The 142,034-nt window shown below is 43.7% G+C and overlaps 1 protein-coding gene across 3 annotated transcripts; it reads right to left on the minus strand.

Moving 5' to 3' along the window:
* Positions 1–357: 357 nt before the first annotated feature.
* On the minus strand, positions 358–116,050 carry SRPX (sushi repeat containing protein X-linked). 3 transcript variants are annotated; one of them, XM_064573921.1, is made up of 11 exons: positions 115,803–116,050; positions 72,418–72,477; positions 66,580–66,771; positions 64,967–65,143; positions 55,330–55,456; positions 52,151–52,272; positions 51,253–51,432; positions 49,373–49,506; positions 17,874–17,995; positions 1,001–1,058; positions 743–864 (listed from the first exon to the last, which is right to left on the minus strand). In XM_064573921.1, exons 1-10 carry the CDS (start codon positions 115,888–115,890, stop codon positions 1,025–1,027), a joined length of 1,236 nt encoding a protein of 411 aa, XP_064429991.1. In that variant the 5' UTR covers positions 115,891–116,050; the 3' UTR covers positions 743–864; positions 1,001–1,024. The 3 variants fall into 3 exon arrangements, with proteins under 3 accessions (XP_064429989.1, XP_064429990.1, XP_064429991.1); XM_064573919.1 differs by lacking the exon at positions 1,001–1,058 and having other exon boundaries at positions 358–864; positions 115,803–116,048; XM_064573920.1 differs by lacking the exons at positions 1,001–1,058; positions 72,418–72,477 and having other exon boundaries at positions 358–864; positions 115,803–116,049.
* Between the last annotated feature and the right edge of the window lie 25,984 nt (positions 116,051–142,034).

Below are 142,034 nucleotides of genomic sequence, written 5' to 3' on the forward strand. Positions count from 1 at the left end.
CAGAGTGGGGGTAAGTACGTGTTTAGTACTTGTGGCTTTGGGTGTGGCCTGGTAGGACTATCTTCCAGGGGAGGGTCCCAGAACATGGACTTCCAGCAACAGGGTGATGAGCCCTCTGTCTTTGGGGGAAAAACAAAAGGGGAGAATTGGTGCTTGTTTATGTTCTCACAGTCAGTGATTGAAGGCTTACCTCTTTAATTTTTGGCTTGTTGCTGTAATCAGTTACTCCACCACCTGAAAGCACAGCTCTCCCAGCTCAGCTGAGCTCCTCCTGATGAAAGAAATTACATTTTTCCATTCCTAAAGCCACTGAGCAAGTATGGCTTATGCTTAAAACATAAAATGAGTTTTAATAAATTTGCTCCAAAATATTTTATTAAGTTTTATATAAAAAACTAAATAGAAGTAAGTTATGTGTTACACTGAATAACACACTGAAAACATGTGTATGGTTGTGGTTTCTAATTTCTCTATAAAATTAACCAGCCGTGATGGAATAAAGAGAAAGAGTACATATCCTATTCACCATTTTGGGGGGTACACTTCAAAGTACAAAAAGCATAATAGACTTTAAAAATTACAAATAAAAATCTGTACATCAAGGATATTTTTATGGCCTTTCCGCGTGCATAGCACTATGTAGAACGAGAGGAGGAACTGCCAAGAGAGGAACCATCGCATCAGGTGTTACAGGTCTGGCCCATTTGAGCTTGCAGGACCATCTCCTCTTTTCTCAAGGGGAAAGTATCGATCAGGTTGAAGAGGGCCACAGGCATCACCAGGGAGACATAGCGCTCCTTGTCCATGCCATGCTTATCCACTAGCACCATACTGAAGGAATAGAGTGGGATTCGCAGCAACAACCTAGGGCAGACAAAGAGAAGACTGTCAAACCTGACTCCCAAGGGTTCTGTTGGACCAACCAGAGCACTATAGTGACAGTATGCAAAGAAAGGCTTACTACCGCCGACTTACTCATCTGAAGACCCTTGCTACTCACAGTATGGTGCTTGGACTAACAGCGTCACTGGAGAATCCCATGCTCCACCCTGAACCTGCTGAATTACAATCTGAGTTACTAACAAGATCCCCAAATGAATGGTATGCACGTGAAAGGTTAAGTAGTACCGCTTCGCAACCGTCAGGAAGACACCAGGCCTGCCTCCGTGCACTATGTGCCAATAGTTACTACAAGGTATGTACGAAAATACTAATAGATTTTTTGCATTAAATTGGAGTCAACCCAAATTTACAGACTAGGTCTGCACAACCATGTACATACCAGAACTAGGGCCATGGTTAATAGGGGTGATTTTGCCCTCTAGGGAATATCCGGCTATGTCTGGACACATTTTTTTGTTGGCACAGAGAAGGGGAACGTCTAGCCTCTAGGGAGACGGAAGCCTCCCCCAGCAAAGAATTAGCTAGCCCCAAATGCCAATAGTACTGAGGCTGAAAAACCCTGGACTAGGTGAAGCTGACTGAAGGTAAGTCTCCAAACATTGTAGTTCTGGCCCATTCTGGCTTATTCAGTAGCCAGCTCAGGACTGCACAGTTAGAGGAGATTAAGCTTGGTCTACACTCTAGGTATATTAACTTGGTTAATTTTAATTTCTGCCTCAAATAATTCCCTCCCAAAAAGTCTGATTTTTTCTACTCTATCATGCTAGAATTTATATTGTGTAAAATAATGATTTTTATATGAACAGAAACATGTTCAGATGAAATAAGCCAGAGAAAGCAACCAAGCTGATCAGCTGAACCCATTGAAAAATAAGCCCAGTCTTTTTTTGATGTAGTGTTCCATGATTCATTGTTTACGTATAACACCCAGTGCTCCATTCAATACATACCCTCTTTAATACCCATCACCAGGCTAACCCATCCCCCTACCCGCCTCCCCTCTAGAACCCTCAGTTTGTTTCTCAGAGTCCAGTGTCTCTCATGGTTCATCTCTCCCTCCGATTCCCCCCCCCCTTCATTTTTCTCTTCCTGCTTTTTTTCTTTTTAACATATAATGCATGATTTGTTTCAGAGGTACAGGTCTGTGATTCAACAGTCTTACACACTTCACAGCGCTCACCATAGCACATACGCTCCCCGGTGTCTATCACCCAGCCACCCCGTCCCTCCCACCCACCACTCCAACAAGCCTCAGTTTGTTTCCTGAGATTAAGAATTCCTCATTATCAGTGCCACTCAGTCTCGATTTTACTTTTGACTTTACTTATCCAGAGGTTATGTGTAAGGCAGAATACACACTGCCATCTGTATTTAAAATGAAATATTTTTCCTCCCACAAAAGGATCAAGGGAAAAATATTCATTACTTAAAATCCAAACTGACTACACTTGCTCCTGCCTTTTAAGAGAGTTTTGGGTAAGATGGGAATAATTTATATTTTATCTCAGTGGGAGGTTAAATTGCTAATCCACCAATAATGACTAGAAGGAAAAGAAAGACAACATTAAAATATCTCTACCAGGTCTCCTGAGACGTAAGAGGGAAGCTCAGGAGTAGCTGACTGAGAAATGCATTAATGGAATGTTTGTAGACCATGAAGTGGGGCAAAATGGAGATAAACTGTGCTGCATCTTTAAAGAGAGGAGTATTTAGGTTTTTCTGGGGGAGAGGGGGATGTCCTAGGGCAGAAGGGTCCCAGAAAACAAGCGAAGAAAGCCGGTCTGGAAGGAGAAAAGGGCCAAGCAATGTTGTGGTGGTTGGAGCCTGTGGGTTGCCTGTGGGGCAGCCAATGAGGGACTGGAGCATTTGATGTTATAGTGCTTCTGACGCTAGGATGGAAATCTCCCATGGTGTCACCATCTGCTCCACACACATTCCTCATGTGAGCCTTGTGCCTTGACTGACAGAATATAAAGAGGAAAAACGACCATGGGAAGAAATGAGTGTTCAGGCCAGCAGGCTATCAACAGTCACTGGAGTATATCCCACCATGGCCAAGAGAACACAGAAATCTTGGGGATGGATGATGGGACACCCCACAGGTTGGGGTGGTGGTGCCAGCAGTGTGTTAGAGTTACATAAATGCCTGTCATCAGACTGGAATGAGCTCTTCCTGGAGAATCTTCTAGAAAACTCTGCAGACTCAAAAAATAATACGGGATGTTGTTTCAAGATGGCAAAGGAAGAATATCCTGAACTCCCCTCCTCCCATGGACACAAGAAATTTACAACTACATATGGAACAATTTCTTCTGAAAAAACACCTGAGACCAGGCAGAGTGACTACTACATTTCAGAAAATGAGAACAAAGCCACATCCAAGCAGGTATGAAAAGCTGAGCTACAGTCTCAGCAAAAAATCCACATGCCCAGCACAGTAATACCAATCAAGAGGGAGCTGAAAACCTGGAGCTTTTCCCCGAGGATCAGAGTATTTCCACCCCTCTTGGGGAACCCTGTCTTGAGATCTGCACGAGGGAGCTCTCCCCAAATGGCTAGTTTTGAAAACTAATAGGGCTCAAGCACATGAGATGTGCAGGTCTGTGGTAAACTGAGAAATGGTGCTGACAGGGCTCCACATGCAAACTCACCCCAAAGTGCAACCCAGGAGCAGCCATTTGAAAAACACCCAGACATCAGGTGAGAGAGGCTCCTGATTGGGGGGCAGGGGCCTGAGGGAGAGTCTCCAGGGACAGAGGTTCGTGGGTGCCATTTTCACACTCCACCTCTGTCTTGCTAAGGCTAGTGGAAGCCATCTCTCTTTTCTTAGTTTTGGCCTTTGGGCTACTTCATTATACTCTAGCCAGCAGGTGCCATCTTTGTGCTATCCTGCCTTCTAAAGCTGGTGGGCAAGGTCTCTCTCCATCCATTCCTTGCTCCCCGTCGTGCACACTCAAGCTCTCTTGCTTCCAGTCTGTCCATCGTGCTCACTTTCCCTCCAGCTCTGTCCATCTCTCTCTTCCCCAGCTCTCGCATGCACTCCCTCTCTGTCACACTCGTCTTCTCTCCATCTGTCCTTTGCACACTTGTTCCCCATTTCTCTCTCCCTTTCCCTCTCCTTCTCTCTGTGTGTCCATCTCTTGCTTTGTCTGTGTGTGTCTCCTATGCTCCATCCCCCTTCTCCCTTTTATCCTTCTCTTTCTCAAGCCCTGTTTCTCTGTATGTGTCTATGTTGGTGTGTCTTTCTACCTCTTTATCTCTCCCCATGTAGGTCTCGGTCTTTCTGTCTGTCTGTCTCAGCTTCCCCCTCTCTTCCTCTCTCTCCTTCTCTTTTTTCCCCTACCCCTCTCTACATCCCTCTCACTCCATCTCGGTCCATGTCTCTTTCTCTGTGTCCATCTCCCCCACTCTGTCTCTCTCATTCTTCTCCCCCATATCACTCTACCCCCCCATTTGTGTGTCTCTCTCTCCTTTGCTCCTGTCCCCTCTTTACCCCCACCTCCCTCTATCCTTTTCCTCTTTCTAACCATCTCCTTACAATTATTTGTGTCTTGGTCTCTCCCTGTGTGTGTCCCTCTCTTCTTTGCTCTGTCCCCCTCCCTCTCTGTCTCTCTTTATCCCTTTTTCAGTGAGTACCATCCTTTGCACTCTCCCTTTGCTTCACTCAAGCTGGTGGGCCCCATCTTCACACACTCCATCTGCCTCCCTACAGCTCACTAGTATTTTCCAGAAAGGAGTGTACACCGTTTCTGGCTCCCTGATACTCGCTGATGCTGCTGCCAAGACACTTCTATATCATCTGGCTCTTGGGCCAGTGTTGCTTACACCTATAGGTCCTACAAGATGGTAACCAACAGGAAAAAGTTCTTAAACAGCTACCACCTTCAGGAGACAGCAGTTAGTTCAGACCCAGGAGTTCAGTCTTTCTGTGAAAGAGGTCTATTAGCTTATCATCATAGCTATAGCACGTGGGATGGGCTTTTCATTAAATATACATCTAGGGACTGACTGTAAACCTTTCAGAGACCTTGGAGGGGAGATGCTATCTCTGTACTCTCCGTCTGCTGCTCTCCAGAGTCCTAGCAGCTATGGGAGGGGACCTCACATAGTTTTTTACATCTGGTGCCATGGTTTTTGTGGATGCCACACAGAGGATACCCCTTAATCACTTGGCTCTAGTGGCCAAAAAGACTTAACATTCCTGGGTGCCACCAGACTGTAACAATCAAGAAGACAGTTCTTGGTAGGCTATCACCTCTGGGGCACTGCACAGACAGATTAAAACAGATCCCATCTTTCTGTGAAAAATTCCTATTTCCTTATCCTGGAGCTTCATCCTGAGGGGCAGGCTTCAGCTTTAGCACACATCTAGGAACCTATAGGTCCTAGAAAAGAGCTTATTCACTTGTCTGAGGTCCCAATTTTTGTGACTGCCACCCAGGGGACACCTCCCGATCACACAGCTCAGATGACCAGTGGAGCTAACATTTACAGTCCCACAGCACTATATGTATATTTGCATCCTTAACAGCTGCTGGTTGGGGGTCTGGCTTCCAATGAGCCTGAATCTAAGTGCTAAGATTCTCACCGTTGGTACACGGATACATACTGGCACACTCTCAAATATTGGAAGCTACTGAAAATAAAATAGTCTGCTTAGAGAATCAGAAAGGTTTGAGAGAACCAAAAGCTAGGGCACAGATGACCAATAAAGATCATCTCCTATATAAGACCACCATTTCAACATTGGGAGAAGTGGCTGTTTCATCTAATGCAACAGAAGAATATGCTCCAAACAACATAGCAAGATCAAACCTTGGAAAACAAACCTTAATAAAATGGAGAAAAGTAATCTACCTGATAAACAGTTCAAAGTAATGATCATAAAAATGCTCACTGAACTCGGAAAAAGAATGGTTTAGTACAGTGAGAACTTCAAAAAAGAAAATATAAGTACCAAACAGAAGTCACAGACCCGAAGAATTCAATAACCGAATTTAAAAATATGTAAGAGGAATTCAACAAACTAAATGAAGCAGAAGAAATAATCAGTGAGCTCAAAGACAGGGCAGAAGAATTTTAAATTTTTCTTTTTGCTGCTCTGAATGGGTAAACAATGAAAATAGCTTAAAGGACATATGGAACAACAGAAAACAGACTAACATTTGCATATAATATGGTTCGATTAGACTATCAGCATGTATTTTCAACAGAAACTTTGCAGGCCAAAGGGAGTGGCAGGATACATTCAAAGTGTTCAAAGAAAACAGCTTCCAAGCAAGAATATTCTATTCAACAAAATTATTCAGAATTGAAGGAGACATAGTTTTGCAGACAAGCTAAAGGAGTTCACCACCACTAAACCACCCTTACAAGAAAGGGTAAAGGGACTTCTTTATGCTGAAAAGAATGGGCACTAATTAGTAACAAGAAAATATATGAAAGTATACATCTCATTGGTAAAGGTAAATACATAGTAAAGGTAGTGGATTTATCACATAAAGTTAGTATAAAAAGTGAAAATACATTAAGTAGTAAAAATAACTGTAACTACAATAAGTTAAGGGATACACAAGATAAAAAGATGTAGTTGTGACATCACAAACATAAAACATAGTCTTTGGGTAAATACCTAGTAGGGCAATTGCTGGATCAGAGGGGAGTTCTATTTTTAACTTTTTGAGGAACCTCCATAGTGTTTTCCACAGTGGTTGTACCAGTTTGCATTCTCCCCCAACAGTGCACAAAGGTTCCCCTTTCTCCACATTCTCAATACCTGTTGTTTGTGTTGACTTTAGTGATTCTGACGGGTGTGAGGTGATATCTCACTGTGGTTTTGATTTGCATTTCTCTGATGATGAGTAGTATTGAACATCTTTTCATGTGTCTATTGGCCACCTGTAGGTCTTCTCTGGGTAGGGAGAAGTGTACATTTTAAAATTGTTTTTGAGTGTTAAATTGCATAAGCTCTTTTGATATTTTGGATACTAACTCTTTATCAGATAGGTCATTTGCAAATACCTTCTCCCATTCAGTAGGCTGCCTTTTAGTTTTGCTGATGGTTTCCTTCACTGTGCAGAAGCTTTTTATCTTGATGAAGTCCCAATAGTTTATTTTTGTTTTTGTTTCCCTTGCCTCAGGAAACATATGTACAAGGAAGTTGCTATGGCTGACGTCAAAGAGGTTATGGTCTGTGTTCTCTAGGATTGTTATGGTTTCATGTCTCACATTTAGGTCTTTGATCCATTTTGAATTTTTGTGTATGGTATAAGAAAGTGGTTTAGTTTCTTCCTTTTACAGGTTTCTGTCCAGTTTTCCCAACACCATTTGTTGAAAAGACTGTCTTTTTTTTTTTTCCATTGGATATTCGTTCCTGCTTTGTCAACAATTAACTGACCATATATTTGTGGGTTCTTTTCGGGGTTTTCTATTCTGTTCCATTGCCCTATGTGTCTATTTTCGTGCCAATACCATACTGTTTTGATTACTACAGCTTTGTAATATATCTTAAAGTCTGGAATTGTGATGCCTCCAGCTTTGCTTTTCTTTTCCAAGGTTGCTTTGGCTATTTGGGGTCTTTTGTGGTTCCATACAAATTTCAGGATTATCTGTTCTAGCTCTGTGAAAAATGCTGGTGGTATTTTGATAGGGATTGCATTAAATGTGTAGATTTCTTTGGGTAGTATAGACATTTTTTTTTTAAAAGATTTTATTTATTTATTTGAGACAGAGAGAATGAGAGAGAGCATGAGAGGGAGGAGGGTCAGAGGGAGAAGCAGACTCCCTGCCGAGCAGGGAGCCCGATGCGGGACTCGATCCTGGGACTCCAGGATCATGACCTGAGCCAAGGGCAGTCGCTTAACCAACTGAGCCACCCAGGCGCCCTGGGTAGTATAGACATTTTAACAGTATTTGTTCTTCCAATCCATGAGCATGGAATGTCTTTCCATTTCTTTGCATTGTCTTCAATTTCTTTCATCAGTGTTTTATAGTTTTACAGAGTACAGGTCTCTCACCTCTTTGGTTAGGTTTATTCCCAGGTATCTTATTTTTGGTGCAATTTTAAATAAGTTTTTCTCAATTCTATACACCAATAATGAAGCAGTAAAAATACAATAGGTTTCTATACATTGATTTTGTATCCTGTGACTTTACTGAATTCATTTATCAGTTCTACCAGTTTTTTGGTGGAGTCTTTCAGGTTTTCTACATAGAATATCATGTCATCTGCAAATATTAAAAATTTTAATTCTTCCTTTCCAATTTGGATGCATTCTTTTTGTTGGCTGATTGCTGTGGCTAGAACTGCCAGTACTCTGCTGAATAAAAGTGGTGAGAGTGGACATCTTTGTCTTGTTCCTGACCTTAGGGGGAAAAAGCTCTGTTTTTCCCCATTAAGGATGATGTTCTCTGTTTTTTTTTACATATGGCCTTTATTATGTTGAGGTAGTTTCCCTCTAAACCTTTGTTAAGGGTTTTTTTTTCTGCATCAATTGAAATGATCATATCGTTCTGATCCTTTCTCTTATTGATGTGATGTATCACACTGAGTGATTTGTGAATATTGAACCATCCTTGCAACCCAGGAATAAGTCCCACTTGATTGCAGTGAATGATTTTTAATGTATTGTTGGATTCAGTTTGCTTGTATTTTGTTGAGGACTTTTGTATCTATGTTCATCAGAGAAATTGGCACGTACTTCTTTTTTGTGGTGTCTATCTGGTTTTGGTATCAGGTAATGCTGGCCTCATAGAATGAATTTGGAAGTTTTCCATTTTTTAGAATATTTTGAGAAGAATAGGTATTAACACTTCATTAAATGTTTGGTAGAATTTTCCTTTGAAGATAGCTGGCCCTTGAGTTTTGTTTGTTGGGAGTTTTTTGATTACAGGCTCAATTTCTTTGCTGGTACTGTTCAAGTTTTCTATTTCTTGGTTCAGCTTTGGTAGGTGATAGGTTTCTCGGCATTTATCCGTGTCTTCTAGGTTGTCCAATTTGTTGGCATATAGTTGTTCATAATATTCTCTTATAACTGTATTTCTGTGGTGTTGGTTATTTCTCTCCTCTCATTTGTGATTTATTTGAGTCCTTTCTCTTTTTTCTTGATAAGTCAGGCTAGAAGTTCATCAATTTTATTAATTTTTTCAAAGAACCAGCTCCTGGTTTCACTTACCTATTCTATTGGTCTTTTAGTTTCTATATCATTTATTCTGATCTAATCTTTGTTCTTTTTCTAGCTCCTTTAGGTGTACCATTAGGTTGAGATTTTTCATGCTTCTTGAGGTAGGCCTGTATTGCTATGAACTTCCCATTTAGAACTGCGTTTACTGCATCCCAAAGGTTTTTGACCATTGTGTTTTCATTTTCATTTGTTTCCATGTAGTTTTTTTTATTACTTCTTTGATTTCCTGGTTAAATAATAGTGGTGAGAGTGGGCATCCTTGTCTTGTTCCTGACCTTATTGGAAAACCTTCAGTTTTTTGACATCAAGTATGATGTTAGATGTGGGCTTGGTATATATAGCCTGTGTTATGTTGAGGTTTGTTTCCTCTATACTTTGTTGAGAGTTTTCATCATAAACAATGTTGAGTATATTCTTTTTATCCTTCATTTTGTAAATGTGGTGTATCATGTTGAACAGATGTTGAACCGTCCTTGCATCCCTGAAAGAAATCCCACTTGATCATGGTGAATGATCCATTTATTGTATTGTTGAATTCAGCTTGCTAGTGTTTTGTTAAGGATTTTTGCAACTATGTTCATTAGGGATATTGGGCTTTTCTTCTAGTGTCTTGTAGTGTCTTCATCTGGTTTTGGTATCAGGGAAATTCTGGCCTCATAAAATAAGCTTGGAAGTGTTCCATCCTCTTCCATTTTTAGGAACGGTTTGAGAAGGATTGTTATTAATCATCTTTTTTGAATGTTTGCTATAATTCACCAGTGAAGCTATGTGGACCTGGTCTTCTGTTTGGTGGACAGTTTTTTGATTACTGATTCAATAGCCTTACTAGAAATTGGTGTGTTCAGATACTCTATTTCTTCATGATTCAGTTTGGGAAAGTTAAATGTTTCTAGAATTTTATACATTTCTTCTAGGTTGTCTAATTTGTTAGCATATAATTGTTCATAGTAGATTATGATTTTCTGTATTCTTATATTATCAGTTGTGACATCTCTTTCATTTCTGATTTTACTTATTTGAGCCCTCTTTTATTTCTTTGTGAATCTAGCTAAAGGTTTATCAGTATTGCCGTCTTTTCAAAAAGCTAGCTCTTCTTTCATTGATCTTTTCTATTGTGTGTTTCATTTATTTTCACTCTGAACTTTATTTCCTTTCTTTTGTTTTGGCCTTCACTTGTTCTGGTTGAGGTGTAAAGTTACATTGAGGTAGGCATTTATCACTATGAATTTTCCTTTTAGAACTGCTTTTATTTTCTTTTTTTGGTCTCAAGCTATTTTGTTGATAAATAGAATTTTATTTTATTTTTTTCTAGAGTACAAAGTATTATATATTTTTTTTATTAAAGATCTCATTTTTATTTATTTGACAGAGACAGAGACAGCGAGAGCAGGAACACAAGCAGGGGGAGTGGGAGAGGGAGAAGCAGGCTTCCTGCTGAGCCAGGAGCCCAATGTGGGACTCGATCCCAGGACCCTGGGATCATGACCTGAGCCGAAGGCAGTTGCTTAACCAACTGAGCCACCCAGGCGCCCAAAGTATTATATATTTTAAAAGGGCACTAGTCACATTAAACATTCTCCAGAATAGATCACATATGAGGCCAGAAACAAGCCTTAACAAAATGAAAAAATCATAGTCATAACTTGCATCTTTTCTGACCACAATGCTATGAAACTAGAAGTCAACCACAAGAAAAAATCTGGAAAGACCACAATACATGGAGGTTAAAAAATATGCTACCTAACAATGATTCACAAATCTACTAAAGCTAGATTGACAAAGAAATAAAAGAGGGCTCAAATAAGTAAAATTAGAAATGAAAGAGATGTCACAACTGATAAGAATACAGAAAATCATAATCTACTATGAACAATTATATGCTAACAAATTAGACAACCTAGAAGAAATGTATAAAATTCTAGAAACATTTAACTTTCCCAAACTGAATCATGAAGAAATAGAATATCTGAACACACCAATTTCTAGTAAGGCTATTGAATCAGTAATCAAAAAACTGTCCACCAAACAGAAGACCAGGTCCACATAGCTTCACTGGTGAATTATAGCAAACATTCAAAGAAGATGATTAATAACTATCCTTCTCAAACCGTTCCTAAAAATGGAAGAGGATGGAACACTTCCAAGCTTATTTTATGAGGCCAGAATTTCCCTGATACCAAAACCAGATGAAGACACTACAAGACACTAGAAGAAAAGCCCAATATCCCTAATGAATATAGTTGCAAAAATCCTTAACAAAACACTAGCAAGCTGAATTCAACAATACAATAAATGGATCATTCACCATGATCAAGTGGGATTTCTTTCAGGGATGCAAGGACGGTTCAACATCTGTTCAACATGATACACCACATTTACAAAATGAAGGATAAAAAGAATATACTCATCAATAGATGCAGAAAAACAATTTGCAAAACTCAATATTGTTTATGATGAAAACTCTCAACAAAGTATAGAGGAAACAAACCTCAACATAACACAGGCTATATATGCCAAGCCCACATCTAACATCATACTTGATATCAAAAAACTGAAGGTTTTCCAATAAGGTCAGGAACAAGACAAGGATGCCCACTCTCACCACTATTATTTAACATAGTATTAGAAATCCTACCCACAGCAGTTAGGAAAGTAAATCAAAGGCATCCAAATTGGAAAGGAAGTATTAAAGCTGTCACTATTTACAGAGGACATATTATATACAGAAACAGAAAATCCTAAAGATTGCACCAATATAGAATACATGAATTCAGGAATGTTACAGGATGCAAAATGAAGATGCAAAAATCTTTTGCATTTCTCTACACTAATAATGAAGTATCAGAAAGAAAATTAAGAAAACAAGCACTTTCACAATTGCATGAAAATGAATAAAATACCTAGGAATAAATTCAAGGAGGTTAAAGACCTGAACACTGAAATCTTTAAGACATGGATGAATGAAATTGAAGAAAATACACAGAAAAAAAAGATATTCCATGCTCATGAATTGGGATATTGTTAAAATGTCCATACTACCCAAAGCAATATACAGATGCAATCCCTATCAAAATTCTAATTGTATTTTTCACAGAAACAGAACAAAAAAAAATCATTAAACTTGTATGGAAGCACAAAAGATGCTGACTAGCTAAAACAATTTTGAGAAAGAAGAACAAAGCTGGAGGCAATAGGCGCCTTGATTTCAAACTATATTACAAAACCAATCAAAACACTATGGTACTGTCATAAAATCAGACACATAGGTCAGTGTAACAGAATAGGGAGCCCAGAAATAAACCCACACACATATGGTCAATTTATGACAAAAGAGCCAAGACTTTACAATGGGGAAAGGACGATTCCTTCAATAAATATTTTTGGGAAAACTGGACCACTATCATACACTGTATACAAAAATAAACTAAAAAGTGCCTTAAAGACTTGAATGTAAGACGTAAAACCCTAACATATAGGAGAATATATAGTCAGTAAATCCATCATCACCGTGATGCTTTTTTGGATTTGACCAAAAGTAGAGGCAACAAAAGCAAAAATAAACAAGTGGAAATACATCAAATTAAAAAGTTTCTGCATAGGCAATTATCAACAAAATGAAAAAGCAACCTACTGAATTAGACAAAGTATTTGCAACTCATACCTGAGAAGAGACTAATATCCAAAATATATAAAGAGCTCATACAACTCAGTAACAAAACAAACACAAAGTAAAAAATGGGCAGAGGAATTGCATAGATGTTTTCCCACAGAAGACATACCCATGGCCATCAACTACATAGCTGTTAACAGGTCCCAGAGCATTCAATTAGGAATATCCTGGTTTATTTATTTTTTTTTTTTAAAGATTTTTTTTTTTATTTATCTGACAGAGATACAGCAAGAGAGGGAACACAAGCAGCGGGAGTGGGAGAGGGAGAAGCAGGCTTCCCACGGAGCAGGAAGCCCGATGCAGGGCTCAATCCCAGGACCCTGGGACCATGACCTGAGCCGAAGGCAGACGCTTAACGACTGAGCTACCCAGGCGCCCCTGGTTTATTTTTTTTTTAATCACTTCGCCACCAAAGAAAAAGAGAAAGAAAAAAGAAAACGTGCTGAACATCACTAATCAGAGAAGTGGAAATCAAAACCACAGGGAAATAACACCTCACTCCTGTTAGAATGGCTATTATCAGAAAGACAAAAAGTATGTGTTCGTGGGGGAGATGGGTGTACCATCTCCTGGGTGGTACAGTCAGTTAAGCATCTGACTCTTAGTTTTGGCTCCAGTCATAATCTCAGGGTCATGAGATTGAGCCCCGCATCATGCTCTGCACTCAGCTGGGAATCTGCTTAAGACTCTATCCCTCTCCTTCTCCTCTCCCCCTTTCCCCCCCACACCACTCCCCTCTCAAATTAGTTTTTTTTAATATTTTATTTATTTGACAGAGAAAGAGTGCAAGAGAGGGGACATAAGCAGGGGGAGTGGGAGAGGGAGAAGCAGGCTTCCTGCGGATCAGGGAGCCCGATGAGGAGCTCGATCCCAGGACCCTGGGATCATGACCTGAGCCGAAGGCAGATGCTTAATGACTGAGCCACCCAGGCGCCCCTCAAATTAATAAATCTTGAAGAAAAAAAAAGCATTAGTGAGGATGTGGAGAAAGGGAACACTTGGGCACTGTTGGTGACAATGTATACTGGTGCAGTCATTTTGGAAAACAGTATGGATATTCCTCAAAAAAATTAGTAAGTATATGATTGTCCAAACTCCACTTTTGGGGGTTTATCTGAAGAAAATTAAAAAAAACTTGAAAAGGTATATGCACCCTCGTCTTTACTCCAGCATTATGTACAATAGCCAAGAGATGGAAACAATGTAAGTGTCCATCAATGGGCAAATGGATAAAGTATATTTGGTATGAAAAGGACAGTGGACCTTTTCATACCAAATATACTTGAAGCATAATAGTTCACTAAATCTGTTTCAGACTATGGAGAATTTGTATAACAGGATCTACTGCGCAACAGAAACCAGAAATTGCTATCAATGGAAAATTTGAAAAATAAATATATGGTGTACACACTAGTACACACACTAGAACATTATTCAGCCATATTAAAGAATAAAATGTTGCCATTTGTGACAATATGGATGGACCTTATGGACATTATCCTAAGTGAAATAAATCAGAGGACAAATACCATGTGGTATAACCTATATGCAGAATCTAAAACCACAAACAAGAAAACAAACAAAAAAACCCAAACTCATAGATACAAAGGACAAATCAGTGGTTACCAGAGGCAGGGGGTTAGGGATGGGTAAAATGTGTGAAGGGGGCCAAAAGGTAGAAACTTCTAGATCGAAAATAAATCATGGGAATTAATGTGCAGCATGGCAGTTATAGTTAATAAACTACATCACATATTTGAAAGTAGCTAAGAGTAAATCTTAAAATTTCACAAGGAAAAAATGTAGCTACATATGGCGATGGATGTTAACCAGACTTAACATGATGATCATTTTGCAATAAGTACAAATAATGAATCCTTATGTTGTATACTTGTATAGGGTCAATTATACCTCAAAAATAATATGGATATAAAAATAATGGCATCCTTTGTCCCTATCACCCTTGTAATTGCTGGAAAGTTACTCTAGGGAACATGAATTTGCCCATACCTTCATGCCTTAAAAAACATCAGAGCTGGGGCACCTGGGTGGCTCAGTTGATTAGGCATCCAATTCTTGGTTTCGGCTCAGGTCATGATCTTAGGGTCCTGGGATCAAGCCCCGCATCGGGTTCCACGCTCAGTAGGGAATCTGCTTGAGATTCTGTCCTCTCTGTGCCTCTCCCCCCACATGCGCATGCTCACGCTCTCTCTAAAATAAATCTTGGGGCTCCTGGGTGGCTCAGTCGTTAAGCGTCTGCCTTCAGCTCATGTCATGATCCCAGGGTCCTGGGATCAAGCCCCGCATCGGGCTCCCTGCTCTGTGGGTAGCCTGCTTATCCCTCTCCCACTTCCCCTGCTTATTATGTTCCCTCTCTCACTGTGTCTCTGTCAAAATCTTTTAAAAAATTAAATAAAATAAATCTTTAAAAAAACACCTGAGACGGGGCACCTGGGTGGCTCAGTCAGTTAAGCAGCTGCCTTCAGCTCAGGTCATGATCCCAGAGTCCTGGGATCAAGCCCTGCATCAGGCTCCCTGCTCAGTGGGAAGCCTGCTTCTCCCGCTGCCTGCCACTTCCCCTGCTTGTGCTCTCTTTCAAATAAATAAAATATTTCATAAATAAACAAACAAACAAACACGTGTGAGTGAGAAAACAGGGAGGTGGGAACTTTTCAACACCAGGCGTTGCTGCTGCCTGTTAATTGTTTTATCATGGCTTCAGTGCCATTTGAAAATAGTACTCTAACCAGACAAGAGAAGTTTTAGATTCTCCAGGCATTCTGCATCTCCTGTTCTTTCATGCTTTCCATTCTTTGCTTAAATTGGCTCTTTTCATCTGCACTAGACTCTAGGGTGAATTCAAAGGGAAAAAGATAAAACATCCATCTACCAAGTCCCTTATTCCTCACTGATAGGTCTGATAAAGGGGTCATGTGGCCTACACTGAATCCATTAAGTAATTCATGGACAGATCATCTCTGCGTGACATCTACCTGGACTATCTTCTGGCTACCCAGTAATGATTGACCCTCTTTTTATAGGCTGCTTTGCAAAATTTCCACTTCAAAGTTGTGAAGTCTTTGGTAAAACGCTAGGCCAGTGGTTCTCACAGTGTGAGCCCCAGACCACCAGCTTTGGCCACACATGGGAACATGCCTGAAGTGCCAGTTCTCAGGCCCCAGCCTAGACCTACTGAAGCAGACGCTGTGGGAGTGGGGCCTGAATTCTGTGTTTTAACAGTGTTCCAGGCGATTCTGAGGCTGCTCAGGTTTGAGAAGCACTGAGTAATTCATGTATGCAATTTCTTTGTTGCTTTGGTCATCCCCAGCCTGCAGAAGTCTATAGTCACCCCAACATCTACAACTTGAGTGATAGAAGTTTTTGTCTTAAATCAGATTTTTCTGTTCTTCAAATTTCAATAGTTTAAAATCACATCACATCAAAATTTTATCAAGATTCCCTCTCTATTTATCTGTAATCCAAAGACTAACATTTAGCCGATTCTGTGACAGGTTTTTAAAAAATCATGAGTGCAGGGTATGAGCAGGTAGGTCTAAATTACCAACAGCTTCAAACACAGACGTTGAGAATTTTTGTTAGACATTTTCAGATGTCAACATAGTCCTCTCCTGAGTTTTGCGGTTTTCAACTTGAAAGAAGTGTAAATACACTCTTAGAGGCTACTCTTACCCCTGGAAATAGTAAATCTGTTTCAGTTTCCAATCATTTCCTCCACTTACTTAGCTCCAACATGGTGCCAGGCACTGTGCTAGGTATTGGATAGCAAATGTTGAGGAGATCTGGTGGTGACCTCAAAAGTGTCACCTCTAGAGAGGTCCTCGCAAATGCGACAGGACCAAAAAATGTATATATAAAAGCTTATGAGTATACCCAGCCTTCTCCCTCTTTCAGCCAACTAAAGGTAATTGAGGCATCCTCATTTCTTTTTCCCTCCCTTGCCCTCTGGGATTTTGACCTTGGTATGGATGGGGCACTCTTTTTGGGTGGAAAGGTATAAATCAAACGTGGGGGGTGCCAAAGGCAGAGGGAAAATAGACACATTAAAGAATCTATTGTGTCGATCTGTGACTTCACTGGCTCAGGACATATTTCTATCCTATACTCTCCCAAGGAATCTCTGTGAACCTCTGAACATCTGTGATGGGGCTCATCAAGTCCTCGTTCATTTTCTTCTTCTTGGGAATACAGAAACGCTGCATTTCCCAGGCTGCCTTGAAGTTCAGTCGCAATCACAGGATGAATTCTAGCCAATGGCCTTGGAGAGAACAATTTTCTGCTTCCAATGTGAAGCATGAAAGAGGAGTAGGGTTTATTTTTCCTTTCTTCCCCCTTTGCAGAAACCTGGAAGTCATGTCTTCTAAATGTTGATGCTACAAGATTGTGGGGCCACATCAGCCTGGGCCCCTGAAAGACTCTGAAGAGTAGTGACTATCAGCTATCAACAAGCACCCCACCCCTTGCACTGTGGGAGAAAAAAGGATGGGTGAGAAAGAAGATTTTGAGGAGTTTTGCTTTAGCCTAATTATCCTTTTCACAGTGGTCAAGAGATGCAAGTAAATATTTGGGATTGTTCTGAAATTACCTTTTGGCTGTTGAATTCTGCTTTTTTAAGGCACCACGACTCAGAGCCTGAGCACCATGATTCTAGCTTTGTAAGTATTACCGAAGTAAAATAAAGTTGTTAAAATGGGGGTGTGGACAAGTACCCTGAAAGCATAGAGGTGAAAGAGGCCAAGCCTGCAAAGGCTAACTGGATGCCCGCTCTCCTAATAACACAAAGGATTGCGAAGGTCCTTTTTGCAGCCTCTTCCTTACTCACCCCAACCCCATGCAGCAGAAAGAAAAACAAAGCCAAGACAAAGCACAGACCCTTCGTTAAAGAGGGAAAGAAGAGAACACTGGAAATTATCCACCATATGATGTATTTTGCACAAGCAGCACCATGCCAATTAACATGGTTCTAGAACTCTCAGACTACAAGCAATTCAACATTGAAGGTTACCTGGAATTAATACTGAGTAGCGAGAAATCAGGGAGCCTGATCCCCAAAAAGCACATTGTAGGGACTACAATTTACGGACAGGACTTCCACCTACCTGAGCTGCAGAGCCAGGGCTGGAGGCATAATCTTTGTGCCTATCCTGCCGACGAGGGTCGGGAACACACCCACAAGCTCCACCACTGTGATATGTCGAAGATCCAGGCCACACTGTGCTTGCTGGGAAGCAACAACAGAAAGGGAGGCATGAGCATGAGGAAAGAGACTTCCAGGTCAAACTACAGACGTCCAGAAACAGCAGTGTTCTGTTTGGGAAAGTTTATTTGCCTACTCCAAACATTCTTGAGAACAGTGGAGAAACTGGGGTTCAACTAGTGGCTTAAAACCCAAATACCCTCCTAGAGAAACCATTCAGCAATGGCTCAGCAATAAGATTGTGAAAACCTGAGCAAGATGGCAGTCTTCTGTATTTCCAGAGGAGGTGAGACTTTGCATGAGCTGAAGATCCTAGAAAGTGTCCAAAACCACCCCCAGAGAATTCCAATTTGTTTTCAAGGAGAGAAGAGTTATTTCCAGAGTCCCCTTATCTGCCCCTGCTTCTCCCCCCACCTTTGCCATAAGCTCCTCACACCCAAACACAGTAAGAAAAGACACAGTAATCAAAGGTTTCAATCTTCATCTGGTGCCCTAGTTTTCACATCTGATGACCTGCCTTTTATACCTGCTGCCCACAGGACACCCTTTGATAGCCTGATGCTAGAGGCTGGGGGCCGGGCGGAAAGGGCTTGCATTCCTGAGTCCCAAGGGACCATAACAATTGGAGACAGGGTTACTGGTGAACTACAACTCCTACGGCACAGCGCAGATGGAAGACTGAAACGCCAGCAGCATTTTTTTTTTTTTTAAGATTTTATTTATTTGAGAGCGAGCGAGCAAGAGAGGGAGCGAGTACATAAGTGGGGGGAGGGGCAGAGGCAGAGGGAGAAGCAGACTCCCCCGCCGAGCAGGAAGCCCAACATGGGGCTCGATCCCAGGACCTCAGGACCATGACCTGAGCCGAAGGCGGACACTGAACCGACTGAGCCACCCAGGTGCCCCTCCCAGCATCCTCTCTGAGAATGGGACCTATCTGCTTGTCCAGGAGGTCTGGCCTGAGGGGCAGCCTTTTGGTTTGGCATCCATCTAGGGGCCTCCAGAGATACTCTCGGGGACTGGCGACCAGTGGATGCTGTCTGTGCTCTAACTCTTCCTCATTCCACCTCACTGGTATCTTCCAGAAAGGAGCTCATTCCCTTGTCTGGGAACTTGATTTTTATGGCTGCCGCCAGGAACACCTCGCTATCACCTGGCTGTGGCGTCCGGTCGCGCTTACACTAGCAGTCCTGCAGGCCCGTAACCAAAGGAGAGAGGGTTCTTAAATAGCCACCACCCTCAGGGCACAGCACGAGGTAACAGACCCGGGAGCTCAGTCATTATGTGAAAGAGGCCTGTGAGCTTATCATCATAGGGGCGGCCTGAAGGGCAGGCTTCTCATTAAATACACATCGAAGGGCAGACTGTGAACCTTTCCAGAGACCTTGGATGGTGTCTGGTGTCCTGATTTTTGTAGCTGCCACTCACAAAATGCCCCTTGGTGGCCTGGCTCTGGTGGCTGGGAGGGCTTATGGGACTGTAACAATCAGACAGTTCTTGGCAGGCTCCCCTGCCCCCCACCCCAGGGCACTAGACAGCCGACTGAAGCTCAACCCCAGTATTTCTGTGAAAGAGGCCTGTTTGTTTGGCCTGGATCTTTGGCCAAAGGGGCAGACTTCAGGCTTGGCACACATCTAGGGGCCTGCAGACTTGCTCTCAGGGAACATGGGCCAGGGGACACTGTCTTTGCACCCTCGCTCTCTGGAGGTTTTCTCGGCTAGCCCAGGCAGGGGAATTAACGCATTGCCCTACCCACTATGGATCAAGACTCACAGCCACTCCTGACCAGAAAGCCTATTTGGGAAAATGTGGGAGTTGCCGTAAGTGAACTCTTCCAGTCCTGCCCAGGCAGGAGCATGAGTCATGGCCCCACCAGCTATGGAATATGGCTTCCACCCAGCCCCCTCCCTCTGACAGGGAAGATTGGTAAGAACACCAGGGCACTACCTAACGCAGCCACTCCCAAGCTGGGAGGTAGGTGGGCAGAGCTGATTGCTACCAGAGTGAACACAGTAGTCCTGTTGGGACATGAACGTGAAGCTTGGGTCGACTTGACTCAAGACCAAAAATGAAGAGCATTAGTGGCCTTGGAGCTGCTGCTCCCACTGAGCCCAAGCAGGGAAACTAATGCGTCACCCACTCATCTGTCGCCCCACTTATTGCTGAGCACAGCCTCCCGACTGCCCAACCGGGGCACCTTCCCACAGCACAAGGGATGCTGGGTGGCCTATGTAACAGCCCTGCTTAGAGGGGCACTTGAACAGAGGGCACAGCCTATCACTTCCCTGTCTGTAGAGCAAAACCGGTAGCCTCACCTGACCATGATATTCAGCGCACACTCTTGCCTCATTCAGGTCCACGAACAGGGAGCTGTGCAGGCCCTGGTTTCCATCGTGCCACCCCACCAGAGCAGGGAGGCAAAGTCATAGCTCCACCTCCTGCTGAGTATAGTAGCCAGTCCTGCCTACTAAGCCGGACTCGAGAATCCAGCCCATCCTACAGCTTCACTTGGATAAGGAAGCAAGCCAGCAGTCTTAACCAGCTATTCTCAGGAGGGGCACACACACCCCACCCCCGACCACCAGCCTTAGAACCCAAACAGGCTCTATCTTGGGGCAAGGCAACTAAGAGCAGGCCCCACGTGTCCAAAGACACTACCGGCAGACATGTCCAAAAAACCAAAACTGAGCTGATTGCTGAGAACTGTCTCAGCCAGAGTGAACCTGCAAAGTCTGGAAGAGAACACTTACTCGAATGTGTAGATACCAACACAAGGAATCAAGGATCATGAAAAAACACCAAAGGAAACCAATCAAGAACACCACCAAAGGGAACTAATAAAGCTCTAATAACTGATGCTACAGAAATGGAAATCTATGAATGGTCAGAAATTCAGAATAATTCTAAATTTAGTGAACTACAGGAATGCATAGACAACTAGACAAAATTAGGAAAGCAATGTATGAACAAGACGAGTTCAACATAGAAACAATTAGAAAAAAACAGGGGTGCCTGGGTGACTCAGTCCATTAAGCGTCTGCCTTTGGCTCAGGTCATGATCCCAGGGTAACTGGGATTGTGCCCCTCATCGGACTCCTGACTCAGTGGGGAGCCTGCTTCTCACTTCCCCTCTCCCTCTGCCATTTCCCCTGCTTATGCTCTGTCAGATAAATAAAATCTTTTAATAAATTAAAAAAAAAAAATCCCAGGGGTGCCTGGGTGGCTCAGTTGGTTGAGCGACTGCCTTCAGCTCAGGTCATGATCCTGGAGTCCCGGGATCGAGTCCCACTCAGCAGGGAGTCTGCTTCTCCCTCTGACCCTCCTCCCTCTCATGCTGTCTCTCATTCTCTCTCTCTCAAATAAATAAAATCTTTAAAAAAAATTAAAAATAAAATAAAATAAAAATCCCAGAGTTAACGCATACAGTAACTCAACTGAACAATTCTATACAGAGCGTCAAAAGCAGTCTTGGCCATGCAGAAGGAAAAAAAAAAAAAATCAGGAACCTGGCAGATGCAGCATTTTAAACTACCCAGTCAGAGGAGAAAAAAAGAATAAAGAATGTAAAGGAATAAAGCCTAAAGGACTTATGGGACAGAATGAAAAGAAACAATATTCACATTATGGGAATTTCAGAAGGAGGGAAAAAAAAGGGAGAAAGGGACAGAAAACATATTTAAAACAATAATGGCTGAAAACTTCCCAAACCTGGAAAGAGAAATAGACATCCAGATCAAAGATGCCCAAATGATCTCAAATAGGGCTGTACTGAGACACATCATAATTGAATTGTCAAAAGTCAAAGAGCAATAATTTTTAAAATAGCAAAAGAAAAGAGAAGTTACATACAAGGGAAACCCATAAGACTATTAGTGGATTTTTTAACAGATACTTTTCAGGCCATAAGATAATGGGATGGCATATTCAAAATATTGAAAGAAAAAAAAACTGTCAGCCAACCATAACATACCAGGTGAAGTGGTCCTTCAGAAATGGGGAGATAAAGACTTTCCTGAGCAAACCAAAGTTGAGGGAATTGATCTCCACTAGACCTACATTATAAGAAATGCTCAACAGAGTTCATTAAGTGGAAATAAAAGAATACTAGCTGACATCATAAAAACATAAGGCGACAATGTAAAAGTCACTGTTGATGGTAAATATATGATCAAAATTGGATTCTGTAATATGATAAAGATGATGCTTAATTCACTTACAGCTCTAGTTTTAAAGTTAAAAAACAAATGGAGTAAAAATAACTCAAACTACAATCGTCTGTTATTAGTTACACAATATAAAAACGTGTGAACTATAACATCAATAACCTAAAATGTGAGAGGGAGAAGTACAAGTATAAAGCTTAGGAATTCTATTGAAGATAAGTTGATATTGGTTTAAAACAGAGTGTTATGATTTTAAGATATTGTATGTCAGTCTCACGGTAACCACAAGGGAAAAACCTGTACTAATTATACAAAAGAACATGAAGACGTCAAAGCATATTGAAACCATAAGACATCAAACACATACACAAAAAGACAGCAAGACAGAAGAAACAATAGAGCTATAAAACAATAAAAAACAACAAAATAGAGTAATTATTGATAAGAATGTACCTTCTAAATGTAAACACATTAAATTCTCCAAAGGACAGAATACGTGGATTTTTTTTTTTTTTTAAAGATTTTATTTATTTATTTGAGAGACTGAGTGAGAGAAAGAGCACATGAGGGGGGGAGGGTCAGAGGGAGAAGCAGACTCCCCTCTGAGCAGGGAGCCCAATGCGGGACTTGATCCCAGGACTCCAGGATCATGACCTGAGCCGAAGGCAGTCGCTTAACCAATTGAGCCACCCAGGCACCTGTGGATTTTTTTTTTTTTTTTTTAAAGATCCAACTATATGCTGCCTACAAGAGACTCACATTAGCCTTAAAGACACATATAGACTGAGTGTGTGAATGAAAAACGATATTTCAAGTAAATGGCAACCACAAAAAGTAGAAGTAACTATATTTGTATCACACAAAACACTTTAATCTAAAAATGGTAAAAGGAGACAACTGACTGAGCCACCCAGGCACCCCTTAAGTGTCCATCTTCAGCTCAGGTCAATGATCTCAGGGTCCTGGGATTGAGCCTCGTGTCCAGCTCCCTGCTCCACAGTGTGTCTGCTTCTTTCTCTCCCTCTCTCCCTCCCCCTGTACTCATACACGCCCTGTCTCAAATAAATAAAATCTTAAAAGAGACAAAAAAGGTCATTATATAATGATAAAGGGATCAATACATCGGGAAGATATAAAAATTGAAAGTATTTATATACCCAACATCAGAACAACTAAATACATAAAGCCAAAACAGAGCTAAAAGGACAAATAAACAGCAATACAATAATGGTTGGGGATTTTAATATCCCTCTGTCAACAATGAAGAGATCATCTATTCTCCAAAAATAACCAATAAGGAAACAGTGGATTTGAACAATACTATAGACCAAATGGACCTAAATGACATATAAAGAACACTCTGAGAAGAGCAGAGTACACATTCTTCAAATACTCATGGAATATTTTCTAGGAAAGACCATATATTAGGCCACAAAACAAGTCTTATTAGCCAATTCAATAAGAATAAAATCCTACCAAGTATCTTCTTTTCACATAATGGTATAAAACTAGAAATCAGTAACAAGAGGAAAGTAGAAACACCCAAATACATGGAAATAAAACACTCCCCTGAATAGCCATTGTATTGGAGAAGAAATCAAAGGGGATATAAAAAAAGTATCTTGAGACAAATGAAAATGAAAACACAATATATCAAAACATATGGGATACAGCAAAAGCAGTTCTGAGAGGGAAGTTCATAGCAATAAAAGCCTATATTAAGAAGAAATTTCCCAAATAAACAACCTAATTTCATGCCTTAAGGAACTAGAAAAAGAAAACAAACTGAGCCAAAAGTTAGCAGAAGGAAGGAAATAAGACTATAGTAGGAATACACTAAATATAGAACAGGAAAACAACAGAGAAAAAAATAACCAAACTAAGATTTGGTTCCTTGAAAGATAAACAAAATTGACACGCCTTAACTAGACTGACCAAGGAAAAAAAAGGATCCAAATCAACAAAATTATAAATGAAAAAGGAGATATTACAACTGATACCACAGAAATATAAATAATCACAAGAGGCTACTATGAACAAGTACATGCCAAAAACTAGACAACCTAGAAGAAATGGAAAACTTCTTAGAAACCTACAAACTACCAATACTAAATTAAGAAAAAGTAAAAAAAATCTGGGCGCCTGGATGTCTCAGTCAGTTAAGCATCCATCTTCGGCTCAGGTCATGATCCTGGAGTCCCAGGATTGACGCCCATGTCAGGCACCCTGCTCAGCAGAGTGCCTGCTTCTCTCAACCCCTCACTCCGCTCATGCTCTCTCTCTCTCTCAAATAATAAAATCTTTTTTAAAATGTGAATAGTCTAATTACTAGTAAAAAGACTGAATCAGTAATCAAAACCTCCTAACAAAAAAATCCCCAGGACAAGATGGCTTCACTGGTGAGTTTTACCAAGTATTTAAAGACCAATCCTTCTCAAATTCTTCCAAAAAGCTGAAAAGGAGAGAATACTTCCAAAATCATTTTATGAGGCCACCATTACCCTGAAACCACAGCCAGAAAAGGATACTACCAGAAAAGAAAACTATTAACCAACATCCTTGAAGAATACAGATGCAAAAATTTTCCATTCTCACCACTTATATTCAAGTGGTACTGGAAGACCTTACCAGAGCAATCAGGCAAGGGAAAGAAATAAAAGGCAACAGAAGTGAAATTTTCTCTATTTGCAGGTGACATCTTATATATAAGAAATTCTAAAGACTCCACGAGAAAACTGTGAGATATAATCAATGTATTCAATAAAGTTACAGTATACAAAATTAACCTTCAAAAACTAGCAGCATTTCTATATACAGTGAATTATCTGAAAAAGAAGAAAACAATCCCATTTACAGCAGCACCAAAAACAGTAAAATGCATAGAAATAAACTTAACCAAGGTGGTGAAAGATCTCTACACAGAACTATAAGGCACTGACCAAAGAAATCAAAGAAAACACAATTAAATGAAAAGGTATCCTGTTTGTAGATTAAAAGAATTAATATTGTTTAAATGGGCATACTACCAGCCATCTATAGATTCAATACAATCTCTATCAAAATTGCAATGGTATTTTCTTTTTTACAGAAGTAGAATAAAAATCCTAAAATTTATATGGAACCACAAAAGACCCCAAATATCCACAGCAATCCTGAGAAGAATAAAATGGAAACATTACACTTCCTGATTTCAAACTATAATACAAAGCAGCTATAGAATCAAAAGAGTGTGCTACTGGTATAAAAACAGACACATATGGGCGTCTGGGTGGCTCAGATGGTTAAGCGTCTGCCTTCGACTCGGGTCATGACCCAGGGTCCTGGGACTGAGTCCCACATTGGGCTCCCTGCTCAGCAGGGAGCCTGCTTCTCCCTCTGCCTTCTCTGTCTCTGTCTCTTATGAATAAATAAATCTTAAAAAAAAAAAAAAAAAACCCAGACACACAGATCAATGAAACAGACTTGAGAGTCCAGAATTAAACCTAAGGAAATGCAGTCAACTAATATTTGACAAGGGATACAAGAATATTCAATGGAGAAAGGACCGTCTCATCAGTAAATGGTGCTGGGAAAACTGAATATTCACATGTAAAAGAATTAAATTAGACCCCTATCTTATACCACTTGAAAAATGGATTGCAGATGTCAACAAAAGACCTGAAACATGAAATTCCTAGGAGGAAAATTAAGGAAAAAGTTCCTTGACATGGGTCTTGGCACTGATTTGCATATGCACCTAAAGCACAAGCAACAAAATAAAAAACAAGTGGGACTACACCAAACAAAAGTTTCTACACAGCAATAGAAACAATTAAAAAAAAAGTGAAAAGACACCCTACAGAATGAGAAAAATATTTGTAAGCCATATATCTAGTAAAGGTTTACAATCCAAAATATATTTAAAAAACCTCTAACTCAATAGCAAAGACAAAACAAAAAGAAAACCCCCCACGAATAATCTAATTAAAAATGAGAAATATCCACTCAAGAAATGGGCAGAAGACATGAACAGACATCTTTCCAAAGAAAACATCCAAATGGCCAACAGACACATGAAAAAGCGCTCAACATCGCTCGGCATTAGGGAAATCCGAATCAAAATCTCAATGAGATACCACCTCACACCAGTCAGAATGGCTAAAATTAACAAGTCAGGAAACGACAGATGTTGGCGGGGATGTGGAGAGAGGGGAACCCTCCTACACGGTTGGTGGGAATGCAAGCTGGTGCAGCCACTCTGGAAAACAGTATGGAGGTTCCTCAAAAAGTTGAAAATAGAGCTACCCTACGACCCAGCAATTGCACTACTGGGTATTTACCCCAAAGATACAAATGTAGGGATCCGAAGGGGTACGTGCACCCCAATGTTTATAGCAGCAATGTCCACAATAGCCAAACTATGGAAAGAGCCAAGATGTCCACAGACAGATGAATGGATAAAGAAGATGTGGTATATATATACAATGGAATATTACGCAGCCATCAAAAGGAATGAAATCTTGCCATTTGCAACGACGTGGATGGAACTGGAGGGTATTATGCTGAGTGAAATAAGTCAATCAGAGAAAGACATGTATCGTATGATCTCACTGATATGAGGAATTCTTAATCTCAGGAAACAAAACTGAGGGTTGCTGGAGTGGTGGGGGGAGGGAGGGATGGGGTGGCTAGGTGATAGACATTGGGGAGGGTATGTGCTATGGTGAACGCTGTGAATTGTGTAAGACTGTTGAATCACAGACCTGTACCTCTGAAACAATACATTATATGTTAGAAAAAAGAAAATAGTAGGAAGGGAAAAATGAAGGGGGGGGGAATCAGAGGAGGAGATGAACCATGAGAGACTATGGACTCTGAGAAACAAACTGAGGGTTCTAGAGGGGAGGGGTGGGGGGATGGGTTAGCCTGGTGATAGGTATTAAAGAGGGCACGTATTGAATGGAGCACTGGGAGTTTTACGCAAACAATGAATCATGGAACACTACATCAAAAACTAATGATGTAATGTATGGTGATTAACAAAATAAAAAAATGAGAAATATCAGAATAGAAATGTCTCTAAATAAGATACACAAAAAGTCAATAGGTCCATGAAAAGATGCTCAACATCACTACTCATCAGGGAAATGCAAATCAAAACCATAAAGAGATATCCTCACTCCTGTTAGAATGTCATCAGCAAAATAATAATACCAAATCCTGGTAAGGATGTGGAAAAAAGGGAACTCTTGTGCACAGCTGGTGGGAATGTAAATTGGTGAAGTCATCACGGAAAGTAGTATGGAGGTTACCCCCCACATTGAAAATAGAACCTCCATATGATACAGTAATTCCACTTCTGGATATTTATCCAAAGAAAACAAAAACACTAACTTGAAGAGTGTTCATTGCAGAATTATTTACAAGAGCTAAGATACAGAAACAACTTCAGTGTCCATTGATGGATGAATGGATAAAGAAAATGTGATGTGAACCATGAAATATTACTCAGCCAAAAGGGAATAAAACCTTGCCATTTGCAACACCATGAATGGACTTTGAGGGTACTATTCTAAGTGAAATAAGTTAGAAAAAGACAGAAAAATTTCAGGGGGCTGCAAAAAAGATGGTGGAGGAATAGGGGACCCTACTCCAACTGGTCCCCTGAATTGAGCTAGATATATACAAGACCACTCTGAACACCCATGAAATCAGCCTGAGATGTAAGATATATCTGGATCTCTACAAACAAAATATTGCAGGTGGTAGGTTTTGAGGTATGAAGCGGGGAGCCATGATTCCACAGGCACATATCGGAAGATAAATGCAAGGGGGAGGGAACCTCGGGATCCTGTACTGCCGGTGGGCGAAAGCCTCCCATGCTGAAGACTGGACACAGACTCACAGAACAGTAGTGGAGGGGAAATGACTTTAGGGCAGCCCCCCAGACTGAAACCTGGAGTGGCAGGGCCGTGCGTGTGAACTGAGGGTGGCTGGCGGTTTTGGAGGCACAAAGGGCAGAGAAGTGCCTGGACCTAGAAGCTGAGGGGGGCACAACCCAGGATGCTGCAGTTTTGGTGGCACAGAAAGAAACGGACATAGCGTGGCCTGGAGAGCTCACTGAGGAACAGACTGCGATCTCTCTGCTCTGAGGCAGAGGGTTGGAAATGGTCTCTTCTGCTCTCTGAAGAGACTCAAAGCTGCCAGAGAAAGCTGCCAGAGAACAAAAGCCTCAAAAAACCGGTTTTCACTGAGCCCATCCCCCCCACAGAGGGGCAGGGCAACTCTGCCCAAACAGGGTTGTCTGAGTAACAGTGCAGCAGGCCCCTCCCCCAGAAGACAGGCTGGCCGACAACCCTGAGGTTCCTACAAAACAGGTGCATCTTGCTTGGGTTGTGGTCAATAATTTGGACTCTGTACATTCCCTCAACCACCCCTCAACAGAATGACTAGGAGGAGAAACCCCCAAAATAGGAAAGACTCAGAGACTGTGACTTCTGCCACAGCTTTACAAATGGATACAGATATAACCAAGATGTCGGAAATGGACTTCAGAGTAACAGTTATGAAGATGATTGCTAGAATGGAGAAATCGATTAATGGCAACATAGAGTCTCTAAGGACAGAAGTGAAGGCTGAACTGGCAGAATTTTAAAATGCTATCAATGAGATCCAATCTAATCTAGATACTCTAACAGCTAGGGTAAATGAGGCAGAAGAACAAATTAGTGATTTAGAAGACCAATTGATAGAAAAGGAAAAAGAGTAAGCCTGGGAGAAACAGCTCGAAATCCATGAAAACAGAATTCGAGAAATAAGTGATGCCATGAAACGTACCAATGTCAGAATTGTTGGGATCCCTGAGGGGGTGGAGAGAGAGAGAGAGAGGACTAAAAGATATATTTGAGCAAATCATAGCCAAGAACTTCCCTAATCTGGGGAATAAAACAAACATTCGTGTCCTAGAGGCAGAGAGGACCCCTTCCAAGATCAAGGAAAACAAAACAATGCCCCAGCATGTAATAGTAAAACTCGCAAATCTTAGAACCAAGGAAACCATCTTAAGGGCAGTTAGGGGAAAAGATTCCTTACATACAAGGGAAGAACATCAGAATAACGTCAGACCTATCCACAGAAACCTGGCAAGCAAGAAAGGCCTTGCAAGACCTACTCAGGGTACTAAATGAGAACATGCAGCCAAGAATACTTTATCTGGCAAGGCTGTCATTTAGAATGGATGGAGAGATGCAGAGCTTCCAAGACCGGCAGAAACTGAAAGAATATGTGACCACTAAGCCGGCACTACAAGAAATATTAAAGGGGGTTCTATAAAATGAGAAAGACCCCAAGAGTGATATAGAACAGAAATTTACAATCTATAGAAACAAGGACTTCACAGGCAACATGATGACAATAAATTCATATCTTTCAATAATCACTCTCAACGTGAACAGCCTAAATGCTCCCATAAAACAGCAGAGGGTTGCAGATAAGATAAAAAGACAGGACGACCCATCCATATGCTGTCTACAAGAGACTCATTTTGAACTTAAAGATACATCCAGACTGCAAGTTAAGGGATGAAGATCCATCTTCCATGCCAACGGACCTCAAAAGAAAGCTGGGGTAGCAATTCTTATACCAGACAATTTAGATTTTATTTTTAAAGATTTATTTATTTATTTATTTGAGAGAGAGAGAGAATGAGAGAGAGCAAGCACATGAGAGGGAGGAGGGTCAGAGGGAGAAGCAGACTCCCTGCCGAGCAGGGAGCCCAATGCGGGACTCGATCCAGGGATTCCAGGATCATGACCTGAGCCGAAGGCAGTCGCTTAACCAACTGAGCCACCCAGGCGCCCCAGACAATTTAGATTTTAAGCTAAAGACTGTAGTTAGATACACAGAAGGACACTGTATCATTCTTAAAGGGTCTATCCAACAAGACGGTCTAACAATTGTAAATATCTATGCCCCCAACATGGGAGCAGCAATCTACATAAGCCAACTGTTAACCAAACTAGAGTCATATTAATAATAATACGTTAATTGTGGGAGACCTCAATACTCCACTCTCAGCAAAAGACAGATCGAAAACAAAGAAACAAGAGCTTTGAATGACACACTGCACCAAATGGACCTCATAGATATCTACAGAACATTCCACCCTAAAACAACAGAATACTCATTCTTCTCGAGTGCACATGGAACTTTCTCCAGAATAGACCACATATTGCGTCACAAATCAGGTCTCAACCGATACCAAAAGATTGAGATTATTCCCTCCATATTCTCAGACCATAATGCATTAAAACTGGAACTCAATCACAAGACAAAATTTGGAAGAAATTCAAACACGTGGAAGCTAAAGACCACTCTGCCCAAGAATGTTTGGGTCAACCAGGAAATCAAAGAAGAACTTAAACAATTCATGGAAACCAATGAGAATGAAAACAAATCGGTCCAAAACATATGGGATACTGCAAAGGCAGTCCTAAGGGGGAAATACAAAGCCATCCAATCCTCACTCAAAAAATAGAAAAATCCCAAATTCACCAGCTAACTTTACACCTTAAAGAACTGGAGAAAAAGCAACAAACAATGCCCAAGCCACGCATTAGAAGAGAAATAATTAAGATTAGAGCAGAGATCAATGAATTAGAAACCAGAAACACAGTAGATCAGATCAATGAAACTAGAAGCTGTTCTTTAAAAGAATAAGATCGATAAACCACTGGCCAGACTTATCCAAAAGGAAAGAGAAAGGACCCAAATTAATAAAATTATGAATGAAAGGGGAGAGATCACGACTAACACCAAGGAAATAGAAACAATTATTAGAAATTATTATCAACAACTATATGCCAATAAATTGAGCAACCTGGAAGAAATGGATGCCTTCCTGGAAACCTATAAGCTGCCAAGACTGAAACAGGAAGAAATTGACAACCTGAGTAGGCCAATAACCAGTAATGAGATTGAAGCAGTGATCAAAAATCTCCCAAAAAACAAGAGTCCAGGGCCTGATGGATTCCCTGGGGAATTCTACCAAACATTCAAAGAAGAAATAATACCTATTCTCCTGAAGCTGTTTCAAAAAATAGAAACAGAAGGAAAGCTTCCAGACTCATTCTATGAGGCCAGCATTACCTTAATCCCCAAACCAGGCAAAGACCCCATCAGAAAGGAGAATTTCAGACCGATATCCCTGATGAATATGGATTCCAAAACCCTCAACAAAATCCTAGCTAATAGGATCCAACAATACATTAAAAGGATCATCCACCACGACCAAGTGGGATTTATCCCTGGGATGCAAGGGTGGTTCAACATTTGCAAATCAATTAATATGATTGATAGAACACACTAATAAGAGGAGAGAGAAGAACCATGTGGTCCTCTCAATTGATGCAGAAAAAGCATTTGACAAAATACAGAATCCTTTCCTGATTAAAACCCTTCAGAGTATAGGGATAGAGGGAACATTCCTCAAGTTCATAAAATTCATCTATAAAAAACCCAGAGTGAATATCATCCTCAATGGGGAAAAGCTCAGAGCCTTTCCCTTAAGATCAGGAACATGACAAGGATGCCCACTCTCGCCATTATTGTTCAACATAGTACTAGAAGTCCTAGCAACAGCAATCAGACAACAAAAAGAAATAAAAGGTATTCAGATTGGCAAAGAAGTCAAACTCTCTCTTTTCGCAGATGACAGGATACTTTATGTGGAAAATCCAAAAGACTCCACCCCCAAATTACTAGAACTCATCCAGCAATTCAGTAATGTGGCAGGATACAAAATCAATGCACAGAAATCAGCTGCTTTCTTATACACTAACAATGCAACTATAGAAAGAGAAATGAGAGAATCGGTTCCATTTACAATAGCACCAAAAACCATAAGATACCTCGGAATAAACCTAACCAAAGAGGTAAAGGATCTGTACTCTAGGAACTACAAAACACTCATGAAAGAAATTGAAGATGACACAACAAGATGGAAAAACATCCCATGCTCATGGATCAGAAGAATAAACATTGTTAAAATATCTATGCTGCCCAGAGCTATCTATACCTTCCAATGCCATCCCAATCAAAATTCCAATGACATTTTTCCAAGTGCTGGAACAAACAATCCTAAAACTTGTATGGAATCAGAAAAGACCCTGAATCGCCAAGGAAATGTTGAAAAAAAACAAAGCTGGGGGCATCATGCTGCCTGATTTCAAGCTATAGTACAAAGCCGTGATCACCAAGACAGCATGGTACTGGCACAAAAACAGACATATAGACCAATGGAACAGAATAGAGAGCCCAGATATGGACCCTCAACTCTACGGTCAAATAATCTTCGACAAAGCAGGAAAAAATATGCAAGGGAAAAAAGACAGTCTCTTCAACAAATGGTGCTGGGAAAATTGGACAGCTATATATAGATGAATGAAACTCGACCATTCTCTAACACCACACACAAAGAAAAACTCAAAGTGGATGAAAGACCTCAATGTGAGACAGGAATCCATCAAAATCCTAGAGGAGAACATAGGCAGTAACCTCTTTGACATCGGCCACAGCAACTTCTTTCAAGATCCATCTCCAAAGGCTAATGAAACAAAAGCAAAAATGAACTTTTGGGATTTCATCAAGATAAAAAGCTTCCTCACAGCAAAGGCAACAGTCAACAAAACAAGGAGGCAACCCACAGAATGGGAGAAGATATTTACAAAGGACACTACAGACAAAGGGCTGATATCCAAGATCTATAAAGAACTTATCAAACTCAACACCCATAAAAGAAATAATCAAGTCAAAAATTGGGCAGAAGACATGAGCACTTTTTTTTTTTTAAGATTTTATTTATTTATTTGAGACAGAGAGAATGAGAGAGAGAGAGCACATGAGAGGGGGGAGGGTCAGAGGGAGAAGCAGACTCCCTGCCGAGCAGGGAGCCCAATGCGGGACTCGATCCCGGGACTCCAGGATCATGACCTGAGCCGAAGGCAGTCGCTTAACCAACTGAGCCACCCAGGCACCCGAACAGACACTTTTCAAAAGAAGACATACAAATGGCTAACAGACACATGAAAAAATGTTCATCATCATTAGCCACCAGGGAAATTAAAATCAAAACCACACTGAGATACCACCTTACACCAGTTAGAATGGCAAAAACTGACAAGTCAAGAAACAACCAATGTTGGAGAGGTTGGAGAGAAAGGGGAACCCTCTTACACTGCTGGTGGGAATTCAAGTTGGCACAGCCACTTCGGAAAACTGTGTGGAGGTGCCTCAAAAATTTAAAAATAGAGGCTACCCTATGACCCAGCAATCGCACTACTGGGTATTTACCCCAAAGACACAGATGTAGTGAAAAGAAGGGCCATATGCACCCCAATGTTCATAGCAGCAATGTCCGCAATAGCCAAACTGTGGAAAGAGCCGAGATGCCCTTCAACAGACAAATGGATAAAGATGATGTGGTCATATATACAATGGAATATTACTCGGCCATCAGAAAGGATGAATACCCAACTTATACAACAACATGGATGGGACTGGAGGAGATTATGCTGAGTGAAATAAGTCAAGCAGAGAAAGTCAATGATCATATGGTTTCACTTATTTGTGGAACATAAGGAATAGCATGGAGGACATTAGGAGAAGGAAGAGAAAAACGAAGGGGGGGAAAAGGGAGGGTGAGACGAACCATGAGAGACTATGGACTCTGAGAAACAAACTGAGGGTTTTAGAGAGGAGGGCGGTAGGGGGATGGTCTAGCCCGGTGATGGGTATTAAGGAGGGCATGTATTGCATGGAGCACTGGGTGTTATACAAAAACAATGAATCATGGAACACTATATCGAAAACTAATGATGTACTGTATGGGGACTAACATAATAAAATTAAATTTAAAAAAGGACAAATAATGTATGATCTCAGTTATATGTGACATGCAAAAAAAACCCAAACTCATAGAAAAAGCTATCTTCGGATTTGTGGTTACCAGGGGTGGGAGTTGGGGGGAGGGGGAGTTGGGGGAATTGGAGAAAGGTGGTCAAAAGGTAGAAATTTCCGGTTACAAAATAAATACATACTAGGGATATAATGTGCAGCACAATGAGCACAGTTAGCACTGCTGTAGGATATATATGGAAGTTGTCAAGAGAGTACAACCTGAGAGTTCACATCACAAGGAAAAAATTTTTTCTTTTTCCTCTCCATTTTTATTGTATATACATACATGAGCTGATGGATGCTAGCTCAACTTACACATATTGTGAAATGATCACAGTAAGTCAAACCATTATGCTGTTCACCTTAAACTCATACAACGATGTAGGTGAATTATATCTAAATATACCTGGGGAGAAAAGACCCAGAGAAAAGGAAGTGTGGCAATGGCATATAGATTCTTAATAACTGGTAAGTCAATTTTATAAAAAAAATTCAATGAAATGATGGAAATATGTATTTTACCTGATAAGCAGTTCAAAGTAATGGTCATAAAGATGCTCACTGAACTTGGGGAGAAGAATGAATAAACACAGTAACAACTTCAACCCACAGATAAAAAATATATATATATACACAAGAGTGGTTTAATAACAGACCAGATGAAGCAGGAGGATCAGTGAACTCGAACACAGGGCAGTGGAACACAATCACAGCAATAAAAAGGAAAAAAGAATCTAAACAGTAAAGATAGCTTATTGACTTATGGGACAACATCAATTGTAGTAACATTCACCTTGTAGGGGACCCAGAAGGTGGAGAGAGAGAAAGGGGCAGAAAACTTATTTGATGAAATAAAGCGTAGAATGATCTATAATCTGAGGAAGGAAACAGGCATCCATCTAGATCCAGGAAGAACAGAGAGTGCAAATAAGAGCAAGCCAAAGAGACCCACATATCGAGACAGAGCATAATTAAAATTGCAAATGTTAAAGTCAAGGAGAGAATCTTAAAGCAGCAAAAGAGAAATATTTCGTTAAGTGCAAGGGAACTCCCATGAGCCCCCTTCAGATTTTTCAGCAGAAACTTTCCAGGCCAGAGAGAGTGGCACAATACATTCAAAGTGCTGAAAGGAAAAAAAAACTCCCAACCAAGAAGACTACCCAGTAAAAGTTATCATGCAGAATTGAAAGAGAGATAAAAGATTTTTACAGACAAGAAAAGTTAAAGGAGTTCATCACCACTAAACCAGCCTTACAAAAACTGTTAAAGGGACTTCTTTAAGGTGAAATGAAAGGGCGATAATTCATAACAAAACTACAAAAGACTCACTGGTAAAGGTAAATATATAGTAAAATTAGTGGATTGATCACATAAAGCTAGTATGAAGGTTTAAAGACAAGAGTACTAAAAATATATTAAGGGATACATAAGATAAAAGATGTGCATTATGACATTAAAAACAAAATGTAAGGGGAGAGCGTACAAATGCAGGGCTTTAGAATGCATTCAAACTTAAGTTCTAATCAACTTCAAATAGACGGTTATAAATATAAGTTGTTAGATGTAAGCCTCATGGTAACCACAAAGCAAAAACCTACAGTAGAAATAAAATGAGAAAGAAATCTAAGCATAATACTAAAGTCCTCAAACCACAAATGAAAGAGCGAGAGATGAAGAAAGGAACGTGGGTAGTACAAAACCGCCAGAAATTAAGAAAATGACAATAAGTACGTATCTGCCAATAATGACTTTAAATGTATTAAATTCTCCCATCAGAGGACATCAAGTAGCTGAATGGATAAAAAAACAAAACAAAAACACAAGACTTATGTATATGCTTCCTACAAGAGACTCACTTCAGATGTAAGGATACACACAAACTGACAGTGAAGGGTTGAGAAAAGATATCCCATGCAAATGGTAACCAAAAGTAAGCCGTGGTAAGTATACTTATATCAGATAAAATACTTTAAAACAAACATTCTAATAAGAGACAAAGAAGGGTGTCATATAATGATAAAGGGATCAATCCAATAATAAGATAGAATATTTGTGTTCTGTTCACAGACCTAAAGAGAGAAATCGATAGCAGTACAATAGGGCACTTTAACACCCCCACTTATGAAAATGCATAGATCATCCAGACAGAAAATTAATAAAGAGACATTGGCCTTAAACAACAGGTTAGATCAGATGGATTTCACAGATATATAGAACATTCCATACAAAAGCAACAGAATACATTCTTCTCAAGGGCACATGGAACATTCTCCAGGATAGATCATATGTTAGGCCATAAAACAAGTTTTAATATATTTAAGAAGACTGAAATCATATCAAGTATCTTTTCTGACCACAGAGGTATGAAATCAGAAATCAATTATAAGAAAACTGGAAAATCCGTTAATATATGAAGATTAAACATGCTACTGAACAATGGGTCAACAAAAGATAAATCACAAAAAATATCCTGAGACAAATGAAAATGGAAATACAACATACCAAAAATTACATGATGCAGCAAAAGCATTCCTATGAGAGAAGTCCATAGTGATAAATGCCTATCTCAAGAAGAAAAATCTCTGTAAAACAACCTAACTTTACATGTCAAGGATCTAGAAAAAAAGCCTGAAGTTAGAAGAAAGGAAATAAGATCAGAGTGGAAATAGATGAAATAGACACTAGAAAAGATCAATGAATGGAGTTGCTTCTTTGATGAGATAAAATTGACAAACCTGTAGCTAGATTCACAAAGAAAAAAAGAGTCAAAATGAGAAATGTAAGAGGAGATATTACAACTGATAGCCCAGAAATACAAAGGATAATGACAGACTACCATGAACAATTACACAGCAAGAAATTTGACAACCTAGAAGTGGATAAATTCCTAGAAACATACAACCTTCTAAGATCGAATCATGAAGAAACAGAAAATCTGAACAGACCAATTACTTACTAGTAAGGATACTGAATTGGTAATCAAAAACCTCTCAACAAACAGAAGACCAGGACTACACAGCTTCACTGGTGAATTCTCCCAAACATTCAAAGAAAATTACAAATCCTTCTCAAACTCTTACCAAAAAAAAAAAAAAAAAAAAAACCAGGAAGGAACACTTCTAAACTTATTTTATGAAGCGAGCATTTCCCTTATACCAAAACCAGATAAGGATACCATAAGAAAAGAAAAGAACAGGCTAATATCCCTGATGAACACAGATTCAAAAATCTTCAACAAAACATTAGCAAGCCTATTTCAACAATACATTAGAAGAATCATACACCATCATTAAGTGGGATTTATTCCAGGATGCAAAGATGATTCCACATCTGCTAATCAATGTGATATAACATGTTAACAAAATGAAGGATAAAAATTACATGATCATCTCAATAGATGCATAAAAAGCTTTTGACAAAATTCAACAAAGATTTTAGATTACAGCTATGAAAATGAACAGAACTGTTAAACTTTTTTTTTTTTTTTTTTTGCTTTGCTAGTTTTTTTCTTGAAGAACCAAAGTATTTTTTTTCAGCTGGTAGTTGAATTGGGTTTACATTTGCTTGCACTAGCTGTGCCTTTCATTACTTTGTTGTAGAGATGCAGTGACTTAGACTAAGACAATTCCTCATTTAAAAAACAAAAGCAAAACTTGTTGAGACAAATATATGGTTAAGAATTTCCAGTAAGACCACAACTGATAACTTAGATTATTAATGGATTTTTGTATTTTAGGTGACGTAGTTAGAAACCTAGTAAGGAAACCATAGTAAAGAAACCTAACTCATAGTGTGGTTATTGGTTATTGTAGGGAAGTGAATAAAACCTATTTTCAGAAAAAAAAAAAAAACTCTCAACATAGTGGGTATAGAGGAAACAAACCTCCAAATAATAAAAGCCATATATGAAAAGCCCACAGCAAACATCATACTCAATGGTGAAAAGCTGAGAGTTTTTCCTCTAAGATCAGGAACAAGACAAGGATGCCCATTCTCACTACTTTCATTGAACACAGTACTGGAAGTCCTACCCAGAGCAATTAGACAAGAAAAAGAAATAAAAGCCACCCAAATTAGAAAGGAAGTAAAACTTATTATTTGTAGAGACATATTACATATGGAAAACCCTAAGGACTCCACCAAAATACTGTTAGAATAAACAAACTCAGTGAAGTTACAGGACACAAAATAAACATACAAAAATCTTTTGCCTTTTTATACACTAGTAACAAACTATCAGAAAGAGAAATTAAGAAAACCATCCCACTTACAAGTGTGTCAAAAAGACTACAATAATTAGGAATGAGTTTAACCAAGGAAGTGAAAACTTATACACTAAAAACCGTAAGACATTGATGAAAGAAACTGAAAAAGACACCCAAACAAAGGGAAAGTTTAGTCCATCTTTGTGAACTGGAAGTATATTGAGAACATGTCCATACTATCCAAAGCAATCTACAGATTCAATGAAAGCCCTATCAAAATTCCAAAGACATTTTTCATAGAAATAGATCAAACAATGCTAAAATTTGTACAGAAGTACAAAACCCAAAGCAATTTTGAGAATAAAGCTGGAGGTATCATGCTTCCTGATTTTAAATTATACTACAAAGCTATAGTACACAAAACAGTATGGTATTGGCATAAAAACACATGGATCAATGGAATAGACTACAGAGCCCAGAAATAAACTCATACATATATGGTCAAATTTATGACAATGGAGCCAAGAGTATAGTGGGGAAAGGGCAATCTCGTCAATAAATGATCTTGGGAAAACTGGACTACTATCTTACACCATATACAAAAATAAAATGAAATGGATTAAAGACTTGAAAATATGACCTGAAACCATAAAACATCTAGAAAAAAAAAAAAATAGGCAGTAAGCTCCTTGAGATAGGTCTTGGTGATAATAGTTTGGATTTGACATCAAAAGAAAGGCAACAGTTCTGGGGAAGATGGCAGATTAAGGGGATCCTAGACTCACCTCATCCTATGGATACACCTAGATGATAACACCCATATTCATGAAAACAACCCAAAAAATGACCCAGAGACTGGCAGAACAGACTCTCCACAGCTCAGTGTAAGAAAGAAGCCACATCAAAGAGGGTAGGAAGGGTAGAGATGCAATCAGGAGACAGACTGACCTGTGGGACTGTCCGTGGGAGGGAGGGACACCGTGGGCATGGAGGGGGGCGGAGGAACAGACCCTACCCCAGGCACCGCAGCCTGGGGAAGCAGCACTAGGAAGACAAATCCCCATAATATCTGGCTTTCAAAACTACAGGGGCCTAACTTCATGAATTCTTATAGTGGGGCGCAACACAGGAAACTTTTTTTTTTTTTTTTTTTAAAGATTTTATTTATTTATTTGAGAGAGAGAGAATGAGAGAGAGCACATGAGAGGGGGGAGGGTCAGAAGGAGAAGCAGACTCCCTGCCTAGCAGGGAGCCCGATGCGGGACTCTATCCAGGACTCAATCCAGGGACTCCAGGATCATGACCTGAGCCGAAGGCAGTTGCTTAACCAACTGAGCCACCCAGGCGCCCCAACACAGGGAACTTTAAAAATCAGTGGGCTCAGATGCAGGAGAGCCTGAAGGCTACAGGAAACCGAGTCCCTGCCCTTAAAGAGGCAGCACAAAAGAAAGCCCTGGCCAGTTCGACTCTGGCCCCAGCAGTGGTCTGGGAGCAGACATCTGGTCTGACTGCAGGATCCACCCACCAATGAAAGCTTCTGAGGGTCCAACACATGGAAAGTACCCTGCAGTTTGGTGCTACTGCACTTCTGGCAAATGTCTGGTCTGACCGAACTCAAGGCCAAGGGGGCCCCAGACTGGCCCACTGACAACACAGGGACCAAACCCTGCCCCAAACAGGCAAACAGGTTCTGGTGAACAGGGTACATTGCACTGCAGGGCACTACAGGAAGAGCAGGAGATGTATCCGACTTTCTTAACACATAAACAGACACAGAAAGTTAGGCAAAACGAAGAGACAGAAGAATTTGTCTCAATTTAAAGAACAGGGGGAAAAAAAAAAATCACAGCAAGAGCACTAAAATAAATGGAGACGAGTAATATACCTGATAGAGAATTTTAAGTAATGGTCATAAAGATACTCACTGGACTTGAGAAAAGTGGAGGACCTCAGTGAGACCCTCAACAAAGAGAAGGAAACAAAGATTCAGAGATGAAGAACTCAACTGAAATTAACAATACACTAGATGGAATAAATAGACTAGAGGAAGCAGAAGAAGAGATCAGCAACTTGGAGGACAGGGTAATGAAAAGCAATCAAGCTGAATAGTAGAGACAAAAGAATAAAAAATGAAAATAGATTAAGGGAACTCGATGACACCATCAAGCCTAATAACACTTGCATTATAGGGATTCCAGAAGAAGAAAAGGGGGGCAGAAAATTTATTTGAAGAAATAATAGCTGAAAACTTCCTGAGTCTGGAGAAGGAAACAGAAATCCAGATCCAGGAGGCACAGAGAGCCTCCAACAAGATCAACCCAAAAAAGTCCACACCAAGAAACACAGTCATTAAAATGGCAAAAAAGCAGTGATAGAGAATTTTAAAAGGAGCAAGAGAAAAGAAAACCATTACATACGAGGGAAACCCTATAAAGCTATCAGCTGATTTTTCAGCCGATACCTTGCAGGCCAGAAGGAAGTGGCATGACAAATTCAAAGTCCTGAAAGGGAAAAACCTACAACCAAGAATTCTCTATCCAGTGAGGCTATCATTCAGAATAGAAAGAAAGATAAAGAGGTTCCTGGACAAACAGAAGTTAAAGGAATTCATCACCACTAAACCAGTCTTAGAAGAAATGTTACAGAGGAGTCTTTGAGTGAAAAGGAAAGACCATAAGCAGGAATAAGAAAAGTAGTAAGCACAAAAGTAGTATAATTAAGTATATCTATAAAAATCAGTCAAGGAACTCACAAAAGGATGTAAATTTGGCACCCCATACCTTAAACTGGGGGTAGGGGTGGAGAAGAGTAAAAATTTAGGGCTTTTAGAATGGATTTGAACTTAAGCAAACATCAACTTAATATGCATAGATGTTATATATTAAACCCAGTGGTAACCACAAATAAAAAAACAGTAATACATATGCAAAAAATAGAGAAAGGAACCCAAGGACATCACTAAAGAAAGCCAACTTATCGTGAGAGAAGAGAGCAAAGGAAGAAAGGAACAGAAGAATGACAAAAAACGGCCATAAAACAAGTAACAAGATGGCAATAAGCACATACCTATCAAAAATAACTTTGAATGTGAATGGACTAACCACTCCAATCAAGACATAGGGTGTAAGAATGGATAAAAAAAACAAGACCCATCTATATTCTGCCTACCAGAGACTCATTTCAGACCTAAAGACACATGCAGATTGAAAGTGAAGGGATGGAAAAAATTTATTGTGCAAATGGAAGTGAAAAGAAAGCCATGGTAGCAATATTTATATCAAACAAAACAGACATTAAAACACTGTGATGAGAGACAAAGAAGGACACTGAATAATTATAAAGGGGACAATCCAACAAGAAGATATAATAATTGTAAATATTTATGCATCCATTGTGGGAGCACCCAAATACATAAAGCAGTTAGTAACAAACATAAAGGAAGTAATCAATAGGAATACAACAATGGTAGGGGGCTTTCACACCCCATTACATCAATGGCTAATTCAACCAGAAAAATCAGCAAGGAAACAGCAGCTTTTGATGACACACTGGACCAGATATATCAACAGATAAATTCAGAACATTCCATCCATAAACAGCAGAACACACATTCTTTTCAAATGCACATGGAACATTCCTCTAAAATAGATCATATGTTAGGCCACAAAACAGTCTCACAAATTCAGAAAGACTGAGGTCATACTGTACATCTGTTCTGACTAAAACGTTATGAAACTTAAAATCAACTAAAAGAAAAAAGTCTGGAAAGAAACAAATACATGAAGGCTAAATGACATGCTACTAAACAATGTATGGGTCAAGGAAGAAATCAATGAGGAAATCACAAAATAATGGGTGACATATGAAAATGAAAACACAAATGTCCAGTGTCTTTGGGATGCAGCAAAAGCTGTTCTAAGAGGGATATATACAGCAGTACAGGCCTACCTCAAGAAGCAAGAAAAATCTCAAACAACCTCACCTTACACCTAAAAGAGCCAGAAAAAAAAAAAAAAACCCAAAACCCAGTAGGAAGAAGGAAATAATAAATATTAGAGCATAAATAAATGAAATACAACCTAAAAAAAAAAAAAAACCTCAATAGAACAGATCAATGAAACCAGGAGCTGATTCTTTGAAAAGAGCAACCAAATTTATAAACCTTTAGCCAGACTAATCGAAAATTTAAAAAATTTAAAAAAGAGGAGAGGACTCAAAAGCAAAAATAATGGAGGAGAAATAACTAACACCGCAGAAAAACAATCATTAAGAATATTATGAAAAACTATATGCCAACAAATTAGACAACCTAGAAGAAAAGAATTCCTAGAAACATGTAACCTCCCAAAAGTGAATCAAGAAGAACTATAACATTAACATAGACTGATTACCAGCAATAAAATTGAATCAATAATCAAAAAATCCCCAACAAACAAAAGTCCAGGACTGGATGGGGTCATAGGTGAATCCTACCACACATTTAAAGAAAAGTTAATACCTATTCTTCTCAAAATACTCTAAAAAATAAAAGCAGTGGGAAAGCTTCCGAATTCATTCTATTAGGCCAGTATGACCCTGATACCAAACCAGATAAAGACCACAAAAAAAAAAAGAGAGAACTATGGGCCAGAATCTCTGATGAACATGGATGCAAAAATTCTCAATAAAATATTAGCAAACCAAATCCAAGGATACATTAAAAAAATCATTCACCATGATAAAGTGAGATTTATTCCTGGGATGCAAGGATGGTTCAATACTCACAAATCAAGGATTAAAACCATATGATTATCTCCACAGATGAAGAAAAAGCATTTGACCAAGTACAGTATCAATTCATGATAAAAAAAAAAAAAAACCTCCACAAAGTAGGTTTACAGGGAACATACCTCAACATAATAAACGCCATGTAGGAAAACCCCACAGCTAACGTCATACTCAATGGTGAAAAACGGAGAGCTTTTCCCCTAAGGTCAGAAACAAGAGAAGTATGTCCACTATCACCACTTTCACTAGACATAGTACTGGAAGTCCTAGCCATAGCAATCAGACAACAAAAGGAAATAAAAGGCATCCAAATTGGTAAGGAAAATTTTTTTCACTCTTTACAGATGACATGACACTATATATAGAAAACCCTAAAGACTCCACCAAAGATCTACTAGAACTAATAAATGAATTCAGTAAGATCACAGGATAAAAAAATCAGTACAGAAATCCATTGTATTTGTATATACTAATAATAAAGTAGCAGAGAAATCAAAATACAGTCCCATTTATAATTTCATCAAAACAGTAAAATACCTAGGAATCAACTTAACCAAGGAGGTGAAAGATGTGTATTCTGAAAACTATAGAACATTGATGAAAGAAATTAAAGATGACACAAAGAAATGCAAAAATATTCCTTGCTCACAGATTGGGAGAACAAGTATTGTTTAAATGTCTACACTACCCAAAGCAATCTACATATTTAGTGCAATTTCTATCAAATACCAACACCATTTTTCACAGAACCAGAACAATCCTAAAATTTCTATGGAACCACAAAAAGACCCCCAAATAGCCAAAGCAATCTTGAAAAAGAAGAACAAAGCTGGAGGTATCACAGTCCCAGATTTCAAGATATACTAAAAAGCTATAGTAATCTAAACAGTATGGTACCGACACAAAAACAGACACACAGATCAATGGAACAGAATAGAGAGCCCAGAAATAAACCCACAATTATATGGTCAATCTTTGACAAAGGAGGCAAGACCATGCAATGGGAAAACAGTCTCTTCAACAAGTGGTGTTGGGAAAACTGGACAGCTACATGCAAAAGAATGAAACTGGACCATTTTCTTATACCATACACAAAAATAAACACAAAATGGATTAAAGACCTACATGTGAGACCTGAAACCATAAAAATCGTAGAAGAGAACACAGGCAGTCATTTCTCTAAGACTGGCCGTAACACCATCTTTCTAGGTATGTCTCCTGAGGCAAGAGAAACAAAAGCGAAAATAAACTATTGGGACTACACCAAAATAAAAAGCTTCTTCTGCACAGCAAAGGAAACTATCAAAACTAAAAGGCAACCTACAGAATGTCATTTGCAAATGACATAGCCAATACAGGATTAGTAGCCAAAATATGTAAAGAACTTCTAGAATTCAATACCCAAAAAAACAAATAATCCAATTAAAAAATGGGCAGAAGAGATGAACGCAATTTTTCCAAAGAAGACATACAGATGGCCAAGAGACACATGAAAAGATACTCAACATCACTCATCTGGGAAATGCAGATTAAAACCACAATGAGCTATCACCTTATACCTGTCAGAATGGCTAAAATCAAAAACAAAAAGAGAAAGTTCTGGCAAGAATGTGGAGAAAAAGGAACCCTTTTGCACTGTTGGTGGTGATGCAAACTGGTGCAGCCACTGTGGAAAGCAGTATTTTCTCGAAAAGTTAAAAATAGAATTACCATACAATCCAATAATTCCACTACTGGGTATTTACCCAAGGAATATGAAAACACTAATTCAAAAGGATATATGCACCCCTGTGTTTATTGGAGCATTATATATGATGGCCAAACTCTGGAAGCAAACCAAGTGTCCATCAATACATGAATGCAAAATGAAGATGTGGTAGATAGATTACACACACACACACACACACACACAGGAATATCAGCCATAAAAAAGAATGAAATTTTGCCATTTGCAACAACATGGATGGATCTAGTGGGTATAATCCTCTAGGTGAAATAAGTCAGAGAGTGACAAATACCATATGATTTCACTTATATGTGGAATTTAAGAACCAAAGCAAAGAAAAAAAAAGAGACAAACCAAGAAACAGACTCTTAACTATAGAGAACTGATGGTTACCTGTGGAGAGGTGGGGCGGGGGGGGAACGGGTGAAATAGTTGATGGGGATTAAAGGATACACTTACCTGGATGAGCACTGAGTAATGTATATAATTGTTACATCACTATATTGTACACCTAAAACAACACCATATATTAATTATACTACAATTAAAATTTTTAAAAAGGAAACAAAAACAAAGTGAGAGTACATCAAACTAAAAAGCTCTGCACAGCAAAAGAATCCATCAACAAAATCAACATGTAACCTACTGAGGGAGATAAAATATTTACAAATCATTTATCTGATTGGGGTTAATACCAAAAATATATGAAGAGCTCATACAACTCAACAGCAAAACAAGAAACAATCCAATTAAAAAATGGGCAGAAGACATGAACAGATGTTTTTCCAAGGAAGACCTCCAGGGGGCCAACAGGTACATGAAGAGATGCTCAACATCACTCATCTTCAGAGAAATGCAAATCAAAACCACAAATGAGATATCACCTCACACCTATCAGAATGGCAAAAATCAATAACACAAGAAATAACAAGTGCTGGCGAGTATGTGGAGGAAAGGGAACCCTTGTGCACTGTTGGTGGGAATGTGGTGCGCCTGCTGTGGAAAACAGTATCGAGGTTCCTCAAAAAGCTAAGACTAGAACTACCATCTGATCCATCAATTCCACTTCTGCGTATTTATCTGAAGAAAACAAAACACTATCAAAAGATAGATCTGCACCTCCATGTTCACCACAGCATTATTTACAATAGCCAAGACCTGGAAACAGCCTAATTTCCCATCGATGGATGAATGGATAAAGAAAATGTGGTATATGTACACAATGGAATATTACTGAGTCATAGAAAAGACTGAGATCTTCCCATTTCAACTAGCATGGATGGTCCTTGAGCTCATTATGCTTAGTAAAATAAATCAGACAGAAAAACAAGTATCATACGCTCTTACTTATATGTGGAGTCTACAAAAACTAAAAAAGATGACAAAAAACAAAAAGTGATCTCATGGATATAGCAAACAGACTGGTGTTTTCATGAGGCAGGGGTGGGAAGATGGGCAAAGTGGGTGAAGGGGGCCAAAAGGTAGAAGCTTCAAGTTATAAAATAAAAAGTCCTGAGCATGTAATGTACAGCATGGTGACTATAGTTAATGATATTGTATTGTCTATTTGAATGTAGCTAGGAGAGTGGATCTTGAAGGTTCTCATAAAATATTTGTATCTAGGTTTGGTGACAGAGAGATGTTAACTGGAATATTGTGATGATCATTTTGTAATATAAATATTGACTCATGATGTACAACAAAAACTAATGTTACAGGTTAATGATACCTCAATTTATTTTTTTATTTTAAAGATTTATTTTAGAGAGAGCGAGCAAGGGAGGAGCAGAGAGAGAGGAAGAGAATCTCAAACAGACTCTGTGCTGTGTGGAGCCCAATGTGGGGCTCGATCTCAGAACCCTGAGATCATGACCTGAGCCGAAACCAAGAGTCAGACGCCTAACTAACTGAGCCACCCAGGCGCCCCAATGATACCTCAATTTAAAAAGAGAAAAAAGAAAATTCCAGCCCTGTGAGTCAGCCCTTGGCAAGAGTCTTGGGAATGTGGTCCCCTCAACCAGATGCCAGGTCGTCACATCAGGAACAGCGATGGTAATTGGTTAATAGGAAAGTAACAAGATGAATCTGGCTAAATGAGCAAAGAAAATTTAAACTCCTGAGTTACTATAACACCAAGTATTATACTACAGTTCCACTGAAGCATCCCTCCATAACGTGATGGAATTGGTAAGGATAGAAATACATATTTTTATTATTCTAACTGAATCACCTATGTCAATCAAATCTTTCCTCGAAGGCTCTGGTTAAAATGCCAATGTAAATATGTTGTGGGGGGGTCACATATAAACACCTGGATACCAAATATCTTCTCCAACAGAGATAGGCAAACCGAAGGAGTCCATAAAAATCTGCTTTTTGCTCCTTTTCCTGGTTCTACTTTTGCATCCCCACTTTACACATGCCTTATAATGCAAACAGTGTAAGTCCTCCTGGTAAGGGACAAGGAGTTAATGACTTCTTTCAAACAGACGACATCTAAGGACGGACCAGGTCAGAATGACCAGAGGAAGCCATCACATGCACATTCCAGACCAGCGACACTAGGCCTCTCCACACCAAGGCCCCTTGGCTCCAAGGACTAACATGTGGGTCCTCGTCTTTGTTCTAACCGGTTCCTGGATGCCTGAGAGGACATGTACACCTGACCACGATCCTCAGCAAAAGCCCCAGACCCTGAACAAAGGTGGGACACTCTCTGTTTCCCCAGACACTCTCTACCTGCATGCTCTCTCTATACCTTTGATCAACTCCACTTTCACCTCCTGCTGGCTTGTGTCTGATTTCTATCCTGTGTACAGACAGGGACCCTCTTGGCTGGTCCTCAGGGACTCCGCTCTGAGTCCTTAGACCCTGCCTGCCCAAATCACCATGATTTAATTAGTAATTTAGCAAGTACCCGAAAGGATGGGATAGACTAGGGCAGAGGACAGCAAACATTTTTTGGTAAGGGGCCAGGTAGTAAATATTTTAGGCTTTCCGGAGCTGGATGGTCTCTGTCCTAACTATTCAACTGTACCACTGGAGGGCAAAGCAGCCAGGGACTGCATGCAAATGAATGAGTAAGGCCGCGTTCCAATCAAATTTCACTTACAAAAGCTGTGGTTTGCCAACAGAGGAAAAGCAAGTTGCCTGGCTTATTCGTTTTTCTACAAAACTAAGAAAAGAAAATTATCAGCAAGTGGGAGGCCAATTTCCCACACAGTGGAATCATACAGCCTTGCGACACCTGAAGAACAAGTCTCAGCTGGGACAAGGGGATACAAAGATGGAGGAAAGCAAGGAAGGTGGCAGGGATTGGGAGTAAAGATGTAATGAACAGAGTTCCCATCAAAGGAGTCTACAAAACTTTGCATGGGTTTTCCGAGTTTATGGGAGCCTTTCCAGTATACGGGGAGAAGGAAGAAAGACTCCTCATTATTCATTGTATAAATGCTGAAATGAGAAGTAAAATTGTAAACTTTATTAAACCAAGATGGTTTTATTTTTTAAAGATTTTATTGAGAGAGAGAGAGAGTGCATGAGCAGGGGAAGGGGCAGAAGAAGAGGAAGAGAATCCCAAGCAGATTCTGCACGGAGCCCGACTCAGGGTTCAACGTGGGGCTCGATCTCACGACCCTGAGATCATGACCTGAGCTGAAATCAAGAGTCAGACGCTCAACCGACTGAGCCACCCAGGCTCCCCTCAACCAAGATTGTTTTGAACACTTAGTCTTATTTTTATTCACTGTAGTAGAAGAAAGGTCTTTTCAAAAAAGTGTACAGCACCGTGTCCATGACCCGGCATAACATCCTACCTCTTGCGCATTCAGTCATGGTTGGCCACTCTTACTGCAAGCCAGCTTCTGGACAAAATCTAGCAAGTTCTAGTTTGATCCTTTTCTAATTTTTTTTCCCCAGAAGACTCCGGCTGCCTCATTTTGTAGCTATAAAGTTTACATAGCTGAGAATGGCACATTTCCTAGGAACGTGTGCCTCAAACTTTCAGTTGCTCGGGAATCACCTGAAGGTCTTGTTAAAACGTAGATTAGACCCCCCGTAGGTCTGGGATGGGGGAGAATTTGCATTTCTAACAAGCTCCCAGGTGATGTTGATGCTGCTGGTCCACAGACCACACTTTGAGAACCACTGTTCCTAAAGACAGCCATCACTCTTGGAGGAGCTCTAGGGAGGCGGGGGAAGCTCCCTGGGGCAGGATCTGGGGCCTGAAGGCTCCTGGACTCCCCTCATCCCTTGAGCCAGCCTCTTGGGCAAACAACGGAATGAGGGCCTCCAGCATAGGCATATCCTGGACAGGTCCAACAAAGACAACTATTCTTTGGCTGGGCCTGGGCAGCAGGTCCATTGGGCTTACTGGTAAAGACAAAGAAACCCTATTAGTTGGAAAACAATTGGGTTAGCTCTGGGGAGTCGATGTTAATCAGGTTATGCCCCAGAGCCAGAGATGAACGGTAGGATCTCTAATGTGCCAGTTCCCAGAGTTTCCAGAAAACAGATGAGGCACTGAATGTGGCCTTCGCCTTTAATGAAATCACCGGGCCCTTCGTGTTAGAGCTCTCCCCACAACCTGGGCCAGGCTGGAAGGACTCACCTGCAGCATTCCCAACTGCAGCCTGTAGAGAAGGTTCCGGGCTGTGGGGGTGGACACAATGAGGAGTCTCCTTTTCTCATAAAACTGATCCAGAAGTGCAGCTGCTGTTCTGACGCCCACATTGACATTCATGGCTGGAATTAGAAAGGGCCAGATGGGTGAGAAACCCTCTACCGGTTCTGGCTCAACATAGCCTGGGAGGACATGCAGACCATACGCGAACACGGAAGAAGTAAACCCCGAGACAAAGTTTCAGTTGTAAGTGTTGTGTTTTTTTTTTTTTTTTTTTTTTAAGATTTTGAGAGCGAGCACACACTCGTGCGAGTGCGGGGAGAGGCAGAGGGAAAGGTGGGGAGAGAGAGAGAGAGAGAGAGAGAGAAAATCTCAGGCAGACTCCGCGCTGAGCACAGAGCCCAAGGCGGGGCTTGATCCCACGACCCTGAGATCATGACCTGAGCCGAAATCAATACCAGGCCACTGAACCGACTGAGCCACCCAGGTGCCCCAGTTGTAAGTGGTTTATTCGGGAGATGGTCCCAAGAAGCACTGGGTTGGGGAATACGGAAGTGTATTGGTTTTCTCTTGCTATCAAGATCACCAAAATTTAGGGGCTTAACATGCACAAATTCTCCTACACCTCTGGCAGTCAGAAGTTTCAAATGGGTTTCACTGGGCTGAAGTCAAAACGTTGCTCCCCCCACCGAGGCCCGAGGGAAGAATCTGTTTCCTTACCTTTTCCAGCATCTAGAGGTCACCTTCATCTACTGGTGTGTGGCCTTTCTTGCATCTTGAAAGTCAGCAGCGTGACATCCTCACCTCTCTCTTCCCTCTGCCTCCCTCTTATAAGGACCCTTGTGATTACACTGGGCCCACCTGGAGAATCCAAGCTACCCTCCACATCTCAAAATCCTTAACTTAATTACCTCTGCAAAGTCCCTTTTGCCATGTCAGGTAATTTATTCATGGGTTCTAGGGATTAGGATGTGAACATCTTTGGGGGGTGGGCATTACTTTCCCTGCCTCAGGAAGAGAGACAGGGAAGGAAAGAGGTATGTTCTTTCTACTTTAATGTATGAAAGTGAAGAACCATGGGCATTTAGCTGATGGTCTACACGTGTGTGTGTGTCTCTCTCTCTCGGTCAACTCTGAAAGGCTGGGGTTAAAGAGAAAGCATAAAGATGAGAAAGTACCCCGAAAAGAGGGGGGAAAAGTGGAGTATATAAATAAAAGATATGACCAGAATTTTCTGACTAGTCCAAATTTCACACCATTATCACTACACTCAGCCCAATTTGTGTACCTTGGTAATAAGAGTTGATGTGCATTGAGCACCTGCCCTGGGCCAGGCACTGCTCTATCCCACTGTTCAGTGGATATAACCTCATTTAATCCTTACAACAACTCAAGTAGTAGGTAAGGTATTATCTTCCTCATTTAACATTAGGAGGAAAAATCCTGAATGTCTGTGTGACTTTCAAGCCAGGGCTGCAAAGCACGCATTATATTGTCCATACGTAGCAGTGCCCTGGCATTGCAAAAAAAAAAAAGACCCTTTCATTTGTAGAGGGGAAGAACAAGGGTACCTAAAGCAGAGTCTGCTGATTCACAAAGTCGCGAATTGCAGGCCCTGGGTTCCCACCTCCAGCTTCTTTCTTAGAGGACATGAAAGAGAAATGCAAAGCTGGGCAGAGGCCAAGGAGGAGGGTGGATGAGATGAGCTGCCCTAGAAATTCGAGGACCATTGGCACCCATCAGATGAAGAGGGATGACATTGAACCTCTCAAAGTGTATAGAGTGAAATCCTCCCTCCCTCTACTGGAATCCAGAACCCAGGGGTCTTCAGGTTCTGCTGCTGGCTGGAGAGAGGGCTGCACTCATACCTGCGCAGGACGGCTCCGTGCCAGACCAAGCCAGGTTGGACTGACAGACTCGGGCAGGGCTGCCCTGTAGCTCATAGCCACCGATGCAGGAGAACTCACAGGTGGCCCCGTAATTATCACCGTCACTGGAGCACTTCATGTAACCATTCTCCGGGGCATTGAGTTTGCCACAGCGTCGGACTGTGGGGACACAAGGCCAGAGGAGGCTCAGTGCTGAGCTCCCCTCCACAGAGTAACCAGGGAAGGCGGCAGCTTGGCAGTCACGCCTGTGGATGAGTGAGGGGGCGGGGAGGACTCTCTGGCCAGTGGGTGGGCCTTGGAATGGTCACCATTCATACCAATGAGACCACTGAGATCAAGCAGTTTAGTCCCCCGAGTCACAGATGAGGAGGTTGAGCCCAGAAGAATAAAGAATAAAGAGGGTTAGTCATTAGCTGCCCAAACCATGAGGCATAAAATAAATCTTCAAGGTATTTCTTTCAGGGAGAATAAAGGTTCTGGAACACCGACAACATGGGCTCCTGGTGGCCCAAGCTAGGGGGCTCTTCACCTCCTTTATAGAAGGACTTACAGGCTTTAGCTGGTCACCCAAGCCCAGGGATGAAAATGTTATCAAAATAATATTCCTCTGGGAGAGCCAGCTGTGGGCTCATGTGAGACTAGCTTACTGCTCTCTCAGGCCTCTTAAATAATCTGCCAGCACTGAACCTCATCCGGATTTGTATTGTGAAATTCAGGTGTTAAGATGGCACCCTTTCCCTCGGCTCATCATCAGAGGCTAATCCAAAGCTGGCAAGTATCCCCATGGCAGTGGGCACTCACAAAGGGTTCCTGCTTGAGGGCCGACTTCCCTTTGCTCTTGTAAAGAGAGGAAAAAGCCAATAAGCAGTATTCTTACCTCGTACTTTAACTCGAAATTTGCAAATGCCCTTGTTCTCAGCTCTGTCATAGACTGTGTACTGGATCTTGTGGTCTCCTTCTGGAAAATTCGAGCCTGGGGGGAGGCCTTTTAGAATAACACTTCAAGGGGGGAGAAAAAAACAGGAACACCAAAGATGATCATTAAAGACCTAACAACAATTAGGTCATTGTGGGCCTAATGATCAAAGACGGTCATTATGGGCACTCTGCACTGGATGTGGAGATACTGAGGGGCAGCCATTAGGCCAGTTTGACTAGAACAAAGATTTCTTCAAGAACAGCATTTCCTGAGCTTTATTCTCCTTTGGAAGAGCAGTTTGAGACCAGAACATGGAAGTCCCCAATTCCTGGGAAGTTTGGATCAGTTTTTCTCACTGGAGGGTAGAACAGAGGATGGGGGAGGCTGAGAACCCAGGGCCCCAAGTCTTCTTCCCATCCCACCTTTGTTTCACAGGGAACCTTAAACTGCCTCATTTTGGGGAGGATGAGCAAATTTTCTGTGAGGAAAACCATTTCAGAGTACAGTCCAAGCAGTCATTGGCAATTTGGGCCTACAGGGGGTGCTAGAATTGTCTCTGTTTTTTTTTTTTTTTTCTATCTGGCCCAGTGTAGAGATCTTTCCTGAGCAAGTTTATTGTGATTCCTTGATTATCCTAATGTTGTAGTGGTAGTAGTAGTAATAATAATAATAATAATAATACTAGTTCTTTGCACGTACATAAATGTTATATACATATTTTAGGCACGGTTCTAGGTATTTTACACATACTGGTTTATTTAATCCTCCCCAAAACCCCATGAGATAGGAATTATTTCTATTTCACAGATGAAGAAACTGAGGCACCAAAAGGTTAGGGAACTTGCCTAAGATGACAAGGCTAGGGTGACTCTAGCATCTTTCCTCTTGGCTGTCTGATGAGAACACCAATAAGGTACAGCATGATTGAATGCCAGGTTGGTAGGTTGGTTTTCCAACAGATACTTAATTTGCCTTCTCTCTACAGTTCTTAGCAACGATGAGAATATTTGCTAAGAATGAGTGTGTGAAATTATCACTGTGACCACTGAAGAGAGCCTTCCACAGAGGTGGACAGGGTGTGTGTTTATAAGGTATCAACTGAGGCACAATTCAAATGCAGATAACCCTGAGAGGAATCAGCTTCAAATATGAGTGGCTGCTGACCTCTTGGAGACTCTGTTTCATCTGTGACCTGCAAATAACAGTCATCAGGAGTAACTAAGGGAGCTCCCAGAAAGCACTTGCCTCAGAGAAGCACTTGCTCTCTAGAACCTTCCCTCTCAGAAGGGGACCATAGAACAGTAGCTTGTACGAGAGACATGCCGGAGAAGCAAGGAGCCCAAGTGAGAGCCGAAAAGGCGACGAGACAGCCTTCTTGGAATTCCTCATTCTGTCTGGAGAGTGCTCCCCGCAGCATCCTGCTCCAAGCCTCTGCTGGTTCGGGCTGTAGAAGTCTAGAAGCAGACAGCTGCTTGGAACGGAAGGCTGGAGGCTACTAAGGTGCTCTTTGAAACGGTCATGTTTCTAACCATAACACAGGCGACCCACAAAAATGCCAAGGTCTATATCCTCGCTAGACAAACACAGTCATCTGGTGACCTGATACCCTGTGTTTATTATACAGGATTTCACGAGCAATTGGGACTGGGTCAGGCATCGTGCTAGGCCCAAAAGTTCCAAGATAAATAAAACCCAATCCCTGTTTATATCAACTGTGACTTACTTTTTAATCCCAACTGCCTAAAATTTCTCCTTAGGGGTTTGTGACACGTGGATATGACAGCAAATATATAATTTTCTTAATACTTAAAACTTTACCTTTAAGGAGTTACAAGGAGGCACACAGCTAGTAATATTATTTAAGCGAACTGGCATACTGCGAGAAATGATCAGGATGTAGGAACAAAATGTCTTGCTCGGGGTGAAAGACTCAACATCTTCCTAGTAGAAGATGTTCTCTTATTGCCCATAATTGCTTAAAATATTTCCTCTTGCCCAGCCTGGGTCGACGGGATTCTAACTAGGGTTTCCCTGCTGTGTAGCTCAGAGGCGGCAAGTCAGAGGTATCCTTTGTCCGCAGGTGCACACTCCAGTGGGTTGGTCTGACAGGGCCATGAACTTGAAGGCACAGATGTGAACATGCTGACATGAAACAGTGGCCTCTAGGGAACATGAAGGCCAAGCAGATCGCTGCAGGGGTACGGGCCCAGGTGCTAGATTAGAACAACACAGAGCAGAACTTTCCCAAAGGGAATCACGCCATTTTAAAAAGCATTCCAGATGTATGTCAAACTACTCACACAGCTGGTCCTGGGGAATGGGGCTGGGGTAGGGAAGAAGGCAGAAGAACCCTTTTCTTTTTTTTAATAAGCTGCTTCTGTAAGTGTTTAATGTAGTCACAAGTTTAAAGATTTATTTATTTACTTTGGAGAGAGAGCAGGGGGAGAAGTGGTGGGAGAGCGAGCCTCTAGCAGACTCTGCACTGAGCACGGAGCACGTGGGCTCGATCCCATGACCCTGAGATCAAAACCTGAGCCAAAACCAAGAGTCAAACACTTAACCGACTGTCCACCCAGGCGGCCCTAATGTAGTCACAAGTTTAAAAAAAAAAAAAACACACTAAAAATCAAGTTTTAAAAGAAGCGGTTGCCAAAAAAACAAGGGATGGAAAGTTCTGCCCTAAACCACAGAGACACAGAGGCTTCGCAGGGAGGTAGGTGATGGCTTAGTAAGGCCTAGGGGCTACAGTAGGAGCCCCCTGGGCAGGCAATGGGGGGGATTCTATGGCAGAGTGAACCAGCTGATGTCCTCTGCCTCCCCCCGTCCCTCTTCTTCCCTTCCTTCCTTTGACAAATATTTACCGAGTCGCAACTCTGTGCTCGGCATGGTTCTGGGCATTCGGGGTCTGGCAGTAAATGTGCTATAGTGGAGACAGGCAAGACACAAGGACAGAAGTGAAACACACAGTAGGTCAGGTGCTGAAGGTGACGATGGAGAAAACTAAAGCCTGAATGAAGGAGCACCATACTGACTCTGAAGGCATAAATGGACCCGTACAGATACATTTCCCCACTCTGGCTAGTTAAATGTCTCTCATAAAAGAAGCAACATCCTCCACACTGCCAAGCTGTACTTACTCAGTTAAGATGCCATCTGCTGTGTCTCTTCCCTCCGGGGTCTCCCAGGACACACGGACTGTCAGTTTATTGGGTTCAGCAATGCGTTCCTTCACACTTGGGCACTTGATTCTAGGAGGTTCCATATCTGAAAATATAACCAGATTTTCACCATCATCAAGAAATATCTTGTCAACTGGTGGCGCAACACCCAGCACCTGACATGCCCGGAGCTCTAGGTGCTACTCATTTTCGAAGGGTTTGTTCACCCAGATGTATTTCTCTTCCCTCCATTCATCCTGCCCCTTCTCTCCTGCTGAGTTCAGAAGATGGTTGGAGAACTCCTACGCACACAGCTAAACCTGGCCGTGCAAGGCGGCTTCTGGGGTAATTCATTAGCTACGGCAACTCCTCCCCATGCTTCCAAACTTTGCTTACTGACTTCACAACATTGCAGCCCACCCAGCTAGAAGTCATTCAGCCCCAGGGAGTCCCTCCTCCTTTAAAGACAGCATCAGAGATTATCAGAGAGGGGAATCTTAGCTGTCTTCTAGTTCGATTCAATTCAAGGCAACACATCTCTACTGAGAGGCCGCCTTATCCAAGGCATCATTCCAACTGCTGCATTTGGGGATGCACGAAGGCAAGAGAATCACGTGCTGCTCAAGTGGTTATGGTCGATTGGGGCGGATTATTGTCACCATACATAAAATAGGACATGAGGCAGAAGATGGCACGGCCCCAGGTGAGGTAAAAGTAAATGGGATGGAGGTTTCAAGGAATGACCCAATGCTCTATTTTACAGATGTGGAAACTGAGGCTCAGAGAGCTTAAGTGATTCATTGAAGGCCAGGCATATAGACAGCAATAGTGTGAATTGTATTACTCCTGGAACAAGCTCTCTCTCCTCTGGCTATGTCCATTCCCAACTGCTCAGTACCTTACAACAAACAATGGTCTGTCTGGGTCCACTGTGCCCTCCAACTGCCATGGGACCACACCTATGGTTTTGTGTTTGGGGACAGCAGTTTTGCTTTGGCTCTGGCCCTCCAAAGGCCTCCCGAATTTCCCCGAGTAGCTTCTTTACCTGGTAATAGAATTTCTGCTCCCTCAGTATCAAGGATGGGTTGGTAATGAGGGCTAGAAATAAATGAGGGTCCTGGGATCGAGTCCCGCAGTGGGCTCCCTGCTCAGCAGGGAGTCTGCTTCTCCCTCTCCCTCTCCCCCTCCCCCCAACTCGTGTGTGTACTCTCTCTCTCTCAAATAAATAAATAAATAATCTTAAAAAAATAAAGATGGCCTAGCAAGTTAACAACATTTAGATGTGTATTGCTTTCCATGTCAGCTGGTAATTGTTTAAATGCTGCTATGCTACAACCTGAATGAAAATTAAATATTTGATTCCGAATCACAAACATCTTTGAGAGACTAACGCACCATGTATAGTCTTCATATACTTTCTCCTACGTCTTGTCTAATAACTTCTCATTTTATTTAGGGTCACAAATTATGAATGATTTGTTAAACAGTTTTGCCTTCGGGTATCCAAATTCATATGTATTCTATGTCATGTGTTGATGAATTTACAAACCTTAATACGCTATCCCAAATCGAGTAGCTACCATATTATGGCATCTAAGTTACAATCCATTTTGAGATGCGTCCCAATTTCAGGGGTATTAAAATGTACAATATGCCTCTCAAAACTGATAAAGTATATACATGTTCTGATGAAATGGAACGTGCTTTAAATGCATTTGAGGTGTCTATTTTCATTTGCTAAGTTTTTAAAAAAAATAATCCTTTTATTTTTGTTTCAAGAGGTGACAGAAGACATACATGTATAATTGACAGGAATGTTTCACAGCTTTGGGTTAATCACAATGACGAGTATACAATACCTGCCCCCTGCTGGTCAATTCTAGCTGGCTCGCTCATCATGGAAAGCATATTTATTTATTTTTTTAATTTAAAGCAAAAGGGGAGGGATGAGGACAGGAGACAGATTTCGATGCAAAAATTACACTGTGTTCCCATATTTTCTTGGGACGACATTGTCCGAGTGAAGAGATACTTCTAGTCTCTGCGTCATGTAAACTAAACATCTGAAAGATGTGCTGGGTTTTCTGTATCCAACCATGCGTACTGACATTGTGAGCAAACATGCTCCAAATTAGGTTATATGGGTGAAGGCTCTCAGAGCTTCCCAAAGCCAGCTTATGTCCAGCTAACAATGATCAGCCGAAACTGGCCTAGTTTTTCAGAATCAGTGCTCTTCCAAACTAGAAACAAGGAAAAAAAAATCAATCATTAAAAATAATAGCTAGGGGCGCCTGGGTGGCTCAGTTGGTTAAGCGACTGCCTTCGGCTCAGGTCATGATCCTGGAGTCCTGGGATCGAGTCCCGCATCGGGCTCCCTGCTCAGCAGAGAGTCTGCTTCTCCCTCTGACCTTCCCCTGTCTTGTGCTCTCTCTCACTCTCTCTCTTTCAAATAAATACAAAAATATAAAAAGAATATTTTTAAAAATAATAGCTAACATTTGCTGAACCAACCTGCTAGCCCACCCCAGGCTGAGTACTATGCCTGCATTATTTCATTGACTTCTCCCTGCTGCCCACCAGACTAAGTGTTGTTATTACCATCCTCATTTGTACACTGGGAAGTATTTCCTCTCTTGTGAAATTTCTCTGCGGTCTGGGATTTTAAGATATGATCACATATTTTTTAATTATCTTACTAAGCCCAACATTTCTGTGTGTCTGCCTGCTGCTGACCTAATAGTTTCCTCCAACACGTACACTCTTTTGGGGTCGCCTGCTACAGCTCTGCTCTGAATCCTTAAAGAGCAGATTCTGTTGCACCCTCAAGCATTCTGCCCTCACTTTCAGCTGACAAGACCAGCTGGCCTTCCCTTCAGAGATGTTCCAGAAACCTAGGCCTATTATTACACAGCCATGGCCATCATTGCTTTTTATAAGTGATCGTAAATTTCCATGAATGAATTGAACAAAGTTCCCTGTTGAGTCAGGATGCCCACAGAGCCAGTTATTGTGTGGAAACCCTGGCCTCTGCCCATTCGCGGGAGACACCTGACCAACTGTGTCCTTCCTCTGTGCTCTAGGCTCTCTGCATATGAAATATCGGAAACAAGGGACACCTGGGTGGCTCAGTTGGTGAAGCGTCTGCTTTCAGCTCAGGTCATGATCCTGGGGTCCTGGGATCCAGCCCCTTGTACGCTGGCTCCCTGCTCAGCGGGGAGTCAGCTTCTCCCTCTTCCTCTGCCCCTCCGCCCCCCCACTCGTGCTCTCTCTCAAATAAATAAAATCTTTAAAATATATATATATATATATAACAGAAACAAATATATTTCACTGTATCAACTACTGTTTATCTGACAAGCTTGGGAATCGTCAAAAGTCTCACCAGGTTCACAGTAGAAATAAGAAAGAAGTTCAAAGGATAGTATCCTGGCCAACAGGTAACAAGGAAAAAAAAAAAAGCCTTTTAAACTAAGGCTATAAATTAACTGCATGGTAAAATGTTTCCTCAAATAGTGTTTTCCACTGGAGATCTGTGTTTGAAGATGACTGCTAGATGTGTGATTCATAGGTGCTTTAGAACGTGCCAGTTAGTTGTATCTGGGACTGCCCGACCTGGGCGGGGGGGGTGTCCTCTCTCTGCTTCATTCTAAAGCAAGATGATATTCTTACCCCCAGTCAAGGGCTGCCCCCGCTCCTCACAACACGCAGACTCCATTCAGTGCCCATTTCCGGACTTCCTACATACCCCATGCACACTGGCTTTCTACCTGCTGCTTCTCTCACTTCTTCTATCCCTGACCTTTCACACCACCTTGCTCTCACTCTGTACAGTCAATGTGGCAGGGACTGGTGGTTGTTCCCCCACTCTCTGATCCCCCTTCTTTTATAGCAAGAGAAGTCAGCCTGGGCCTTTGGCCTTCCGGAACAAAGACTACATTTCCCAGCTGCCCTTGAAGTTAGGCGTGGCCATGTGATGGGTTCGACCAATGGGCTGTGAGGAAAAGTCACGTGGGCAACTTTCTGGGCTGTGCTGTTAAAAAGGGTGGGAGGAGCATACCCTTTTCTTTTTCCTCCCTCCTCTACCCTGGTTTGAATGTGGATGTGTCCGGGAGCGAGAGCAGCCATCTTAGACTGAGGAACAGCAAGTGAGAAAGAGCTGGGGCATAGGCCACTGCCCAGGGTTGCTTAAGCACAAACCTGTATGTAAGAAGAGAACTTCTGTCTCATTTGAAGCATTATGATTTTGGCCGTGTTAATAGGACCTGAACTGGTATATAAGCAATCACACCAGTTTTTTCAAACTACTCCTATATATATACCCTCTTGTATGGCATCTTCCAAGCTGTATTTCATTAATGACTCCTAAGCACTGCTTTTGAACAAAAAATACTGTGGTGCATTTCCCACAAAGATAGCTACTCATAATCCCCTTATATACATGCAGCACCTCCTACCAAGAGGTAGAGTCGATTTCCCTCCCTTTGAATCTGTGCCAGCCTTGTGACTCACTTTGACTAACAGAACATAAAGGGAGTAACACTATGCCAGTCCCCAGTCTGGGCCCTTAAAGAGTCTGGCACCTTTGACTTTCGCTGTCTTGGGAGCCAGCTGCCATCTAAGGGAAGTCCAATTATCTGACTGAAGAGACCATGTGAGGAGGATAAGAAATTATGAAGGGGGGGAAGGGAGAGAGAGAGAGAGAGAGAGAGAGAGAGACTCGGCCAAACCCCAGCCAGCATAGCCAACTGAGGTTCCAGATGTGTGAGTGAAGCCATCTTGGATCCTCTGGCCCCAATCAGTCATCCCATCCATTACCATGTGGAACAGAGATGAGCTGTCTCCACCAAGCCCTGCCCAAATTCCTAACCCAAACAACCAGGACCAAAATAACATGGTCGTTTGGAGTCACTAAATTTTGGGGTGTCCGTTATGCAGCAATAGATTACTGATACAGATATAAAATAGTCTGAGGTTGGTGACAGAGGGAGGAAGTAGCCACTTTATGGGGCATAGGAAGAGAGTGACTGAGGCAGAACAAACACAGACACTGAAAACTTACCCAACTGCTCGCTTCCCCCAGCTAGAATGTAATCTTTGTGGATGTCTCTGGGAAGTGGTTCTGATTCTTTGGTATCATGGAAGGTATTAGAAGATTTTCCCCAATGAACAAAAGAGGTAAGAGTGGAAGCAATGAATTCCACAGTGAAAAGTCACCGTCTTCACCAAAAAGACAAGACGCCCAACTGAAAAGTGGCTGGTGGTATGTTTATATTAGAGATGGACACCAGAAGTTTACCTGTTTGCTTTGCACTAACAAATCAGGCCAGGGGAAAAAGTCCACCACTATCTTAATCGATCCAGTTGTTTCAAAGCTGACACTAGCTTCCTGAAAATTTAAAGGATGTGTATTTGTCAACCCAGGAAATATTTAGCATAATTTAAGATCGACAACGATGCACGGATACGTTTATTCTTAGCCCCATAATGTTTGTATCTTCAGCTGAATCTCTGGAAATAAGGCAGGGCAGCCCAGCAAACCTCCCTGTCGGTCAGTCCAGCTGTCAGAAAGTTGAGAGCCAGAAGAGCCTTCCATCAATGTGCATGCATATCTGCAATCTCAGAGAAGTTTTTATTCCAGAATCTCGTTTGTGCTGACTCTCTCAATCTATTCTTCTCTGCAGACAACACAAAACTAGCAGAGAGCAATTCCAAAACCCAAGTTGGTTCGTACATTGTCCTTTGTTAAAACAGCTAAATGGGGCTCTTTGCATGTCAAGATATCCGCTGGGTTCTCATTATCTGGGGTTTTTAAACTTTCTTTAATGTTTTTCTCTTCCTCTTTTTTTTTTTTTTTGAAGATTTTATTTATTTATTTGACAGAGAGAGACACAGCGAGAGAGGGAACACAAGCAGGGGGAGTGGGAGAGGGAGAAGCAGGCTTCCCGCGGAGCAGGGAGCCTGACTCGGGGCTCGATCCCAGGACCCTGGGATCATGACCTGAGCTGAAGGCAGACATGTAACTGACTGAGCCACCCGGGCGCCCCTCTTTTCCTCTTTTGGCCCAGGAAATAGGGTTGGTCTAAAGGAAAAATCACGTGTCAACTCAAAATCTGGTCACTAGATGAGGACTTGTAATTCTAACTGTCCACTGTTCTATGTAACGGCCAGTGCCAGCCAAAACAACTACAAATGGAAAGAAAGAAAAAACATCCCCTAAAAACAACAGTTGTTTCATTCCAAGGTTTTCTTGTTTTATATGTCAAAGGCAGTTGCGGCTCTTTAAATAGTTTACCCTCCTGCAATTGCAGTACGATTCTTCCCCGGCGCTGACTTCTTGCTATATCTGTTTTGGAAATAAACATGGGTTTGAATCCGCCGCCAGCGTGTGGTCTGCAGAAGAGAATTAATTTTAATTCACGGCACTTTCGAATCAGACCACAGGACTGACCACCTCAGAGTCAAGAGCGAGCCCAGGGTTGTCTCTCCCCCTCCAGGTCTGGAGGAGAGCTGGGACGATTTTCTCAGCACTCAGCAAAGCTCTGGCCAAGATGCGCTGCTAGAAGTTGTGTAGCAATCTGGGAACTACTCAGCCACCATGTGTCAGCATCTAAAATAGTCTGAGGCTCGGGGTTATGCTCAAGGACCGCCTAGCCTTGCCAACACACAAAGTGATTAAACTCACGTAATCCATTTAAAGCCGAAAGAGTCAAGGACAGCCCTGGAGTCACATTCACTGGGGACACACTCCAGCTTATCTGTCGCCAAAATCAAAGAAAAGAATTGCCTGCTTGCTTTGTCCCTGTGTCTCCTTTTCCTGGGAGCTCTATGCTCTCCGGTGGCTCACGAGTCCCCTCTTTGCCACTCCCACCTCAGTGTAGGCACAAGATCCCTTCCCGCCCCCGCAGGATGGCTGAGCCTTGCCCCGGCAAACCCTACGATAAATCCCCTGCAATTGGGGTTCGTTTCTTAGTTCTTTCTCGCTCCCTCTGGGAAGGTTCCAGCCCCATCTGGGCCAGCTTAAGCCATGCCTGTTGCTCTTTGAGAACGGCCGGCATGTTCTTCCCGTGGCTGCACACGATCTGGACACCTGAACGGTGATCCCGAGAGAACGCGTGGCCGACGCTCGCCCAGCAGGAAGATTTGCAAGCCTCTCCTCTCCTCCCAGCCGCCTTGGCCCTTTGCCGCGTGAGGGAGGAGAGACGAGCACATCCGCGTGGTGGTTCTGAGGAGCTGGCTTGCACACACCAAGTCCCAGGGCGAGACCCTGAAAGCGACAGCTGTGACGGGCCCTCCCGACCCGAACCTCGGGCCGTAGGTCCTGCTCTCCCAGAGGCGCACGGCCTCGGCGCCGCGGGACCAGGACCGCGCCACCATCCTCGCACCGGGAACGACGGTGAGCCGGGGGCAGAGGTCTAAGGCCTCAGAGAGCGAGGGGCTGCAGCAGCTCCGGGTTTCTATACTCGCCCCCTTACTGCCTGCGCTGGAAGTCTCAAAATTCTATTTCCCAGGCTCCTCCTGGCAGCTGGGTGCCGGGCAGGTTCGCGGTCAGGAGGCGCCGTCCTGGGAGCGGGAGGCCAGTACGCTTCTGGTGGAAGCTTCAGACAGGGCTTCCTGGGCTCCCGAGACAGCAGCAAACGTCCGCTCCCCCAGCCCTCGGCTGGCGTGGCTTTCTGCTGTAACCGCTCCCGGGTAATAGTGTTTTTCCTCTTCTGTTCCTCGGGCTCTTTTTAGACTTTTTTTTTTTTTTAACCCATTCTCTGGAGTAAATTCTCCTCTGTTTGAAGTACCTAGCGTGGTGTCTGTTTTCCCAGCTGCTGACCAATACAAGCTCCTACCTAAGTCCTAGAAAAAGAGAAGCCTCGAATAAATCTGAGTCAGTGATCTGAGTTTACTTGGACCTGTTGCTCTCGTCAAATGGGTACGAGGTGTGGTCCAGGCTGTGGCTCGGACGTAGAAGGGTTTCTGTCACACCCTGGGCAAGGTCCCTTGGCTAGAGCTCAGTCCCCCCCCCGTAACTGCAGAGTGAGAACGGCTGCCAGGGAGGACCGTGGACAGTGGTGCCATCGCGAAGACACCCCTGGGACTGAGGCCGGAGGAGTTGCTGTTGTACTTCTGCCCCCAGAGGGTAGCATCCAATTTCAGTCTCACTCCCGAAGCATATGCCCCAGACAGTGAGCAGTCAGGAAGGAGTCCTTGGGGTAAAGCACATCAGCAGACTGAGCTGACCAGGTCTCTGGAGGATGGGCAGATACCAACAGTATAAGAGCCAGGCTCCTATGGCCAGTTGCCTTAGCTTAGTCAGTGCCAGAGCTGTCTCTGGATTCAGGGACTTTGGGCCTGAGAGCCTGGAGACACAGGCTTGGTTCTATGCAACCTTGAATAAGTCAGGTGACCTCTCAGGCCTCATCTGTAGACTAGGGGAAGGGCCTAGAATGTTCTGGAAGGGTGGGTCCTGGCAGCTCTAAGAGTTTATGAGTAAACGATCCTCTGGGATGGTGGCTCTCAACCACTTGGAGGGAGCTTTGGAAAAATACCAGGGCCCCAGTGATTCAGATTTAAATAGAAGCCAGAGTTGAAAACCACTGTCCTAGAGCAGTCTGCCTCAGTGTTTAAAGGGCACAGGAATCCCCTGGGGAGCTTATTAAAATGTAGAACTTGATCTGCCAGGTTTGGGATGGGTCACAACGTGCTACATTTCTAATAAGCTTCCTGCTGGTGCTAATGCTGCTGGTCCAAGGGCACACTTTTGAGAATGAAGGTATTAAAGTTCTTCCCAAATTTGATATTCTAAGGCAGGTTCTCAAACTTGAGAGCATCAGAATCCCCTGGAGGGCCTGAGGAAATGCCAATTGCTAGACCCCACCCCAGACCTGCTGAATCTGCATTTTCACCAACGTTTCCAGGTGATTCCATGCCCCTTAAAGTTTGAGGAGTACGGTCTTCCATCAGTTGCTCTCTTTAAGCACTTTCAGAATGCCCTGGGGGTGGGGGTGGGGGTGGGGGTGCTCCTTAAAGCACAAAGCACTGGGCCCTACCCCAGAGCCTCTGATTCAGCAGATCTGGAGTGAGGCCAAGAATTTGTATTTCTAAAGAGTTCTCAAGTGCTGCTCTGGGCTCCCAGGACCACACCTTAAGAACCATTGCTCAACAAACCCAGAGTCAGGTAACCTTTCCAAATCCCTGTTCAGCACACCGAGCGCTGGCTGACCATCACAATTGACAACAAATGAACTCGTCTGTCAGCTGAAAGGCACACACATATTCTCTGCACGGCGGTCCCGCAAATGTCAGTGACTGCTCAGTGCCACAGGGCAGATCCCTGGACGGAAGCAATACCTCTGCTAGTCTGCAGCGGCCTCAGTAGCAAACCGGACTTTTGGGAAAGAGACGAAACTCCGACAAAAGCCATCGGCTTGTGAGGTCAGCTCCAGGATATAAACTCATGTTAGGTCCAGGCTAAAAGCCAGAGAAGTAGGGATGAAGAGAGCTTCTGGAAGCAAAGCTGGGTGCTTATGCTTTACATCCGGGCTGTTGATGCTTCCTTTAAAAATCCACTGTACACACACACCCTGCTCCTCCCAAAGTATGTGCCCCGTCAAGACTGGTATTTTCTTACCGACACAGGAGGCCGGGCGGCCACTCCAGGCCTTGTTGTCCATACACGTGACCGTCCGCTCCCCTTTCAACGTGTACCCTGGAGAGCAGTAGTACTCACACCGGGAGTTAAAGTAGGCGCCATCGACGCACTTAAACCCTCCATTCGCCGGCATGGCCAGGGGCGGACACCGCTTTTCTGAAAAAGAGAAAACCGGATACTCAGCACTTCTTAGTTTTTGTCCGCAGACTTTCAGCGTCCAGAAACGCTGAAAACACAGCGAGTGCCAAGTCGATTGAAAGACAACGGACAGAATGAGAGAAACAAAGCGGTGGCCGCATGCCACACAGAAGGGGCCCACTGTTCCCTGTGAGACCCGCTTGGCTTGGCATCCCAGCTGAGCCGCAAACGGCTGGGTTCCTCAGAAGCAGACCCTGAGACGTGGATTTGTGTGCAAGTGATTTAGTTAGAAAGGGCTCCCGAGGGAGACCAGTGAGGGGTGGAGATGGTAGGACAGGGGAGGGAAGGAAGCCAGGCAGGGTGGGATCTCAGGCAAGGTGGGCTTCAGCCTGCCCCCGCAGGGGAGCTCTGGAGCAGAAGACACCGGAGTTTGGCCTGCCTCCAGGCAAGGAAGTTGGGCTTCCCTAATCCTCCACCGGTCAGTCCTGGGCAGCTATGGGCCCACTGGGGATGCTCTCCCTGTCCGCACAAAGAGAACAGTCCTCCGCAGGAGCAGAGCCTCCTCTCCCTCTGAAGAAGATCCAAGGGGCAAGTCAGGAGCTGGGGGATGGACACCAAGAATTGGGAAAAGGGCATCCAGGAATATCTGGGTAAAGCACCAAAAGGGTCCAGTCACCGTGGCACATCGTTGGCACGGGCTGGGTCACATGGCTGCAGTGCAGTGCCTTAGTTTCCCCAACGATAAAGTATCGGCACCCCTATCAATAGCCTTGTGGCAAAAACTGGACACAGGGCAGATGCCCAGCATACAACAGGTGCTCAATAAATGGGGGCTGTTTGCAATAACAATGCCATCTCACAGGTGCTTCAACAACGCCCTCTTGCAGGGGCCCAGAGAGAGGTGACTTTTCCTCAAGCTCAAAGTCAGCCCCTGACTTCTTTCTCCCCGACACACAGTTGCTTCCCCGGGAGAGCATTCTGCAGTGACTCGCCCTGCCTCCCGAAGCTCCACCCCTTGGGAGAACATTTCTAGACTGTCTCTGGGAACAGGAGTCAGTAACTTCTCCCTCTCCTGGTGCTTCTGGCACGATGTGCACCTCTGCCCCGCTCTCTGCTGCTACTCCGGGACCCTTGACGGCAGAGCCTGTGTGTGTCTTGTTTCTAGATCCCCAGCACCTTTCCGGGGCCTAGCACGTACGGAACAAACACAACCTGTTCGTTGAACAGACCTCTGTTCTTGCCCCCCTTTCCCCAAACTGCCGATCACACCGCCAGGTCTGTGTCATCACTCTTCCAACCACATCTTACAAACCCACTGGCATGTGCCCACCAGGGGGAGTTTTTCTCATCAGGGACCAAGTAACGTTCAGTTAAAAAAAAAAAGCCCTAATCTCAGAGCACAAGAACTTTGGCCCTGATTGGCCCCGAGGCCCCACCACGGCTGCGCTACTCACGCTTGCAGATGACCTTGTCAGACCACCGCTTGTTTGACTGGCAGACGAGCTGGGAAGAGCCGTGCAGCTCATAGCCCTTCCGGCAGCGAATGTCGCACCTCGTCCCCAGGGCTGTTTTGTAGTATCCTCCTTGAGGGGCCCTGCAGTACACATCCCCATACTTCACCTTGATGGGGGAGCACCACGGGGTGTCTGTGGGTAGCAGAAACAAAGGAGGGGAGAGATAGGAAAGGACATCTTTAGAAAATGTGTCTCCTCATTCTCCCAAGTCCCTGGCTGGCTGCACTCCAGATTTTGGAATCTCTGAAGGAGTCTTTAAGGTGGGGGCGCCTGGGTGGCTCAGTCAGTTAAGCGTCTGCCTTTGGCTCAGGTCATGATCCCAGGGTCCTGGGATCAAGCCCCAGGTTGGGCTCCCTGCTCAGCGGGGAGTCTGCTTCCCCCTCTCCCTCTGACCCTCCCCCCACTTGTGTTTTTTCTCTCTCTCTCTCTTAAATAAATAAATAAATAAATAAATAAATAAATAAAATCTTGGGAAAAAAAAGGAGTCTTTAAGGTGTCTCTGGGTGGGGAGGTTATGATCATAGGACTAGGTGTCAGACGTATCTGACTATGGATCCGGGTTCCTCCATTACTAACTGTGTGATCTTGGGCACGTTACTTAACCTCTCTGAGTCGATATCTATACCTGAGTACGTATCTATACCCACAGAGGCTCTTATTAAGGACAAAAAAACCCCCACTAATGCATATCAAGCACCTAGCACAGTGCCCAGCACATAGCACTTATTCAATAAATGCTTGTTCCTTTTGGTATTTCCCTGAAGGAGGTAACAGAATTCTACAAAGGGCAACTGATATGATTGTGAACCCTAACCCTAACCATCCGTACGTAGTGGCAGGGGACTCAATAACTGGTTAGAGTTTTTCCAAATCTGCACGCATATTCTCTGTAAAAACTCATACTACTATTTTAGTTCATGTGAATGAAGCTGCCATGTCCAGAATTTTGCCAAGGGATATAATTTTGGCTTAAAATCACAAAACACTTGCTCCCCATAGGGAAGCAACCCCCTTTTCAGATGTCCCCAGTTATGCCCCACTTAGATAATGTGGCAAAGTTCCCAAATGGCAAAATTCCGGGGTGTTTTGATTTTGGTCTAGTAGTTGCCCAGAGCACAGCTGGGATCACACTGATAAATCAGAACCTCTCCCCGGTACCTTTGCAAGGTGCTCGCTGAAAGCCCTAACATTGTTAGGGCAAGGCTAGCTCCCCGGGGGGCAAGTTGCCACGGTGCCCACTGCACAATCGATGGGGACCAGTGCCGAGCTCCCTCAAGCCTGCCAGTGGCTCTCAGTGCCGCGCACAGGAGCTCCCTTCCCCCGGCTGCCTGGCTCTTCTCGCCGCTCGGGCACCTGAGCTGTCCGTGAGCGGGGTGCGCGCGCCATCATGTGGCCAAGGAGGAGGACACCTCGTCTGACTGTCCAAAAAATTTGCTGAGGGTGTTTCTGACTGCTTCTCAGCCCCGAAGACCAGGTCATGCCCAGGACTTGTGCGCAGACTGCTTTTTTACTTTTGTGCTTTCACAACTCCTTTGGCTAACACTTTGATCCTGTAATGTGTTTGCAGCCTGCTGCCACGTGCGTGGGTCCTAAGTCAGGACTCAAGCACGCATTCCCTGGCCTTTCAGGGTGTAAGGCATGTCCTGCGGGCTTGGCCTCGAGCTGAAAGTTCAACCCTGTGGACGCAGACTTGCGGGAGCTTGCCCCAGGCCTACAGACCCTCCTTGAACAAAGTTTCGTTCCTCTGGACTTTACATACCCTGTCTGTGCCAACGGTTGTACGTGAGAACAATCTGGAGCCTGAAGTAAAGCACAAAACAGCACACACGTCTCCATTATTTCCTTCTAAGTATAAAAGAATTCTTGAACCAGTTTTAAATACCCTGCTTCTTTCTTTGGTGATGGCTCCAGGTAAGCCATGAAACTAGGAGATCTCAACATCACGGGTAAATGAGAAGCCCTTGGGGTCTGTTTGCTTAGCGTGCCAAGCTGTGGATATTTCTTCTATCATCAAAAGATCTTAAGATAAATTCTGGAAAAATCCACAGATGCCTACTACTCAAACAAAACTGAGATTTGGAACCTACTGGCCTCTGTGACTACTAGAAGTGAGGTATATTTCTCTCTCCCCCACCCCCCCGCCTTTCTTTTCCAACTGTAATAGGAAAGATCACCTACAAGGAAACTCCAATATACACCTGTTGTTTTGGGTCTCAGAGAAGCACTTTTTATAGTTCATCAGAGGACTTCCATGGTATTAAAAAAAACTTAAAAGTCACCTGTCATTTTACCTCTTTATCATCTTCCCCACTGCCTCATTCCCTCTTACTTTCCTTGCGTGTCCTTTTCTCCTTCTAGACTGCAAGGCTTCTGTGTTCCCCATCTCCAGCCTCCTCCTCTTGCTGACTGGGTCCCCCTTACTACCTCTCTCTCCAGAGAGAGAAAGTGAAGCCCCCACTGGGGGTGGGGGAAAGGGTGGTGAGGGAAGAGTGAACATGGGGGGCACAGAGAGAGAGGAGGAAAACGTACTGAGCTAGTGGAGTATGGCGCATGCAACACCAGGCAGAGGCAAAAGCCCTGGGGGGCATCTGGTCCAACTCTATCATCTCTTAGCAACCCTGGACAATTCACTAAATCTTTCAGGGAATCAGATTCCTCGTCTAGAAATGAGAGGAGTGGATTAAGTTCTTTTCAAAGTGTCATCTAGCTTTAAAGTTGTAGGATTCAAACTCTACCTTACTCCTTTCCGACCCCCTACCCATGCCTGCCTCCTTCCTCCCTCTTCTGACTGATAACTGAGTAGTCTCTCGTAACCCTTCCAGCTGAAGGCAAATCCTTTGTGCATTCTGTGTCCTGATCACAACTCCACTGACGTAAACCCGGGAAGAGTGTCCAATTCTCGGCCTGTCCTTCACTCAAATGTTGAAAATGCTCATATCCTCCAGCTTCTGGACTTTTTTTCAGGAGGGACACGATTTTCAAAGAAGCTAATAGGAAGCAGCATACCTTCACTTTAGCACACGTGTTATGGTTGGCTTTTCCACAAATGTACCCAGGACAAATATTTAAGGCTGGCAGGTCCGGTAGAGAATGACCTAGGTATACATATATCACAAATTCATCCATTTCGATATAATATTTTCGATGCAATTAGATTTTGTCCCATATTCTGAGTCCTCAAATCCTCCCAGAAGTGCTGACTGCACATCTAAAAGCTGTGCCATTGTCAACATGTGGGGAAAAAAATCTTGTTTTCATTTACTTGCGAAAGGAATTCCTTTTGGATTACTTTCCAAGAGAAATCTATGGAAGATATTTTGACGGTTTAACAGCCCTTCTGTAACAGTAATTAAAATGCTAGTGAGTGACTTGAATTGGAAGTGCACCAAAGCACCATGAGTTGAAGTGAATGAGCAAAACGTTTAACACAAAGGTTTTGCGGAAGAAAGCTCTTATGCGGCTTCCATTAAGACATGGTTTATTTCGGGAGAAATCTAAATTGATTATTCAGGAAAGGTTTGTCAGCCTCCTAGGCCAAAGTGGTAAGCATTCCAGTTAACTGGAGTTCCTGGGATAGACAGTGTCTTATAGCAGACTACTAAGGAACCACTAGCAAACTCTGGACGTTGAGTTAAAACATCTGGATTTCAGACCTCAATGCAATGTTGGCTAGCTGTGTGACTCTGGGCAAGTCACCTACCCTCTCTAATCTGTGGTTCCTTCATCGGTGCATAAAGAATAACAATATATCTCCACATGCCTTCCCCCTTCCCTCAGTTAGTGTGACCATATGATGGCATTCCATGCAAGAGAATCAACAAGCGATGCTTGCCACATTCTGGGGCCACAATAAACGCTGATTACATTTCACTTTCTTCTTTTCTATAACTCAAGAACACTTATTGAGTACGTGCTCTGTGCCAGACACTGTGCAGGGGCCTGAGGAGCTAGAGCTAAACCCCCCGTTAACAATGGTTTGCGTTTAAAGTATTAAAACTTTAAAAAAAAACAAAAAACGGGCGCCTGGCTGGCTCAGTCAGAAGAGTGTGTGACTTCTGATCTCAGGGTTGTGAGTTCGAGCCCCTGGTTGGGTGTAAAGATTACTAAAACAAAACAAAACAAAAACACACATACACACAAAACAACAACAACAAAACAAAAAAAAACAACTTAAAAAACTGACAAAAAAACCAATTTCTTAAGACAGATTTTTTCTTAAAACTCTAGGACAGGCACATATTTTAGCCATCTGGTCTACCTCCCACACCTGCAATGCTGTGAGGTGAGGATGAACACTAGGAACAATGAGCTAAAGGCACCAGACAACTTCTATTGTACAGGTGAAGGGCCATATGTGCATGCATGTGTTTTAGGAAGATTTTTCAACAAGGAACTCAAAGAAAAAAATTTTTTTTAAACCCTCAGTTAGGGCACCTAGGTGGCTCAGTCATTAAGCATCTGCCTTCAGCTCAGGTCATGATCCTGGGGTCCCGGGATCAAGCCCCGCATTGGGCTCCCTACTCAGCAGGGAGTCTGCTTCTCCTTCTCCCTCTGCCCCTCCTCCCTGCTCATGCTCTCTCTCTCTCTCAAGTAAATAAATAAAAATCTTCTCTTAAAACCCTCAATTAATTAAGAATTGTGAGGAATCAGAATACCTCCTTACCCCAAACATCTAATTAACAAGCTTGTCCTTTGCTTGATTGGTTAATTCCTGAGGCACTTAATATAGAGGTTGTGTATAGAAATGAGTATCTGCATTCACGAATCATAAGCAAATGTGGAATATGGTGGGAAATACACCTGGACATAGGAACTAATCATTATATTAGATTGTTCACTTCTGTGGAAAACCAGTGAAGGACTCTCTGAGACCAAAGGCTGCCCAGTACTACCCTGATTCTCCCACAGCTTAGACATATCACAACAGAGCAGGGCAGTATCCTCTTGCTAGATTGTGGGCAAATTTCCTGGGTAAGGTGCCACAACAGAACTTTATTAACCAATTTTTCTTCAAATTATTCCTCCACTGCAAAAGGAACCCGGATTCAGAGAGAAATCACCTCAATTTACCTTCTTTTTTCCCAGGGTTCCCTAAGCTTCAGAGAAATGACTCACCAGTAGAAATATGTGTGGACATACTTACCTGAGCCTGCATAGAAGTTTCTTGATTAGGCTTTTTATACCTGGTGGGGGGGTGGATGGCTGCAAATGTGTAGAGATGGAGTTCTTTATCATGAGATTAAAGTTTCAGTGGGCAACACACTTAATCATTTCGGGAGCCAAGCTGGACTCAGAAAGAGCACAATGCAATGAGCTTATGAAAATCAAGTTTTCTCATTCCCCATTCATCTCAGTACATTAGCAGCACGGGGGTCCAGATTTGACTTTGGGTGGTTTACTCTGGACCATTCTGGCTGTAATGTGTGAATCAGGCAGAATTCATGGCTTGATTTTCACTTTCATCAGCTAGAGCTTGGCTTTGCAGAGGTAAGGACAGTAAAGAAACTTAGGAGAATAAAATGACCACTGGGCTGCTGAAGGACAGCACTTCAGAAAATTCCAAATGCTTTTTCTTTCTTTTGTTTCTCTTCATTTTTTTTTTTTAAATGGGAGCATAAGCTTATTCCATTTTCAATATTTTTTTTTTCTGGACAAGTAAATTCGCACTTGAATGTGGTGGTTGTCTGGTCACTTTATTATAGTCTGTTTTGCAGGGCAAAAAGGAAAGGCCTCCTGGCACCAGCAGGTCCCTCATTAGCACACAAGCCAAGCGTTCACCTTTATATCTAGCGTGTGAATACCCGACTTCATCGTCTTCTAGCGGTGAGTCTCCAGATCCTACAATAAAAAAGAACAGAAACTGCAGCAAGAAAAGCCACCTGATATGGACGAATATTTCGAAGCATTGCTTTGGCACAGTCCATGCAAGAGGGGCAATTAGAACGCAGAGCCGAGAGTGAAAGCTTCTGTGGCCATTCATGAAGGGACAGGGGACCTCGCAGAGGGAACATGGCTGGGCTGAGGTTGCCAGAGCCAATCAAAATGCACCTCCAACTGATTTTTGGCGTCACCATGTGCCAACTGAAATTCTGGACTCAGGACAGTAAGTCCACTGTACTCTGGGAAGACACCAATGTGTCTATGAATCTCATGCCAGGGGAGACGCAGTAAAATGTGTGTGACTCAGACATGGCCTACAGTTTCTCCAGCAGTCAAAGAAAACTCAGCCTGAGTATTTGTGGTACCTGAAAATCAGTCTGTCCTGTGAAATGAATTTGGGTGGAGGCTAAGGAGGCAAATCAAATGTCTTATCTTAATGACAAAAGGACTACAAAGCTACTCTGGTGTATTTGTAGGAAATGAGGGCCAAAAGCAACAATCTGGATGTTTATTTAGCACCTCTGACCAAGGCATCGCTCAAGTAAAGTTTCTTAATGAGTCTTGCTACCCTTGAAAACCACAGCCCCAGAGAGAAAGTCTATATTTAATTTTAAAATTTAAACTCATTTGGAAGTTGGAACTGAAACATTTTTAGAATATTAAATATTAGATTCCAGTAAGTGGTAGATTCTTCATCTTTAAAGTAGTACCAGGGCCCAAACTTCAAAACTGGAGTCTTAAATTTACATATCATATCTTTCCCTCTAGACTTCCTGGTCTGATCACTGACCATGGAGTTGGCACCATCTTGGTCACATGTTTACCTATAGGGACCTGCAAGCCTAACAGACAAGGACAAGAACACTCTCTACTATGAGGTTTTTCAAATCCCCATACAGGATAAGTGAAGGAGTAATGGTCCCTGCTCCACATGTATTCTGGATGAGAGATAGAATGGAAATTCAAAGTTGGAAGCTGATGAAGGCTGGACCATGTCCATTTGAAAAAGGACTCCCCAAAAGAGAAGCCCAGTTCCATGTTCTCCTTTGCTCCGGGATTCTTTACTTGCTCTCTGGCTGCCCGGACAGGTACAAAGTTACACAAACTGTTCCTTCCTCAATATCAAAAAGTGAACAAGAAAACCAGTATTACCCTCCGGGAAAGCAATCTAGGAACATGAATCAAAAGCCTATTTTTAAACCCCGTTATCCAGTCATTCCACTTCTGGGAATCTATCCCAAGGAAAGAATATTAAATATCGGAAAACATTTCTACACATAAAGACTTCTTTGCGATGTCACTTATAATAGCAGAAGACTACAAACAGACCAAATAGTCAGTCTTATGGTTAAATAAACCATAGTACATTCACTGGATTCATTGGATTGTAATGTAATGTAGCCATTAAAAATAATGTTTATAAAAAGATACAACAGTGTGGGAAAAGCTTATGTTATAACATTAAGTGAACAATGTGTTATAGCAAAATTATACAAATGGTGTGATTTATAACAATGTAAAACAATCAAATTCACAATAAACAATGCATCGAAGAGCCTATGATAATTGGATGTTTTTCTTCTTTCTCATTTAAATTTTCTACTATAAACATGTATTACTTTCACAATGGAAAATAAACATTATTCATGTAACTCAAAGAATCTTAGTTTCTAGAAAACATTCTGAATATATTAGAAGTGTTTCAGAATCTGCTGTCCCTCCCCTCCCACCCTGCCCCCATTTCTCTCCACGTTCAGAGCTGAACTGGAATTCTCTAAGAACTGCTGGATTCTTCAACTCCTTATGGCCTATCTCCTAGTAAGTGTCAAGAGATCTAGCTCGTATTAAGAGCACTTCCCTCTTCCCCCGAGTCATCCTGGCCTCCATACAATCTACCTAGGCAGTAACAGGCTCTGGACTTATTCCTGGTTCGAAGCAAAGAAGACAACTGTCACAGGTTGGGTTCTTTGGGAAGTAGCTTTGGGGATGGAGTTCAGGGCACAGGAAGTTTATTAGGGATCATCAACACCTGTGAAAGGGATAAGAAGGAAGCAGGTTGGGACAGAGGGAGAAGTCGAGCTTTGATGTCAGCCCAATGACAGCCTCTCGGGTTGGGTGGAAATGCTGAGGCTTTATATCCCTGCCTCGATCAGCCACTGGGTAGGGCCCATGTTGGAAGGACGTGAACATGGGCCACGCACTCCCGACAGCAGGGGCAGTTTCTGAAGGGGCTGAAAGCTGATGACTGGCCGAGACCAGGATTGCCTCCAGTGGAGACCACTGCTCCTTCCTCGAAGGAAGATCTGGTGGGGCATCTCCAAGACCACCACAACACTCGCTCATGGAACAATAACTCGAGATGTGTAATTGCAAGGGGGGGTACCCTCCATAGAGAAAGGAAGGGACCTAGTAGAGAGACAGGTGCACCTGGGGTGCACAGCCCCATTCTGCTGGTACATCAGCATTCTAAGACACTTTCGTCACATATTATTTATTATAGGGAAAATTTAACATCTGACCACAGGGGAATGAGCAAACAAGTTATCCTCTACCAACAAGCTATTATATAACCACTAATCAAGTTTGGAATAGGGAAATGTGTATGAAATACAGCTATGCGGGGCGCCTGGGTGGTTCAGTCAGTTAGGCGTCTGCCTTTGACTCAGGTCATGATCCCAGGGTCCTGAGATCAAGCCCTGCATCGGGCTCCCTGCTCAGCGGGGAGCCTGCTTCTCCCTCTGCCTCTCCCCTGCCCGACTTGTGCTCTCTCTCTCTCACGCTCTCTCTCAAGGAAAAATAAATAAAATCTTAAAAAAAAAAAGAAATACAGCTATGCAGAAAAGCAGATACTGTAAACTATATACAGAATGAAGTATAAAACTATACACATATATATAATATAATACTAACACACGTATGTCAAATTTGGAATACAATAAGGTAGGATTCCTTATCAGTGGGGGGAACGGTCAATAAATACGCTAGGATTAAATGGATATGCATATACAGAACAAAAATAAGAGTCCTATCTTGCACCATACCAAAAAACCATTTCCAGAGCCTACATCTGAAAGCCAAAAATTTGGGGGAAAATGCAGAATGTCTGCATGATCATGAGGTAGGGAAAGACTATTAAATTAAACGTACAAACCATAACCTATAAAGGAAAATATTGCTACACTTCACCACACTAAAATGTAAAACTTCTGTGCAATAAGAGACACATAAACAACATTTAAAGACAAGTGCCAGGCTGGGAGAAAATATTTGCCCCCCACAGAATACAGAATTACTGGGGCGCCTGGGTGGCTCAATCGTTAAGCGCCTGCCTTTGGCTCAGGTCATGACCCTGGGGTCCTGGGATTGAGTCCCACATCGGGCTCCCTGCTCAGCGGGAAGCCTGCTTCTCCCTCTCCCTCTGCCCCTGCTTGTGTTCCTGCTCTCGCTGTCTCTCTCTCTGTGAAATAAATAAATTAAATCCTTAAAAAAATAAAAAATAAAAAGGGAAGAGAGGAAAGGAGGGAGAGAAGGAAAGAAATGGGGAAGATGGCTGGAAGAACATACCAGAAACCTCCATACTCGAGCAGAACTCATCGGTGAAAATTTCCCCTTTTTTCTCTGCTTTTCCAGTTTTCTCCACTGAGCCTATCATTACTTTAAAATTTTCAACAAAAACGTACTGAACAATCGTGAAAGACTAGACATGGCGGACTGTGGTATTTAATATTTCTGGTTCATACCACACCATTGCAAGTCTTCACATCCCAAAGCCTTGATACACATCTAAAAGGACTGCCGCACAAGCCAAGTGCAGGACCAGCTGCCAGAAGCCAGGTTTCTATTCTCTGCTTTGTGAGTTTCCTCCACCTCCCCCTCACCTGCGCACACATAACTCCCACCGTGAGCTCTGACCCTGCTCACTGCCTCCCGGGGTCTCAGGGGTAAACTCTGTGTGTTAAACCACTAGCTCAAGTCAAGACCACGAGTTCAACTCAAGTGTCATTTGAAAAGCATTAGATGTTTGCCCAAAGAGAAGAAACCAACAGGTTACACCCTGACGAGAGTCTTTATAATGAGCCAGAAGGAGACACAAACATTCTCACTACTGCTTTTACTTAAATCAGAGACTGCAAGGCAGACATTGCAGATCACCTCAATTCAGAATCCTGGCAGAGGTCACCCTGATGAGCCACTTGATTAGCAGCAGCTCACGGACATTGGTCCCAGCCCCGCTTAGATTCCCAACCCACTAGTATGGCTCTCCCGAGCACTGACAGGCCGACAGCAAATGACCGTCTCGGGGTACAAGAACAAGTATTCCAGGGAAGAGTGGGCCCCCCAAAAGCAAGACCAATCTGGGTGCACCAAAAGCTGCTGATCGCTGGCCTGGCAGCCATTCTCCTCTTTTTTCTTGCTAAAGACCCCCAGGTTGTCTTTGGCAGCAATGTGCCCTTCCCCAGGAGATGAACGACGATGACTTTAAGTCAGAAATCGCCCTCTGCCAACAACTATTGCCGGGGTAGGCACGAAACCCAGGATTGGCCAATGACAAGTAAGAAGTCCGATTTAGGGGGATGGGGAATATGAGAAAGATTTTCTCCCTGATATAAGAGAGAACTGCCCAAGGAGAAAACTCTTTTGCCCTCTTTCCTCACTTCCTGCTTTGGAAGCTATTGTGTAAGGGTGAATGCCCGAAGCCATGGCAGCCCTTTTGCAACCATGAGATAAGATGTTGGGACTTCTAAAAATTTTCAGCTGAGGATGGTACAGTGGAAGGATAACAAGAATGTGGGGTCTGTGGTATACCTTATTGGGCCACTAAATCAAGCTCAGACATCTTACCTCCAGACTTCTTGTTAGGTCAACAATAAATGTCCTTTTGATTTAAGCTTCAGTGAATAGCACTGTTTATTACTTGTAACTGAATGTATCCAGACCGATACACAAATGAATGGGAAATTTACTGCCTATTACTGACAGGGGATAAAAGAAGGGAAAAGAAACTAAATGGGTATTAGCCATCCCTCTCTGAAAGTGTCCAGTTCATATTCAGCCTAAACTCACACATCAACTTCTATAAAAAATAACCAGTCTACAAAATGGACATACTGAAGGATGCCATAAGACCAAAGACTAACTTTTGTTCAGCAGATATTACTTACTAAAGTTTAATAAGCAGTAAAAGAGATTCAGACATACTGGGGATGTTCCACAGGGTTACAGTGAAAAGAAAGAAAGGAAGAAAAAGAGGGGGGGTGGGGGAGGACAGAGGAAGGTTCCCTAACACATTCTTCTTAATTTATTAAAGTCTATCCCTTTAGAATTCTGGTTAATTGAGGTTTTATTATGACAACCATTAATCAGTCCTCATATGGTTCGGATTACCATTCTTTGGAAAGAATGCTTCAGTGCTTCTTCCACACAAATACAAATTCTACATTGGCTCAGAAATCAGAAACTCGGTGCCATGAAGGATTCTGTCCCTCAGCCATACCTGGAGCCAATTCCATTTATAATTCTGCTCTCCTTGCAGAAACTTCATCTAATTCAACAGATTTCCAAAGAAACAGCCACTCCTCGGGCGCCTGGGTGGCTCAGTTGGTTAAGCGACTGCCTTCGGCTCAGGTCATGATCCTGGAGTCCCTGGATCGAGTCCCGCATCGGGCTCCCTGCTCGGCAGGGAGTCTGCTTCTCCCTCTGACCCTCCTCCCTCTCCTGCTCTCTGTCTCTCATTCTCTCTGTCTCAAATAAATAAATAAAATCTTTAAAAAAAAAAAAAGAATTGGTAGTCAACAAATGTAGGAAGGAAAGAGAGAAATTCCCTTAAGTTTCTTATGACACATAAATCATATGTCCTTATGCTTATGTGTCTGCAATGGTTTATCCTACTCGGTACAGCTTCAGTACATGAATTTGAAAAGTGACAATCCTGGAGAGATCTGGATGTTTAGAAAAAGGTATTTTTTAACTTATTTTATTTTATTTTTTGAGGGGGGGAGGGGCAGAAGGAGAGGGAGAGAGCGAATCTGAATCTCCACACTGAGCGTGGAGCCAAACTCAAGGCTCAATCTCGTGACCCTGAGATCATGACCTGAGCCAAAACCAAGAACTGGATGTTTAACTGACTGAGCCACCCAGGTGCCCCAGAAAAAGGTATTTTGTACTATTGGAAGCCATAGGGTATTTATTTGTGGGAGCGAGATGATTTAGTGCTAGCGAATGATTTGCCAAAGGGGTTACACTCAGCCACAATAAAGTGTAAAGGATATTTGGATGGCTTATGAACAAAGATCAAATCCAGGGCACTGCCAGGAAAACATAGTCTAAAGATGAAGCCAAAGATATGACTGTCAAATCCTTCCTTTAATCAAGATGGTGACTCAGAATCCCTTTAATCATACAGTAGGCCCCTGAAAGAGATTAAGGATGTGTCTCATAGATCCTCTCAACCAAACAGAAGAGTCTGTATCTATAAAACTTGTGGGTATGGCTTTTGTCTAGTGGAGTGAACTCCAAGAAGATTCACAGGAGACCCACAGTGTTCTTAATAAGTTATACATACAGAAATATCCCTGGCATGACTGAGAGGACAGAAACATTACAGAATGAGGGGAGGTCTTTGGACTCTCAGAATTCTCCCGTCAGGAAGCAGGCTCACGGGACTGCTTAGCTGTCAATAGGTGTGACCTTTCATGAAAAAAGAAAGCATGCTCAGAGAGTAGAATCAAGAGCCCAGAGGGTGGAATCAAGAACCCAGACGGTAGAAAACCATAAAGAATCCTTTTCAGGGACACCTGGGTGGCTCAGTCAGTTGAGCGCCTGCCTGCGGGTCAGGTCATGATCCCAGAGTCCTGGGATCGAGCCCCTCATCGGGCTCCCTGCTCAGTGGGGAGCCTGCTTCTCCTTCTCTCTCTGCTGCTCCCCCACTTGTGTGCTCTCTCTCTCTCTCCATCAAATAAATAAATAAAATCTTAAAAAAAAAAAAAAGAATTATTTCTAGACTGTGAGGCATGACCAAGTAACTACCAAAATTTGGGCAGCTAGATTTCAGAATTTTTATAGAACAGTGACTACTTTGTGCCCCCCATTTAATCTCATTTTTTTAAAATAATGGAGGAGGGAGTACAATCCTGCAGAATACATGTGTTTGAGCATCTTGTGGTGCTAGATTTTACCTAAGACTGGATCCTTGCTTGGCTCTTTTTTGCTCCCCTCCCTCACTTACAGGTTTTCCATGAGAGCAGTCCGTCACCAAGCCACAGGCTCAGCTTCCAGGGAACCAAGTTAAGACAGCCATTGAATCTCCCTAAAACTCAAATACCCCAATTGGCCATGCCTCATAGGGTTGCTGGAAATGTCAAATGGCATATGTATATGTTTTTAAAATACCATATTAAAATAAAATAATTACTACCATCCCTGGTTTGTTTTAGAGACTTCTCAATTGATGGTTCATAATCACATTTTCTATTTAATTCCATGTGTATGTATTTTAGGCTTCTACTGCCCTGTGCCACTGTGCACGTAAATGAGCTTCTGGTAAAAATATTAAAATGTGACAAACTTATATCTGGCCTGATAGGTTTTTCAAGAATTTTTTAATGCATTAAGCATCGTCAGGAATCTCAGTGCTACCGAAGTTTTCTCTGTGTGTTTTCAAATTCTTCCATCTAAACATCTTTTTTTTTTTTAAAGATTTTATTTATTTATTTATTTGAGAGAGAGAGCACATGAGAGGGGGGAGGGTCAGAGGGAGAAGCAGACTCCCTGCCGAGCAGGGAGCCCGATGCGGGACTCGATCCCGGGACTCCAGGATCATGACCTGAGCCGAAGGCAGTCGCTTAACCAACTGAGCCACCCAGGCGCCCCCCATCTAAACATCTTGTATGGTGTGTGTGTGTGTGTGTGTGTGTGTACCCACACAGTTTTTTTCAATAACCACCAGGAAAAGCCACGTACTCAATCCTCTCTAGAAAAATAAACTACTGTCACATTTAGTCTATGGATTCAGATGATCAGATGATAAAATTTGCTTTAGGAAAAAGTGACTTTCAGGTTCAATATATTACCAGAGTTTATCCTTTGAGGCAGGAAAATCTCTGTGGTCCCCTATATGCCTTCATAATCTCAAGATCTTTACAAAGTGAGAACCTACAGAAAGTTATTTTATTGCTCCTGAGTCTCTCATTTTGTGACTCTTTTTTTAAGATTTTATTTTATTATTTATTTGAGAGAGAATGAGAGACAGAGAGCACGAGAGGGAAGCAGGTCAGAGGGAGAAGCAGACCCCCCACCGAGCAGGGAGCCCGATGCGGGACTCGATCCCAGGACTCCGGGATCATGACCCGAGCCGAAGGCAGTCGCTCAACCAACTGAGCCACCCAGGCGCCCTCATTTTGTGGCTCTTGGTAGCACGTATGAGTGTTCAAACATTTGGGGGACCCTGAGGAAGGGGAGACAGAGGGGAGAGTGGTAACCCTTCTCTCCTCCATGGGTAAATTTACAAAGGTGTAATATATGGGAGGCCACTGAGGAAGCTCAGGAGTGAGTCCTACATACATGACTGGCAGGCGAGACCTGCTCTGTTAGGTCTTGGCAAAGTTTTGAGACAGACGAGAGATGTCCAGGAATTGTGTATAAGTGTGTGTGTTTAAAGGAGTGCAGCGGAGACGACACTTTAGCTTTACAAGAGCATCAGCTTCAACTTCAAGATGCAGGCCCGGAAAAAATATGCCGAGGGCCAGAAGCTGTAAATGAGCCACACTTCCTTGGAAGCCTTACTCCTCTAAGTCAGTGGCAGGCTAACAGATGAAAGGCCAAAGCTAAGAAAAGGGGGTGGGGGGGGGGCAAGTACACCAAGAAGAGACTTTTCCAAGTGGAACACGTGGATCCAGAAAGATCGATCGAAACCTTCTGCTAATCATGAGGAACAGATGGAAGGAAATGTTTATTACCAGTATTTGAGGGAGCACATTTAGCAAAATGTTCAGATGGGACAAGTTCACAGTACATCTCAGACATTCACTTCACCATACGCCCCCCCTCTTTTTCTTTCTCCATCACTATCCCAAGCCCCTCACATGTACCAACAATCAACTAGAGTTGTGCGTTTCAAACTTTTAACCCAATTTAATGGGTCATATGGTACTTTGGTAGGGAAACAGAACAGAATTGACAATGTCAGGGTTTGCAAGTGTCCATGGATAGATCATGGCTAACGAAGATGTGGTATATATACACACACGTTATATATGTACTTATATATGTAATGATATATTACAGAGTAATATTCCACTCTGCCATAAAGAAGGATGAGGTCTTGCCATTTGCAACAACATGGATGGACCTAGAGAGTATTACACTAAGTGAAATAAGTCAGAGAGAGACAAATACCATACGATCTCACTTATATGTGCAATCTAAAAAATAAAACAAACAAAAAGCAGAAACAGACCCATAAACAGAATAAACTGATGGTTGCTGGGAGGGGGGGGCAAAATGGGCAAAGAGGAGTGGGAGGTATAGGGTTCCAGTTATGGAATCAACGTGTCATAGGGATGCCCCAACATGCATAGGGAATATAGTCAATGGTATTGTAATAACACTGTATGGTGACAGATGGTAGTTACCTTTGTGGTGAGCATAGCATCATGTATAGACTCATCTAATCACTATGTCCTGGACTCAAGACTAATGTAACGTTGTATGTCAACTATACTTCAATTTTAAAAAAGAAAATACCACACTTTGTTACATATATTAAAGATGAATACTACTTTGTGCAACTTTGTTTCAATTACGTGGGTGTGTATGTGGTAGGATGTCCCCAGGTTGCAAGAGACAGTCCCATTTTGTGTCTGTTGTCCCAGCATTATCAACAGCACTCCTTTTCACACTCAAAAGTGGACAATAAATAATACATTCACCCTAACAATAGGCCACAGTAGAATATATGCCTTCTTATGGGTCTTAGTCAAAATAATTGGGAAAACAGTGATTCTGAATATTTTGAAAACCCATAGGTAATGGCCTTGTCTTGTTAATTCTTTGTTTCTTCCCTCAAAATGAAGGCATCAATCTAAGAAAGGCTTCCAAGAGCAGTGACGGAAGCCTTCTCTTTCCCCTGATTTGTTCAGGACACGGATGTCCTATCCCATGAAAAGGCAAGCAGGTCCTGAGTTTCTTCAACCACCCATGGCCATCCTGGCTGGCAGGATGCAACTGGAAGAGCCCCGGGATGAAGTTCCAGCTCCTCTACAAACTGTGTTCTCGACTAGGGAAGCCACTTTCTTTTCCTGAGCCTCAGTTTGCTCATCTGTAAAAGGGAGCGACCGTAGAGCGCACTACATGTTTTCGAATTATGTTCTCTCCCAACATCCCCACCTTCAACCTGGAGTTGGGATCACTGTAGTCAAGCAAATCAACTTGCCCTCCTCTTTCTCCCCCTCCAACTAGTCGTAAACAATGAGCATGGTGCAGCACTAAACTTCACCAGCCTCTCTCATTGTCATTGCCTCTTTAAGTCCTCGGTGCCACCCCACGAGGTAGTGATGACCCAGGGACTAGAATGGAAAGCTGGGAGGGCAGCGGCTCTTTGCTACCTTGCTCGTGACTGTACTCTGTGCTCCGGGAATGAAGCGAATATGAATGATAAAAGAAAGAAGGATTGAACTCTTCTGACCATAAATCTTGTCCAATTTCACAACCACTGGTCTCTGTCTTCATGCCTTCTTCGCACAGCCAACCTGAAAAGGCCCTTCCCCTCCTTCTTAGTCCCTTGCCTGTTTTCAAAGCTATTTCAAAGCCTGGTTCCTCTAGTTTGCCTCTTTTAATCTTTATTATTTTTTTAAGATTTTATTTATTTATTTGACAGAGAGAGACACAGTGAGAGGGGGAATATGAGCGGGGGAGTGGCAGAGGGAGAAGCAGGCTTCCCGCGGAGCAGGGAGCCCGATGCGGGGCTCGATCCCAGGACCCTGGGACCATGACCTGAGCTGAAGCCAGACGCTTAACCAACTGAGCCACCCAGGCGCCCCTCTCATCTTTACTTTAAATCTTCTTCACATTGATACACTCTGTTCACATCTTTCAATTAGGACTGATCTTATATTGCTATGGATTTTCTGAAGTCATTTCGGATGTGTGTCCCCATGCCACCCATGTGGTTCTAGTCTGTCTTCCCAGCTAAACATCAGACTCCTCGAGGGAGTTGGTGGGGTTTCATTTCCCCTTCCTGCCCCGGTGAAACTAACAAAGGACCCCTCCACCAAGAGGCCCTTAGAGGGTTCTTCCCCTCGAGCCTTCTGTTCGAGCTGCTCCACCAGTGTCAAAATGAGACACCCACCTCCCTTAGTGAAGGCTGTACTTACAGAAACAGATACTGTATTTAAGATTCAAGAAAGCTGCCCAAGTAAAGTGGCAACTGGTACATCATTCTTGGCACTAAACCAGTGGTATAATTTACAAAATTCTGGCACATCATGGCAAAACTGAGACTAACAGGATTCAGGAAAGATAGCATGAAAATAAAATAAAATCGCAGCACTGTGTACTGAGAATGGTAGGCAGCAAGCCTTTAAATGCACAGCTAATGACGGGGTGCCCGGGTGGTGCAGTCGGCTGGGCGGCCCACTCTTGGTTTCTGCTCAGGTCGTGATCTCAGGGTCCTGGGATCAAGCCTAACGCTCAGTGCTAACGCTCAGCGCGGGGTCTGCTTGAGACTCTCTCCCCCTCTCCCTCTGCCCCTCCCCTCCCTGCTCTCTCTCTCAAATAAATAAAATCTTAAAAAAAAATAAATCATTAGTTTTTGGTGTAGTGGTGACTAACATAATAAAAAATTATAAAAAAATAAATAAATGCACAGCTAATGATATTTTAATACAGATTAAATGGCCGATAGAGAGAGAGATGGAGGGAGAGAAGAGACTGAGGAAAGACACTTCTGGGAAATAGCCCTCACTTGAACCTTGTGAGAATGTCTACAAGTGACAGGTTGCAGCCTGCTCAGCTAAAACCTGAGGCTTTGTCCTTCTGCAACATTCTCTGGTTCCCTGGCAGAGGATGGAGTGCCAGCACCCAAGGATGAAAAGCTGGACTCAACTTGAAGCCTTCAGGCATGATTTATTTAGCCAGCTTCACCCATGACAGGAGGCAGAATGGTTTCTGTTGGGGTAGCTTCTCTCCTTGATTTTGCAAGCACGCAGGTTCTATTCAGTGCCCTTGAACTGACAGTCACACGGTAGCTCCTGTCAGTTACTACTCTCTTCACTGGGAGCTGGGAGCTCTGGGGGAAAAAAAAGAAGGTGGAGCTGAGCTGACAGCCATTATGGTTTTCAAAATGATAATCTGCAGGCCTTGCACAATACTTGTTGGCAGAGGTTAAGCCCGAGGACACAAATGCCCGGTGCTACCCGCTGTCTAGGTGTGAGGGGCATCTACTGTGTTCTTCTATGTGAAACGAGACGCCTCCTTTCGGAGAATTGCATCATTCTCCATGCTACCCACGTGGTTCTAGCAGAGACGGCTTTATCCTCGCCCCTGACCACAGGGACAATCAGATCCTCCAGAGGATTCGCCTCTGGTGGTAAAAAAAAAAAAAAAAAAAAAAAAAAGAAGATAAGAGCCCTATAGTTGCCAATGACAAAGGTTAGGTCCCAAAGAAAATGCCAATCCCCGAAAATGAAGTCACCAGAGAAAAGCAGAGACAAAACAGAGAAAGAGGGAGATAAAGAGAGATCCCATAGTATACGAGTATTTGAGTCCTTGGCTCTGGTATTCTTGGGCCCACCAGCATACCCCTGCCTTTACATAAAACAATAAAATCTCCCTTTGGCCATGGCTAGTTCAAGATGGGTTTCTGTTACTTGCCATCAAGAGTTCTGACTTAGGGGCACCTGGGTGGCTCAGTTGGTTAAGCGACTGCCTTCGGCTCAGGTCATGATCCCGGGGTCCTGGGATCCAGTCCCACATCAGGCTCCCTGCTCAGCGGGGAGTCTGCTTCTCCCCCTCCCTCTGCTGCTGCTCTCTCTCTCTCTCTCTCTCTATATATATATATATATAAAATAAATGAATAAATAAAATACGTGTGTACAGGGCGCCTGGGAGGCTCAGTCGGTGGAGTGTCCAATTCTTGATCTCAGCTAGGTCTTGACCTCAGGGTTGTGAGTTCAAGCCCCATGTTGGGTTCCACACCCCAAAACACATGTGTGCTGTTGAGCAAATTTACTGGGACCAGCTTTATTTTTAATAAAATACATTAGATCAGGATAGGTTAAAAAAAACAGTAAATACTTATAACACACTGTACACAGAAAAGGTTTATGAAGCTTTTGTTTCAGTAATATGTATATGCATATATGATATACGTAATATTTCATTGACTCTAGGAAGCACCCTTTTTACATTTAATTTCTGTGAACTCACAATGATGACCTTTATAATCAATGGAAGGGCATAACTGAGTTGGCATCACTTTTTTTTTTTTAATTTTATTTATTTATGTGACAGAGAGAGACACAGCGAGAGAGGGAACACAAGCAGGGGGAGTGGGAAAGGGAGAAGCAGGCTTCCTGCAGAGCAGGGAGCCCGATGTGGGGCTCGATCCCAGAACCCTGGGATCATGACCTGAGCCGAAGGCAGACGCTTAACCAAGTGAGCCACCCAGGCGCCCGGCATCACTTTTTTTTAGTGGTACCTAAAATCATGGTGCCTCTGACAACCGAAAGAGTCTTAGATTGGATGACATAGAGTGTGTGTGTATGTGTGTGTTGTAGATTGTGATGTAAAATCTATTTTCTTCTGCAGGTAGCAAAGAATTTGAAAATAACTACATTACAGAACTTATCTAGGGACCCTAAATTGATAATCAAACACAGTAATCTTTGCTAAACATCAACTAAGGCATTTGTCTACTCGCATACTTACATAATGCCTTAACACAACCAGTTACACAAAGGGTTCCCCAAATGGCTTCCTTCTCATCGTAGAAACCCCGTGATCTTCACAGGGAAACTTCCGGTAGCAGAACAGGCAAGTGGGGGCAATATATTGGATCAATGGGCTTCTGGCATCATTCAACAAATACCACATGTAGCTTCCTGCCCAAAGAGAGGCACAGGGTGGCTTGTAACCCTGCCAAGATTTTGGGCACTGCTCAGCGGGGAGCCCAGGTGCCTCCCACCAACAGAGGGCAGTGTCCCCAAAGCGCAATTTAAGTCAGTTGCTTGTAACTTACACTTGGTTTTCCCTTGGAAACCGTATTACAAATGGTGCTCAGATCCCCCGAAGAGTGCACAAGAGTCATTTGGAGTCATCACGTAGTGGAACCCTAGATGTTCCCGGGGTGACTCAGCACTCACTACAGGAAGAGGACATTCTCCTCCCTCTAGCGCCTGCAGCATCCCACATGTGCTGCCCCCCACCCCGGCCCTGGGACGCGGCACCCAGGCTCATTCTGTTCCCAGTACAATCATCCTGCTAGCTGGCGGTCTTCACCTGCTGACCTAGGGTCTAACAAAGAGACTAACATGGATGTGGATATCTCTGTGTGTGTCCTGGTTTCTCTTATTGAGAATCCTCTCAAGAGGTCCAAGAATTCAAAGCTCAGAAATTCCAGATGCAAACACAAATTCCCATTTTTATGTCTTGGCTGCTGTCAAGGATGCTGCAACTTGTCAACACAGGAGCCTGCCGGCAACTTGGCCTCTTCCCAGCCCCTTGCTGGAGAAGGGCCTGCAGTGACAAGCTCCCTTTGTCCTTCCCCCAGCAACTTGAGTCTTCAGTAAGCTCCAGGGTTAAGGCAAGACTCTTTGCAGGGAGGGCACTGGTGGAGCTGGTCAAGTCCGCATTTGCAGGGATGAGGCCAGTTCTCAGAAACCATGGGCCAGTGAAGAAGGAAGTACACACCCTCGTATCTTTCTGAGCAATTTTCCACCACTCTGATGAGCAGATACAAGTCTAGTGTAAGAAGGAAATGGCCAAATAAAAGGTAAATGAAATGAAGTAGCAGTGATTTCTCTAACCTTTTATCACACAGAAGCAGCTTGGCCAAAGTAGACACCAGTGAGTCCCAACACAGGTGTTTACAGCTTGTAAGGAGGAAGAAGAACCTACTATTTAGTGACCAGACACGACCCCAGGCACTGACCTGGATGATTTACATAAAGTATTTTATTTAATCCATGTATTCACATGAAGCCTATCCAAAGAGAATGGAAAATGGAAACACACTATTTTGCATCCCTTACAAAAGCTGTCAGTCAATTGTTTTGGTGGTCTTGGTCTTTGAAAGCTTTCCCTAGATGTATGGTAATCATGTCACATTCAAATTATATACAGCATAATCAAATCGGGTATGGAATCTTTTTCATCATTAATGATGCTTTGGGGAAGCAAGACATGGGCATTTTTAGAGCATGAATGCAGATGCCTCCTAGAACTACCACTCTTCAATGAGATGCTGAGCAAAGAATTGCAAATGAAAACTAAAGGCAGGCAGGAAATGGGAAACATCTTAGCAAATTAGCAAAGGCAACTCTGTTTTATTGTAAAATCTTGAACAAGTGATGGGGTAGCCATCTCCACTGAGAATTTTCTAGTATGTGAACTTGAGGAGGTATAAGTGTCCTCTGACCCATCAAATTACTAGATTGTGCTGGTCTAATTCCATAACGTACAGTTAAAAGTAACTATAGGTTGGAAAGGGAATCAATTTCAAAGTCAAGCAAGTAGGACTCTATTTTAGGCAGTATTGGGAGGCACTGGAGCCTGACTCTACTCATCTAAAAATCAACTAAAAATTCTGAATTTTTTTGTTTACTTTTTGAAATCCATCTTGAGTTTGCAAGAAAGAAGGAATGAATAGTCAGAGGCCAAAACCTTTGCACAAGCAGGAACCTGGTCAGGTAAGCACATGTTGAGTCTCACCTTTCATCTCAAGGACAAGTATCGAAATTGAGGTTTGATTTCCGTGGACTAGGCCCACTCAAGACTGGCAGTTTCAGAGGAGACCTCCCTTCTCCCCTCATCACTCACAGAGAGCTGATACACCAAAGGTCTACGCAGTCAGTATAAAGAGTAAGCTAGAAATAAATCCATTCCATGTACCAGGCCTACAAAGAAAAGTTCTTGTCTTATACCCTGGCACTGACTGGAGGATGAAAAAAATGAAAAAACCCTCCCAGGATAATATAACTACACTATTATAAGTATTTATAACTACACTATTATTGCTGTTACATGATTACTAAAGTCTCATTAATGATAATAGTTAAAACCACAGTGATACCATTGCAACACCCAACCAGTTTGGGAAAAGATTAAAAATCGAACAAGATCAAGTGTTGATAAGGATGTCGAGCAGCAGAAACACAGTGGTGGTAGAATTTTTCATTGGTGCAATGCCTTTAGGAAATAATTTGGTATTACTGAGCAAACTCAAAGTTATCCACCAATTCCACTCCTAGGTATTTATTCCAAAAAAATTCCTGCATGTTGCTCCAGGGAAATGCACAAGACCCTCCTCACAGCACTGTTTGTGGTAACATAAAACTATCAAGAACCCAAATGCATGCCAAGAGTACCATGAATTAATTATGGTATATTGATGCCATGGGATTCTCTATATAGTAATGTGAATGAACAAACTAAAACTACATGCAATAATATAAACAAATCTCAAGAATCTAATGTTGAGTGAGAAAAGCACGTTGCAGAAGAAAACATTCAGGACGAGCCCATTCACACACAAGTCAAAAAAAAAAGCATGCAAAAGTAAATAATATATTGTTAGAGATATAAACATATTCAGTAATACCATAAAGAAAGCCAGAGGAATGACTAACCCGAAGCTTGGATATTGGTTACCTCTGAGGTGATAGAAGGTATAGACTCCAGGAGGGAGGGTAGCAAAGACTTCAAGGGAACCCTATGCTCTTTTTCAGTAACATTCTTTTTATTAAACTGGCTGGTAGGGACAGAGCTATCTGTTGTTGTTGTTGTTTTGTTATGACTTTACCCATATTACATATTCTTTTGTTCTACTCAATGTTTAATTAAACTTTTTTTTTCTTAACCAGACCAATTATAATGTCTTTGATGCAAAAAGTTTGTTAGGTTGGTTTTTCATTTGTTTGCAATTATAAGAACTTGTTTATCCTCAAAGTTCTTAAGAATGACCGTTTGGGCTTCAAGTAAAAGGCATGCTTTGCCAATGAAATTAGAGAGTCTTAGATCTGGAAATGGTCTCGGAAGATAATGTGATGCAGACACCAGCTTCAAGGACAGAGTGTCCCGATGAAGACTCAAAGTTTGGAGGCAGTGCCGTCCCAGGCTACTCTCAAGTGGCTTTCAACATTTTACCTCTCAGATGGTCCGCAGTCCTTCCTTAATGGCTACCTAAACACTTTCTTGCTTTATTTTTTTTAAGATTTTATTTCTTTATTTGAGAGAGAGAGAGAGCACAAGCAGGGGGTGTGGCAGGCAGAGGGAGAGGGAGAAGCAGGCTCCCCGCCGAGCAGGGCGCCCGATGCAAGACTCGATCCCAGGACCCTGGGATCATGACCTGAGCTGAAGGCAGACGCTTAATCGACTGAGCCACCCAAGCGCCCCACTTTCTTGCTTTAATATGTATGCCAATATCCTACCATTGCCACTACCAATGCCCAGGAGAAACTTTCTGTGTGGTCAGATACATCTGGGAAAGGGCTGAAGAGAGTGTATCAGAGTGGACAGAAAAGGCCTCTTGCGGCTCAGGCAACAAAACTGGGCCAACTGGAAGCAAGGCCAAGTCCCTGAAGTCACCCAAGCAGACAATGGAACTTCCCATCTCTGCAGCGGGAAGTTGGGGCTCTGAATAGAGACTGCCCAGGGGAGAAGGACCCAGAAGTGCTGATCACCATGGCAAGATGGGAAGGGATTTGAAGACTGGGAAAGAACAAAAGGAGAAAGGCTTATAAATTAAATGCATAAATTGTATTTTCCCGAAGAGATTAGAAAAACTTTACAAGATCAGTAATATCTGGTATTGCTCAGAGTGTGGGGAAATAGATATAGATGTGTAGTGCAGAAGAGTCTTTCAGGACAGCAAAGTGACCATACACATGAAGATCCTTAAAAATACACATGAACCATACAAGTATCGAATCATTATGTTGTATACCGGAAACTAATATAATGTTATGTCAATTATACCTCAACTAAAAAAAAAATAAGAAATCAAAAAGGAAAACAAATACACATGAAACTTTAGCCAGCCACTTTCAAAATTCATCCCAAGGAAACAATCAGGTAAGTGTGCACAAACAAGGATGTCCGTTGTGATGGTGTTTATACTAACAAAAAGTTGAAAATACTCTAATGTCCATCAAGAGGGCACTAGTTAGGGGCGCCTGGGTGGCTCAGTCGGTTAAGTGTCCGACTCTTGATTTCGGCTCCAGTCATGGTCTCAGGGTCATGAGATTGAGCCCCATGTCGGGCTCTGAGCTGGATGTGGAGCCTGCTTGTGATTCTCTTTCTGCCTCTCTCTCTTCCTCTCAAAAAAAAAGGGGGGGGGATTAGTTAAATAAATTGTGATATAGCTATTGAAAATAATGATACAAATAAAAATTGAAATGATAATGGGGGTGCTAAGGTCTATATGTCTGATGTGGGGAAATCAGATTTCTAAACTTTAAAACACTAGATATATTGATAGATGGATAGAGACATAGATAAATATGCAAAGAAGCATGTATAGGAAATATTAATTGTAGAATCTAGTTGGTACCATATGGTTATTCACCATAAAAATGCTTTCAACTCTTCAGCACGTTTGATTGGCAAAAATATTAATTAGAATGGAGAGGGGACCACCACAAATTTCAAGTTTACAAAGAGCAGATTACCCAAACATAGATGGATAAATAACACTGCTTTCATTGTGTGAATGTATGTATAGAATAAAGTCTAGAAAGATAAACACCAATAGTAAAAGTGGTTATTTATCTCTGGGTGGTAGATTACAGGTGATTTGATTTTTATATTTTATGCTTTTCAGTCTTTTTGGATTTTTTCAATGGTCTGCTGTGACTTTCACAATTATTTAATAGTTATTTCCAAAAAAGCAAATAGAGAAAAGAACTTAAGTGTCATATCTCAAGGGTGGAAAGCAGGAAGGGGGTGAGTTTGGGAGGTTTCAGAACCCGGCCCTAAATGCAGCCTTGCCCTCTCAGGAATCTGGAAGCTTCCACGGTGGCCTGCTACTCCCACAGTTATGTGGAAGAGTCCCTGAATTAGTGACCGGGAAGGGCAACGTCTTGTCCATCCTATTATGATACAAAGTGCCCAGATTCCATATATTTTCGTCTAAAGGAGGAGTTTTAAGGCGACAAGAAGATAAAGATGAATTTTTCACTACTTGAGAAATTGAGGAAACATTTACGGATTAACTGATGAAAAGGAGATTCTCGTAACTCCTGCTGTGCTTTGGGCACCGCTGTGGAGATGAACTGCCATCAGACTAGAAAAAAACACAGGTTAGGAAAGAGGAGTAGGGAGCCCCCGGCGGTGGGCCGCCTCCGCCTTGGGGCCTGAAAGAACATGGAGGGCAGACTGTGGACCAATTCCTCATAATCACTGAACAATGAAAGGGAACCAAAGAAGCATCGAAGACTAAGGATGGGCAATTGTCAAACCGGTCAAAATATGGGGTGTGGAAAAAGAGAGACATGAAAAGCTTCAATTCTATCCTCTGTTGTGTTTGAGAACATCTTATTAAACAGAAAAACAAGGAGATTGTTTTTAAGCAGTGATAATTTGGGATCAGCCTTGGTTCACAAAGAACAAATCAGGCCAAATTAACCTTACTCCCTTGGTTTACTCAAGAGAATGCCCCTCTGACCCAGCACATCACATGTGCAGGAAGACCCACACACCCTCATTTGATATCCCTGTGACTGAAGGTCTTCAGCTTGTATAAATACCCTAAAAAAATACTGATTTATATACTGTGTTTGCAAAAGCAGTGACTTTTCAACTTTTTTTTTTAACCACAACCCGCAGTAAGAAATAAATTGTGTCTTGTGACTTAGTAAACACATACATTTACATGACTGAAAAATAAGTTTCACAGAACAACACTTAAGGTGCGATGCCTTCTCATATTTTCTATTCTATTCCATTTTAGTTTTGAAAAAGTGTTGGTCCTGACCCACTGACCAGAGTTCATAGCCCACTAATACGTGACGCTCTTTCGGGAGACACGCTGTAGGGCTTTGTGTAGTTCTAGGAGTGGAAGAAGAATTAAGAAGAATAATCTTCAGAAGACACAAGATGAAGAGGACAGGTTCTTGGTTTGGGGTGCAGGTAGGTCACTTGGGAGGTGACCGCAGGAAGCATGGTGAGAAAGTAGGGGAAGTAAGAAAGAAAAAAAGAGAAAAGTCCACAAAGGTGTGCTAAGGAGCAGGCTGCTTCTGGGGACAACCAGACTCATTCCCACTGGGGAAGCTCTGGGGACTGAAGTTGGAAGGTAGGGTATTTATCCACTGACTCCTGCCCCTCCTTGACTGAGGGCGGGCCTCAGGGTGGGTGTTCTACCTTCTACCCTTCCAGAACTTTCTGCCGAGCAAGTTCCCACAGCACTGTTGAAAGCCTGCAGGCAAAGCCTCTGAGACACAGGGACATGTGAGGCGAGAAGCTGTCAGCTTGAGCGGGAACGGTCTACCTGGGCTGCAGGAGAAAGCAGAGGTGGGCTGAGGGGAGAATGGGGCAGGACATCAGCAGCACTGGCTATGACAGGTAAAAATGGCAGATGAAGAAATCATCAGAGGCAGTAGCTACAAGGAGAAACTGAATAGAGATTATAAACCTGAAGTCTTGTACTTCTCTTCCCACACTAAGCTGTACAAACCCAGTGTGGGGGGGATCCGCCGTGGAAGACTGGGTCTAGCTGTCCACACAGTGAACTAGCAGGTGAAGCACGTCCTAAAAAGGAGAAAGCAACAGTGACCAGCAAGAGGGCAGAGGCTACATTCCAGAAGGCTACTTTACTCTAGACTGAACCAAGTCTACCAGGAGTACCAGGCCATGTAGGCCAATTCTTGGGGCCCCACTTTGAGAATGCACAGACATGCTGGAAGATGCTAGAAAGAAACACCAAAAAGTGGCCAATGGGCACTAGCTTTAATGACAAGTAAATAAGGAAACAAATAAATAGAAAGTCTGCTGAATGGTAAGGAAACTTGATTTATAGTCTGAAGAAAACCAGACTTCAGGTAAACAGAATCCCTGTGTTCCGATTTCTCATGGATGAAACTATAGAAAGAGAGATGTGGTCTGTATAATCCCCAAAGTGAAAAACAGGGACAATGTCTGGAAGTTACCCAGAGGCTGATTTCAGCTTGATTCGGGGAAAAATTTTCTAAGGCTTTGAGACCATCTTGAGATACCATCAAGGCTCACTGAACCTGGAAGTGTTCCCGCAAGGCTGGGGGAGGCGGGCAGGGGAAGTGAGCTGGGGAACTCTGCACTGGGGACAAGGGTGGAGCCCTGAGGCCCTTTCCAAGGTTAAGATTCTGTGGTTCTATAAAATTATAATACCAAATAACGTCTCGCACATAGACTCCAGGATGACTTGTATGTCGCTGCAAAGCAAACTCTGGCGAGACAGGGATGGGCAGAACGGTGGAGGAAGGGATGAAAGACAACTCTAAACATAAGAGAGAGAAGTAATAAAGGCAGAGTGATGAACACCTCCAAAAGATCACTTTGTCAGTCGCGGGGAGGGGGGCAGGATCTATGGCTTTCAGGGCACTGTTGGTTACAAACTTGGGCTCCTGCCCCTTCCCCTGCTGTAAAAGGAAGGGGGGGGGACAGAGAGAGAGAGAGAGACAGAGAGAGACAGAGAGAAGCTTTAAAGAAGAATCATTTCCTCTGTCTCAGATTCAATGCAAAAAGAGAAAAGAGGTTTCAGTGCCGTCATTTAGAAAAGAAGCTACAGACTCCCTCACACACACTATTGGAGCCTTGGAGCATAGACGTGCAGGGAAACTCTAAATCCAGATGTGCCCTGGCTTGTTTGAAAGCGCGCACAGCAAATATTAAACAAGCAAGTGCCCCGGGGTGGGGGCCAAGCTCCCAGCATGATTATCACTGTGATTTGCGGCGGCGGCAAATGCCTGCTTTTAAGCAGGATTCGGCAGCACTGAGGGTACAAAGATTAGACAGTCACCGCGAAGCCAGCGTACCCCGGAGAGCAGAATCAAAGGTCTTGAAGAGGAAAATGAATTTTTAAGACGGATGAGAGAGATGACTTGCTGCATCATAAAGGGCATTAGAATATTAAGTTCTGAGGTCCAAGCAAAAAAATCAGGGGCCACGCCAGGTGTCACTTGTCTCCTCCTCCGCGCTTTTCCCAGCCAGTGCGCCGCGAGAACCATCGCTCTTCCATATACTTTTTATCAATGTTTTCTTCCCAGAAACGTGCACAGGTCGATGAGCTGTCACGAATTGAACAGACCCACATAGAAGCACTCAGCTCAAGAAATGAACTGCAACAGGAATCACACGTCTATCCTGACTTCTAACCTCATCGCCAGTTGATTTTCTTGCACATCCTCGAAAGGTGTAAGCGGATGAACCATCCAGAGTGGTCTCTTCAGAGGTGAGGTTCTGTGAACAGCACAGCACCTTTCTAGAAGCCTGGGAATAAAACAACGGAGCAGGATGCTAGGAAGCCTCGTCCAGCTCCACCACCAGCTGGCTGTGCGACCGTGGCTGGCCTCACCATCTCTGAGCCTGGGTGTCTTCCTGCTTAAACGTGGAGTTGGTGTATTCTTTTGAAGATCATTAAATTAAACACAGGCACTGCGTCAGAGGGAAAGGCTGATTTCAAGAGCGTGAGCAGAAGGGCACAGATGAGGAGGAAGATGAGTTTCATCAATGACAGAGTGGATGGAGAGAAGGAGAGCAGGTCTCAGATATATGGGCCGGGTGCTCTAGCTGAAAGCAGCAAGGCTCCATTTTAGACTCCATCCTGATTTATATTCCCGGAGTGTTTTTATGAGCGAATGATGAATTACACGTCAACAGTGTTGTTTCACGAGAGAAGACTTCAAAAGAGCCGGGGGGGGGTGGTTTTTGTTGATATTTTGAGCAGAACTTGGATGTTAACGCAAATTGTTGTTTTCTGAGCCTCGGTTCTCACCGAAATTCAGCTGCCGTCAAGTTCAGACATCTGCTCAAAATCAGGGTGTGTGGTTGCCTTCTCTGAGATTGGAAATAGCTTGCGTAGAGTGCAGAGGGGGGAGCCAACCCCCTGAGCCAGGGCCACCTAGTGCAGGACCGGCACGGCTGGCCCCGGGGTCCCCCGGGGTCTGCTGCAGAAAGCAGTCAGCAGACAACAGGAGCCCACACTTCCTCACAGTTCACTCTGCTAAATAAACGGATATGATTTCACTCATGTTTGAGAGCTGTTTAGTTGGATACCAATACAGGCACCAACATTAAAGTAAGAAATTGCAAAGTTTACCAGAAGCCTCATTTGTACGAAAGATTCTGTTTTACCGAATCTCTGTTAATTTGACAATTTGCACTGTTCGGGCTGAAGACAGGATTGGTCATTTGCTACTAAGGTGAGCTATCTAATAAAGCAAAAGAAGGATATATAGCATTTGATGCATAACTGTTCTGCATGGCTCGCTTCCTTTAATCATTAACATATATTTATTGGCATTACATCATGGAAAAAAAAACACTTTCGATGGAACTGGATTCACTCAAAGGAACATAAGTAAATTATACCTGTGTCACTTATCAGTATATTATCTTCTTGAACTTCCGGGGTGACCCCATAAGATCAGTGTTCTCCAGTTTTAAAATTGCGATTGTTTTCTAATCTCATCCTAGTAGATGTATCTTCGGAAGGCAGAAAATGTTTTCCAATGCATTCCCATCATTTCTCAGAATTGTAATATTTGCAAAATACCATGCAAATGCAAAAAGCATGTTTGCATTGGAACGAAGTCAAGTCAGAAATTGTTTATCATGGTCTAACAGTATACTTGGTATCACAGTCAAGAAAATGAAGAAACAAACGAGAGAGAGAAAGACAGGAGGAGTGAAATCACCTATTTGGCCACCATGAAGAAGATCATGTAACATTAGAAAAACAGCTCACAAGATTCCAGGTCTGGGGATGATGGAGTTAAGTACACTCCACCTTGACTTTCCTACAGAATGCAACTAAAAAACCTGAACAGGGTACACTGAACAGCTATTTGAGGACTCTGAAAAAAGTAAACATTAGCAGGCGGACTGGAGAAGAAGACAGAATCTGAAGCACCACCGAATCGGTGGTGATGTTCCCCTGGGCTGAACTCAGGTCAGCCCAAACACAAAAGTGGACACTGGATGCAGAGAGAGTTCCAGAAGGAGCTCTCTAGCTCTGGCTCAAAGAGGGGGAAAGGAGACTCCTAATGTTCACAGAGAGGGGAAAATCTTCCAGTTTTCTTTTGCTGGTTTTCGCTGTTCTCTTGTGTCCTGAGCCCCAGGTAACCTTGTGGTGGTGATGGGCAGGAGTGACAGCATGCAGCAGGGGTCTGTAGGCACCTAAAACTCCGAGTCTTCCCCTTGCCTGGTAAACTTTTTTCAATCTTTTTTCTCTGTTGTTCGGGGACTTATAGGACAAGACCAAAAGGTCCAACATTGCAGTCAACAGAGCTCAAGAAGGAGAAGAGAAAGAGTGCAGGCAGTGGGATACAGTTAAAGTGGTACTTAGAGGGAAATTTATAGCATCAGATGCTTCTATTAGAGAAGAGGAAACAGGGCACCTGGGTGGCTCAGTTGGTTGAACGTCTGACTCTTGGTTTCAGCTCAGGTCATGATCTCGGGGCTGTGGGATCAAGCCCCTCATCGGGCTCCCTGCTCAGGGAGTCTGCCTGAGATTCTCTCTCTTGCCCCTCCCCCACCTCTCTCAAATAAATAAATAAGTCTTAAAAAAAGAGGCCTTTAAAAAAAAGGAAAGAAAAGAGGAAAGGTCTCAAAACAATAACCTAAGCTTCCACCTTAACAAATTAGATAAAAAGAAGAAAACAAACCAAAGCAAAAAGAAAATAATAAACATAAAAGCAGCAATCAATGAAATAACACAAAAGAAAACAAAATAGGAAAAAAAATCAATCAGCCCAAAAGTTGGTTCTTTGAAAATATTCATATAATTGATACAACTCCAGCGAGACTGACAAAGAAAAACAAAGAAAAGAAACAAGTTACCAATATCAGGAGCAGAACAGGGGATATCACTTCAGACACTACATACAACTCTACATATAACTTCGACAACTTAGATGAAGTGGACCAATTCCTCAAAACACAAACTACCAAAACTCACCCAGGAAGAAATCAATAATCCGAATAATCCCATAAATACTGAAGAAATTAAATTTGTAGTTAAAATCTCCAGGCCCAGATGATTTCACTGGTGAATTCTACCAAATATTTAAAGAAGATATAACATCAAATTGTACAGAATCTCTTCCAGAAAGAAGTGGAGAGTACATGTCCCAATTCATTTTATGAGGCCAGCCTAACTCTGATGCCAAAACCAGACAAAGAAATTACAGGAAAAAAAAAATACAGGGTAATATCTGTCATGAACATAGATGCAAAAGTCCCCAGTGAAATATTGCTAGATAAAAGCCAGTAATACATTAAAAAAAAAAAAAAAAAACCAACATCAAGTGGTATATATCTTGGGAATATAAGGCTGGCTTAATATTTAAAAAATCAATCAATAAAAAAAAATCAATGTAATCTACTACATTAACAGACTAAAAAAGAAAGTTCATGGGACACCTGGGTGGCTCAGTCGTTAAGCATCTGCCTTCGGCTCAGGTCATGTTCCCAGGGTCCTGGGATCAAGTCCCACATCGGGCTCCCTGCTCTGCGGGAAGCCTGCTTCTCCCTCTCCCACTCCCCCTGCTTGTGTTCTTTTTCTCACTGTGTCTCTCTCTGTCAAATAAATAAATAAAATCTTAAAAAAAAGAAAGTTCACATGATCATATCAAATGATACCCAAAAAAAAGCATTTGATAAAATGTAACATCCATTCATGACCTAAATTCACAGTTAACTAGGAAGAGAAAGGAACTCTCTCAACCTGACGAAGAGGATGTATAAAAAGCTTATAATTAACATTATGCTCCATGGTGAAATGAAAGATGGAGTGTTTTCCCCCAATGACTGGGAATGATGTGAAGACATCCACCCTCACCAGTCTTATTCAACATTATGCTGGTAGTCTTAGCGAAAGAAAGAAAAGAAAGAAGAGAAAGCAGAGAAAGAAAAGAAAGAAAGAAAGACATGCAGACTGGAAAGGAAGAGGTACACCTGCCCCTCTTCACAGATGGCATTATTATCTATGTAGAAAGTCCTAAATAATGGATGAAATATCTCCTGAGCTTAGCAAGGTTTTAAGATACACAGTCAAAACAGAAAACTCGATTTCACTTGTATGTGGAATTTAAGAAACAGAACAAACGAAAAAAAAAGAGACAAAAAAGAGACTCTTAACTACAGAGAACAAACTGGTGGTTATTAAAGGGGAGGTGGGTGGGGGGGATAGATGAAATAGGTGAGGGGAGTCAAGAGCATACTTGTGATGAGCACTGAGTAATGTATTAAATTGCTGGATCATATCGCATACCTGAAACTAATATAACACTATATGTTAATTATACTGCAACTAAAAAAAAGAAACACACAAAAATCACTTGTATTTCTGTCTGCTAGCAAAGAATGGTTAGAAAGTGATTTTTTAAAAAATACCATTTCCAATTGCTCCAGGAAACGAAATAATTAAGTATAAATCTAACAAAAACATGTACCCGATCCATATCCTGAAAACTCCAAAATGCCGATGAAAGAAATAAAAAATGACCTACATAAATGGAGAGATATACTGTTTGTGGATTGGAAGATTCAAAATAGGAAAGATATCAATTCTCCCCACATTGATGGATAAATTTAACTTCATTCCCATCAGAATCCCCGCAGGCTTTTTTGGTAGATATAGAGAAGATGATTCTAAAATGTATACAGAGTTTATAGCCAGAACAATTTTGGAAAAGAATAAAGTTACCCAATTTTAAGACTATTTACAAAGCTGCAGTAATCAAAATAATGTGGCACTGGCAAAAGGCAAGACATATAGATCAATGGATCAAAACAAAGAACACAGAAAGAGACCAGCAAAGAGCCTGCCAATTAATTTTTGAAAAGGCACAAAGGCAGTTCAGTGGTGTTTACTGTGTCAAGCATACCTCAATAAGCTGTTAAAAAAACAACAACCCTGTGTGCTCCTTGCACAATATTTTTTTAATTTCAGGAATCCTAGGAATTTATATGCATGAAGAGGGGCCTTTGGGATTCACAGAAATGGTAAATCATTTGGGATACTGCAGCTGTTCATCCAAGCTTCTTTTTCCAAATTTAGACACTAGATGAAAAATGTTCTGTGACTTACTCCTCACATAATCAGTGTCCTTACTAAGCATTCAGCATTGAATTTAACATTAGGTCCTAGAGAAAACAGTAATACATGAGAATATAAAATGATCTCAAGCTTTACCATTGATTACAAATTAATTCAAAGAAAATCAAGGCCAAAGTAAAGCTCTTAGGTATTGATAGTACCGAGGAACACTAAAGCCCTTTGTTACAGAGCATACATGATGCAAGTTCCTTGAAATGAAAGGACATTATAGCACACTTGAGGGCAGAAGAAGTAGACAGTGGGAGATTTTTTTAGGGAGCCCTAAAAACCAGACTGGTTTGGAAAAGCATGGTGGGAGGCACCCACGTCCACTTGAGCTTACAGTAAATGATCAGCCTCAAATTGCTAGTGGCCAGTGGTTACCTAGCAATCGTAGCCAGCAATTTGTGGGTGTCTGTCACATAAGGGTCCAATGAAGGAGAGAGAGAAATGGCTAGTCAGCCCTCTCCAAGGAACAAAAATGTGTGCAAGTGGTTTTGGGGGAGTATAACCATACCTTATATTTGCACTGTACATTACAAATCACTTGCCTAGGGAAGCAGGGGCATTGTTCACATTTGGCAGATGAAAGCAGTTCAGTTGGCCAAGTTCATCCAGCTAGTAGGTGGGTAATGATGTTGAGCATCTTTTCATATACCCCTCTGGTGAACTGTCTGTTAAAACATTTTGCCTACTCATGGGGCACCTGGGTGGCGCAGCCGGTTAAGCGTCCGACTCTTGGTTTCGGCTCAGGTCGTGGGATCGAGCCCCACGTCGGGCTCTGTGCTCATTGTGGAGTCTGCTTTAGATTCTCCCTCCCTCTCCTTCTCCCTCTGCTCCTCCTGCTCATTCTCTCTCTCTCAAATAAATAAATCTTTAAAAAATATATTTTGCCTACTCTTTAAATTGGGTTATTTGTTTTCTTATTATTTGGTTTAGAGAGCTCTTCATATATTTTGGGTAAAAATACTTTATCAGGACCATATGGCATTTGTAAATACTTTTTCCAATCTGCGGTTTATCTCTTCATTCTCTTTTTCAAGTTTTTTTTTTTTCAGATTTTATACGCAACTAATGAATCGTCGAAAACTACATCAAAAACTAATGATGTACTATATGTTGGCTAATTGAACATAATAAAAAATAAAATAAAATATGCTAGTTAGGATTTTATTTATTTATTTGACAGAGAGAGAGAGAGCAGCAGAGGGAGAGGGAGAAGCAGACTCTCCCCTGAGCAGGGAGCCTGATGCGGGACTCGATCCCCAGACCCTGGGATCACGACCTGAGCTGAAGGCAGACGCTCAACAAACTGAGCCACCCAGTTGCCCCTCTCTTCGTTCTTTTAACTGTGTCTTTTGAAAAACAGAAATTTTAAATTTGGATGAAGTACTTTTTTTTTTTTTTTTATCTTTTATAGATCATGCTTTTGGTGTCATATCTAAGAAAATCTGACCTAACTCAAGGTCAGAAAGATTTTTCTCCCATATTATCACCAACAAGTTTTACAAGTTTTATAATTATGTCTATGATCTATTTTGAGTTACATTTTCTTTAAGTCTTTGCCACTGATGAAAATGAGAGAAGTCTGGGGGAGCAAAGCATGGAGGTGGGGTTAGTATCAGTAAGCGCTGGCAAGTGAACCTTGGATATGCCCAGGACACAGATTTATGCACTTCCATGTCCTCGCAGTGAATCGGGCCACGCCGCATTCTGTAGCTGAACAGGCTAACACATGAAGGCACCCGGCAAACACCCTGGGAAGTTCAACTCACATCTCCAGTATGTTCTTTCAAACCAAACCCACCAATGCCCCCCACCCTGCACACGATGATACCCCCCTTGCCATTTCAAGAAGTGGCGTCTAACCACTCTCACCACCACCTCGGCCTGCTTTGTGATTTGCTTTAACAAGTAGAACATGACAAGAGTGAGGCCATGACAGTTCTGTGCCGAGGCCTTAAGAGTCCCAGCAGCTCTGGCTTTCATCCCTCGAAAAGCTATCTGCATGGAAAGAAATCTATTTACTCTGCTGGAGAGGAAGGGCAACACGGAGAGACAGAGAAGATGTAGAGAACAGGAGACTGCAAAGAGGTAGAAAGGGGGGCCCGGCCACCTCGGCCATTCCAGTCATCCCAGAGGAAGTGCCAGACATGTGAGTGGAGCCATCTTGGGTCCTCCAGTCCCGTATGAGCTGCCCCAGCCAACAGCATGTGGAGCAGAGAGGAGCCATCCCCACTAAGCCCTGCCCAAGTTGCAGAATCATAAGCAAATAAGTGGTGGTGGTTGTTCTAAGCCACTAAGGTCCAGGATGGTTTCTTACACAGCAACGGAGGACTGAAACACTCCCCAGGCTTCCTCATGGAAGTCTGCCTTATGGTTCACTGACTGATCTAGACAGTTCTGTTCGGCAGGAATGAATTCAGCTGTAGAGAGAACTTTGAATCAGAACCTAAAATCTTGGGTTAAGTTCCAGCTTCGACATTGTTTGTGTGAGTTTCCCCAAAAGCAGACTCTAAGAGAAGGTGCGTTGTGAGTAGCTCATCTGGGAGGAGATCCCAGGAAGCACCAAGACGGGCTGGGGAAGAGAGCCGGGGGCGGGGGGGCAGGGGGAGGAGGATGGATGGGGGGGTGGGGGGGTAGGGGGGCAGAGGATGGGTTGGGGGGCGGGGGGGAGGGAGGGAGGGAAGGCGGTAAGGGTACCGCTGGCTGGGCCACTGCTGTGGGCAACTAGGGCTCCATCCTCTTCTTCCCTCTCTTGCACCCAAACACCCGCCTTATGTAACGTCTTTCCCCATTCAGGCTACTCTTAACTATCCATTTTAACTTTATTTCCTCCAGGAAAAAAAAAAAATACAAGTGGTAAGGCAGGGAGCGGGCGAGAGAGTGATCGCTGCCCGACAGGAGCTGGCAGAGACAGCCTTGCTTCTACAGCCGCCTGTCCTGAGAGAATATTCCTTCTCGTATTCAAACTCTTGCACACAAAACCCCAAAGGAGAGACATTCGGCAGAGTGGATGGTGCCCACAGTCCCCAGGCACTCCGCCTTTCCTTAGCAAAGACAATTAAGACAGCATGTGGTTTGGGAAATTTTCAGGGTGGTCATATTTTACACAGCTAACAAAAAGCAACTTGAAAGGGTAACTTTATAAAGGAAGGCAGTACTCTCGTTCGAGGGAAAAAGAATGTATTTTTGTCAGTTTATTTTCCTTCTATCGTTTAATATTATAAAGAGCCAAAGCGTGGCCTTGTCCCCCACCTAAAGCTGGAAGAGAGGAGAAACAGGGAAAAGACAGGCGCCTGATTCTGAGGTAGCCCAAACCAGGGGCCCTCAACAAACGGCACCTCCTGCCCCACCGAGGGGCATCCCCAAGGCCCTGGAGGCTGACCGCGCACATTCGACGCCAACACACAGTAAGAGGTCTAGCCTTTAAAGTGAAACCAGACAGCGGCACATGCAAAATCCAAGAAGGGAGGCAGGCCGTGGCAAGGCCTTTGGCAGAAGGCTCCAGAAGGCGGCGCTGGCTGAGGTCACATGGCATCAGAGCCGCGTGGCGCGCACGGGGGCCTCGGAGCCGGAGGAGGGCTCACCCTGGCGCCGCATTCACATTTGGGGGCCCTCAAACTGCCTCTGGTGCCTGGCAGTGAGGTGATTTTGCTTCTTTACAATTCCGTGCAGAAGGTAAAACCAAGTCAAGGGACCCCCCCCCACCGCCCCCCGCCGCCCCACCATCCACGGCAGCTCTTGCGCTCTTGAGGCCTCACCTCCATATAACGAAGAGCGAAGGTCTGGGCAAGAGAACTTCGCAGTTCCTCTCCCCCCACTTCCAGCCTCAGCGTCACTGGCATTTTCAAACTCAGACACAACACAGCATTTACGAACTCTCTGGTAGCAAAGAATGAAAAGCTTCCATCGTAGGCCCGCGGCTGTGACTCCACTGGCCCTGACAGCGAATGGCAAAGGAGAAAGCTCTGGAAGGTGAGGCGGCAGGCTGAGCGCTGAGAAGGAATAGCCAGCTGCCCTGTGCTGAGAGGCGCTGCCTGGGGAGAGGCCATCCCCTCAGATCTGAAGGCTTCCCAGGGTGTTCCCGTGGGGAGAAGGGTCACTCGCTATGGGCAAGGGCACCAGCAAAAGCCAACTGGACTTGACTGGTCTGGAAAGATGGGGTTGCATGAGGAAAGTTTTCAGAAGGGGGAAAAAAGAGTATCCTAGAAGGGGCAGTGGGCAGAGAGGAGAGAAATAGATCTCAAGGGTTGTTGCCGGCTTTCTTCACATTTTTTTTTTTAAAGATTTTATTTATTTATTTGTCAGAGAGAGACATCGAGAGAAGGAACACAAGCAGGGGGAGCGGGAGAGGGAGAAGCAGGCTTCCCGCCAAGCAGGGAGCCCGATGCGGGGCTCGATCCCAGGACCCCGGGATCATGACCTGAGCTGAAGGCAGACGCTTAACGACTGAGCCGCTCAGGCACCCCTTTCTTCACATTTTAATACACAAAACACATTTTAAAGAACACACGTTCGCACCAGCCAACAGTTGGTGGCTTTCAACTGGAAGAAACTTCCATCAAGCAAGTATGCATGCAACTGCTTAGTGGGACAGATGGGGGACAGATGTTGCTACCCAAAGGTTTGGGTTTTTTTTTTCTTTTTCTTCCCCCCTGGGCGTGCAGTGGGCACTGCCACCAGCTTTAAGAAATTCAAGTCATCTTCTCAAACGTCCTGTCCTGGAACCAAAAACACCGTTCCCTTTAAAAACAACAAATGTGATGACACAAACAAATGGAAAGGTATGCCGATTCATGAACTGGAATCATTCATATTAAAATGTCCCTACTACCCGAAGCAATCTACAGATTTAATGCAGTCCCTATCAAAACACCAACAGCATTTTTCACAGAGCTAGAACAAACAATCCTGAAATCGGTATAGAACCACGAAAGACCCCAAATAGCTAAAGCAATCTTGAGAAAGAAGAACAAAGCTGGAGGCATCACAATCCCAGATTTCAAGATATGTTACAAAACTGTAGTAATCAGAACAGTATGGTACTGGCACAAAACCAGACACACAGATCAATGGAACAGAAGAGAGAGCCCAAAAATAAACCCACGCTTCTATGGTCAATTAATCTATGACAAAGGAGGCAAGAATATACAACAGGGAAAAGACAGTCTCTTCAATAAATGGTGTTGGGAAAATTGGACAGCTACATGCAGAAAGAATGAAACAGGACCACTTTCTTACACCATACACAAGAATAAACTCAAAATGGATGAAAGCCCTAAATGTGAGACCTGAAACCATAAAGATCCTAGACAAGAACATAAGCAGTAACTTCTTTGACATTGGCTATAGCAATTTTTTCTAGATATGTCTCCTGAGGTAAGGGAAACAAAAGTAAAAATAAACTATTGAGACTACATCAAAATAAAAAGCTTCTGCCCAGTGAAGGAAACAATCAACAAAACGAAAAGTCAGCCCACAGAATGGGAAAAGATATTTGCAAATGACATATCCAGTAAGGGGTTAATATCCAAAAATACATTAAAAGAAACTTACACAACTCAACACACATATACAAAAAAATAAGAATCTGATGAAAATGGGCAGAGGACTTGAACAGACATTTTTCCAAAGACACACATGGCCAACAGACACAGGAAAAGATGCTCATCATGACTCATCATCAGGGAAATGCAAATCAAAACCACAGTGAGATAGTACCTCACACCTGCCAGAATGGCTAGAATTAAAAAGACAAGAGATAACAAGTGCTCGTGAGGATGTGGAGGAAAAGGAACCGTTGGTGGGAATGAAACTGGTGCGGCCACTGTGGAAAACACTATGGAGCCTCCCGAGAAAAAATTAAAAATAGAACTACCATATGATCCAGTAATTCCACTACTGGGTATTTACCCAAAGAAAATAAAAATACTAATTTGAAAAGATATCTGCACCCCAGACAATAAACACTTTCGGCTTTGCAGGCCGCATCGTCCGTGTCACGACTGCTCAACCCCGCCACGGTATCACCAAGCAGCCAGAGACAGCATCCAAACGGATGAGCAGGGCTGTGATCCAGTGACACAGATATCTGAATCTCACAGAATTTTCCCGTGTTAGAAAATATTCTCCTTCTGACTTCTCCAACCATTTTAAAACTGAAAAACCATTCTTAGCTCACTGGTCATACAAAATCAAGCAGTGGGCCCTATCTGGCCTGCCCAGACTGACTCTGGAGATCCCTGCCTTAGATTCCTAGTCCCCAACCCAGATCTGCCCAACGCAGAATATCGAGCCCACCACCCCCCGCCTGGAAAAGGTGGGAGGTTCCCTTTTTATTGCTGTTACCAGTTCCGTCTTCCTGACTTGCCTAATCCGTGGGGTATGGGGGGTGCTGAGTGTGAGGGGTGGCGTGTGCTCTTCGGACTTCCCCGATGGCATTGCACCCCCACACACGGGGCTGCCTCCTCCCGCACCCCAGGGGCATCAATTGCTAGGACAAAAATGTGTAGTCCCCGTGGTGGCAATTCTCAGTCACAGGACGGGGCCTCGCTGGAGGGGCGGGGCAGGCCCTGATCCTGTGGCTTTCCTAAGGAGCTGAAGTTATTTCTAAGGGACAAATTCTCTGCAGAGCTGAGCCACGTGAGGCCCCGGTCACCACCGATCACTGAAGATGGTTCTGTTGCTGTTGGAGGTTCAGCCAGGCGGGAGGGCTTAAAAGGACACAGAGTCAAGGTCCCCCTCAGGATTGGGTTTGTTTTGGAGTTGGAAGAGGGAATCGAGACCTAAAGGCTATGCAGGCTTATCTCAGGAATGTCGGGAACTTCGGAAAGGAAGTCTAGCAACCATGATGAAGGCAAAGCCCACAGGAAAGAGGGGGAGGAGGGGAGGGGAGCTATTGTGTGGCCCATAGAAACAGGCAAGCCGCCCTGGCTTGGCAAAGGGCTGAACTCGTTCATCACATCAGTACTTCTGAAATTTCACCGTGGATAAGGGATCGGTGGGGGGGATCTTATTCGAATGCACGTGCTGATTTGGTAGGTAGGTCTCGGTGGGGCCCAAGCTTCCCGCACGTCTGATCTGCTCCCAGGGGATCCCAGGATTCACGCGTGCCAGGATACTGTCCATACGCCAGCACACTTTTTTGTTTTGTGCTCCTTTTAAACAGTCACAAGCCGTGAAAGACTATGGCGGTGTCATGGCTCACATGGGGTGAGCACTGACATCTAGGACCCGCATGCACAGGGTTGTTCGGGGAACTGCCTACACCATCACACGCACCAAAAGAGCGAGTGGGGTCTCAAATCATCCTGCCCGCCACTCTTCAATCCCGAGTCCTGGGTCCGCCTCCATCCTTTTCCTACTGAGCCCAAAGTCTGTCTCCTGACCAAGCCCGGTGCCCCCGTACCCACACAGGGCATTTCCTTCTCATTTTCCTTTTAACGCACCCAAGGGTGCCCGATGACCAGCAGTGGCCCTGCAGCCAGCAGTGAAAGGGTGGAAGGCAGCCGCAGGTGACTCTCACCTGTATCCTGCTGCAGCTGGCAGAACAGACACTGCTTTCTCACTCAGTCCCTGAGTGGAAGCTGTTAATGACCTGAGCTAAAAGGCTACCACTTAATCAAAATGACAGATAATATCAAGAGTTGCTGAAGGTGTGGAGAAGCTGGAACCACCACACGCCGCTGGTAGGAATGGACGAGGGGGCAGTCGCTTTGGAAAATCATCCAGGTATCTATCCAAGAGAAATGAAACCGTATGCCCACACAGACTATTTACTGCATTACTCATAATAATCAAAAAGTGGAGGGCGCCTGGGTGGCTCAGTTGGTTAAGCAACTGCCTTCGGCTCAGGTCATGATCCTGGAGTCCCGGGATCGAGTCCCGCATCGGGCTCCCTGCTCAGCAGGGAGTCTGCTTCTCCCTCTGACCCTCCCCCCTCTCATGTGCTCTCTCTCTCTCTCATTCTCTCTCTCATAAATAAATAAAATCTTTAAAAAAAAAAAAAGTGGAAACACAAAGGTCCATCAACTGATGAATGGACAAAATGTGGTCGGTCTACCCATGCAGTGGAATAAACTTCAACCATACAAAGGAATCAAGTAGTGATACCTGCCTCAACACGGATGAACCTTGAAAACATTATGCTCAGTGAAAGAAGCCAGGCACAGAAGGACAAATATTGCATGATTCCATTTATACAGAATGTAATGAATAGGCAAATATGTAGACACAGAAAACAGGCGAATGGTTGCCTAGAGCTCAGGGGTCAGGGGTGGGGAGTGATGGCTAAGGGGCCTAGGGTTTCTTTTGGGGATAATGAAAATGTTCTAAAATTGTGGTGATGGATACCCAACTCTGTGAACACACTAAAAATCACTGCATTGGTTTCAGTGGGTGAATAGTATGGGATGCGAATTATATCTCAATAAAGCTGTTAAGAATACGGTGACCTATCAGTTGGGGAGCTCAAAGCAAGTGGTGGAGAGAGGGAGCGTCCAGGACTCACAGCCCATGAGGACACGAAATGAATGAGAGACCCTAGGACCTGCCGGAGGCCTCCGATCCATGAGTAACTAATGGGGAAACAATATGATGCCACCCCTTGGAAAGCTAAATGAAATTCTAAGTGGAAACAGGATTTCAGCACTGGATAGTTAAAGGAATCGGAGCCTTTGTCTGACGAATGCTGAGTCAGTGGCAACAAGTCTGTCAGAGTTCCCACAGGGAACGGCCAATCTGGGGGCAGAGTCTCAGAAGGTGGCGGACGTGGCCACACCACCACTTCCTCACCACTCCACAAAGGGCCTGCCAAACCTTGGCTCAGTCTTTGCCCTGTGACCCTAATTCAACCAGTGTTTTTGAACATTCCTGGATCCCTGGATCTGGCAGGGTCATTCAGCTCAGCCGCCCACACAGTAAGTGGCCAGCCAGAGTCATCAGTCAGAGGGTCCCAGGGTGCAATCGGCATTGGAGAGACGGATGCTCATTAGGCACAACCGGGCGCACGCCGCCAACAGCCAGCGACAGGAGACGAGAAACCAGCTGCCAGTACCTGCGACCACAGGTCACTGTGAGAGCGAGCAGAGCCGGAGAAAGCGCGCAGTGATATCTCAAGGCCAAGGCAGAAAGTCTGCCCCCAGTTCTATGTTTGGATTTGTCTATTACTCATAAAAAAAGTTTTAAAACCAATATACTCAATTTACAACCCCAAACCTCCGGGATAATCCAAGCCATTAGGTCCAAGCCCATTTATCTTCCCCCTAGAGAACAATGCAGAAAGAGGCATCCAGTATGAGCTAAGGATTACGGGTGAGTGAATCATGCAGCTCAGGAATGAGCACTCCAGAGGTTTCTGAGTCCAGTGCACCACGCGAACTGTAAGATCCAGGTGAAACCAATTATCATCTGGAAAACTTGGGAGCTTAGCAATGCTACCAATGACTTTTCTCTTGCACAAGCTTTAGTCTTAAACCTTGATCTGCAAATCCTGCCCCTGGGACTCCTGGGAGTTTCTAAGTCTCCTAGAATAGTGTCCCAGGGGGATTTGAAATCCAAGAGCCTCAGCCATTAACTATGCCCTGACTGTTCGCCCGTCCTCTCCTGTTGAGGGCAGTGCAAATTTCCTCTGACATTTTGCAGTCTTGCATTCCTTTTTCTCTGGGAATTATCATCTTGGAAATTCCAGTTAAATCCTGCAGGGATATCTGAAACAGAACCCTTGCTCTCTACCGCGATTGTTTTAGTCAGTTCGTTAATCCACAAATACTGACTAATGATCCTCCTCCAGGTCACAGACTCTGGGCTAAGTGAGAGGTACAACGAGTTGCCAGGCCAGGCCCGAAGGCGATTACAATCTATGATTATGCCGGCTTTGTTGGGTGTTGCTTTTTAAGCGAGGAGGAGACGTTGTACCTTTGGTCGTAATCCGAGAGACCACCTGCTCATGGGTTCAGTCGCGGTTTTCCCACTCTGACAATTTCATTTTACTTCGTATGTGGATTTCTGTGCCCGTTAAGGGCAGCTTGCTCACAGAATCATGGAGATTACCTAGTGAGTAATGGTTCTGAACTGGGATAAGGGCCTTCTCCCCCTGAAAAAGAACACCCACGCAGATTTTTGTTTTCAATGTCCAAACGTTCTTAGAGAAGTACCCAGACCCCCTCTGTTAACATTCCTTGGGCCTGCGGGACCACTGTCAAGGCTTCAGCCACCCCTCAGCATCCCTCCGATATCCAGGTCCAGTGCTCCTGCATGGCTGCTCTCTGGGCTCCCAGGGCCTGTCCACCTGCCTCTGCTACAACATTTGCCCCCACAGATATGCTGGTGTCTACTTCCCTGTAAGACAGAAAGCCCTGAGAGAAGGAATTCCCCTCCTTCTTCATCCCATTGTCCCAAGCACGCCATCATTCGGTGTCCACTTGAAAAATTCTCCGGATAGAGCCCAGTTTTCATTAGAAAAGGCAGTAAGGGATTCTGTTTCAGAACTACATTCAAATATCCAAGAGAAAAGAGTTTGGGCTTAGGGGCGCCTGGGTGGCTCAGTTGGCTAAGCGTCTGCCTTCGGCTCAGGTCATGATCCCAGGGTCCTGGGATCCAGCCCTGCATCAGGCTCCCTGCTCAGCGGGAAGCCTGCTTCTCCCCCTCCCACTCCCCCTGCTTGTGTTCCCTCTCTCGCTGTGTCTCTCTCTGTCAAATAAATAAATAAATAAAACCTTAAAAAAAAAAAGAGTTTGGGCTTAAAAGGCTCCCATAAACAATGGCCCATAAAAGCTGACAGTCAAGAACTCACACAATGGCCAACGAACGAAGGGGCTGGCTTGAGAAACTCCCCAGGAACTGGAACTCATTCACAGCGCTCGGCTGGAAGTGAATCTTTAACCTGGGTATTCATCATAACTTGGCGGCCACAAGTTCGTACTATGTGATAGCCTGGCAAAAGGAAACCTTCTTCTGTTTAAACTCGATCTTCACTTTCAATTACCCATTTTAGCCTCGTCCTCTGAAAGGGGAATTGATGTAGCGCACATATTTGCGTTCACTAAGGAAACCATTCAACCACTTTGGAAGGGGCTGGAGCAAAGTGGCCAACAAAAATAATAAATGTACGCTCCAGCCTGTGGCTGCAGTAAGTCTCTCGCCTTACAGCCCCCAACAGAGAAGGTTATTGCTTAAACAGAGGGTGTTCATGGATTTAAAAAGCAACCTCTATAACCAGCAAGCCACAGTCCCTATGCATGGAGATTCATGGTGGCACAAAGCCCTGTGTACCTGTGCACGTTTCTCTCAGCTCTTTTCTTTCCAGTGGCCCATCAGCCAAATTATAGGGCTATTAACTCGATCAGCACAAATACCCACTTGGCTCTAGGTGTTCGGCTAGGCACCACGAGAAATACAAAGGGGAAGACGTAGTAGCGCCTGCCTTCCAGAGCTCAGAATCTAGAAGTATACAGGAGGGCGTAAATTATTGTACCATTCGACACATGTCATAAACACCACAAGAGAAACATGAAGTGCCGTGGGTATTTAAAGGAAGGCAGAAGCTTCCCATTCGAGGGATCAAGGAAACGTTTCATCCAGGAGAGGGTGTCACTGGAGGATGGGCAGAATTTGGGCAGACAGGTGGCTGGGGCGGGGGCCGGGAGGCGGGGGGTTCCAGGTGCAGGAAGCAGCGATCACCAAGAACGGGGAAAATGTGATTCAAGCTCTGCAAAAACAGGTAGTCTGTTTCGGCCACATTTTAGGAAACCAGGAGGGAAAGACTGAAAATTAAGGCTAGAAGCAATTGTGTAGTCCCCTGAAAACAACTGAGAACTTTCTAGTTAACGAGAGAGAGGACAGGGAGCTGCTGCTCTCGGTTTTTGAGGCAGACAGTAATGTGATAAAAGTAGTTGTACTTAAAAGACCAGTATCTGGCCGGAGAAAGTAAAATGAGTCAGAATGAGGAAGACTAAAAGCAAGAACGTTCTAGTAACCATAGAAAAGAGAGGGGCTATATTTCAGTTGTGGTGTGAAGACTAATGAGGTGAGAAGGTTTGAAGACAGTCCTTGAAGGACGATTTCTGGTGTCTCTTTCAGCTCACAAATCTATGAAATGAGAAACAGTAACACCAACATACTGGACTGCAAGTGTTCTCGGTGAAGAAAATGCTAGATGAAAATGTCCTGCTCTCCCCAGCACTCCCCGCTTTTTATTCCCCCCTTTTTAATGAAGAGGAATTTTTGTCAGCTCCTTACATGTTTTAACTCCAAACAAATTTCTAGCTTAGCCTGCTCCTGGAGAGACTTTAATTGTAGATCCTGGGCCAGGTGGTCAGTTCCTAATACTTATCTGCAAAGGTGGTACTTCGGGGGACTGCTTTGGCTGGTGTGGTCTGGCTGGGCTTTGAGCAAACCTCACTCGGTTGTCCTGACTGGTGAAACCACCCTAGTTCACCAGTTTTCTCCAGGCATAAGATTCACGGAGCCTTTCTTAGGGCCCGCAGTGCTCATTCTTCGTCTTCAGCCTTGCTCACTGGAAGAGGTGGGGTGAACCTCCAAACTCTCAGGTGTAGAAGAGGTTTCTAGGGCTCACTGAAGCACAGAATCAAAATGGAAATGCAAATCAAAACCACGAGTTATCACCTCACACCTGTTAGAATAGCTGTCATCAAAAAGACAAGAAATTGGGCGCCTGGGTGGCTCAGTTGGTTAAGCGACTGCCTTCGGCTCAGGTCATGATCCCAGGGTCCTGGGATCGAGTCCCGCATCGGGCTCCCTGCTCGGCAGGGAGCCTGCTTCTCCCTCTGACCCTACCCCCTCTCATGTGCTCTCTCTCTCTCTCTCATTCTCTCTGTCTCAAGTAAATAAATAAAATCTTAAAAAAAAAAAAAAGACAAGAAATTACAAGTGTTGGCCAGGATGTGGGGACAAGGGAGGCCTCTGTGCAGTGTTGGTGGGAACGCAAACTGGTGCACCACTGGGGAAAACAGTATGGCGGTGCCTCAAAAAGTTAAAAACAGAACTACCATATGATCCAGCATTCATTCCACATCTGGGTATTTATCCAAAGAAAATGAAAACATTAACTCAAAAAGACATCTGCATCCCCATGTTCACGGCAGCATTATTTACAATAGTCAAGATATGGAAGCAACCCAAGTGTCCACTGATAGATGAATGGATAAAGAAGATGTGGTATAGATAGATACACACACACACACACACATATGGCAGCCATAAAAAAAGAAAGGAATCTTGCCATTTGCAACTGACAACATGGAATTTCGAGAGCATTATGCTAAGTAAAATAAGTCAGACAAAAGATAAATCACCATATGATCTCACTTGTATGTAGAATTTGAAAAACAAAACAAAGAAAAAACCCCAAGCTCGTAGATACAGAGAATAGATTGGTGGTTACAAAGTTCGGGGGGGGATGGGTAAAATGGGCAAAGGGGGTCAAAAGGTACAAACTTCCAGTTACAAAATAAATAAGCCATGGGGGTGTACTAATGTACAGCCTGGTGATTACAGTTAATAATACTGTATTGCACATTTGAAAGTTACTCAGAGTAAATCTTCCAAGTCTTCATGGCAAGAAAAAAAAATTGTAACTCCATATGGTGACCGATGGTAACTGGACTTCTTGTGGTGATCATTTCACAATGTATACAAATAGCAAGTTATTATGTTATACACCTAAAACTAACATGTTATGTCAACTATACCTCAAAAAAGTCCCCAAAAGAACAGAATGAAAACTCTTACCTCTTATAGCCATAGAAACACAATCCAACACAGACAAGTTTGCTATGAACTTTCTATACGTTTCATGTGGATTTTTGGAGACAAAGATGCATCAAATTCAAAGATGGAAGAACTCCAGAGACCTTCTAGGAGCGGAAATGATTTACTCTCACTCTGACAGATTTGCTACTAAATCTCAGACAGTTATATAATGGTGATGAGAGTGATGGGGCCCTTCATCCCCACCTCCCTCTCTCAGAGGTTCCTGATTCCAGGCCTCTTACCTTCTCTCTTACTGGAGACATAATGTCCACTTGCTAAGGGCGTGCCTCTGAAATGATCTGCAAAGCCCCTCTGTCACCCAGCACTTTAGGGTTAATTCAGCTGATGTGATTTGCCTTGGGACCCACTGGCCTAGAGAGTCTCGCCTCCCCAACCTTCCCAAACCTCTGGCTTGGACTGAAATCCCCTCCTTTGGATTCAGCAGCCCCAGCAGAGCACATTTCCTGAGAGACCCCACAGAGGGGTGCCAAACTGGGGGCAGCCTGCTGGCTGGCAGAAGTAGCCAGGGGCAGTTCCCCAAAGACAGAGAGGAGTGCCCAAACTGGTGCACCCATTTTTCTGCGGATGCCTGGGCCCTGGCAGCAAGCTACACTATATAAGGGTAGAAACTGGGAGAAAGGAGAGCAGAGGGATTTCAAATGGAAAAAAGAGAAGAGGCCCCTTGGCTGAGAAAGGCTCGAGCAGATGTACGGGCAGCTCAGAGACGCCTCCCACTTCAGCGTGAAAGGCTGCCTCTAGCTTCTCAACTTCTCTCCTGCTCCCTGTCCAGTACGGACCTCCCCTGCCCCTCTAGGTTCATTGTGACCCGACTCCTGCTAAAGGGCAGTCAGTGGGCAGCCTGGGAATGGCACTTGCCTGGGGCAGAGGATGAAGTCTCCTTTCTACTTTGCCCTGAAGCAGTTCCTACCAAACAGCTCAACACACGAATGTTCCTGTTTATCACTTTACAGATTTGTTCGATTCACTCATTCATTTGGGGCTGTGCGGAGTATTTCCGGCAGCCTTCCCTACACCTCCGGAGCACTCTATCTGAGAACCCTCCACCGCCCGCGGTCCGTCACCCAGAACTTGGTAGGTTCATTCCTCGGACCCCCGATTTAAACTGCCCACAGTGTTGAACGCAAAGCCAAAGGTCTGCACGCCCTAAAGTCCATGTCACCCACCTTCCCACTAGCACTAAATTAAAATGCACCCCCGGATTTCTTCTCCATTCCAGGGGGACAGGGGTGCATCCATGTTGTCCTGCTCCCCTGAAGCCCTTTACTAACCTAAGACTCCCAGATGAGGGAGTTAGCTGGAGCTTTTTTAAAGGCTTTTGTCAACACCAAGAGAGCCCCGAATGAATACCCGGGGGCCCCTTAGATGCTAGAGACCACGCCCCCCGCAACAAGAAGCCACACCCCCTGCCTCACAGCGCCGCGCGTGAGTAGTCCCGGGCCCCTGGGGCTAACCGAGCGCATGCCACAAGTCACCACTCTCAGCTGGCACCTCTCTCCCAGAGGCGCAGACTTTCTCGGAATCCCCAGCAGGGGGGGTTGGTTCGGGGGATGTGGGAGAGGCCCCAGCCTGTGCCGTCCAAGGGAGCCGCTGGCCCGTGGCGCGTGCCCTGCAGCCCCCGGGGTGGCCCGGGCCCTCCAGTGGAGCGGGTGGGGGCTCCTTCCAGGACAAGCTGCGCCCCCGCCCCGGGCCTCGGCCGTGCGCCACCCCGTGACAGGCCCAGCTCCAGGTGGGGAGAAACCAGCCCGTCGCCAAACTTCCCTTCGTGGCCTCGGGCGCCAGCGTGGGTCCGCGCGGGCCGCCGGCAGCGCGGACGCAGAGGGTGTGCCGCTCGCGGCGCCGGGCGCGGAGCTGACAGCCGGCTCTCCCCACCCGGCGCCCAGACGCGAGCCCGCTGCCCGCCACCCCCTCCCTGGGGCCGCCGAAGCCGGGTCCGGGGCAGACAAAGGGCGCCCCGCCGGGGAGGCTGCCCCGCCCCCGCTCCTACCTGGGAAGGCGCGGCTCGGCGGGAGCCGCAGCAGCAGCGGCAGCAGCAGCGGCGGCAGCAGCGCGGCCCGGAGTGCGGGGCTCCCCATGTTGCGCACGGCGCTCGCTCGGCCTCGCTCGGCTCCGCTCGGCTGCGCTGCGCTGCGCGCCTTCAGGGGGCGGAGGAGACAGACGGGGCCGAGGGGCTGCGCGGCGAGCGGGCGCAGCCGAGCTGGAAACTCCTCCTCTCGCCGCTATCCCTCCCTCCCTCCCTCCTTCTCGCCTGGGGCCTCCTTCCTCCGCCTCCCCGGGACGCTGGCGCGGTCCGGGGCCCCGACCCAGCCCCGCCTTTGGTGCCGGCGCTTCTTCTGGAAGCGGGGCTGCACCCCACCCCCCCAGGGCCGGAGAGCGCCAGGCGCGTGCGCTGGCACATCGGATGACCCCGAATATCTTCCTGTTCTCCCATTCCGCTCAGCCCGCATACACACACTGGTGCCCAACCGCCCCCCAGATCCCGGGCCCCCACGCTGTCATCTGTGCGGAGAGCCGCGTGAGCCATTCTGTGGGAAGGGACAACCGATCGGGTCCACAGTGGCCCCCGCGGCCGGGCTACTAACGGCCACGTTCGCAGATCTGACCCTCACGACCACGTCTCAAGTTCGGTACTATGATGCCCATTTTACCCAAGAAGACACCAGTGCTTGGAAACGTGCCCAGTTCACCGTTCCGGGCAGAGAGGGGATTTGAAGTTAGGTGTGCGGTTCTGCCCGCACCAACGTCCATACTGCAGCTTTTTTGTTTCTCTTCTGTAAGGGAATGAATCAAGGGCTGGACGGGGTGCCTGCTGAACTGCGATTTGGAATGGGGCTTGAGGTTCTCTTTCCAGGGTGTTTGATGGACAAAGCGTAAGGCACAGAAAGTTCCCTGTCTCACTCCCAGTCTTGGGAATGCAGCTTTCGTAGTTTCCTGCAACCCGATTTCCCCATTTCCTGGGTGGTTCTCGACCACCTCCGAGGACACGAGGACCAGCCCGAAGCCTCCATCCTGTGGCCTGGCATCAGGATAGGGTTCCTAGGCTGCCTGCAGGACGGCTCTGGTTTCTTCGAGGCTTTCCCAAATGGTTTTGTTTTGTTGTGAACCCACAAGGCAGCACCTGGCTCCTTTCCTGCCCCCAAAGAGGTCTTAGCTAAGGCAAATTGCGATCAGGGCTGCTGCGTCAGGTTGTGCACTGTGCAAAGGGACCTGGAGGAAGAGGCAAGTCGGAGGGGAAATCCAGCCACCTCTGGGTCAGGGAGCCCTGTGCCTTGGCAGGGGCCACATACATTGTGGAAGGGCAACTTTCCCCTTGCCACTAGTCTGATCCACTAGCTAGGCTAAGGGCCCTGGGTACATCCATCCAGAAGGTTTTCGAATTCTTTTATCCCAATTCTCACAAAAGCCCCTGACTTGAACTTCCATCTTATCCTCTCGAGGGCTGGGGGTGGGGTGCTTTTCTCCATCTCCTGTGAGATTCTCCACAGCTGCTCCCTCCTCAAGGAGCCAACAACCCTTCAATAGCCCCTCCAGTCACAAGAAAATGAAGGAGAGCGGCCTCATCTATGGCCTCTGTCAGACCCGACTCGCCTCCGCCTCTGAGTGGTTCTCAATCCTGTCCAACCACAAAGGGCGGGGCGAGGGGGTGGGCATTTCATGAAAACACCTTATCAGGGCTGGACCCCAGACCAATGAGACTACAATCTTTAGGGAGGTGGCCTGGAGTTTGACCAGATGCCTAGTTTTGTTCCAACATGTTCAGTGGGGCAGGTTTTAGAATGGGCTAAATTCTGGGCCAGCGTTTCTCAACCTAGGCACTATGGACATGTGGGGCCTGACACTGCTTTGTCGGGGAGAGTGGCTGCCCAAGCACTGAGGGATGGTTAGCATCCTGGGACTCTGTGCACCAGACGCCAATAAAACACCTCATTTTCCAAGTCAGGACAATGAAAAACCGCCAGACGTCGTCACATGTCCCCTAGGGGAAAGTCTGCCCCCAGTTGTGAACAACTGTTCTAGGCTCATGAACAGAGGTGAATGTGCACCCCAAATTCCAGGTCCAGGTTAGCCTGCCCAGTGGCCTTCCTTTACTGTGTCACCTCTGAAGCAAGCTCTCCTCACAAAAACCAGCCTAAGTTCTATTACTGGGCCGAGAAGGAACCCCTGGCGCTCTCCTAGCACCTGAATCTGGCTGAATTATAACAAATACCACTCTCCGTGTCAAGGCTTTTTCTCTTTGTGTGTATAATGCTAAGTGAAATAAGCCAGTCAGAGAAAGACAAATACCATATGATTTCTCTCATATGGGGAATTTAAGAAACAAAACAAAGGAACAAAGAAAAAAAGAGACAAACCAAAAAACAGACTCTGAACTCTAGAGAACAAACCGACGGTTACCCAAGGGGACAAGGGGGGGGGGAATGGGGGAAACAGGTGATGGGGATTAAAGAGTGTACTTGTAAGAGAAGAGAGCACTGAGTAACGTATGGAAGTGTTGAATCACTACATTGTACACCTGAAACTAATATAACACTGTACATTAACGATACTGGAATTAAAATAAAAATAAAAATAAAATACCAAGTTTTATGGTAAAAAAAGTTTTTTCTTTGCTGCCTTAAAGCAAACTCCAATCAGATTTTATTATTTAGTCATAATGTTATTACAATTATAATAATAATAGTAATACACTACTACTAATGATAATACTATTATGATTTTTCAAAGTAGGCTCCACACCCAATGTGGGGCTTGAACCCACGACCCGGAGATCAAGATTTGCACACTCTACCGACTGAGCCAGGCGCAGCATCACTATTACCATTATTCCAGGTCTCTGACAGAAGGGATGAGGGTGGAGGAAGGAAAGAGGTTATCAGTCCATCCCACAATAGCTCGGTAGACAATAGGACGGTTACGTAGATGAATAAATCTGTCAAACAACTGAACCCAGAAGATGGGGTAATGAGTTGATGGAAACAGGAAGGGAAGTCGCTCAGGGAGTGCCACAGAGCTTTGATCTCATTCCTGTCCTGCCTCACATAACAATGACTGAATTGAAAAAAAAAAGACATTGTTGGTGTGAGACACCAAGACAGGCAGGCAAGAAGCAGGTTCCCAACATCTCTAGGGGCAGGAACGCGGCGTGGACGCTGAACAGTGAATAAGGATAAGTACGCCATCCTACATGAGATCTCAAAAGCCAAGCACACGGATACAGAGGAGGGGAAAATGGCTTCACGGGAACAGCCGTGAGAACGCAGTCTAGTTGCTTCCAAACTAAGATTGCCCGGGCCCCCCAGGGCCATGCTGACAGTGCCTGGTCGGTCCGCCGAAGCATTCCTGAGTGCTGGCCAAGGTGCCCGAGGAGAGCGAGGAGAACAGGGACATCGAAGCCTGGCGGGGGCGCGGAGCTGTCTTTCCACCCTGTGCAGGGGTGAGGCGCTGGGCTTCACCACCACAGGCTTCTCCCGAGTCAGAGCAGAGCGACCCACGGTGGAGAAGGAAGGGGATACCCAGGATTCGCCCCCACTTTCTGCCTTGGGTTTGTCAACTGACGCCAGTGAAGGAGAACCTGCCGGCCCCCTCCCCCCCTACTGCAGGACACAGATCTCCTGGGGACGGCCGTCAAGGCCCTTCCCTGCCTGTGCCGCCACCATTTCCCCCACACCTCCTCGTCCTTCTAGGCTTTCAAACCAGTTCTTCTCTTTCCACCTCCTTTCAGAGTAAAGGGCCTGCAGTTTGAGGGGAAGGTTGGTGGCCCACTGTACCTCAGGAAATGGATTGGCATTTCCCAATGTCGAGGAGCCACTCCGAAGTGAAGCGGCCTGTGTGAGTGCTTCGCAGACCATCTGTAGTAAAGGACTATTATTTTAAGATGTCCAATCCAAAAAATAAAAAAAATAAAACAAAATTTCCAGGGGCACCTGGGTGGCTCAGTCGGTTAAGCGTCTGCCTTCAGCTCAGGTCATGGTCTCAGGGTCCTGGGATCGAGTCCCATGTCGGGCTCCCTGCTCAGCGGGGAGTCTGCTTCTCCCTCTGCCCCTCCCCCCACTCGTGTTCTCTCTCTCACACTCTGTGCTCTCTCTCTCTCTCTAATAAATGGATAAAAAAAATCTTTAAAAAAAAAAACACCAAAATTTCCAATCCATCATTGTTCAATGCTTTTGTAAAATCACTAAACAGGATTCACTAGAAAAACAAAATGAGAGGAAAAAAAAAAAAAAGCCAGAGAGCAGCCCGGCTCCGGGGACCACACTTTGAGTAGCAGAGTGAGAGTGGATTTAGCTTTTTACCTGCTGCTCCCATATGAACTACAGACTATAGTAAACGCTCCAGTTTTCTGGGAACTCAAGACAAGGACCAGGAGATTTGACCTCAGTCTCTTGGAATCCCGCTAAAGGAATGCCAGAAAGATAGGGTGTGTTGGGTCAGTACTTTTGCTGACCCGTATCTATTAAACATTCCAGATCGGAGAGGGTTAAAGTGAGAATGCTCCAGGTCAAGATCAAAGAGCTAAGGCCCGTCCAAGAAGAGTATCTGTTTACAATCCCCTGGCTTCGGGAGATTTCTTCTCTTTCTAAGATAAACATTCAGAATGAAACAACACAAGCTCTAGGGGATGAAAAATGTCTGCAGTATAAGGGAAAGGGACTACGTCTGCTCTAAAGACTCAAAGGAAGCCATCTCTTTTATAAAAATCATAAGCTACCAAGAAAAGGAAAAGCAATTGTAGAAAATATTTATTTGGCGTATTCAGTAACAGATTCGAGGCAAATGCTTTTAGAAAGTAGGAACAGGAGGTCATACCGAGAATTGAGAAATAAAAGAACGCAGAGATTTAAAAAGGTAATTAACAGCTTTCGGGTTCAATTGCCACATGCTAGGAAGTCATTATTCCTGTCTTGACAACCAGAAAAAGCTGGGCAAGCAGAAAAATCAATCCCTTTTCTTGGACCCAACGAAGAACTGGTTTTTCAGGGCTAACTGTCACCTATCACTACCCAGAAAGACAGGCAGATCCACACAGTCCTGGCAGAGATGGGCTTACCTGGAGCAGAAGGCACCCGGGAGCCATTAATTGGTAGGAACACATAAAAGGCAATTTAGAAAAATTGCCAGAAGCTGAGTGTGGCCTGTTAGGAGCGTGAGAAACTCCTGGGGCTGAGGCACTGCACAGACTCTTCGTGGTACTGGGGTCTTTACCTCCCAGAAGCCTACCAGGTTTTCATGATGAAGGTCCAAGAGAGACCCTGCCTGCCCTGGCAGGGGGACAGGGAGAGCAATCATTCTGAGATAGGCCCAGAGACTTCTCCACACAAATGGGCCACTCTACAAGTGGACGCACTTCACCAGAGCCTTATCTCACCCCAGGGAAGGGTATTTCCTTCCCCTGTCTTGATGATTAATTCCCAGAAAAACCTCATTTGGGGAACTGCTCACGTGGTCGGTTCTCACCTTGCCCGAGTGCCACGGCCACTCCAAATCTGGGTCATAGGTGTGGTTACAGGAACCAGATCAGTTCAGGAGTAGAACTGTATCCCCGAGCCTCCGTAATTAGAGGGGCGAGCACAGGTCCCAGGCAGGCCAACCAGGCTGGCTCAAAAAGTATTAAGACAAAGCCCAGTGGAAAGAATCCCTCTTTGGGTAGGCGCTGTATGAACGGGACTTAGGAAATGCTAGCTCTGAGTGGGGCTCGGAAAGCCAGAAGACGCCACTGTGTAAGCCTCTCTGCCACCAGGGCCATACGACCCGGGAGATGTAGCAATACTTACTCAAGGTGGCAGTGGCAGATAGGGATGCATCTTGAAGTCTCTGGCAAGCTCCGAGCAGGTCCTGAAGGCACAAGTAAGGTGCGTTAGGAAGGGGCCCAAAGGCCCATGGCATCTACTTTTGCTACGTTACCTTCTCTCTTCCGGCCTCCATCTCGGGCCTGATGGAACATTGCCTAGGACCAGGTGACTGAAGAAGAAAAGCCTCAGAGCGCTGTGCACGGCGCATCAGTCCCACCTGAGACGGTAGGGGAGCGTGTCCCGCACCGCAGCCCTACTCTCTTGACAGCTCTGAGGGGCTGTGTTGAGGGGAAATCCACCTAGGAGGCAGGACTTTGACTAGTCGACCTGATTATGTGAATAGGCACCCACAAGGGGATATGGGTTTTCCTCCCCTGTCCACATATTTCTGCCAAAATCACCATCCCACGGTCCTAGAGAATCCCTTATGTGCCATCACGGTATTCCCAAGTATTGCTTCCCGTCAAGGGACTCCGTTCACAGCAAATGGAGTGAGGCAATGGGCGCGCGCTCATGGAATTCACTGGTCTTACCATGTCCCCATGGGCCTGAAGCAGCTTGCTAGAGGCAGAGTGCCCTTTCGAGGACACAGTTAACGCACCAGCTAAGTGCATCGCAGCGTGGGCCAAGGTCCTCCCGGATGCTGTATATGCTTTGAGTCAGCATCCCATATGTGATGCTGTTACTCCCATAACCAGTACTCACTGATCCATGAGTACAGGGGTGAAAACGGGAAGGGAACCATTTACCGTTACCTCCGGTGATCCATTAGCAAAATGTTACTGCTCATCCCTGGGACGATGCGTAGGCTCTGCGGGTCTAGAGGTCTCAGTTCCAAAGAGAGGAACGCTTCCATCAGGGGGTCCAACAATGACTCCATTCAAAAGGGAAGTTGAGACCGCTGCCTGGGCACTCAGGGTGCCTTGTGCCACTGAATGAATAGCAGAGAAGGGGGTGACTACCTGGCTGGGGTGATCGATCCTGACAGTCAGGGAGAAATCGTGTTGCTACAACCACACAGTGGGCATGAGGAGAACGTCTAGAAAGCAGGAAATCCTCCAGGTGCCTTGACTACGCCCATGTCCTATGATTAAAGTCCACAGAAAACTACAACAACCCAATTCAGGCCAGGCTGCTAGTAACCCAGAGCCGCCTTCACGAATGAAAGCTTGTGGCCCTCCACCTACCAAGCAAAGAGCCATGACCAGCAGCTGAGGGGCCTGCTGACATCAGCAAAAAGAATATGCAATGCTAGCACATAGGAAGAAGATAGTTATAGAGATCAGCGAGGACCATGTGACCGTCGCAGAGACAAGGACCGTAATAGTTATGAATATTTCTTCCTTATTTTAATATAGATGTCTCTATATGCGTTAACTGGATATTTTTGTTTTTCTTTTGCATCCCCTTCTCATCTCACATAAGATGTATTAGTACTACTTAACTTTAACTTAATAGCTCAGGATTTAAGTTATACGGTATCAACGGAAGAATGTGAACCAGCTTGGAAAAGGATCAACATCACCCAAGGACAAAAATGGAACTTTGCATTCTCCTTGGGGAAAAAGTTACCATTTTGTTGTTGTTGTTGCATAATGCTATGCGGAAGTAGGACTTTGATAGGGTCCTTCTGCAGAGATTAAGTATACCTTAAGGAGATGTATATGGATGCTAAATTGACTAGGGGTGGATTTTAATGACTTCGTCATGAGTCAACTTGGCTAGCCTGAGCTACATTTCCCAGAATTCACTCTCTCGTTTGTTTCCAGTTAGGGTCGGTCACAAGGGACATTCTTGGGGAATCTGGAGGCTGGAAGGGAAGCAGTGGCCATTTCATGGTTCTCACCTTGCCAGTTTGCTGACATACCTCATTGGCGTCAAGCAGCTGCCGGGCCTGCAAGTACCCTGCCTTCCCCTGACCCTCCCTCAGACCTAGCTGACTCCTAGGCCAGGTGTACGTGCTTAGCTCTGTGATAAAGAGCCCCGCTTCTGCTGGATACCCTCATCACCAAGGTCAGAGGCAACAAGAGCTGACATAGGTCACGGCCCTTCCCCACGGGGTTCCAGCTCAAGATGTGGGTTCCAGTCTGCCCTCGGTCTCCCCCCTCCACTTCACAGCTTGCCTTCTCTACTGCCTCTTCCGTGAGCCTCAAGCTCCAGCATCAGACTCAAAGACAACAGCTGTACAGAGACTGCTTAGCAAGCACCCACAATTGCATAAGAGCAATTTCCTGTAACCCATCCATACCGGCCTTACGCAATACAGCTCCCTACTAACTCTGCTTCCCTGGTTGGACTCACCCTGACACAGGTGAGGAGCCAGTGTGGAGGGAAAATGAGGTGGGTTTCGACCGTGCTAAGATGGTGCCAACGCGGGTGGAAGGACCATGTGGAGGTGGCTACTGCTAAGATCACTGGAGATTCAGTAGGAGAGATGAGGAGAGGGGTAGAGATTGGAAATGCTTGCCTGGAGGTGGAAGCTGAAGGCCGCGCAGTGGATGAATGCCTTGAGGACACTGGAGAAAAGAGGAAGAAAAGGAAAATGAGGATATACAAGCAGAACAGGGGAAAGGGAAGGAAGCCATAGCAAACATCAGCTCACAGGTCTTGACAGGGGTCATCCGAGTTTCAGAGGGGAAGGCCTTTTTTTTTTTTCTCTTGCCAGATAGGACCTGTGGAAATATATCCAAAGGAACGTGACCCAGGACTGGAGGCTGACAGAAAATGCGACCAAGTGAGGAAACATCAGTCAGATCCTGTGGCATCACCTCTTTCCTATACGGATTGAGCCCCATAACCTCAAAGCTCTCTCCTTGGGTTGAAATGTGGTTTGTGGCATTACTCTCCCTTGGGAGCAGAGAAGTAGGAGGTCAGCACACTTCTGAGACAGGAAGACTCGAAGGTGGTAAAGAGGAAACAATCAATTTCTGCCCCAGAGGCTATGCATCTGAAAAGGAGTGTTAACTGGGATGTGTTTTACCTAAAGACCATCCTCAGGGATAGGCTTCCAACCATTACCATACCAATTTCCAAAAGAAGACCCCAGTCCTTGGCCCAGCAGGATCTGTTCAGGACTCTGCAGAAACAGTTCGGGCCCCTTCACCCTCTACTCCCAGCAAGATTCTTGGGCTGCCAACCTTGAAGGTGGTACAACCGACCCCTTGCTGAAGGCTGCATCCACTCAACTGTTTCCCCGCTCTCCTTAATCCCTGCTGATTCTGTTGATGTTGGCACATCCTGGGGCCTCTGTCTTCTAGAATGCTGATTCATCCAGAAAGCATCTGCAGGAGGTAACAGCCTGGTCACATGTTTCAAGTCAAAGAAGGATGTGTTGGAGGAGAGGGAAAGCTTTCATTTTCTCTCTTACAATCAACCCAAAGGTCAGCATCCCTGCGAGGACACAGACTGGAAAACTAGTCTTCGACCCTCGAGAAGGGCTTCCAGCTACAAGAACAGCTGACATACAGCCCTGTCTGTGTGTGGACGGGGCAGGCTGCCTCTCGCTGTGCTTGTCCCCATGCCCTTTCTCCTCTTTTTTTTCCTAAAGACCTCTCCTGGTTCCTGAGGGTTTCTGGCTCGTTGTGAGGTCCTCAGGGAGGCCAGAGCACACACACAAACACTGCTGTTTGGCCAGAGCTTTGAGGGCTCCAGCCAAGTACAAAAGCAAGCCAAGTTTAGAAACAATGAGTTAATAGTCCTTCCTGGGTTGCATCATACTATTAGTGATAACTAATCAAATGCTTCACTTAGTCAAATCCTGTTGGACTTCTTGTTCTGAGTGCTTTTCAAGGATCAGCCTTTCTCTGACCCTGGTCAACAGCCAAAGAAAAGTTGATGCAGGGAAAAGTTTCAAGATTTGCACAAAGGCTCACACGAGCTGAACACACCCAAGCTAAAAAGAGATTCTGAGCTATCCGCATTGGGATTCTACATGAATATTTTTTAGGTGGCTGCTTGAAGTTTCCCCACCTTGCTCGGGTCCTTCTTTTTGCTGGAGTGGGTCCAATTTCTGTTTGTTTGGAACATATAGGATATAGGCACTTTCCTCACGCACCTCATGCTCCTTTCTCTTTAAAAGGAGAATACACCAGTAGGTGTCTCTTGAGTGTCTGATCTGGTCAAGGAAACTTAATGTTTCATACACCTTATTCTCAAATGCATGCTACTGCATGATGGTCATATTATAACATTTTTCCTCCAACTCTTTCTTTCTCTTTCAAAAACGTTGTCTGAACTCTGCCTCTGTCAACCTACTCCAATCTGGGTCCCACATTGCTCCTCTGAATTACCTTCTGCTGTCATGACCTCCATGTTGTTTGTATCAGTAGACCTGTTTTAGTCATCTTTGTACACTTCTCAAAAGCATTCAACACTAATGACTACTTGTCACCTCTAGTAACACTAATAACATTTAGCTTCCTGGACACCACATTATCATACTTCCAACCGCTCTGGATGCTCCTTAGCCTCTGGCCACCCGTCAATCTCTGGGCAACCACTGAACGTTACATTCTATGAGAATCTCTTTACTTTTTCCCTAAGTGATCTCATCCACACTCAGAACTTTAATCACCAGCTAAATGCTGAGAACTCATAAATCTATACCTTTAGGCTCCCTATGTGTTCTTGACCACACTATATAACTTCCCTTGAGTGTTCAAATACATCTCCAACACTACATGTACTGAACAGATTCAGGACCTCTAACCTGCAAAGCTGGTTGTCTTCCAGTATTTTCTGTCTCTATGACGGGCACCGCTACTCATCCTTGACTCCTTCCTTCCATTCCACCCTACCCAGATCCCTAAGTCCTGTTGATTTTCCCCCTTATGGTGCTTGAATCCAGCCATGCTGCTTCATCTTCGTGCCATCCACTTGGCCCATGCTACATTCCATCACTTCTCAACTGAATTCCTATCAGTGACTTCCTAAGTGGTCTCCTGCATCCACTTCTGTCTCTCCTACAACCTCTATATACTCTCCACTTGCCATAGTCAGAACAAACTGTCACTCATCAGCTTAAACTCTTTGATGGATTACTGGCACATGTAGATGAAAGAGCATGCTGCACACAGCATACAAGGCTCTGTTGGTCTGGAGCCCGTTGACCTATGCAGTCTTTTTTTTTTTTTTTTTAAGATTTTATTTATTCATTTGACAGAGAGAGAGAAAGAGAGAGCACAAGCAGGGGGAGCGGGAGAAGCAGGATCCCCACTGAGCAGGGAGCCCGATGCAGGGCTCGACCCCAGGACCCCAGGATTGTGACCTGAGCCAAAGACAGATGCTTAACTGACTGAGCCACCCAGGTGTCCCTGACCTATGCAGTCTTTTTTTTTTTTTTTTTTTAAGATTTTATTTATTTATTTGAGACAGAGAGAATGAGAGAGAGAGAGCACATGAGAGGGGGGAGGGTCAGAGGGAGAAGCAGGCTCCCTGCAGAGCAGGGAGCCCGATGCGGGACTCGATCCAGGGACTCCAGGATCATGACCTGAGCCGAAAGCAGTCGCTTAACCAACTGAGCCACCCAGGCGCCCATGAGCCACCCGGGCGCCCTGACCTATGCAGTCTTAACGCTCACCGCCCTTGCCATCACTCTCAGGACTGCGGTCACACTGACCTTTCAGTCTGTGCTCTGTTCCTTTCTGTCTCAGGGCCTTTGTACATACTTCTCCTTCTGCTTGCTTTTCCTACTCCTTATTCTAGGTAACATCTCCTTATTTTCAGATCGTATCTTAAATGGAACTTCAGGGAAGCTTTCCCAGGCTCCCTAGTGGATAAGTTGAAGTCTGCCTGTTTTATGTGTTGTGTTTTTATCAAGATGGCTGCGACAATACCTCCCCCCCATCCCTCCTGTTCCTCACAATGTGACATTGAACAGTCCTCCCACCAAGGGAGCTCTATACTATCTCCCCTTTCTCAAGGTGGGTCTGTGGCTATGCCAGAAATGACCAAGGCTAGGTCACAGGAAGTGATACAGCTTTGTTTGTTGTTTTGTTTTGTTTTTTGAGATACTCATTTTTAGAAGCCAGCAACTGTGCTGTGCAGAAGCCACATGAAGGGTTCACATGCAGGCATACCACTTGATGGCTCAGATGAGCCCCCAACCGATTGCTAATGCCAACCACCAGAGAGAGGAGTGAGGAAGTCTTCAAGATGACTCTGAACTGAGTCTCACCTGCTCCAGAGGCAAATCCTCCTTATTCTAAGCCAGTCGTGCCAGCCTCCCAGGGACCATTTAGGAAAATGCATGTGACACAGTAGGACATTAAGTTGGGAGGGGATTTCAGAAAGATTTCTTTACTTCTTCTTGTAAATCATGTTCCCCCAAAAGCAAGCTCTGAGATGACAATGAACGTGCAGGAGGTTCATAAAGGAGTGCACTTGGGATCCACATCTGTGGAATGAAAGAGAAGGCAACAAGAGGGGGCAGAGGGAGAAGTTCAGCTGTGATATTGTCTTAGTGAAGACCTCAGCCAACACAACAAAGACCTCTGAAGATGGTCCCGTAGAGCTGTTCTGAGTTGGGGTGAGGAGGCTGGGCCTTTAAACACTTGTGACAAGTAGTTATTGGATATTGGCTACTCCCAGGAAGGGAAGGTGAACTTGGATAAGGCAGTTCTCATCTGCAAAGAGCATTTCCGAAAAGGGCTGCCAGCTGCAGGCTCTGCTGGAAACACTCCCAATAGCTGGGAGAGAAGTCCTCTGATCCTAAAGAGGGATACAGGCAGCACATCACAGCATCCACAATATTCCTAAAAGAATCATACAGACAAGAGAAGTTCCTGTCTTTCCGCTGATGTTACGTATGGATGTGAGGCCTAGAATGTGTCAGCCATTTCATAACCAGCTTGTGACTGGAGCCAACATATGGATAAGGGGGAAGTGAAGAGAACTGCAAGCAAAACAGAACCAGAGCCCAGATCCATGGTGCCTGGAGCCTACTTGTAATTCTGACCTGCTTGATACAGGCGGTAATAAATGTCCTTATTGTTTGCATCAGTAGAGCTCTAGGGTTTTCTCTTACCTGCATCCCAAGCATCCTAGCCAAGGACAGGTAGCTCAGGCAACAGATGATAAGGCTTGGGAAACATATAAAGAATAGGGAAGAAGGCACAGGTACAAGAAACATTACAAAGAAAGCATCAGCAAAACCTAGATCCTGGTAGCATATGGGGTACTAGGGCAGCTTCTTTTTTATAGTAGCCACAATCTTGTTTTTGGAATGGCCAAATAAACTGGATGGGACCAATATTCCATCTGTGGTAGATATGTTTTATAATAGACCAACACCCCTCCCAACTGGTACCCCAATTTCTTTCTAAGAAACTACATTTCCCTTTTGTAAAAAAAAAAAAAAACTAGTAGGATGAGAAATCCAAATGGCTCCCTTTCCAGCTATGGACACCCAAGGGGCTTCAGGAGGAAGCATCCATCTGATTCTTCCTTATTTCCCCAATACAGTGTAAGGCAGGCACCATTTCTTGGTCATTTGGACGCTGAGTCTAGAACAAGTGACAGAAAAATGACAAAATGGTTGGGGTTTTATTTTTTTAACCCAACAGCTGTGCCTTGACTATTCCTATAGTGTTCATTTCCCTGTGCATCCCATCCCCATCCAAAGCCACCCTCCTTTGGCTTCTTTCCAAATCCTTTTCTTCTGCCTTCCTGTCAATATTATGTACTCCTGAAACCCTACTCGTTTCCCACCAATATCCAGTCTCTCTCTTTCACACTAGAGCTCCCAAGCTTTAGCTACGCACTTTGATTCCCAACTCAGGATGGTATTTCCTCCCTTGCAATTTGGTGTGGTCATGAGACTAGGTTTTGGTCACTGGAGCTAAGTAGAAGTAGTGTATGCTATTTCTAACTTGTCTTACTCCAATAGAAGGTTCATGTGCTCCCTTAAGCCCTTCCCTTTAATCTTGGCTGGGAGATGAGAACTCAGCAGCCATCTCCTATGAAGTAAATGGAAGCCCCATACTGAGGACTGCACAGCAGTTTTCTTAAGCTTGGACTGCACATTTCTGAACTGTGATCCAAGAGAGAAATATGCACCTTGAATAAGCTACTGAATAGTGCGTTTCTGTTGCAGCATCTTATCATGTGCCCTGAGTGATACAACTTATAGTAAGTTTTTAATTTGTGATCAAACAACCTTATCTGATATGCCTAGGAAGTTAATGATGTGTGTTAATAATATGGAAATGTTAACAAAATTCAAGCTTTTGTGGGGTTCCAAAGCCCAAATATTGATGGACATGAAATATTTAAACATTTCTGCAGCCACGCTGCAGTGAGACGCTGCTCAGACACGGGAATATTTATAGTGTAAGACAGGAAGAATCATGGTATTTGTGTTTCCATAAGACTAAGGAACCATTTTCATCTCGGATCCAATCTAGAAATTATTTTTCCTGCCAAAGCTGAACTTGGATAAAATTCTCTCTTTCACCAATGTGGAACAGAAGCCATAGGAAGAGAAAACTTGAGTTTCCACTGAACAGAGAATGGAGCCACAGCACAGAGAATGTGATCTTATTTCCAGGATTGTACGATAAAAGCAATGGGCTTTTTTGCAGAGTGCTGGAGGGGATGAACTGACTATATCTTAGGACTTTGAAGTAAACGTTGAGCAATTACTCAATGTAGACATACTTTTCTCTAAACTTTCTGAAAGACCCCATGACACAGACATTTATTGACTACCAAATATCTATGTGCTCCCCTATATTTCCTAGCCTTCTTGCAATTAGGTAGAACCATGAGGCTGATTCTGACTATGAGAAATGCGATCCATCAATCCTAGGCTTTAGCATTTAAGAGCCAACAATTATAGTTAAAAACCTTCCCACATAGAAAATTCCAGGCCCAGTTGACATTATTGCTGAATTCTAACTAACATTTAAGGAAGAAAGAATACCAATTCCCATCAACTCAGAGAAAATTGAAGAGGAAAAGATATGCCCCAACTCATTCTATGAGGCCAACATTACTCTGACAGTGAAACCGAAGATATTACCATAAAAACAGAAAACTATGGAATAATTTCCCTCATGAACATAGATGTAAAAATTCTTTAAAATTTAGCAAATTGAACACTATATAATATAAAAAGTACAATACATCATGACCAAATGGAATTTATCCTAGGAATACAAATCAGTGTTAACATTCACAATTCAATCAATGTATTTCACCACATTAACAGACCATAAAAGAAAAACTATATGATAATCTCAATACATGCAGAAAAAGCATTTGACAAAATTCAACATCCACTCCTGGTAAAAAAAAAATTCAGCAAACTGAGACTAGAAGGAAACTTCTTCAAACTAATAAAGCACATTTACAAAAGAACTGTAGCTAATATCATACCTGGTGGTGAATGACTGAATGTTTTCCCCCTAAGATCACAATGTCCACTCTTGCCACTCAACTGAATATTCAGTGTTGTACTGGAAGTGCTAGCCAGTGCAATCAGGCAAGAAGAGGGAATAAAATATTCAGACTTGGAAGAAAAAAGCAAAACTTCGCACTCAAAAATGAAATGATTACCTATGTAGAAAATCAAATGGAATCTATAAAAAGCTATTAGAACTAATAAGTGAGTTCTCTGTACTATATACTATACAAACAATTAAAATTTTAAATATGGTACCATTTGCCATAGCATTAAAAATATGAAAGATTTAGGGATAAGTCTCACAAAAGCTGTGTAAGGCCTAAACACCAAGACAATGTAATACTGTTGAGAGAGAGAAATTAAAGTTCATGGACCAGAAGCCCAAACTGATCTATACAGTAAACTCAATCCAAATCCAAATCTCAGTAGGCTTTTTAAAATAAAAATGAACAGGCTGATTCTAAAATGAATATGGAATGGCAAAGAACCAAGAAAAGCAAAAACAACTTCGAAAAAGAAGAACAAATTTGAAGAAATAACACTCCTTGACTTCAAGATGTATTAAAAATCTACATTGATGAAGATAGTGTGGTATTGGCATAAAGGTAGCCAAATAGATCAATGGAACAGAAAGTCTAGAAATAGGCCGGCACATATAAGGTCAACTGATTTCTGACAGAGGTGCAAAGGCAATGCAGTGGAGAAAGGGTAGTCTTCTAGACAAATGGTTCCATTTGCTGGAACAATGAAACATTCATATGTTGATAAAAAAAAAAAAAGAACTTTGACCCGTACCTCACATTAAAGGCAAACATTAATTTAAAAGAACTGTAGTCCTAAATGTAAAACATAAAACTATAAAATACCTAGAAGAAAACAGGGGAAAAATCTTTGTGGGCTTGAGGTGGGCAAAAATTTCTTAGATACAACACCAAAAACACAATCCATAAAGGAAAAAAAATATTGTTAAATAGAACTTCACCAACATTAAAAGCATTTGCTCTTTAAAAGACAGTGTTAGGAAAATTAAAAGACAAGCCCCAGATGGAGAGAAAACATTTGCACATCACATATTCAGCATATATAAGGAGCTCTCAAAACTCAATAATAAGAAAAAATAAACAACCCCCCAAATTCATAAAAGAGAGCTCATCGAAGTAGATATATGGTTTCAAATTAAAACCATAATGAGGGGCGCCTGGGTGGCTCAGTTGGTTAAGCATCCGACTCTTGCTTTCAGCTCAGGTTGCGATCTCGGGGTCGTGAGATCAAGCCCTATGTCAGGTCCCACGCTCAGCACAGAGTCTGCTTGGTATTCTCTGTCTCCCTCTGCCCACCCCCCACTCATGTGCGCTCGCTCGGCCTCTCTCAAATAAATGAAATCTTTAAAAAAATAAAACCAAAATGAGATCACTACCGTTCAGAATGACTCAAATTTACAACACTGGCCATATATATACCAACTGTTGGCAAAGACGTGGAGAAACTGAAACTCTCATTCACAGCTGGTGGAAATGTAAAATGCTATAACCACTTTGGAAAATAGTTTAGCAGTTTCTTAAAAAGTTAACCATACACCTGCCATAAGACCCAGCCATTTCACTCAGAATAATCATGCGGAGTGAGTTCAGCCAGACAAAAGAGAGTACATACTGCAGTATTCCATTTACACAAATATTAGAAAATGCAAACTAATCTATAGTAACAGAAAACCTATCAGTGATTGCCTGGGGGAGTATTTGGGGAAGGGTGGAAAGGAGAGGTTACAAAGGGGCATAAGGAAGCTCTGGGGAGTATTAGGCTCATTACATTGAGTGTGGATATAAATACACATACACCCACATGTGTCAAAACTTGCCAAACTGTACATTTTAAATATATGCAGTTTATTTTATTTCAATTATACCTCAATAAAGCAATGTTTTGAAAAGTGCTATGATTACGGGTGTGGTCCTCAATAAAATCTCTCACTTATATAAAATTACTTAGGGAAAAGATCTGATTAAGAGTTTGGCCTTCTCTGTCCTCTATTCCCTTACCATTCAATCAAGAGAAAGGAAAAGATGGGGAAGTTAGAAAACAGCAAAAAAATGTGCCAGGTCTGTTAATTTTGTCCCCCAAAGAACTGTGGGTGTGATTGCAACACAGAATTAATTACAAGCCTATATTAAGAAATCTAATAAGTTTTTACTAAGTTTACTTTTTAAGTGTATAATTCAGTAATGTTTAGTATATTTACAAAGCTGTACACCTATCACAATGATCTAATTCCATAACCTTTTCATCACTCCAAAAAGAAACATCACGCCAATTAGCAGTCACTCCCCATTTTGCCTCCTCCCAGCCCCTAGAAACCATGAATCTGTGATCTTTTGTTTCTGACTTCTATCACTTAGCATAATGTTTTTAAGTTTCATCCACATTGTAGCATGTGTGACCATTTCATTCTTTTTCCTGGTTAAATAATATCTGATTATATGGATATACCACATTTTATTTATCTATTCACCTACTGTTAAGTCTATTAAGTTTTTTCCAAAGATTTTATTTATTTATTTGAGAGAGAGAGAGAGAGAGTGGGGGAGGGGCAGAAGCAGAGGGGGAGAGAGAGAGAGAGAATCCCAAGCAGACTCCCCACCGAGCGCAGAGCTCACGACCCTGAGATCATGAACTGAGCCGAAACCAAGAGTTGGAGGCTCAACTGACTGAGCCACCCAGGCACCCCAAGTCTATTAAGTTTGTAAGAGTCTTGTTCTGCTTGAGAAGCCACAAGCCTGGGCAGTACCAAACAAAACAAGCCTTTGACTAGTTAAGACTTAAAACCAATCTTCTAATTTTAATTTTAATCCCTGATCTTCTAAGGGCAACTGAGAGAGCTACACAGACTTAAAGAGGGCATATATGTTCTTCAACAGCTAGTTCAGATATGGCAAGGGGCATTATAGAAAAGGAAAAACCTCCACAGAGCAGATCCAGGGACCATAAAGAACAGTGGAGAGTGGAATTACTGCAAGAGAGAAAAACCAGGGCATGATCCAGAGTGTTCTTCACTCTCAGCATAGGGGCCTCCAATCATCTGCAAAGCAGAGTTTTGAAATTGGTACATTTCAGTGACTTCTGTGTGTCTCTCTTGTGCCCCTTTCCACAAAGGAGTGTTTATTGTTGCCATTATACATTAGGTGTATGTTGGAGGGTAAGCCAGATAATTTGTCTTTTTTGTTAGTCTTTTAGACCAAGTAGAGCCAAGACTGGTCCAGGCATAGTTACCATGCATCACCCAGAGATGCAGGACTATGAGCTAGATTCATTGATTAGATGGGACTTTAGTGGTCTCCCTGGGAGAATGGTGGAGCGTGTGGAGCGTGTTCTATTTGTGGGAATGTTTTAGATCAGGTTTCCTAGGAGTAGAGTCTAAGATTCTTATTCAAGTGATTTATTGGGGGTCTATTCTTAGCATAGAGGAATTTAGGGAAGGAAGATAGAGCAGGGGGGACAGCCAAGCAAAAAATGTAGTGTTAGGTATAGAATAGATTCGGTCTGATACTATGGGATATTTCTGGAGCACTAGAATTAGTCCCACCCTGAGGCAAGAGAGATGGCCTTTGGAACGCCATGTCATTCAATCACTGGCTAAGGTCCACTCCCCAGAGATAGAGGTATCACCTTCCGTCCGAAGAGGCTTGCTTTTGGCCAAGGGCAACTTTCCAGAAGAGGGAGGAGCTGTGAGCCATTGGCCAACACCTACAGCAGCTGGGGATGTTGTGCATCTGCCTAATGAAAGAGACTAGGGTGGGGCACCAGTAGCGTCCAGGGCAGGGGAGTGGAAAGCATGAGGGTATTGGATAAACAGAAGTGTGAGCTGTGGCAGAGCCATTTACTGCTTATGGAAGAGCCATCTGTTTGTCCACATTTCCAAGTTCCCTTTGCAGTTAAATGGAGTCAGGTGGCCAAAGGACTTGGAGAAGTAACGTTTGTCATTTTCAAGCCCAAGCACTGAACAGCCCATTAGTGCCCCTCTCCTTGTCTCAGCAACCATGAAGTCCAAGTGTTAGGATGTCAGCGTCTCCATTGGCCTGTGTCCCTGAGTGATTATGTGGAGGAGAGTCACCCCAATCACCCACCTTGCTGACTCACACTGGACTTACAATCTGAGCTCAAAATAACCCTTTGTCATGTTCAGCCACTGGTTTTGAGGTTAGTTCGTTATCATAGCATAAATGAGCTTGTCCATTAGAGTTCAATTAGGAAAGCAGAACCACACCATTAAGTGACATGGAATTAGGAATTTACGACGAGGATTAGACCTGAGACAACTGTGGGAGCTGGCCAGCTACTGCATGGAAAGCTGTTGTCTCTGCACAGTAATGAGCCTGAGGTCACTACAGGTATTAGGGCTAGAAGAAAGAAATGCTGAGCTTGAAGCGGAAGAGACCAAGGACAAACTGGAACCCACAAGGACAAAGTGGAAACCATCTGTTACCATGTCCAGGTTCAATGATGTGGGTAACCTACAGAAGCTGGCATCTTTTCTCCCAGAGCTGCATATGCATCTGGCCCAGAACTTGCAGCTGAAGGAGAGCGGGCAGGAGCTGAAGAGTCTGCAGGCCCAGAATCTGCTGTCCCAAGCCAGCCTATCAGCAGCAACGAATGCACTCTGCGGTGTCGCCTGGCATGTTACACTGACCTTCAGGGAATAGTGACCACTGCTTCATCTTTACCTTCTAAAATCTGTTGTGGTCCATCAGAAACCGAAACCACACGAAGGATGACGTTCTGGGAAACATAGTTCCAGTTTAGCTAAGCTGACATGGTACAAAGCCAACACATGTGGCCTCACTTAATACAGACCCCAATGGAGGTGGCAGTGGGACACCCATAAGGGGACTTGTCGCCAGAACTTGACTAACAATGTGACAACAGAACAACATACACCAAAACGGGATCAAAACAAAGACCATTTTCTTAGTCACACGTGAAGGATATTCATCAGTTCTTCAGAGAGAAAATAATTAAAAATTACTGTAGGAAATGAAAGACAGTGCTGTATTCTACACAATCTACGTGGTTAAAAGCACAAGTTTTGCTAAGTCAGGAACCCATCTACAAGTTGTAAGTTCTTCTGTTAATTCTCTTCTCTGTGACTCATGTGTACATCTGAAAAGGGGGACAATAAAACTTTTCTTATGGACTTGTTGGTAAGATTAAATGAGTTAAATAAAGAGAAAGCACTTAGACCAGTATGTGGTACGTAGGCACTTATTAAATATTAACATTATAATTGTTGTATATCATCATGCTTTACCTTTACAATAAAATATATACATTTATGATTCTTGGTAAATTTCTAGGTTGTCCTCATGAAGTTCTGGGTGCAATGCTTCTTCCATGGTTTATGTATTTCTGCCTGATAGTTGTAGGCAAGAGTCTGGTGTTCAGAATGGGGAAAACCAAGTGTGCAGTCTCTCTTGCTGAATGTTTCCCATTCAAGAAAGTTTCTGATACAATATACACCTCATTGACATGAATTATTCTCATTTCTATACATTTATATGTCTCATCAACACAGGACTTCTGGCCTAGAAAATTGATACATTAACATTCCATGAACAATCAGTGAGAAAGCAAAAAACTGTCCACTTCTTAGGAAACTCTTCTAAAGTCTGTGCTGTGTGTTCAATGAAGATTTCTCGGGTAAATAAAGGTACTCAAGTAATTTGCAACTGTGGTTTATCAGAGTTAATTCCGGATCTGGGATGATTTCTACTAGAGTGTGTGTGTGTGTGTGTGTGTGTGTGTGTGTGTGTAAGAGAGGCTGTTACCAAATCTGAATTTGTATTTAGTAGATTTTTCATAGCCAATTTGGTTGATTGTATTTTGTTTAAATGTTATTTTAAAAATTGGGTACCTTTTTGGGGGTAAGCCTGAGGAGCCATGATTATGTAAGACCACACTGGTTAAGGAAGTTTATAACAGAACCATCTCCCTTTTTGTAAATGAGATATGGCTGAGCCCTTCCAATTTCTGTTATTCAAAACAAAAAAGTCTTCAATGACATATAAAAAAATCATGAAGTTGATTCCTGTTGAATCTCATGTCTGAGTTCTTTCCAGGGTCTCTAGGGTAGTGAGCAGACTCTTCTATGGCAACTCTTGGTCATGGAAGATCCCACTGCATGGTTCACAAAAGGGGTTCAATCTGCCCTCTTGTCTCTCTCTAGTGGGAGCCATAAGGAAAAACGTTACCCCAAGATCCTCTCTTTTCTGGTCATGCTGTTCAACTTCAACTAGATCAACGTAGATCTTTTAAACTGAAAGATCATTGTGGCAGACTTCTGTTTAATCACAGAAGCCTGGGTACATTGCTTCCCAGAATAAAGGACTACATTTTATGCCCTTTTTGTTGTGACTACGTTTTAACCAATAGGATTTGGCAGAAGTGGTACAAGCAAATTTGGGGAAATTTTTTTAAAGGAGCTGACTCAGTTTTGGGGGAGAGCCTTTTTGCTTTCCTTCCATTCGCTTTCCTAGACTGCATATATAATGGCTGGAGCTTTGGCATCTACCTTGCAACATGGGATGACCTTAAGGACAGAAGCCACATGGTGAGAATGGCTGAGCAAAAAGGATGGTCCTAGGTTCCTGATGACTTTGTGGGGTTGTCACACGAATAGCAGACTATCTACCTGTGAGCTTGTTTTATGTGAGAGAACAAACCATTGTGTTTTTAGTCACCATATTCAGGTTTCTACTTCTAGCAGTTGAATGCAATTCTTGAATACAATTAGGAAAACTTAGAAGGCTATTGGGAGTATGCTCCTTTTTACCTCTTGCCTCAGGCTTTTGCCAGGATGGTGTTCCCTGTAGATCCTCCTTTGCGTCCTAATATAGCTTTCCCACATCATGTTGGTGACAACTTACTAAATTCAAATGGCTTTTGAATGCTCCCCCATACGACTGCCTCATCCCTTCCCACAGGAAGACTTTCCCCTCTGGGTTCTTTCAAGCATTGAGCAGTATCTTTGATTTAAGCCAGTAGACCTGGACAGAGATCAGTTCAGTTTCATGAATGAGGATGATTCTGGATCATCCAGTTCTAGCTTAGATACCTCACCAGTGAAAACTGCGAAGTTGGTGATCCATTTAACTATGCTACCCACTGTGTCCATTTAGGTCCTCTGAAAAGCAGATGCCAGTATGGAGTTAAATGTGCAAGAGATGTATTAGGGTAACAGCTGTGAAGAATAAAGGGTAAAGGATGAAAACCCATAGATTTGCCAGTAAGAAGTGATGGACTTGGTTTATAACAGATGGGGGGAAATCCCAGCTTTGCTAGCCCAAGGCTGAGGTCCTGCTTTGAAGTGAATGTTGATTTATAGCCAGATATTTAATGGAGAGACCCTGGATATCAGAGAAACACAGAAATGCTGAGATAAATTCTCCATACCTCCTCAGTGGACTGCCAAATTAAAAACGCTGGGGAGGCCCAAGAGATCCTGGAGAAAAGTGAAAGCCAAGGGAAACATGAGAACTGGCTACAACTTCGAATGCATTCCTTAACCATGCACAGTTCATGGAGTATTTCTAAAATGCTGAGAAAACTGTTTTCAAATGTTGTCATATTTCTACTCCTTTTTTTTCCTGAAAACTTTTGAGGTGGTAAATAACTAATTGTAGAAATATAAACACAATTTTCTTATATGGTCAATTAACCTGTGACAAAGGAGGCAAGAACACACAATGGGGAAAAGATAGTCTCTTCAATAAATGGTGCTGGGAAAACTTGGCAGCTACATGCAAAAGAATGAAGCTGGACCACTTTCTAACACCAAACACAAAAATAAACTCAAAATGAACTGAAAACCTAAATGTGAAACCTGAAACCATAAAAATCCTACACAAGAACACAAGCAGTAATTTCTCCAACATTGGCTGTAGCAACATTTTTCTAGATATGTCTCCTAAGGCAAGGGAAGCAAAAGGAAAAATAAACTACTGGGACCACATCAAAATAAAACACTTTTACACAGTGGAGGAAATCATCAATAAAATGAAAAGTCAACCTACTGAATAGGAGAAGATATTTGCAAATGATATAGCTGATAAGGGGTTAATATCCAAAATATATAAAGAACTCCTACAACTCAACACCAAAAAAACCAAATAATCTAATTTAAAAGTAGGCAGAAGACCTGAGTAGACATTTCTCCAGAGAAGACAGCCAGATGGCCAACAGACACGAGAAGATGCTCAACATGACTCAGCACCAGGGAAATGCAAATCAAAACCACAATGAGCTCTCTCCTCACACTTGTCAGAACGGCTAAAATTAACAACACAAGAAACAACATGTGTTGGCCAGAATGCAGAGAAAGGGGAACCCTCTTGTGTGTTGGTGGGAATGCAGACTGGCACAGCCACTCTGGAAAACAGTATGGAGGTTCCTCAAAAAATTAACAATAGAAGTACCATATGACCCAATAATTCCACTACTGGGTATTTACCCACAGAAAACAAAAACACTAATTTGAAAAGATACAGGCACCCCTATGTTTACAGCAGCATTATTTACAATAGTCAAGATATGGAAGCAACCTAAATGTCCACTGATAGACAAATGGATAAGGAAGATGTGGCATGGAGATACAATGGAATATTACTCAGCCATAGAAAGGATGAGACAGTGCCATTTGCGACGACATGCATGGACCTACAGTGTACCATGCTAAGTGAAATAATTCAGATGTAGAAGGACAAATACCGTATCATTTCATTCATATGTGGAATCCAAACAAAACAAATGAATAAATGAACAAAAAGCAGAATCAGACCTGTAAATACAGAGAGCAAACGGTTGCTAGAGGGGAGGGGACGGGAGGATGCACAAAATGGGTGAAGGGGAGTGGGAGACACAGGCTTCCAGTTATGGAACGAATAAGTCATGGAATAAAAGATGCAGCGTGGGGAATATAGCCAGTGATATTGTAATAGCGGTGTGTGGTGACAGATGTCACCTGTGGTGAGCAGAGCATAGGGCATAGAGAAGTAGGATCAGTATGTTGTACACCCAAAACGAATGTAACACTGTATGTCAACTATACTCAGATTAAAAAATTAAAAAAAAAGAATAGTCAGGACCTGCCAACTTCCTTAACATTTGCCCCTGTTTCCAACTCAGGGCTCACCAGAGAAAGGCAAATACACTCTTCAATACAAGGACAGGATGCCCCTCTTCTCGTTAGCCTGCCCCTGGCTTCCCCAGGCCAACGACTTCTAATTGGAGCATACCTGAAGCCTTCCATCTTTTTCCACTATAAAGCTTTTCCATTTCTTACCTACCTGTGAGTGTCTGCCGAACGCAAGTGATAATGGCTGACTCTCTTGCTACAGCAAGCTGTGCATAAAGAGTTTGTTTAGAAATAAAGAAAGACAGAAACACTTTTTCAACTCCACTGAGCCTCACGCAAATAGAAGAACTTTCCCTGCAGGAGATTTTGAGAGGTGAGATTTTTACCCTAAGATTTAGAGGGTTTGGCAGGCTCTGTGGTCATTGGTAAAATCATTTATATTATTTTAAGAAACTTGCACATGGCAGGTAGTTGCTTAAAGGAAAATGTACTTGTGTTACGAAACCAAGTTGCTTCAGCTTCTTGAGCGATGCTCAAATCCAAATAGTTCAGAGGGAGGGTCTATGTTTCTCTGTGTTACTTGGGTTTCATTTCTCTTTCAGCCTTCGCCATTTTAATCCCTTCAAGGCGTCTTTTTAATGTCTCCTATGGTTTATGAAATGTCACATTTCTTCCAACCCCTCCATTCTCTCTTTCATGATGATTCCCCTCAGTATTGGACACCAACCCTGAGACAAGCACTCTGCTGGGCTCCCTATGAGAATGCATGGGGAATTTTAGGGAACAAGGGACATAGAGCCTTGTAAACCACACACCTGCTGCCTAGTTGACTAGTTGACATCAATTTTGTCCGTCTACACATGTATCTTATTCCTTTTTTTATTGCTTCACCCACACGCTGAGCCTGAGGTCTTACATTTCAATCCCTAACAAAAGCAAATTTTGCTGGTTTTCTAAATATGAAATCTTGCCACTAAGAAGTCATAACCCTACAATGTAGTTCTGACACTGACCTCATGCTGAAGACCGGGGTGTGGTCTCCTGGAGTACTCGCTCTCCTGACTCCTGAAAACACTTGCGTGGATGGAGTAATCCCTTTACTAATGATTATGAAAGACAGGAAAAACACCACTGTCCAGTTAGGTTACTCCATTCAGCTTTTCAGGAGGGAGGTGGCACAGAATCCTCTGCAAGTCCTCAGGTCCTGGAAGCAAAATTTGCTTTCAAATCAATGCAAATGCCGTCTGGTACAAACACCGGGAACAGACAAGATGTATTGATTGATTATTGTCTTTGTTTGATATGTAGGCCCTTCTCAGAAAATAGGCCATAAATTCCTCTCTCAGTAGATCATAGAACAATCTTTATTCTTCGGTTTCCTCCTCTTTCCACATCTTCACACACATACAAATCACTGGTATCACTGTCACACAAGCCAAAGAATCATTTTTCCAGCACCTGAGTGGAGAGTGAGGGAGATATAGGATATATGGTGTCACATCTGGCTTTTACTTTGAAGAAATACTGAGCACTTCCTCTGTGCCAGATATCATGCCAGAAACTAAGAACAGAGTCACAGTTACTGGGGAGTACAAGGGAGCAAATGGGGAATGACTCTGACCAAACCTACAGGACAAGTTCATTCTCTGGAGTACACGGGAAACAAGCAGTCACGGGTGACATCAGCAGGCCCTTGTGATCAAAAGCAAGAATGGGGCGGGAGGCCTCTGAAGCCAGAGAGGTTTCAAAAAAGAGACTTCTAGATACGACAGCCAGACCCTGAATGTTACAGCAAGACCAGCTCCTGGGTTCTTGGAAGGTCACAGGCAAGGCACTTACTGGGAGTGCGGAGGAAAAGAAAAAGGTCAGCGAGTCGTGCCCAGATGTATCATCACAGCCGAA

Source organism: Mirounga angustirostris, unplaced genomic scaffold (genome assembly GCF_029215605.1).
Source record: "Mirounga angustirostris isolate CCGP_5_RB_7025 unplaced genomic scaffold, mMirAng1.0.hap1 SCAF_11, whole genome shotgun sequence".
Taxonomy (NCBI): Eukaryota; Metazoa; Chordata; class Mammalia; order Carnivora; family Phocidae; genus Mirounga; species Mirounga angustirostris.

Bases quoted from the DNA above. Each gene is read 5' to 3' on its own strand.
- SRPX (XM_064573919.1), bottom strand. From the start codon at position 115,890: ATGGGGAGCCCCGCACTCCGGGCCGCGCTGCTGCCGCCGCTGCTGCTG. The intron at 66,772-72,417 runs GTGAACGCTTGG...TGCTACCCACAG, and splicing joins TTCACACGCTAGATATAAAG to ACACCCCGTGGTGCTCCCCC. The intron at 52,273-55,329 runs GTAAGTACAGCT...CCCCCCTTGAAG, and splicing joins GCAGATGGCATCTTAACTGA to TGTTATTCTAAAAGGCCTCC.